The 144,179-nt window shown below is 43.6% G+C and overlaps 2 protein-coding genes and 5 long non-coding RNA genes across 9 annotated transcripts; 4 read left to right on the forward strand and 3 right to left on the reverse strand.

Annotated features, from left to right (window-relative positions):
• Positions 1–5,938: 5,938 nt before the first annotated feature.
• Positions 5,939–13,686, forward strand: LOC139548944 (carotenoid-cleaving dioxygenase, mitochondrial-like). The gene is made up of 13 exons (XM_071358921.1): positions 5,939–6,138; positions 6,396–6,597; positions 6,718–6,929; positions 7,051–7,166; positions 8,859–8,961; positions 9,135–9,272; positions 9,513–9,673; positions 9,842–10,009; positions 11,349–11,486; positions 11,752–11,934; positions 12,081–12,191; positions 12,288–12,412; positions 13,366–13,686. The coding sequence occupies exons 1-13, from the start codon at positions 6,117–6,119 to the stop codon at positions 13,448–13,450; spliced, it is 1,764 nt and encodes a 587-aa protein (XP_071215022.1). The 5' UTR covers positions 5,939–6,116; the 3' UTR covers positions 13,451–13,686.
• LOC139548956 (uncharacterized) lies at positions 13,364–14,941 on the reverse strand. Its single transcript, XR_011669797.1, has 4 exons — positions 14,851–14,941; positions 14,378–14,477; positions 13,697–13,748; positions 13,364–13,444 (listed from the first exon to the last, which is right to left on the reverse strand). It is a non-coding gene; the product is annotated as an uncharacterized lncRNA (long non-coding RNA).
• A 5,734-nt stretch (positions 14,942–20,675) lies between these two features.
• On the forward strand, positions 20,676–87,277 carry LOC139548934 (sortilin-related receptor-like). Of its 2 annotated transcripts, none has more exons than XM_071358905.1 (48): positions 20,676–21,065; positions 32,330–32,446; positions 33,256–33,390; positions 37,800–37,961; positions 38,549–38,616; positions 39,569–39,749; positions 51,411–51,512; positions 51,907–52,076; positions 53,231–53,423; positions 55,139–55,256; positions 59,994–60,067; positions 60,583–60,671; positions 61,149–61,327; positions 61,586–61,772; positions 62,388–62,516; positions 63,754–63,839; positions 64,181–64,353; positions 64,573–64,704; positions 69,287–69,378; positions 69,630–69,876; positions 70,415–70,553; positions 70,781–70,954; positions 71,840–71,953; positions 72,268–72,390; positions 72,591–72,710; positions 72,824–72,949; positions 73,116–73,226; positions 73,510–73,641; positions 73,874–74,005; positions 74,128–74,262; positions 75,439–75,588; positions 75,891–76,064; positions 76,433–76,561; positions 76,965–77,091; positions 77,783–77,952; positions 78,719–78,831; positions 79,131–79,232; positions 79,364–79,430; positions 79,780–79,862; positions 79,954–80,044; positions 80,198–80,388; positions 80,899–81,018; positions 81,267–81,431; positions 82,475–82,649; positions 83,029–83,135; positions 83,266–83,458; positions 83,745–83,957; positions 84,461–87,277. In XM_071358905.1, exons 1-48 carry the CDS (start codon positions 20,688–20,690, stop codon positions 84,526–84,528), a joined length of 6,756 nt encoding a protein of 2,251 aa, XP_071215006.1. In that variant the 5' UTR covers positions 20,676–20,687; the 3' UTR covers positions 84,529–87,277. The 2 variants fall into 2 exon arrangements, with proteins under 2 accessions (XP_071215006.1, XP_071215008.1); XM_071358907.1 differs by having other exon boundaries at positions 75,894–76,064.
• A 126-nt stretch (positions 87,278–87,403) lies between these two features.
• Positions 87,404–91,602, reverse strand: LOC139548966 (uncharacterized). The gene is made up of 2 exons (XR_011669809.1): positions 89,296–91,602; positions 87,404–87,859 (listed from the first exon to the last, which is right to left on the reverse strand). It is a non-coding gene; the product is annotated as an uncharacterized lncRNA (long non-coding RNA).
• Positions 91,603–104,198: 12,596 nt separating this feature from the next.
• On the forward strand, positions 104,199–111,148 carry LOC139548965 (uncharacterized). The gene is made up of 3 exons (XR_011669808.1): positions 104,199–104,454; positions 105,389–105,628; positions 106,701–111,148. It is a non-coding gene; the product is annotated as an uncharacterized lncRNA (long non-coding RNA).
• An 18,508-nt stretch (positions 111,149–129,656) lies between these two features.
• Positions 129,657–139,933, reverse strand: LOC139548957 (uncharacterized). Its single transcript, XR_011669798.1, has 2 exons — positions 139,551–139,933; positions 129,657–139,095 (listed from the first exon to the last, which is right to left on the reverse strand). It is a non-coding gene; the product is annotated as an uncharacterized lncRNA (long non-coding RNA).
• Positions 131,285–140,910, forward strand: LOC139548961 (uncharacterized). Of its 2 annotated transcripts, XR_011669804.1 has the most exons (3): positions 131,285–131,381; positions 139,047–139,128; positions 140,756–140,910. It is a non-coding gene; the product is annotated as an uncharacterized lncRNA (long non-coding RNA). The 2 variants fall into 2 exon arrangements; XR_011669803.1 differs by having other exon boundaries at positions 131,298–131,381; positions 139,047–140,910.
• Positions 140,911–144,179: the final 3,269 nt, after the last annotated feature.

The raw sequence follows: 144,179 nt of genomic DNA on the forward strand, positions 1-144,179 counted from the left end.
AAATGCACCTATTGCATATAAAAATGTTCAGAGCAGAATCTTGATGATTTACACCAAAGATTATATGGTTTTCCCTTTAATCTTTGTCTACACTGTACTTACTGTATGTCAGCGATCATAAAGTCAGTGATGGGGTGACAAGAGGGGATATTGTTTATCTACCTATAACCAGTTAATATTGCAGGTGTGAGCGTTATTTATAATAATAACGTGGAGAAAATCGGACCTCTCTGAAATGAAAATGGATGGCCCTCCCTTCCGCAAAAATATATTTTATCTAAACCCTCACCGAACGTTTGAAAGAAAGACCCTCCCCTTTACCCAAAATAATAATTAAAACTTCTTGGACAGACCAGAGCCTTAGATATACAGTTTTAGAAACTGTTCTGTCTCGTAGGCATTAAATGCAGCGCAATTATTTTGAGAGCGCAGAGGGGTGTGGGCCAGACGGTTGTGGGTTCACAGACCACCCTGGACAAGAGTAGGAATGGAAAGATCTCCTTTATAGTAAAGCATTGCATGCATATATCGTATTTGCAGGTCCGAGAAAAAAAGTGCCTTTTATTTTTTTTAATCATGCAATTCTAGTAATTTTACATATTAGCAGAATATATTTTAATACCACACACACACACACACATTACCAAAATTACAGTAATGAGCAGAGATATGCCTGTGTTCATCTCATATTTCTACAATTCCAAATCAGTGTGTCTTGTTTGCAACGAAACTCCCTGTTTGCAAATAATTACATCTGAGACGTCATTAGGAATCTGAGCATGCTACTTTCAAATGTTAGGTCTGACTTTCCACCCCAGACAGAGTAGGCCTAACGACGCAGAAAAATGTATGCTGGCTACTCTTCTTCCGTGGCTTAACCTAACGAGAGAAGGTCACAAGTGTTTCCCAAAAATCGGTCTGGGTTTAAACAGATTTTATTGTACAGAAAGTGAATAGCTTAAATCAATTGATAGTGACAGAATTAGATTACTTCAAAAGCAAAGTCCATTTTTTCTCAGCTATAGAATCTTTTAGCTCAGCCTCTGAATGTTAAAGAAACAATGATCTCCCCACATGCATCGGAGGCACATATTTTTCCCGGTTTATTCTATTTTACAGCTTGTTTGTAGCAGAAAGCATAACGACCAAAGCGCTGTTATAGATCACTTTTTATAAATGGGATCGGTTTTATTTTCTTCAAAATCTTAAACTAACAAAGGGGGTAGGCATGTGCTTTTTGTTTTGCAATTTTCTTTAACAACAGGAAGGCCTATGGCATACCCTCTCAATGTGTGTCCTGGTTTTAACTTAACCCTTCACTGACACGGAGGTAGGTTATTTAAAGAGTATATAGCAGCTTATAGCCGAATTTCGTCTGTCAAACTTCTTATTTCTTATGGAAGAAATAAAGCCTAAAAACAAAGCCCTCTTGTTGTTAGTAAATTCAAATGTAGACGAACTGAATTATGCCTACTTTCAGCACCATGAGCTGCCTATTTCTGATTGATTGTGCTGCGGCTTCAAGTTTCAGCACCACAATGCAAGTTAATTAAATCTGGCGTATTGTCAATAACTCTGATAAATACACTGAACAAAAATAAAACGCAACATTCAACAATTTCAAAGGTTGTACGGAGTTGCAGTTCATATAAGGAAATCAGTCAATTGAAATAAATTCATTAGGCCCTTATGGATTTGACATGACTGGGAATACAGATATGCATCTGTTGGTCACAGATACCTTAAAGAAAAAGGGAGGGGCTTGGATCAGAAAAGTAGTCAGTATCTGGTGTGAGCACCATTTGCCTCATGCAGCACAACTTCTCCTTCGCATAGAGTTGATCCAGAGCATCCCAAACATGCTCAATGGGTAACATGTCTGGTGAGTATGCAGGCCATTATGTACAGATCCTTGCGACATGGGGCCGTGCATCATCATGCTGAAACATGAGGTGACACAGCGGATGAATGGCACAACAATGGGCCTCAGGATCTCTGTGCATTGAAATTACTATCGATAAAATACAAAGTGTTTGTTGTCCGTAGCCTATGCCTGCCCATACCATAACCCCACCATGTTCACAACTTTGACATCAGCAAACCGCTCGCCCACACGACGCCATACACGCCGTCTTCCATCTGCCCGTTACAGTTGAAACCGCTATTCATCCGTGAAGAGCACACTTCTCCAACATGCCAGTGGCCATTGAAGGTGAGCATTTGCCCACTGAAGTCAGTTCCGACATCAAACTGCTGTCAGCTCAAGACCTTGTCGAGGATGACAAGCATGCAGATGAGCCTTCCTGAGATGGTTTTTGACAGCTTATGCAGAAATTCTTTGGTTGTGCATAACCCACATTTCTCTACCATAAGCCTCCACTGTTGTTTTAGAGAATTTGGCAGTATGTCCAACCAGCCTCACAACCACAGACCAGGTGTAAATACACCAGCCCAGGACCTCCACATCCAGCTTCTTCACCTGCGGGATCATTTGAGACCAGCCACCCACACAGATGAAACTGAGTAGTATTTCGGTCTGTAATCTTTATTGGGGAAAATCTCATTCTGATTGGCTGGGCCTGGCTCCCCAGTGGGTGGGCCTATGACCTCCCAGGCCCACCCATATCTGCGCCATGACCCAGTCATGTGAAATCCATTGATTATTTCCTTATATGAACTGTAACTCAGTAAAAAAATAAAATTCATTCAGTATACATCTATCAAGTATGATAAAATTAACAAGGATTTACAGGGACGAGCTTCTTCAGTGACCATCCAATCTTGGAAGACTGAAAAAGTATGTTTAAATGCTGTATATAGGAATGTCGTATTGCTAAATGAGGAAAGTCTTGAGAGACCAAACATTCCAAGTAGGTGAAGAAATGTTCACAGAAGGTGACCACCACTGACCTGGCTCGAAAGGGAAAATGAGGATCATGATCTCTCAAGATAAAACATAAAAAACACAATTATGGATTACATTTACCAGGAATGATAAAATGAACAAGGATTAAATTAGCTTTTTCAGTGACCATCCAATCTTGGAAGACTGAAAGAGTATGTTTAAATGCTGTACATAGGAATGTCTTCTTGGCTAAATGAGGAAAGTTGCAAGTGAGACCAAACATTCCAAGCTGATAGAACGTAGCTCAACGGCAAGTGAAGAAAGGTTCAGAGAAGTTGACCACCGCTGACCCGGCTCGAAAGGGAAGATGAGGACCATGATCTCTCAAGTTAAAACATCATACACACCAATAATTATGGAGACATGGAATGGCGACATACAAACACATCTCAGGAAATTCCCTATAATACTGGCAAAGACAGCTGGAGTTTCCGCTTTTAAAAACAGCCTTATTCCCCAATTTCAGTGTACAGAGCTGGAGGGGATGTTCAATATTATGAGTGCATGGATGATTTTTGTGTTGTGGGAATTTCCTGTACTGAAATCAGCTGATTTAACCAATTATAGACTTTTCAAATGTTGTGAAAGCTAGAGATAATTATTTTAAAAAAAAACACATGCTCTATCGACTGAGTTGGTTAACAACTTCCAGATTGTAATAAGATATTATAATGGGGGGAATATAACACAGTAAATTCACAGTTCAGTGTACTGCAGAGAAAGTAACAGTAAATCTACATGTACGTGATAATGCCAGAGAAGCCACCTACTGGGCACAGACGTCAGTTCAACATACATTTTTGTCAACTAATGTGAAATCAAAGTGAAATAAACAAACATTTTTACCAGGTCAATGGATTTAGGTTAAAAGTTGAGTCATTTTTTTTTATACAGGAAATCAAATGCCCTTATGTTGATGACTTTTTGCAATTCCAATAAGTTTTCCACATTGATTCAATGTCATCAGAAGGAATAACGTAAAATTGATTTATTTAAATTAAAACGGAAACATTGATTCAACCAGTTTGTGCCTAGTGAGCGTGTTTATAGGATATATTGTCACAATTGTTGTTAAACCCGAGACAAAGTGAGGCGCAATCAGACAACAAACAAACCTTATGCCAAAGCAAATCAATATGCCCAACTTAGAGTTGGTTAATCACCACAACCTTAGCCAATGTGTCAGGTGAATCCACATATTTGGATGTTTGAGTAGCCTACATACAAACTGCTGTCCCTCAGTATCACCTTTATATGACCCATCTTTATGAGATGGTACAATGTCCATTGCTGTTAAGTTCTTGCCTGGTTAGAGTCTGATAAGGTTCCAGGCATCCCATAATGTAACTTGTTTTGTAATTACTGAATTACTTTTAGTTAGTTTAACCAAATAAAGTGAAACCACAAGTCTTTTGTTAATCTCCACCTTTTCATACATCTGTCCAGTGAGGATGTGTTTGAGCTGTAACATGACATGTAATAATGATAAAAGCTTAACAGCAGCTGTGTGACGTGCTTCCTGAGGTTAACTGAGGGACACATTTAGGTGATGCACTGCTCAGGGGTCAGTTATCATACAATCGCAGTTCTTGTAAGTTAACATTTACTGTTCATGACTGTAAACGTACCCTTCTCTCGAACTTCAGCACTGTGCAATTGAGGTCAACTCTTAAAACAGCCTGGCACATATTACACCAATCTCTTTGTTATTACTCTTGCCTTGACAATGTTTCAAAGGGTTAGATACAGTAAATTGTTCTACCAAATATGGCCACTCCAATATGGCCATGTTGGTACCTAGAAATAATAAAAATGATATAATAACGATAAAACATATTTCATAAAATAAGGATAGGATCAACTTTAATGTCCCTGAAGCATCTTAGAAAACTGGATGAATCTTAAAAAAGGGAGGAATATGATGTTCAAGATGGATATCAGTTCACATTAAGTATGCATAATCAATTTTTAAAAATCCACATTCATTGTCTGGAAATTATAAGCTATATCTCTGAAAATCCCGACACAGATAGCTTGTGTTGTTCTATTAATAAAACAGCCTATTAATAAAACAGAGCTGGAGCGTGTCAAATATTATGACTGGATGGTTTGTTCTGTTGGAAATTCCTCATGGGTGGAATGTTATTCCTATTTTTCATAATTAACAAAAAAAAAGTACGCCATTGTATTTAACGAACTTCAAAGTACTTTTCTTAGGAGAGAGTGGTCTGCAAGCAGGCAGCAGGCAGGGTGCGCGTAGGCAGCTCGAGGTCATTTGATTGGCAGTTCTGGTTGCCTGGAGATGGAAGTTAGTCCGGGTTCAGAAGGGGCATTCCTTTACAGACATGTTAAATAACCCTTCAGTGGAGCTTCGAAACTATCTCCTGGGAAGGTTTCGTGGCGACATTTAAAAAGCCGTAGTGTACGTACCCTTTCAGACAAACAAACATGCCATAGCCAAGGGGCCACATTCCATGTCTTAAAGTGGTATATGACAAACGGTTTTGTTATGTTTCAATCTTCTATGATGTATATAAAGTGTAATACTGGGATGCAAACTCAAAATTGAATACATTCAACATGGTACAGGTGTCTTTTTTCTAAGCCCACAACCATGTGTGTGAGTTGTATACTTTTGTTTCAAAGTACATTTGTTTAATAAGACTACGAAGAAACTCTGTGTGACCTTGATTTAGCCAACTTCAGTAAAAAGGTTAAGAAACAAATAATGTACACAGATAGCTAATGAACCTGGTCCAAAATATAATGTTCTGTATAGTGTAGGTACTGCTGTGATGGGTTCCAGAAGTTGTAAACTATCTAGATATTATCCCCATGATTGGGTTATCAATCATGGGTCCTTTTTTGATGTTTGGGGGTGCTGCAATTTTTCCACTGACAGGGAAATACAGGACTAGTAAATGCCCAGTGCACTACTTTGTGTAATTAATATGTTTTTTAAATTCACATTTTTCAGGGGGTGCTGCAGCACCCTCAGTACCCCTACCTCCCCCGGCTATGCTTACAGAACTTCTGTTCCGCAAAGACTTATGTAAGAACCACCACGTGGTCTAAAGGGTTGTGCTACAGCGACAGTATAAAGCTCTGCCCGTTACACTAAGCGGCACACAGGAGCTTCACACGAGAAGAGTCCTATCACTTGCACTCCCTTCAAGCAAGACAGCCACAGACATTCTCAATCCTGACAACAATGTCACCTCCAAGCTCTACAGGTAAGTTGATGTTCTCCAATGAGGGTTAAAGCATTTTGCAGTCATACATTGCCTAGTGACCTTTCATCTCATCTTTAAAACATATAACTATTCAGTTTGTAAAAAAAATCTAGAGAGTCATTTATTGTAGGCCTATTAGTCCCCACAAGCTCCTTTAATACAATTTCTAGTTCTGCTTTGATATCTATCTGCTGTTTTTCTTTGTAGGTCTTCAGGTGTTTTTGAGTAATAATATTGTCTGGACTTTTTCCTTGCAGACCTGAAAAAGACTAAGTCAAAGAAGAGTAAGGATCATCATTACACAGATGTGCACGGCCTGCCATGCATTGAGAAGATCGTGGCTTCTGTGGATGAGACCCCAGAGGCCATCAGCACTAATATCAGTGGAACTATCCCAGAGTGGATTAGTGGCAATTTCCTCAGAAACGGACCAGGAAAGTTTGAGATTGGTAATAATAAGTGAGTATATTTTAAACAAGCTATATATGTTTAACCAGAATCAAATGAGGAGTAAATGACTATTGCTGCATATATGAAATTATTTACTGTACTATATTAACTATTTCTTCTGCTTCTCAGATTCAACCACTGGTTTGATGGAATGGCCCTCCTGCATCAATTCAAAATCGCGGGAGGCCAGGTGACCTACAAGAGCCGCTTCCTGGGCAGTGACTGCTACACAGCTAACAGTGAGAACAGCCGCATCGTTGTGTCTGAATTCGGGACTGTGGCCATGCCAGACCCCTGCAAGAACTTCTTCCAACGCTTTCTGTCCCGGTTCGAACTGCCAAGTGAGTTTACAGTTCAAGTCTGCAGTTCAAGAGTTTGGAGGTCAAAGAGTGGAGAATATATGACAGACGGAGAATTGATTTACGTTGTGCTAATCACATGAAAACTGTCTTTGGTCCACAGAAGCGTCAGATAATGACAATGTGAGCTTTGTGACGTACAAGGGTGATTACTACGTGAGCACGGAGACAAACTTCATGCACAAGGTGGACCCTGAGACACTTGAGACAAAGGAAAAGGTAGGCCTTGGCTAATAAAATATTGCATCGGATCTACTAGTGTATAGCGTTTCCTTTTCTTTTTAAAGGTCTACACAAACACTACCTACAGTAGCCTCATACAATACAAAGAGTTCCATTCAGTATAAACAAATCACCAAATTATTTTGTTGAAATATTTAATAAGAGACCTATTGCATTATAAACTCAGCAAAAAAAGAAACGTCTTTCAAAGATAATTCGTAAAAATCCAAATAACTTCACAGATCTTCCTTGTAAAGGGTTTAAACACTGTTTTCCATGCTTGTTCAATGAACCATAAACAATTAATGAACATGCACCTGTGGAACGGTTGTTAAGACACTAACAGCTTACAGACGGTAGGCAATTAAGTTCAGTTATGAAAACGTAGGACACTAAAGAGGCCTTTCTACTGATTCTGAAAAACACCAAAAGAAAGATGTCCAGGGTCCCTGCTCATCTGCGTAAATGTGCCTTAGGCATGCTGCAAGGAGGCATGAGGACTGCAGGTGTGGCCAGGGCAATAAGTTGCAATGTCCGTACTGTGAGACACCTAAGACAGAGCTACAGGGAGACAGGACGGACAGCTGATCGTCCGTCCTCGTAGTGGCAGACCACGTGTAACAAACACCTGCACAGGATCGGTACATCCGAACATCACACCTGCGGGACAGGTACAAGATGGCAACTGCCCGAGTTACACCAGGAATGCACAATCCCTCCATCAGTGCTCAGACTGTCCGCAATAGGCTGAGAGAGGCTGGACTGAGGGCTTGTAGGCCTGTTGTAAGGCAGGTCCTCACCAGACATCACCGGCAACAATGTCGTCTATGGGCACAAACCCACCGTTGCTGGACCAGACAGGACTGGCAAAAAGTGCTCTTCACTGACGAGTCGTGGTTTTGTCTCACCAGGGGTGATGGTCGGATTTGCGTTTATCATTGAAGGAATGAGCGTTACACCAAGGCCTGTACTCTGGAACGGGATCGATTTGGAGGTGGAGGGTCTGTCATGGTCTGGGGCGATGTGCATCATCGGACTGAACTTTTTGTCATTGCAGGCAATCTCAACGCTGTGCGTTACAGGGAAGACATCCTCCTCCCTCATGTGGTACCCTTCCTGCAGGCTCATCCTGAGATGACCCTTCAGCATGACAATGCCACCAGCCATGCTGCTCGTTCTGTGTGTGATTTCCTGCAAGACAGGAATGTCAGTGTTCTGCCATGGCCAGCGAAGAGCCCGGATCTCAATCCCATTGAGCACGTCTGAGACCTGTTGGATCGGAGGGTGAGGGCTAGGGCCATTCCCCCCAGAAATGTCCGGGAACTTGCAGGTGCCTTGGTGAAAGAGTGGGGTAACATCTCACAGCAAGTACTGGCAAATCTGGTGCAGTCCATAAGGAGGAGATGCACTGCAGTACTTAATGCAGCTGGTGGCCACACCAGATAATGACTGTTACTTTGGATTTTGACCCCCCCCTTTGTTCAGGGACACATTATTCAATTTCTGTTAGTCACATGTCTGTGGAACTTGTTCAGTTTAAATCTCAGTTGTTGAATCTTGTTATGTTCATACACATTTTTATGAAAATAAACACAGCTGACAGTGAGGACGTTTCTTTTTTTGCTGAGTTTAGGATAGCATGATTGAAGGCCTATCAAGACATTTCATTTTTGTTGATGCTCTCAACAGGTGGACTGGAGCAAATTCATTGCTGTCAATGGAGCCACTGCCCACCCCCACACAGACCCTGATGGTACAACATACAACATGGGGAATTCTTACTCTGCTAAAGGTAAGGAAGGAACCAGCCCCTGCCCATTCACTAACCACCGTCACTTAAGTCTAACGAATTGCAGATGAAGAATGACAAAACACAAACCTCTTAAACCTGAAATCTGCCTGCAAAAATTGGCCAAAGGCCAGTTTTCCAGGTTCCAAATAAAACTAAAACGGCCTTTTTTTCAGGTGCAATTTACAATATCATCCGCGTGCCTCCGACAAAGACAATGCCAGAAAACCCAGAGGAAACCCTGGAGGGAGCTACAGTGGTCTGTTCTATTCCTTCAGTGGACAAGGCAAGACCTTCATACTACCACAGCTTTGGTGAGCAGACCACACAAAGCCTCCACAGGCTCCATAGCTAATGACACATTTAACGTAAACAGCCTCTCATGTAAACCCTCTCACCAGTAGATGGCTCACTCCGCCAACCATCTTCAAAGCAAAATGGTCATGTTTCATCCTTTTGTTAATCAGAATGCACAGCAATGATCTATCAATACTGATATGATCTGACTCAACTCCAAAAGAGTGGCAATTGATATACTGCTCATTCGATTTCAGCAATGTCGGAGAATTACGTGGTGTTTATTGAGCAGCCTATCAAAATGGACCTCTTGAAGATTGTTACAGGCAAGCTGAGAGGAAAGGGTATCAGCGATGGGGTCTACTGGGACCCTAAACTTGAGACCATCTTTCATTTGATTAACAAGCAGACAGGCAAGGTAAGACCTTGGTCTAGAACGCCCTTGAATTCTTGGGAGTCTCAATTCTTGTTGAAAGTTTTGGTAAATGACAAGCTAGGAACGAGACAAAGGATACTAAGCCTACAGTAATTGCTTTTAAGTTATACATTTCATTTCTGATGACTGACATCCTTTATTCTCTTCCAGCTCAACTCAGTCAAGTATTATGCCAAAGCGCTGTCCACATTCCACCAGATCAACGCCTGGGAGGAGGATGGCCTCCTGGTTATGGACCTCTGTGCCGCAGACGATGGCAAAGCCATCAACAACTACATTGTTCAGAACATGCGCAAGTCAGGAGAGGCTCTGGACAAGGTCAGTATAAGTCTAAACTGAAGGGTATAACACTTAACTTCAATGAATAATCATTAATAAACTATTTAAAAATACTATTACTAACTACAAATACATATTCCATTATTTTTAAACAGTTATATGCATTAGAATTCAGAAGCATGTATACTTTTTTGTATAACTTATAAAGCATTTATAATGGCTTGTTCATTACAGTTATACAGTGCCTTCGGAAAGTATTCAGATCCCTTGAATTTTAAAACATTAATGATTAAATAAAAATAATTCCTCAGAAATCTACACAAAATACCCCATAATGACAAAGCGAAAACAGTTTTACAGAAATACCTTATTTACAGAAGTATTCAGACCCTTTGCTATGAGACTCAAAATTGAGCTCAGGTGCATCCTGTTTCCATTGATCATCCGTGAGATGTTTCTACAACTTGATTGGAGTCCACCTGTGGTAAATTCAATTGATTGGACATGATTTCGAATGGCACACACCTGTCTATATAAGGTCCCACAGGTGACAGTGCATGTCAGAGCAAAAACCAAGCCATGAGGTCGAAGGAATTGTCCGTAGAGGTCCGAGACAGGATTGTGTCGAGGCACTGTTCTGGGGAAGGGTATCAAAACGTTTCTGCAGCATTGAAGGTCCCCAAGAACACAGTGGTCTCCATCATTCTTAAATGGAAGAAGTTTGGAACCACCAAGACTCTTCCTAGAGCTGGCAGCCCGGCCAAACTGAGCAATCGGGGGAGAAGGGCCTTGGGTCAGGGAGGTGACCAAGAACCCGATGGTCACTGACAGAGCTCTAGAGTTCCTAGGGTTGATGCCTGAGTGGCATCAGGACAAGTCTCTGAATGTCCTTGAGTGGCCCAGCCAGAGCCCGGACTTGAACCCGACCGAACATCTTTGAAGAGACCTGAAAATAGCTGTGCAGCAACGCTCCCCATCCAACCTGACAGAGCTTGAGAGGATCTGCAGAGAAGAATGGGAGAAACTACCCAAATACAGGTGTGCCAAGCTTGTAGCGTCATTCCCAAGAAGACTCAAGGCTGTAATCCCTGCCAAATGTGCTTCAACAAAGCACTGAGTAAAGGGTCTAAATACTTATGTAAATAAAAATAAATACAACTGTTTTTGCTTTGTCATTATGGGGTATTTTAGGTAGATTGAGAAGAAAAAAAATTAAAAATACATTTTAGAATAAGGCTGTAACCTAACAAAATGTGGAAAAAGTGAAGGGGTCTGAATACTTTCCGAAAGCACTGTAAGTGTAACCAGCTAAAGTCACTAGGATCAGGAATCCTACATGTGAACTGCTTGAGGTTGAAAATGTTTTTGTTCAAATTAGGTGTACAACACTATGTGCAGAGTGTTCCCCCGGCGATTTGTCTTGCCTCTCAACGTGGACAAGGAGACACCCTGTGGGCAAAATCTGAACACACGCCCTGACAGTACCGCCACTGCCACCAAGACTGCGAAGGACAAGGTGTGTGTACAATAATCATGCACAAGTCTTCTGTTATACATCACTGCTGAAATACATCACTAAGCTAAGCTCCCGAGTGGGGCAGCGGTCTAAGGCACTGCCTCTCAGTGCTAGAGGCGTCACTACAAACCCTGGTTCGATCCCAGGCTGTATCACAACCGGCCGTGAACGGCAGTCCCATCGGGTGGCGCACAATTGGCCCAGCGTTGTCCGGTTTAGGGGAGGAATATTCACTATCAGAGCCTCATTAACTCGCTCTCTGCAGGTGTTCTGTACACATGAGGATCTGCACGATGAAGAACTTCATACGTATGGTGGTCTCGAGTTCCCACAAATCAACTATGCCAAGTACAACACCAAACCATATCGCTACTTCTACGGTTGTGGTTTCAGACATCTAGTAGGAGACACTCTCATCAAGATGGACCTCCAAGGCAAAAGAATGAAGGTTGGTTGTCATATTGATTCCTCCTTTTTTTTTTTACTCAAGAATATCTGCATCAGTAACACAGTACTCTATTGCGATGAGTGATGTAAGCCTAGGTAATAGGAATAGGAAATTCAATGCTGACCTTCATACTGCTGTGCTTTAAGGTGTGGGAGCATCCTGGACTGTACCCTTCAGAGCCTGTCTTTGTACCCTTGCCTGGCGCTACAGAAGAGGATGACGGTGTCATTATGTCTGTGGTCATCACTCCAAATAAGGTCAGTTCCCCCTTAAACACCTATGCCCGTTAACAATTGTTGTTCTCCTAACTCCCAATGTTAGCCTCCTAATGTAAACATGTTCCCTTTCTCCAGGACAAGAGCACGTTCCTGTTGGTTTTGGATGCCAAGACATTCAAAGAGTTGGGCAGAGCAGAGGTGCCTGTGAACATTCCCTATGGTTTCCATGGGACATTCAACTCCACTACGACTCATAGAAGGTCTCTATCAGAAAAAAAATTGGAGGCCCATTAGAGTGAATTGTACTGTGTTCATCTTTCATTTCTTGTCAAGTATATCCTTTCTGATTATTGACTGGATAACCATCAAAACACCTTATTGTGAAGTTGACTTTAAAAGCACTGTGAAAAACTTGTTAGTTCCATGCAAACAAAGAAAATGTTTCATGTTCATAAATAAGTGTATTTTTGTAAGATTTATGTCCACTCCTGTTTTGTGAATATATCAATCCTCTATATAAACAACTTATAATAAAAAATAAGTATTAAGAAAAGCCATGGGCTAATTTTTTATAATTTGGTTCACTCACCACCGAAAAGCTCGTAATAAATCTTTCAAAAATACTATTGGAAAAAGTGAAATATAGGCTATGATAACACCACGCAATATTCCATGTGATACACAGATGAATTAGTCCTACAGTCTGAACTGAATCCATTGACTCTTGTGACCGTCTTGTGGTCACTCACAACACAGTTACGACCTAAAAGTTAGTTTCCTGTTTGGTAATGGTTAGGCTATATTTCACTGTCAAGTAAAGAATAATTGATTTTATACATTTTAAAAATGAGTGCTTATCTTTGGATATTGCAGACACTGAAACGTCAATATTTATTTTTAACCTATTTATTGTTTACAGTAGGCTACATAGGCCTAGATCTACAGTATTCCCAATGCTTCAATATAAATAGGTAATTTATAAAGCAATGAACCACAATGACACTCACATTGTGTTTGCCAGTGTGGGATAAAGAGTGAGGACAGTAAACCTAAAAAGCATACATAGAGGTCAAAAGAAAAGTACTGACATGTTACTTATTTGAAATATTTACAAATAGTCTGTAGCACATAGGCCCATGTAGCAAGTCTATCCCTGCAGTTTGTCAGAAATGAGAGCCAAGGTACGCCTCAAGTGATCTTTCTTCTCTTTCAGGTGTGACTCCAAGTTTCTGGCCTCCATCAATATGTCTTCCAACTCCCTAACTTGTGAAGCATCTATTGCAGCCCTCTCACTGTAGGAAACAAAGGCACTATGTATGATCGACATGGTGTGGTGTACAGATGATTTCAAGAAAAGCATATTCACCTAATGGTTGTTTATCATAATAAAAAATGTTTGTATGCAGTAAAATTGCCTGGGTACTTAACGTAATATGTGATGTGGGCAAAGCACTGGAATTTAAACTCAAATGTGGTCTGACATTACAAAGAATGGAATGAAAACCTGTTCAACACGTTTGTCATGTTACCTTTGTTGTACCTACCTCAACACTTCAGAGTATTTGGAAAATAGCATGTTGACCTCTCTATTTGCACCTATCATTTGAAGGAAAATAAAGAGCAGTAATGTCAATTTCTCTGTAGCAAACACATTAAAAAAATTGATATATAATACATGCCATTTACCAGACACTTTCATCCATAGCAAGTGTATGAACTTATGAAAGGCTGATTCCAGGAATTGAACCCACTATCCTGGCGTTGCAAGCGCCATGCTCTACCACCTGAGCTACATTCTATTATTAGATATAAATGATGGTATCAATTGATCCAAACATTCATCATTCTTATCTATGAAAGAGAGAAAAATTATTCCTAATGCAAATATGTGCATACCTGCAAGTGCACCCTCAAACAAATCTGAAGAGATTGAAGCTGGTGTTTTACTACTGTGTGTTTTTTTATTTTTTGCTGGAGAACTGTCACAATATGCAGATGTTTGTTCAACCTATTGCAATGAAAGAGAAAAGACAACTCTCAATGACTACAACACAATCAATATGGATTTGCATGGACTAACTAATAGAAAATTGATATGGCTGAGTTGAGAACAGATTGAAATACGTAAATTAGCTATCCCAATGGTGGATGGAAGACATGTTTTTCTAATGGCCCTGGGGAGTACTTTTCCAGCAGATAACATCAAAACGGCAGCATTTTCAGACCTCTTGTGCCATTTTTTTGGGGCCTTTGTTGTCCATTCCCCTCCCTGTCGGTGGCATCACTCTGCCTGGCAATGGTCACTTAAAAGTTTCTCACCGCTTTCTAAAAAGTTACGTGGAGAGATGTGTGGTTAGCTACAATGGCTGATGAGAGACTACATTTTAACACAGTGTAACATGTTAACGTTGGGTAATGTTTATGCGCCTGTCTAACTGAACAATTGCAGCTAACTAACAACATTCTACCAGCTGCAGAATCAGCACAGCTGACCTCAACTAACAAACACTGCTAATTAGCTAGCTAAAGTTTGGTTATCCAACCGTAGCTGGCAGGGCCTTATCACTAGTTAGCTAACATGTGTAACTTAAACACATCCTTAATTTATTTCAAGGTAATCTATCGAGGTAATTAACAAAAATGCTGTTATGTAAAATTGATTAGCTAGCTACCTAAAACATTTGAAAAGTATACTTACTTTTGCTTATCCGTTTGGTTTGCCAAATTCGAATTCCGAGTGTTTTGCGCGAGCCAATCAGAACGTTCCATCAATTTCACGAACAAGGACGTGCTACAGTTCAAACTATTATGATCTACCGCCACCTACTGTCTTCAGACAGCAAATCCATTGACTGTAGTGATCAGAATATACAGTAATAACCATATCTAAGAAGTTCCAAAGGCTGTGCCTAATATAGTGTATAAGAGGTCATAATATTTGTTCGTCTGTGGTGTGTAATGAGGAGCAACCAGACACTGAACTTGACACATTTATGAAATTGCTTATTCCAGTTACTAATAAGCATGCACCCATTAAGAAAATGACAGTAAAAACAATGAAATCCCCGTGGATTGATGAGGAATTAAACAATTGTATGGGTGAGAGGGATGAGGCAAAAGGAATGGCAAATAAGTCTGGCTGTACAACCGATTGGCAAACGTACTGCAAATTGAGAAATAATGTGACTAACCTGAATAAAAAGAATAAGAAACTATACTATGAAACAAAGATAAATTACATAAAGAATGATAGTAAAAAGCTTTGGAGCACCTTAAATGAAATGTGGGGCAAAATGGCAAACCCAGCACCATTTAATCAGATGGCTCATTCATCACAAAACCCACTGATATTGCCAATAACTTATTTTTTTAGACTTTTACCCCTTTTTCGTGATATCCAATTGGTAGTTACAGTCTTGTCTCATCGCTGCAATCCTGCCAAGCCAAACTGCTCACTTAACCGGAAACCAGCTGCACAAATGTGTCAGAGGAAACTGGCACCACTGGCAACCATTGTCAGCCTTCAGGCACCCAGCCCACCACAAGGAGTCACTAGAGTGCAATGGGACCAAGACATCCCCACCGGCCAAACCCTCTCCTAACCCGGATGACGCAGCCCGGTTACGGCCGGCTCTGACACAGCCCTTGGATCGAACCTGGGTCTGTAGTGACGCCTCAAGCACTGCAGTGCCTTAGACCGCTGCGCCACTCTGGAGGCCATGATATTGCTAATTACTTTAATGATTTTTTCATTGGCAAGATTAGAAAACTTAGGCATGACATGCCAGCAACAAACGCTGACACTACACATCCAAGTATAACTGATCAAATGATGAAAGACAAGCATTGACATTTTGAATTCCGTAAAGTAAGTGTGGAAGAAGTGAAATTATTGTTTGCTATCAACGATGACAAGCCACCGGGGTCTGACAACTTGGATGTAAAATTACTGAGGACAATAGTGGACGATATTGCCACGCCTATGTGCCCTCAGACCTGGAGGGAAGCAAAAGTAATTCCACTACCCAAGAATAGTAAAGCCCCCTTTGCTGGCTCAAATAGCCGACCAATCAGCCTGTTACCAACCCTTAGTAAACTTTTGTAAAAAATTGTGTTTGACCAGATGCAATGTTATTTTACTCTAAACAAATTGACAGCAGACATTCAACACGCTTAAAGGAAGGACATTCAACAAGCACGGCACTTACACAAATGACTGCTGTTTGGCTGAGAGAAATTGATGATAAAAAGATTGTGGGAGCTGTTTTGTTAGACTTCAGTGCGGCTTTTGACATTATTGATCATAGTCTGCTGATGGACAAACTTATGTGTTATAGCTTTACACCCCCTGCTATATTGTGGATAGAGAGCTACCTGTCTAACAGAACACAGAGGGTGTTCTTTAATGGAAGCCTCTCCAACATAATCCAGGTAGAATCAGCAATTCCAGGGCAGCTGTCTAGGCCCCTTACTTTTTTCAATCTTTACTAATGACATGCCACTGGCCTTGAGTAAAGCCAGCGTGTCTATGTATGCATATGACTCAACACTAGACACGTCAGCTAGTACAGTGAGTTAAATCGCTACAACACTTAACAAAGAGCTGCAGTTAGTTTCAGAATGGGTGGCAAGGAATAAGTTAGTCCTAAATATTTCAAAAACTTAAAGCATTCACTAAACCTCAACTAAATCTTGTAAAAGATAATGTGGAAATTGAGCAAGTTGAGATGACTAAACTGGATTGTAACCCTGGATTGTAAACTGTAATTTTTAACAACACTATCAACAAGGCAGGTCCTACAGACTCTAGTTTTGTCGCACCTCGACTACTGTTCAGTCGTGTGGTCAGGTGCCACAAAGAGAAACATCGGAAAATTACAATTGGTTCAGAACAACGCAGCACAGCTGGCTCTTAAATGTACACGGAGATCTAACGTTAATAATATGCATGTAAATCTCTCATGGCTCAAAGTGGAGGAGAGATTGATTTCATCACTACTTGTATTTGTAAGAAGTGTTGACATGCTGAATGCACCGAGGTGTTTGTTTAAACTACTAGCACACAGCTCGGACACCCATGCATACCCCATGAGACATGCCACCAAGGATCTCTTCACAATCCCCAAGTCAAGAACAGACTATGGGAGGCGCACAGTACTACATAGAGCCATGGCTACATGGAAATCTATTTCACATCAGGTAACTGATGCAAGCAGTAGAATCAGATTTTTTAAAAGGATAAAAATACACCTTAACTGAACAGCGGGGACTGTGAAGAGACACACACACACACAGGCACAGACACACATACACATGATAAGACACGCACTCTACGCACACGTACACATGGATGTTGTATTATTAATATGTGATTGTGTAGTAGTGGCCTGAGGGAACACACTAAATGTTTTGGGTAAAGTGTTATGAAATGTAATGTCATGTAATATTTTTAATTGGATATAACTGCCTTAATGTTGCTGGACCCCAGGAAGAGTAGCTGCTGCCTTGTCAGCAGCTAAAGGAGCAGCTAAAGCTAGTTATAACAATATTTGACATACAGTGCTTTCAGAAAGTAATCAAACCCCTTGACTTTTTACACATTACATTTTGTTATAGCGTTATTCTAAAATGGATGAAATAAAAAAAATCCTCATCAATCTACCCCATAATAACAAAGCAAAAACAGGTTTTTAGAAATGTTTGCAAATTTATTAGAAAAAAGAAAAAAGAAAATACCCTATTGACATAAGTATTCAGACCCTTTGCTATGAGACACGAAATTGAGCTCAGGTGCATCCTGTTAACATTGATCATCCTTGAGATTTTTCTACAACTTGATTGGAGTCCACCAGTGGTAAATTAATTGATTGGCCATTATTTGGAATGACACACACCTGTCTATATAAGGTTCCACAGTTGACAGTGCATGTCAGAGCAAAAACCAAGTCATGAGGTCAAAGGAATTGTCCGTTGAGCTCCATGACAGGATTGTGTCGAGGCACAGTTGGAATCACCAAAATTCCTCCTAGAGTGTTCCAGTCAAACATTCCCTGTAAACTGTGATCTCTGAAAGAGGGAGAATCTTGGAACCACCTAAATTCTTCCTAGAGCTGGCCGCCTGGCCACACTGAGCAATCGGGGGAGAAGGGCCTTGGTCAGGGAGGTGACCAAGAACCCAATGGTTACTCTGACAGAGCTCTAGAGTTCCTTTATAGAGATGGGAGAACCTTCCAGAAGGACAACCATCTCTGCAGCACTCCACCAATCAGGCCTTTATGGTAGAGTGGCAAGACGGAAGCCACTCCTCAGTAAAGGCACATGACAGCCTGCTTGGAGTTTGCCAAAGACACCTAAAGACTCTCAAACCATGATAAAAGATTCTCTGGTCTGTTGAAAACAAGATCAACTCTTTGGCCTGAATGCCAAGCATTATGTCTGGAGGAAACCTGGCACCATCCCTATGGTGAAGCATGGTGTTGACAGCATCATGCTGTGGGGATGTTGTGCAGCAGCAATGACTGGGAGACTAGTCAGGATCGAGGCAAATATGAACGGAGCAAAGTACAGAGATCCTTGATGAAAACCTGCTCCAGAGCTCTCAGGACCTCAGACTGGGGAGAAAGTTCACCTTCCAGCAGGACAACAACCCTAAGCACACAGCCAAGACAATGCAGGAGTGGCTTTGGGACAAGTCTCTGAATGTCCTTGAGTGGCCCAGCCAGAGCCCGGACTTGAACCCGACCGAACATCTTTGAAGAGACCTGAAAATAGCTGTGCAGCAACACTCCCCATCCAACCTGACAGAGCTTGAGAGGATCTAAAAACCTGTCTTTGCTTTGTCATTATGGGTATCATGTGTAGATTGATGAGGGGAAAAACAATTTAATCAATTTTATAAAAAGGCTGTATCCTAACAAAATGTGCAAAAAGTCAAGGGGTCTGAATACTTTCCGAAGGCACTGTAACTACTGAAGATCTCCTCCCCTTGCAAGATGTATGTGCAGGCCCTTAGGGATCTCCCATGGCAACGTCTATGTCCCTTTCCACACCTCCCTGTCTGTGGGTAAATAATGAGCAATGTGCAGTAGAACAATCTGCATGTGTAAGGATCTAATTGACTGAGAGTAAATTATTGTAAGTGGCTAGCCTTTTTTCAAGTCAAAAGTCGCACACAGAAATTACTGGTGACCTCCAGATCTATTCAGATTTTCCCTAAAGTTTACCTACAATATATCCATGTCACTCCCGTTTTTATAATAATAACCCATATGTAGCTTGTTGTCTCTAAGACACATTTGTTTCACAATCTATTGTGAAAGTGTCTCACCGAATCAATGAAGAAACACAGTGAAAAAGCGCCCATATCCACTTTACTTTATATCAAATCCTGTTGCTAATGTACTCGGTTGGAGACAGCTGTCATGTTGACTCTGCATGTGATATAAGCACAATAGGTTATGTTGTGTGATTTGTCATGTCTGCCTATTGTCCAGTGGTGGGAGTGAGACCTAAGATACTTGTTTGTGTGAACATAGCTGCTTTATTCTGTTCTGATCTATTCTATTCCCCTTGTAGATAATAATGATAATGGTGTCATATACAAGGAAAAGCTTTGCTTTCTGGGGACATTTATTTATTTAGCGTAGGTTTTCAAAACAGTTGTAAATTGAATGCAATTTCAAGTGTTCTTTGCTTAGCTTTTTTTGTTGTTGACAATTTTAAATGCAATACACCACTCACATGGATACAGCACAAGGGCATTAAAAGCATTGAGGATGACACAAAAAAGTGTCAAACTTTTTTCTATTGTGTTTCTTTTGAAAATACATAAAAACAAAATATACACAAGATTAGAAAATGAAAACAATAACGTTAGCTGAAACAATTATACTTTCTTTAAGCCAGTATTTTCCAACCAGGGGTACTTGGCCTTCCACAGGGGGTACTTGAAAAGACTCATGAGACCAGGCCTACTGGTAAAATGCACGAGGGGTACTTCAGGGTTACTCCGGGCAGAGTTCTGGTGTGATGGCTATGAGAGTCTCCAGTGAAATTAAAATAACCAGACAGGTAACTGGGTGCAAGTTCTATAATGTACAACAAGATTAAGACCAATGTGCGTCCTACGGCTGAGCTTGAGTAGGCCTATACTTCTCATTAGTTTATTTTGGGCCGTTTGAACTTTGTCCTTCAGACTTTTTAGATTTTTGTCATTCAGATTTTTTTGGGTTGGTACATGTGTAAGGATTTGCCATGTAGTGTTGTATACAATGATTTAGATATATATATCATTGGTTGTTTATCATGTTGGATATTTTTCAAGTGCATCCACAAATGCAAACTCATTCAATATACCAAAAAGTCGCTAACAATGGGCGAGTTCATTTTCCATTGCCCGGTGCCCGTGATGTCCGGAGTTTATACATTTTAGACATTCCATTGGTCCTTAAGTGAAATCTCCACCCACACGACGCACCGAGACATGCAAAACGAACCTGCCCAATGCAACTAGCATACTTTGCTTAGGAGAGGGGGATGATGGGGGTGCCTCCTACGCTTACTCCAATCGCCTCTCGAAGGAGCACTTCTAGTTACCCAAACGAAACATACACAAACATGGCGACAAGACAGACAGTCAAGATGCTGTCCCCTCTTAGGTTTACAATATATTTGTTATTTTTCTTCGCACCTGGTACATTTTCCTCCACCCTTCGTCGAGACCAGCGGTTATTGCTACTGCAGGACAGGGGTTTTTCTACGGTGAACGCAAATGAAGAATGTATCCATGGAATAGGCGCCGATACGAAACGACGAGCTGCACGTAATGCAAGGGAAGACAGAGCGTCGGGCATGTATCAGCATCGCATTCGGCGGAGTGCAGTCCAACCACCCGTGCCAAAGGTGTATGGACAGGTAATGCATTACTTTTCCAGTGTAACTCCAATTCTACTGAAAGCAGCTAGCTAGCTGGTCTTTCGTCACACTCGGAAGGCTATCTACTGTTAGCTACAGTAGCTAGTTAGGTTTAGCAGCTAACGTTAACTACCTAGCTAGTTTAGTAACGGAACTCAGAAACATCAATGGCAGGGATCATCAACTATATTCAGCTGCAGGTCGATTTTTTTCTTGTGCGGATGGTCGGGGACCTGAACATAATTACAAATAATTTGTAAACTGCAAATTGATCGCAAGAAGCCCAAACATATATACTGTTTGACAAAAACATTTCAAACCTTGCTTACGTTTGTATACGATCAGGTGTCTCTATATTATTCGTGTGAATACTTGAAACAGATTTCTTAAATAAAAATCACTTGGAGCATTTCACTTTTTATTTTTTATTTTACTTGGGGCCAAATAAAACCACCCGTGGGCCAAATTCGGCCCGCTGGCCGCAAGTTGGGGAACCCTGCTGTATGGCTCTCATTTCATGCACGACCCTTGACGAGGAGAGGTGAGGAGCAAATAGCAAATAGCCAAAGCCAGGCTTTCGAAGTCAGTCTAGTTTATTGTCAAGTGTGTGATTATCAGTACCACCGTATCGAGATAGCTACTCGACTTTTTGACACAGACTGTCCCATTTCAGCATACGATGCCATGGCGGGCGCTTTTCTCCCCGATGTAAGGCTCGAGCTACCATAGAAAGCACTGGCATAACCTATTCAATGACGTCAGTGGATCTAGTAAACAAACCCTCCGTTTTACTGTCTACCAACAGACTGTTACACACACATGTATTGCACGAAGTCTTTGAATTCTCTTCTTGACCAAACTAATGCAGTATTTATATTTGACCAGTTTTTCAGAAACCCCGTGATCACAGCATGTCACCACAATCACACAGTTGATGACCGTGAACAATAACACAATTCTAATTAGCCAAGACTGCCACTATAGTCTTCCCCCATGTGGACATGCTTGCCATATTGGAGGGTGGAAATATTGCGAAGAGCCAATAGTGGCAGTCTTTGTATATTACATTTTTGTTATTGATTTCTGTAAGATGTTGGGGCTGTTGTGTATGATGAATCAAATCAAATTTTATTGGTCACATACACATGGTTAGCAGATGTGATTGCGAGTGTAGTGAAATGCTTATGCTTCTAGATCCGACAGTGCAGCAGTATCTAACAGGTAATATCAACAATTCCACCACAAAACCTAATACACACAATCTAGTAAAGGAATGGGATAAGAATAAATAAATATACAAATATATGGATGAGCAGTGACAGAGCGGCTAAGATGCAATAGATAGTGTAGTATACAGTATATACATATGAGATGAGTTATGCGAGATATGTAAACATTCTTAAAGTGGCATTATTAAAGTGACTAGTGTTCCATTTATTAAAGTGGCCAATGATATCAAGTCTGTAAGAGTCAGGTCACATTGCTGAGTAGCTCCATAATGTGATTTCTTATTTATTAAGGTAGTCAGCTCTTCAGTATTCTATAAAATGAAACTAAAAGTCACTGGTGGTTGCACCGCATTCCACACAACCTCAAATTGGAACAGACAGGGTTGCTTATGTGATCAACTTTGGAAATAATTCCTCTGCTGGTCAGATGTCATGTTTTGTTCTGGACAGTCAGTGTCTCTTCTGTGACAGTAGAGGAAAGCCAATATCTTCAGGGATTAAATAGCTTAGACAGTGCACTCATGGGATTCAGCCTAGATGTTTCTAAAGGTGCTGCAGTGAAAATGCACAAAATGTTTGCCAAAAAGGTACATACTTTACTTGTTTATAAATAAGGTTGGCTATTTGTAGCAACTGTATGGCTGTTATTTTGTCATTTAAGTTTAAGTAAGCTTTCAGTCCCCCGTCCCTAGCCATATCAAATCCAATTTTATTGGTCACATACATATTGTTAGCAGATGTTAATGCGAGTGTAGCGAAATGCTAACCTATATAGATATATCCTATATAGATATAATTCTCCCTTTAAATGTAATTGTTGTACAAATCTGTATAGGATGTTGTCAGTGTGTGTGAAATGTGGATACAATTAATCAGTTTCTTAGTTTAAGTAAGGAATGTGGAATGTTGGTTTAAAGTTCATTCCTGATAATGAGCTCAAAACAATTAGGAAAGGAAGTAGAAAAAACAAACTCTGAGACAAAGAATGGCGCCCAAGGGGATGGCTGCCGTTTTACTGTCTCCTAACCAGTTGTGCTATTTTGTGTTTTTTCGCATTGTTTGTAACTTATTTTGTACATAATGTTGATGCTACTGTCTTTCATGACCGAAAAGAGCTTCTGGATATCAGAACAGAGATTACTCACCTAATAACTGGATGAAGATTTTTTAATTCATGAGTCTGAAGTGAGGATATAATGCTGCTTCCAGATGAGGACCAAATCCCCGTCATTCACATGAAGGAAATAAAGGGGGCGGAGATCACGGTGCCTTGTGAGAATTCGTCTGCGAGTGGGTAACCCGCCTCTACCATCCATTATATTTGCCAACGTGCAATCACTGGAGAATAAACTGGATGAGCTCTGTTCGAGACTATCCTACCAACGGAACATTTAAAACTGTAATATCTTATGTTTCACCGAGTCGTGGCAGAACGACGACACAGATAATATACAGTTGGCTGGGTTTTCCGTGCATCGGCAGAACAGAACAGTTACGTTTGATTTGATTAGACAACACTACCAAGAGAGTTTTCATCTATATTGTCCGTAGCCGTCTATATACCACCACAAACTGACGCTGGCAAGAAGACCGCGCTCAACGATCTGTATAAGGCCATAAACAAAGAAGAAAATGCTCATCCAGAAGTGGTGCTCCTAGTGGCCGGGGACTTTAATGCAGGCAAACTTACCTCGACTAACCTGTACCCCCGCACATTGACTCGGTACCGGTACCCCCTGTATATAGCCCCATTATAGTTATTTTGTTACTTAAAAAAACTACAAAAATTATACTTTAGTTTATTTAGTAAATATTTTCTTTAGTTTATTTTCTTAACTGCATTGTTGGTTAAGGGCTTGTAAGTAAGCATTTCACGTTAAGGTGTACTACACCTGTTGTATTTGGCACATGTGAAAAATACAATTTTGATTTGATTTGACTTGCGGTGTAGGCAGCATCGATTGTGAAATTCAAGCGCGAAGTGTGACTGAAACCTGTCTTGAGCATCTGCCAGTTGAGATTCTCACTCAAAACAAACAAGAGAGCCAAGCCTCTAGTCTAGCGTCTCGTTTGTGTTCAGCAGAGACAGAACGTCTTGTAACAGAGTGAAACGCGGAAGTCATACCTGAACTTGTCCAATAGTGATTTTGTTTTGCTAGGGCGTGCCTTACTGAACACTCCCCTGAAGTTGCTCAATCTATCCAGTAAATGGTTTCCCACAGTTCACAAACATCTCCAGGGAAATAACATGACACACTCTGAAGGTGTACTGCAAGCAGGATCTGGTTCCCTGCCACAGGACACATAGTAAACATCAAACGGGGTTTGTGCATAAGAACACTATTTGAGTGCCATGGTGATGTTTGTTCTGGCTTGGGGAATGCTTGGCTGTACTCATTTTCCTCATTAAATAGTGGTCATAATGTCACACGTAAGGAGCCTTGATGAATACATTTGACTAGACTTGTCTGGTGCCTGGACTTGTTCTGATGCATGTCATCTAGCCTACTTCTATGAGCCTGTGTGAGCAAGGAGGATACATATGTTTGCAGTTATGTGTTGAGTTTCAAGAGATCAGGCCTAATGTAGTAGAACAATTACTGTTTGCTAACTGCAGCGAAGCGAGTGCCGGTGAAAAATAAGTGCTCTGGTAAACAATCAGAATCCTGATCATCTTTGATTATAATGAAGGAATTATGGTTGAATATCTGCAGTTGTATTGGACACCTTGTTGCTCATTCATTATTTCGGCCTATCGATGTGTGTGTGAGACAGCGAGCGAGAGAACAAGCATTGGCAAGCTATGCCAGCGTGGTCCCCTTCATCCATTTCATTGGTTTTGTTTGTATATAATTTACTACAGTCTGACAGATCCGCTCAGGACTAAAACCATAGACTAGTTTTTGACCCTTAACACTCACACTCACTTACAGTTAGAAGTTGGTGTGAATTCACTGCAAGTTGCAGTAAAGAAGGTGAACAATACAGATGTGGAAAAGCTATGTCAAAAAGGGCATTTTCAATGCTCTGGTGTGTGTGAGCTGCATTTCAGCTCACTAGTCTGTCAAGGTCAGATGAAGGATGAAGGCCAGTTGAAGTCGGAAGTTTACATATACCTTAGCCAAATACATTTAAACTCTGTTTTTCACAATTCCTGACATTTAATCAGAGTAAAAATTACCTGTCTTAGGTCAGTTAGGATCACCACTTTTTTTTAAGAATGTGAAATGTCAGAATAATAGTAGAGATTTATTTATTTCAGCTTTTATTTCTTTCAACACATACGCCGTGGGTCAGAAGTTTACATACACTCAATTAGTATTTGGTAGCATTGCCTTTAAATTGTTTAACTTGGGTCAAACGTTTCAGGATAGCCTTCCACAAGCTTCCCACAATAAGTTGGGTCAATTTTGGCCCATTCCTCCTGACATAGCTGGTGTAACTGAGTCAGCTTTGTAGGCCTCCTTGCTCGCACACGCTTTTTCAGTTCAACCCACAAATTTTCTATAGGATTGAGGTCAGGGCTTTGTGATGGCCACTCCAATACCTTGACTTTGTTGTCCTTAAGCCATTTTGCCACAACTTCGGAAGTATGCTTGGGGTCATTGTCCATTTGGAAGACCCATTTGCGACCAAGCCTGAACTTCCTGACTGATGTCTTGAGATGTTGCTTCAATATATCCACATAATTGTCCATCCTCATGATGCCATCTATTTTGTGAAGTGCACCAGTCTCTCCTGCAGCAAAGCACCCCCAAAACATGAAACTGTCACCACCGTGCTTCACGGTTGGGATGGTGTTCTTCATCTTGTAAGCGTTTCACTTTTCCCTCCAAACATAATGAGGGTCATTCTGACCAAACAGTTCTATTTTTGTTTCATCAGACCAGAGGACATTTCTCCAAAAAGTACTATCTTTGCTCCCATGTGCAGTTGCAAACCGTAGTCTGGCTTTTTATGGTGGTTTTGGAGCAGTGGCTTCTTCCTTGCTGAGCGGCCTTTCAGATTATGTTGATATAGGACTCGTTTTACTGTGGATGTAGATACTTTTGTACCTGTTTCCTCCAGACAGGGTCCTTTTGCTGCTGTTCTGGGATTGATTTTCACTTTTTGCACCAAAGTACATTCATCTCTAGGAGACAGAACGCGTCTCCTTCCTGAGCGGTATGACGGCTGTGTGGTCTCATGGTGTTTTTACTTGCGTGCTATTGTTTGTACAGATGAACGTGGTACCTTCAGGCGTTTGGAAATTTCTCCCAAGGATGAACCAGACTTGTGGAGGTCTACAATTTTTATTCTGAGGTCTTGGCTGATTTTCTTTCCCATTTTCCCAAAGAGGCAGTGGGTTTGAAGGTAGGCCTTGAAATACATCCACAGGTACACCTCCAATTGACTCAAATGATGTCAATTATCCTATCAGAAGCTTCTAAAGCCATGACATCATTTTCTGGAATTTTCCAAGCTGTTTAAAGGCACAGTCAACTTCGTGTATGTAAACTTCTGACCCAGTGGAATTGTGATACAGTGAATTATAAGTGAAATAATCTGTCTGTAAACAATTGTTGGAAAAATTACTTGTGTCATGCACAAAGTAGATGTCCTAACCGACTTGCCAAAACTATAGTTTGTTATCAAGACATTTGTGGAGTGGTTGAAAAACAAGTTTTAATGACTCCAACCTAAATGTATGTAAACTTCCGACTTCAACTCTACTATAAATCACCTGGAGCTGAATGAATGTTTGTGCTGAACCAACTTAACCTCCCAAGGAACGAACATACCACACACACACAGCTACAGTACCAGTCCAAAGTTTGGACACACCTACTCATTCCAGGGTTTTTCTTTTGTTTTTACTGTTTTCTACATTTGTAGAAAGAATAATAGTGAAGAAATCACAACTATGAAATAACACATATGGAATCATGTGGTAACCAAAAAAGTGTTAAACAAATCAAAATATATTTTTGATTCTTCAAAGTAGCCACCCTTTGCCTTCATGACAGCTTTTCATACTCTTGGCATTCTCTCAACCAGTTTAATGAGGAATGCTTTTCCAACAGTCTTGAAGGAGTTCCCACGTATGCTGAGCACTTGTTGGCTGCTTTCCGTTCACTCTGCGGTCCAACTCATCCCAAACCATCTTAATTGGGTTGAGGTCTGGTGATTGTGGAGGCCAGGGCATCTGATGCTGCACTCCATCAGTACTCTCCTTGGTCAATAGCCCTTACACAGCCTGGTGGTGAGTTTTGGGTCACTGGCCTGTTGAAAAACAAATTATAGTTCCACTAAGCGCAAACCAGATGGTTAAGCGTATCGCTGCAGAATGCACACCATCACACCTCCTCCATGCTTCGCGGTGGGAACCACACATGCAGAGATCATCCATTCACCTACTCTGCGTCTCACAATGACACGGCAGTTGGAACCAAAAATCTCAATTTTGGACTCATCAGACAAATGGACATTAGACATTCCACTGGTCTAATGTCCATTGCTCGTGTTTCTTGGACCAAGCAAGTCTCTTATTCTTATTGGTGTCCTTTAGTAGTGGTTTCTTTGCAGCAATTTGACCACGAAGGCCTGATTAACAGTCTCCTCTGAACATTTTGATGTTGAGATGTGTCTGTTACTTGAACACTGTGAAGCATTTATTTGGGCTGCAATCTGAGGTGCAGTTAACTCTAATGAACTTCTGCAGCAGAGGTAACTCTGGGTCTTCCTTTCCTGTGGCTGGTCATCATGAGAGCCAGTTTCAACATAGTGCTTGATGGATTTTGCGACTGCACTTGAAGAAACTTTCAAAGTTCTTGAAATTTTCTGAATTGAATGACCTTCATGTCTTAAAGTAATGATGGACTGTTGTTTCTCTTTGCTTTTTTGAGCTGTTCTTGCCATAATATTGACATAGCCCTATTTGGTAAAATACCATCTTCTGTACACCACCCCAACCCCTACCTTGTTACAACTGATTGGCTCAAACGCATTAAGTTGGATAGAAATTCCACAAATTTACTTTTAACAAGGCACACCTGTTAATTGAAATGCATTCCAGGTGTCTACCTCGTGAAGATGGTTGAGAGAATACCAAGAGTGTGCAAAGCGGTAGTCAAGGCAAAGGGTGGCTACTTTGTAGATTCTCAAATATAAAATATATTTTTATTTGTATAACATTTTATTTTGGTTACTACATGATGCCATATGTGTTTTGATTAGTTTAGATTTCTTCACTATTATTCTACAATGTAGAAAATAGTAAAATAAAGAATATCTTTGAATGAGTAGGTGTATCCAAACTTTTGACTGGTACTATATATCTTACTTTTTTTGGACCAACAATTGATTCCCATTCAATATCCTATTTTCCCTGACCCTAACCTTAACCCCTAACCCAAATTCGAACCCTAAACATAACCCCTATGCCTAAAATTGTGGATCTGCAAAATTTCCTCACTTCTCTGAATTTGTGTTGGTTTACTATTCTTGTGAATACTTCTGGTACTCACAAGTATAGTTGAATGTGTACGCGCACACACACCAAATTCACTTCAAGTCTCACTTCAAGCTTGTTTCTCCCATTTTACCCCAAAAGAATGTGCCAGGCACTCACTAATGTTTTGCTGGCTGGCTACAGATCATTCAGCATGATCTGCCATGTTAACCCACTTATCATTCAGCCTTGTGAAGAAGGACTCTCTAGTCTCTGTCAAGGAGCCCACTTCATAGATTCCACAGAGCAGGGCAGCCCTTTTATATAACATAGCCGAGCCCAGACTACACTATGGGGAGATAAAAAACTAGCCTATAACACATTTATATCAGGTCCTGTCGCAGCTAGTTGGCCTTCATCCAGTGTGTATATATATATATATATATATATATATATATATATATATAAAAAAATAAAAATAATGTGTGGCATGACTGTCACAGAGGACAGTGGCTCGATTGTGCTGCATCCAGTCAAAAATACATGCTGGTAGTTTAAAAATGCAAATTTATCATCGGCGGTCCAGTGCCGCTCCAACAGTGATACTCTTTCAGCAGTGGTTCATTATGCTCTCTTGAATAATGAAGGAGAACATGATGGGGGAGATGTATACTCACCCTGTTTTACTGGATTTTGTTCTTTGCTTGTTGTTGTTGAGGAAACAGATTGACGGATTGACGGATTGACGGAGTAGCACCAGGGGGCACGTTTAGTAGGGCACAAAACCGTTTTGCCGCGGTATACGAAAATGAGTGTTTCTTGGACAAGTTCAGGTATTAGCCAACCTCCCTGTTTCACTCGTTTCAAATCAATTTCTCTCCACTGAACACAACCAGGAGGTTATGAGGGAGGTTACATGAGAAGAGAAAAGGAGAGAATGTTGTTTTTGGTACAACGAAAGCGTCTCCTGGCTTTTGTAAAGCATGGTTTGCATACTTCCTTTTCCATACTGATGATGTTTTGCAACTGATATTAATCTAGCTTCGTCCGGTTAGTGCAAAAGGAGCATGAGCCGTGACCTATGGACAGATTAATTTACTGATCCTTCAAGGTTTCCTTCAAGGTTTGGCCGAGTCTATAAAAAACAAGTAAATAAATAAAGGAGAAATAGGCCTGCGTTCTTCCTGACTTGGTGTTGAATAATTTTGGGCTTGTCTGGTGATACCAGAGCTTACGTCAATGCACTAATGCAAAGGAATTTGTATTGTTAGAATCCCTGGGACTTGCTTGGTGAAGACTGCTGGTTGCCTATGTATGTACTGGGTCACTTTGTATGTACTGGGTCACTTCTTTCTTTGCAACTTTCTATCCTCTAACTATCATACTAGCAATCATGACTATCTATGCTTAAAATCATTTGGCAGTGTTAAACAGGATGCTATTATCAAAGTTAGGCACATTTTCGGGCCCAACATTTACTTCAAGGCCTCTGTGACATCAGAGACTTCCGGGAACGCTTGCGAAACAGACCAAACAGACCAGGCTGGTATTTGGGGTTTGAGAAGTCAATGAGAGAAGTGAAAATGTCTTCCTTACTCGTTAATTTTCTCAATCTAAAGGCAAAACCTTGATCCAAGCCAATGTCTTAAGTAGCTAAATGTTATTACTCCAACCTTATGAAAGTGACAAACTGACACGTTTTAATTTCCGTCAAAAACAACTTTATATCGAAGGAGTGCCTTTGATTTGAGGGCCTGCACATGCGCAGTTTGTCACGAGACGACCATTCAACCCGATTACGTGTTTCTACGCATGAGCTTTGCTCGCCAACGTCGCCATGACATCGCCTACAAGTGTGATCAGGGATTTATTTTGGAGAAGCAGTTATAGCCTCTTCATGCTGTACTGTCTTTGGTAATAACGTCAATCACTTGCAAGACCACAGGCAATAGGAGATGTCATTGTGCTCGAGGTAGCCCAAAATGTCTACACACAAAGACTTTAAAAACACAATGATTAGACCTATTATTAATTAATCACAAATCTAAATAGAAGGCAGTTACAGTCAGTCCCATCTACCCTAAAGGCTGTATTATGAGATTTAGCGAATGGTAGCCAGAACTTTTGGGACCAAACGGACAACAGTGAGTTTGAGGCCCTAACCCCAAGCATAGTCCAATGCTTCACGTAGCTGGAGATGGTTTGAGTGACGCTCACGTCATTACCTGTTAATGGTTGATTTGTTATCGAGCTCGGTAAGATTAATAGATTGTGTCTCACAATGCCATTTGCAGCAGTTTACCAGTGCCATCACTCTCCTGATTCAGCTGTGTCAGGAGGACCACACCAGCACCCCTTTACATGGTCTGCGGGTAATGAGGCTTAAAAGGCTCTGAGATTTACCGCAGAGTCATCTCAGCCTTGAAGACGGCCTTGCCTTTGACTCAGCTGACCTCCTGGGATGTGTTCAGTAGGGCCCACCATAGTGAAATGTTTTAAAACGTTCAGAATGAGCGTTTCTTATTAGAGAAGTCCAGTTAGTAGAAGTGTTCTTCTACTATTTTGGAACTCTGATCTCAGGGAATGAGAATGTTATTACATGGAATGAGTTACCTTATTACAATGTTCCTGCTGAAATCATGCTTATACACACACACAACAAACTCTTGTAGGCTGTTTTGTAGCAATTTGCGGCAGAAATCACATTCCATTACTAAGTCTACAAGCCGCAGTACCAATAGTTGGTGTAAAGTTACCACTGAAAAAAGAGGAACGTCTGTTCATCATTTAGACAGAAATTACAGTCTTTGTGTTGTCAACAGTACAAGTCTGTAGAAATACTGTAGTAAAGGGAGAAAACCAAGCTTTTTAAAGAGCCACAGCCCCCTGAAGAATGATAAATTAAGAATGAGAGAGAGGAGCGCTCAGAAGAGAGGCAAAGGCAGTGGGAATTAAAATGACATACTTTTTGTGGACTCGCACTTCACAGATCTTAATGTCAGAGCTGCACCAATGGAGCGTTAGTGTTTGTTTGAGCTGTGCCTTCTCCTTTTACACTACTACATCTACCACAAGTACTTAGTAGCAGCATTGTGTTGTTTCAATGGACACAGTGAAGGCCTCTGAAAGTGGGCGATGTGAGGTAAAGCTGCTCACTGCTTGTTCTCTCGCTCACTGTTTCTCTCACTCACACACACACACACAGATAGGAGCCTTTAGCCAGGTGCTCCTCACAAGGTCATAACAATAAGACCACAAAGTCCGTTGCCGTAGTAACGTGCGCCAGTGAGCTTAACTGGTTAGAAGGATGAATAAAGAAAAGCACAACAGCCCTGTTCAATACACCGGACACAGCCAGGCAAGGTACAGCAACCTTTCACACAACCTTTCTACCAGCTAAGCAGGTGCTGCGAACCCAGCAAAATCATTACAATGTCTAGCTGATAATAGCATTTCATAACACATTTGATATGGTCCAAGGATGTTTATCAGATATAAAAGCCTCTGTAATTGATCAGATAGTTGCTTCATTCATTGGACTCTGAGTTGACCAAACAGAACAAAAATACAACAGGTCAGTTGAGAGACTGTTCTTTTCTTTGCAGGCCAACCTGAACGATTCCCATAACCAGATGGTGGTGCACTGGGCCGGGGAGAAGAGCAATGTCATCGTGGCGTTGGCCAGAGACAGTGTCGGAGCCGCAGGTCCCAAGACTAGCTCGGTGAGTACACAGTAGTACACTTCCTGCGCATACAGTAGTACACTTCCCATGAGTACACTAATGTAGTAGCCTACATTTCCTGTAAGTACAGTAACATACCTTCTGTGTGGGATGGTGATCCACAATCGCACGAAACAAACATATCCATGAACCTATCCACCACTACATAGCCTAACGCCTGCATGTTGTTTTTAACTTAAGATGTAATGCCATTTGCAAAAAAAAAAGTGGTTGATAATAAACCGGAGAGATACCACTGGTGAATGACAGTTTATTTGTACAAGAATTGTTAGTTTTGTGTCTCTCTCCGCTCCCAGTTCAGTACGCTCCTCGATATAACTTCCAGCCAGCATTGTGGATTCAGTGGTCTTTGTGCTGTTCTCTGTGGTCTGAGCTCCTTGGTCTCTGGCATTCTGACGGGAATCTGAGAGCTCTGACCACTCGTGTATTGTCTTTGGTAGAATCTGCAGGACAGGAGGGAACAGAACGGAACACTAAACTCTCTAGTCACTTAACATGGATAAAGCTTTTTCCCAAGTATTGTGTTTCTCTCCGTAGATAAAGTCTGTAGCTGGAAAGTCTAGCTACTGCCTAAATGCTTTGATGAGTCAGTTAATGGCCTCCCTCCCAATACACCCATTCTAAAATTATTTTGTCCTCTACAAGAAATGTGTCCTTCATCAAAAAGCATTTTTCCTGTCCAAAAAGCATCACAACAACAAGTACAGTGATAGTGGATTTCATTTGTTTACCATGTACCGTGACTTCCATGTTTTCATCTCGTTCCTCTCTCCTCTGTTACATGGTAGGTGTACGTCTCTTACGACTATGGAACCAGCTTCTCCCCCATCTCAGAGAGGTTTCAGCTGAGTGGGGGGATTGAGAAAGAGGGGAACAAGCAGGTCATCTCCCAGTTCTACCACAGCCCCGCTGACAATAAGAGGGTAAGTGGCTGAAGACCATAGAGGTACGTACACTGAGTGTACGAAGCATTAGGAACACCTTCATAATATTGAGTCACATCCCCTTTGGCCCTCAGAACAGCCTCAATTCGTCGGGATATGGACTCTACAAGGTGTCCAAAGTGTTCCACAGGGATGCTGGCCCATGTTGTCTCCAATGCTTCCCACAATTGTCAATTTGGCTGGATGTCCTTTGGGTGGTGGACCATTCTTGATACACACAGGAAACTGTTGAGCATGAAAAACCCAGCAGTGTTGCAGTTCTCGACACACTCAAACCGGTGCGCCTGGCACCTACTACCATACCCCGTTTAGAGGCACTTAAATATTTTGTCTTGCCCATTCACCCTCTGAATGGCAGAATATACACAATCCATGTCTCAATTGTTTCAAGGCTTAAAAATCCTTATTTAACCTGTCTCATCTCCTTCATCTACACTGATTGAAGTGGATTTAACAAGTGACATCAATTAGGGATCATAGCTTCCACCTGGATTCACCTGGTCAGTCTATGTCATGTTTTATCTACTCAGTGTACAGTATGATAATAAGACATACTGTATTTAGATCTTTCTCTATATCGAAGACTGCCCTGATAGAGGAGTTTTATTATGTTTTCAAAGTTTGAGTGTATAGCTTTTTCTCGTATGTTCTCCCATCTCCGCACAACCAGCGCAAGGCGCATAACATTATTGAGCTTGTGGTTTATTAGGGTTGATTTAGCTGTATAGTGGGTGTGTGTGTGCTTGTGTACATGCGTAGTTATCAGTCATGAGCTCGAGATTGTTCGATGCAGTGCCTTGAGGTTTGGTGCGGTGCCGTGTTCGATTATGTCTCATTGTGTGCCGGTGAGTCATAGCCCTGGCCCCGCCCCCAGCCGTTCCCCCTGGCACTCAGCCCAGTGGAGGTTATTGCAAGGTGTAAGGGTGCATGGTAAACGCAGTTTGTTCCATTAGCAGGCAGGCAGGCATTCGCGTGTGGCCTGCCTTGTGAGCCCTGCAGGCTTGGGCCATCAGTCTGCAGACAGGTGAACGAGGCAGGCCTGGTATAACAGCAGATAACAGCCGGAGGATTCCACCCTCTTAGTCTGCAACATGTTCCCAACATCATGGAGATGGTTACGATGGGAAGTTAGTGGTTTCTTCTCATCTGCACATTGAGCTGTGGGCTTTCCCATTTGAATTCAGGGCCCGTATTTAGCAAGCTTCTCAGAGTAGGAGTACAGATCTAGGATCAGTTCCTCTCTGTCCATAATACCACTTAGGTCTGACTGGTTATGGATCTGCTTATTTAAAAGAAAGATTCACTCATTTTGAATGTTATACACTGCTCAAAAAAATAAAGGGAACACTTAAACAACACAATGTAACTCCAAGTCAATCACACTTCTGTGAAATCAAACTGTCCACTTAGGAAGCAACACTGATTGACAATAAATTTCACATGCTGTTGTGCAAATGGAATAGACAAAAGGTGGAAATTATAGGCAATTAGCAAGACACCCCCAATAAAGGAGTGATTCTGCAGGTGGTGACCACAGACCACTTCTCAGTTCCTATGCTTCCTGGCTGATGTTTTGGTCACTTTTGAATGCTGGCGGTGCTTTCACTCTAGTGGTAGCATGAGACGGAGTCTACAACCCACACAAGTGGCTCAGGTAGTGCAGCTCATCCAGGATGGCACATCAATGCGAGCTGTGGCAAGAAGGTTTGCTGTGTCTGTCAGCGTAGTGTCCAGAGCATGGAGGCGCTACCAGGAGACAGGCCAGTACATCAGGAGACGTGGAGGAGGCCGTAGGAGGGCAACAACCCAGCAGCAGGACCGCTACCTCCGCCTTTGTGCTAGGAGGATTAGGAGGAGCACTGCCAGAGCCCTGCAAAATGACCTCCAGCAGGCCACTAATGTGCATGTGTCTGCTCAAACGGTCAGAAACAGACTCCATGAGGGTGGTATGAGGGCCCGACGTCTACAGGTGGGGGTTGTGCTTACAGCCCAACACCGTGCAGGACGTTTGGCATTTGCCAGAGAATACCAAGATTGGCAAATTCGCCACTGGCGCCCTGTGCTCTTCACAGATGAAAGCAGGTTCACACGCACATGTGACAGACGTGAAAGTCTGGAAACGCCGTGGAGAACGTTCTGTTGCCTGCAACATCCTCCAGCATGACCGGTTTGGCGGTGGGTCAGTCATGGTGTGGGGTGGCATTTCTTTGTGGGGCCGCACAGCCCTCCATGTGCTCGCCAGAGGTAGCCTGACTGCCATTAGGTACCGAGATGAGATCCTCAGACCCCTTGTGAGACCATATGCTGGTGCGGTTGGCCCTGAGTTCTTTCTAATGCAAGACAATGCTAGACCTCATGTGGCTGGAGTGTGTCAGCAGTTCCTGCAAGAGGAAGGCATTGTTGCTATGGACTGACCCGCCCGTTCCCCAGACCTGAATCCAATTGAGCACATCTGGGACATCATGTCTCGCTCCATCCACCAACGCCACATTGCACCACAGACTGTCCAGGAGTTGGCGGATGCTTTAGTCCAGGTCTGGGAGGAGATCCCTCAGGAGACCATCCGCCACCTCATCAGGAGCATGCCCAGGCGTTGTAGGGAGGTCATACAGGCACGTGGAGGCCACACACACTACTGAGCCTCATTTTGACTTGTTTTAAGGACATTACATCAAAGTTGGATCAGCCTGTAGTGTGGTTTTCCACTTTAATTTTGAGTGTGACTCCAAATCCAGACCTCCATGGGTTGATAAATTTGATTTCCATTGATAATTTTTGTGTGATTTTGTAGTCAGCACATTCAACTATGTAAAGAAAAAAGCATTTAATAAGAATGTTTCATTCATTCAGATCTAGGATGTATTTTAGTGTTCCCTTTATTTTTTTGAGCAGTGTATTTTCAAGACGATTTTAAGTCAAAGCTGTAACTTGACCACTCATGAACATGCAATGTCCTCTTGGTAAGCAAATCAAGTATATATTTGGCCTTGTGTGTTTGGTTATTGTCCTTCTGAAAGGTGAATTTGTCTTCCAGTGTCTGGAAAGCAGACTGAACCAGGTTTTCCTCTAGAATTTTGCCTGTGCTTTGCTCTTTTCATTTGATTTGTAACCTAAAAAATTATCTATAGTCCTTGCTAATGGCAAGCATACCCATAACATTATGCAGCCACCACCATGCTTGAAAATATGAAGACCGGTACTCAGTGATGTGTTGTGTTAGATTTACCCCAAACATAACGCTTTGTATTTAGGACATAAAGTTAATTTCTTTGCCACATGTTTTGCAGTTTTACTTTAGTGCCTTATTGCAAACAGGATGCAATCTTTTGGAAAATGTATTCTGTACAGGCTTCCTCCTTTGTCATTTAGGTTAGTATTGTGGAGTAACTACAATGTTGTTGTTCCATCCTCAGTTTTCTCCTATCACAGCCAGTAAAGTCACCATTGGCCTCATGGTGGAATCCATGAGTGGTTTCCTTTCTCTCTGGCAACTGACTTAGGAAGGATGCCTGTCTTTGTAGTGACTGGGTGTGTTGATACGCCATCCAAAGTGTAATTAACAACTTCACCATGCTCAAAGGGATATTCAATGTCTGCTTTTTTTTACCCATCTTCCAATAGGTTTTGCGAGGCATTGGAAAACCTCTCTGGTGTTTTTGTATGAATCTGTGTTTGAAATTCATTAATCGACTGAGGGACCTTAAAATGATCTGTATGTGTGGAATACAGAGATGAGGTAGTCATTCAAATATCATGTTATACATTATTACTGCACACAGAGTGAGTCCATGCAACTTATGACTTGTTCAGCACATTTTTACTCCTGAACTTATTTAGGCTTGCCGTAACATAGGGGGTGAATACTTGTTTTGTTATTTTTTTCTAATTTGTAAAAATGTATTTGTCCTGTTTCCAAGTGGAGGCTGTTGAGAATATAGGAGTTATTGGGAAGGCAGTTAAAAAAATAGATCAAAGGAAGGACCGACAAAATGGGATGATTAGCTCCTGTATAATTACGTAATCTGAATTTGTAATTAGGCATTTCAATTTAAATATCTCTGAATATTTCTTGGGGGTGTTTGCAAACAGTCTTTTGAAATAGCTAGACGAGAGATATTTGGAGGTGAGATATTAGGCCGGTTCTTACTATTCTAATTTGTTGAAATCAGTCAGGCTTGACGTTTTAGCAGGTTTATTCAGTTTAGAAAGTTGCAGGTACAAATAGAAATGCTATGTATAGAGCGAGAATGATTCCCTGTTCTACAGGAAAGAATGTCCTATCTATTCTTCACAATACATTTCTATCTTAACATTCCGTAACACTCATGAACAGACCTCAGTGGGTATTTAGCCTAACCTTGGCCTGTCTTGTCCTTCTCTTGTTCCAGTACCTCTTTGCAGACAGCACCAACAGCTACCTCTGGAACTCCTTTGACTTCTGCAAGACCATCCAGGGGTTCTCCATCCCCTTCAAGCCCACAGATCTGCTGCTGCACAGCAAGAGGGCCAACCTGGTCCTGGGCTATGACAGCTCCCACCCCAACAAACAGGTAGTCAACTGACTGCTATAGAAATGCTGCTTCACCTTCTTAAAAAAGGTCTCGGACAGAAATGTAGATGATTAACAACATGCAGAGGTAAGCATGTTTTATAAATTCTATGTAACCAGGAAGTCCTTTGAGGTCAACAGTCTTTTTATGATGGAGATCTTTGTGCAGGAGGTGTCTATTATGATGATCAGTGCTTTGCCTGTAGCTCTGTGGCCACCATTTCTGTTTGGGGTTAGATGTCTATGTGGACTAATGGCTCTACTCCATATGCTGGATTACCATACTATAGCCCACAGCATTTGGTTTATAATACAGTGTTCTAGAGAAACAAAGCCAATATTTCTTAATGCAAATGGTAATTAAATGTCACAGCTGCATATTCTAAACTGTCTCTCTGAAAAACAATACGGAGGACATTTTGTGGAATTTTTCCCTAACTACTTATTCACGTTTCAGCTTAACAGAAATGACGGAAAACGGTTAACTCTCAAACATTCTGCCAGTTATATGCAGCCTGGAGTCAACATGTGCAAATGAGCCCCTGACCTACATTTACTCCCCACCCCCCGCCTCTGTTATTTTTGCAGCTATGGAAATCTGACGATTTTGGAGAGACGTGGGTGTTGATCCAAGAGCACGTGAAGGCCTATTTCTGGTAAGATCAATGCCTCTGTGATTGTGTGAGGAGAGGCAGAACGTACAGTCATCAGTATAACCAATTGTTGATGTTGAGTGCCAGACTGTCTGCAAAACATTAAAGCATCGGTCTGTGAGAGGGATGGGTGGGATGTGTGTGTGTGTCTTCATTTCCTGTTTACTTCCTGTTTTCCTGTGACTGCCTGCCTCCTCCATCATCTGGCCCTCACTAGACAATGTCTTCCGATTGCTGTCTCCTTTCCAAGCATGCAGCTCGCCAGCTAACCCCCTGCCTCTCCAAGTTAAATACATAGATTAGATTGGCCCTTGTAATTGAATGACAATGCAAAGAAAATGCAACTACGATCCCTGAGGAAGAGAGAGACTGATTACAAGATTTTTATTTGGGGCTCACTATGTGTGAATGGCTTGATGAATCTGGTAACACCTAAAGGATTTGGAACCCTGCTATCAATCAGATCTGGGTTCAAATAGTGTTTGAAATCTTTCAAATACTTTGAACGTTTGCTTGAGCCTGCCTGGAGTGCCAGATGCGCAGAGTTTGCAGAGAAAAGGTCTATCAAGCACATCAAAAACAACAAACTTGCCTAAAACAATCTGATAACGATGATGATTGCGACACTTTCAGTGCCATGTGTCTCTCACCACGTAAAGTAGGCCTAGGCAGGCGAGTGGCACATTTAAACATAAAAAATATATATTTTCCTTTCAAACCCCATCCATAAAAGATAAAGCCCTGCTTTGGAAGGATTTGACCAATTTGTTAATGATTTAAAGGCGTGGATGTGGAGGGTTAGCTAGGGTTAGACGTCCAGACCATGTTATCCGAATGGGAAGAACTCCAAAGCCCTTGGCCAATAAATTCTTCCAGTTCAGTTCACGTGGTCAACAAAGAAAAACTTTTGGCCCTACCTATGTCCCACTTACGGCCGTTTTCTGCATCTTTCCAGGGGTGTGGAGCCGTACGACTCCCCCACCACGGTGCTGGTCCAGAGGCACGAGCCCCAGGGGGTGTCCAGCATCCTCAGCAGCACCGACTTCTTCCAGAGTGAGCAGAACCGCCGAGTCATCCTAGAGAGAGTGGACAACTTCCAGCTCCGGGACAAGTACATGTTCGCCACCACTTCCGCAGTAAGTGAGGTTGACCTGCAGGGGAATTATACTGATTCAACTAAGACCAGAGAGGTTTTTCAATACCTCGCAACAAAGGGCACCTTTTGGTAGATGGGTAAAAAATGTATAAAAAAGAAGACATTGAATATCCCTTTGGGCATGGTGAAGTTATTAATTCTTCTTTGGATTGTGTATCAATATACCCAGTCACTACAAAGATACAGGTGTCCTTACTAACTCAGTTGCCGGGGAGGAAGGAAACCGCTCAGGGATTTCACCAATGGTGACTTTAAAACAGTTACAGATGTCGTGACGTGACCTTCATTAATCTGATGACTGTTATTTATTTAATCCACTAACTATGTTTAATTGTTACCCCATTTAAATGAGTCATGTAACAATTAACTCATTAGGAATTTTGGGCACCACGGAAGAAGTTGTTTAACAAGTTACCATCTCCTGAATTAAACTCCAGATATATATCGATAACAGTCACTTATTAATCATTACCTCATATCAGTCTCATTTGGAACGTGGCAGGCTTCTTGAATCCGCAAGAACCCCAGCCTTTTCTGACTATTCAGTACTACACAAATTGATTTAATTGTTTATTTAATAACTAACTAAATAGTAATACCGAATCACACAAATATTAATTTCCACAGTTTGCTGCTTCAGTGTCTTTAGATATTTTTGTCAGATGTTACTATGGAATACTGAAGTATAATTACAAGTATTTCATAAGTGTCAAAGGCTTTTATTGACAATTACATGAAGTTGATGCAAAGAGTCAATATTTGCAGTGTTTTTTTCAAGACCTCTGCAATCTGCCCTGGCATGCTGTCAGTTAACTTCTGGGCCACATCCTGACTGATGGCAGCCCATTCTTGCATAATCAATGCTTGGAGTTTGTCAGAATTTGTAATAACCCGGACGACGCTGGCGGTGCCCCATGGACCTTCCGGTCACGGCCGGCTGCGACAGAGCCTGGGCTCGAACCCAGAATCTCTGGTGGCACAGCTAGCACTACGATGCAGTGCCTTAGACCACTGCGCCACCCGGGAGGCCTTGCTGGACTTTCTTGGGTGCCCTGAAGCCTTCTTCACAACAATTGAACCGCTCTCCTTGAAGTTCTTGACGATCCACTAAATGGTTGATTTAGGTGCAATCTTACTGGCAGCAATATCCTTGCCTGTGAAGCCCTTTTTGTGCAAAGCAATGATAACGCCACGTGTTTCTTTGCAGGTAAGCATGGTTGACAGAGGAAGAACAATGATTCCAAGCACCACCCTCCTTTTGAAGCTTCCCGTCTGTTATTCAAACTCAATCAGCATGACAGAGTGATCTCCAGCCTTGTCCTCGTCAACACTCACACCTGTGTTAATGAGAGAATCACTGACATGATGTCAGCTGGTCCTTTTGTGGCAGGGCTGAAATGCAGTGGAAAAGTTTTTTGGGGATTCAGTTCATTTGCATGGCAAAGAGGGACTTTGCAATGAATTGCAATTCATCTTATCACTCTTAATAACATTCTGGAGTATATGCAAATTTCCATCATACAAACTGAGGCAGCAGACTTTGTGAAAGTTAATACTTGTGTCATTCTCTCAACTTTTGGCCACGACTGTACACACTTGCATGAAATAAAAGTCCCTAGTGGACTGACAAGATATGACAGCTTGTTACACAGAGATGGAGAAGGGGGTGGGGAAAATAGAGAGAGAGGGAGAAAGTGACATTTATCGTGGATACATTCTTGGACTGTTCTCACATTAATCCTATTCCTTGCACACGAACTGCCACCCGTTTGGGTAAGATATGTAATGTATTTATGTGTAGATGTCCTTGTTTGTTGTCTCTCTGTTGAAACCAATCGATCCTTCTATGGGGAATGGCTCGATCGGTGTAAGGATCTGATCAGAGGTCGCAATGTCCTTCAATGTCCTTGTCCTGGCTTTTCTTCTTTCCCACCTCGTGTCTTTAGTCAAAGTTCTAGGACCACTTTTACATGCCCAGCTGCAGACTGGAGATTTTAATGCATTTTTATCTTCTTCACCTCGTTTTGAGTTTCCAACCGTTTGTAAAGTTTAGCTCACGCTTCACGTCTGCTGGTCTCAAGGTTGATTATTCAGGGTTCAGCTCCCGACCACTTTACATGCCAGTAGCAACCCGGCAATGTTCGGGTCTGTTGTACATTTTGTTACCAAGGCTTTTTATCCTCAGGGAAAAAGGGGTCGTTCCATCACGCCGACACGATGTCTGTGCTCACTTGGGGCGTGGCTACTGACTGGGCAGAAGTTTATATGAAAAACAATTATCTCATTAGAAGACTAAAATCACATTCCTATCTTAAGTCCCCACTGATCATTCCAAACATTCAGATGTTAGATATAATGTTCCCACTTGTCACTTTTTGGGCAAAAAGGTTTTGGTGGCAAAAGTCTTCTGGAGACAAAGCACATTTCTTTCCAAATACTGAGGAGCAAAGGGAGAGATTCTCCTCCTGCCTAATTTACGACCAAGTGTTAAAGTGTCAAAACCGGCCCACCTTCCCCTCTTCTGTGGGTAAGAGGGTCTGGTTGTTGTCAGCTATTTACCAAGCTGATCTGAGGCCTTTGATCCTCAACCAGGAGAGTCATGACACAGAGTTTAATGGCTGTGGTAGGAGAAAACTGAGGTTTGATCTACAACATTGTAGTTACTCCACAATACTAACCTAATTGGCAGAGTGAAAAGAAGGCAACCTGTACAGAAGAAAAATATTCCAAAACATACATCCTGTTTGCAAAACTGCAAAGAATGTAGCAAATAAATTAACTTTGTCCTGAAAGCAAAGTGTTATATTTGGGGCAAACACAACACATCACTGAGTACCACTCTTCATATTTTCAAGCATGGTGATGGCTGCATCATGTTATGGGTATGCTTGTCGTCGGCAAGGACTAGGGAGAAGAGCTAAGCAGAGGCAAAATCATAGAGGAAAACCTGGTTGTCTGCTTTCCAACAGACACTGGGGGGAAAATTCACCATTTAGCAGGACAAAAACCTAAAATACAAGGCCAAATATACATCCTGGTTGCTTACCAAGACGACAGAATGTTCCTAAGTGGCCTAGTTAATGTTTAACTTAAATTGTCTTTAAAAATCTATGGCAAAACTTGAAAATGGCTGTCTAGCAATGATCAACAACCAACTTGACAGAGCTTGAAGAATAAAATAAAATAATGATGTGCAAATATTGTACAATCCAGGTGTGCAAAGCTCTTAGAGACTAACCTTGAAAGACTCACAGCTGTAATCGCAGCCAAAGGTGATTTTAACATGTATTGATTCAGGGGTGTGAATACTTTTGTAAATTTGATATTTCAGTATTTCTTTTTCAAACATTGTGTAACAATGTCTAAAAACATGTTTTCACTTTGTCATTATGGGGTATTGTTTGTAGATGGGTGAGACAATTTTTATTCCGGCTGTGACACAACAAAATGTGGAATAATTGAAGGGGTATGAATACTTTCTGAAGGACTGTAAGTCATTAGTCAAAGCCATCATATTGAACTGGTAGGCTTAAATACCTGATAAATCCACCACATGCATAGAATCGTTCTAAAGGTAGTATCTCTTATCCCTAGCTAAAGTATTTGGCCTCCTATAACCCCAGCAGTGTCTGTTTGCGATAAAGTCGCACGCTGTTTGGCATATGGAAGCCACAGGCACACGACTGCTGCTTTTTGAAACAGATGGGGCGGTTTGATCCCAGGCTCCTTCCTTGGCTGTGAATCTGTGTCACAAATATCCAGCGTGCTTTGCCTGGGCGCATGCTGTCCAATAAAGCGTCATACAATGAAAGAGGAACTTCATTCTTGACCCCTCCATGAAAAGAGGAATATCTTTTGCTGTGTACGCAATGTGGACTGGAGATATGGGCCATGTCATGTACTGTGGAACACTGGGGTTAATGTGGTCTGATACCGATCCCATCAAAACTAGGCTGAAATATTAGTTTCCATTTGATAGCACACATGTCTATTCTGAGCCAATTACGGTTAATGATTCCTGTCTGTGCAAACTCAGTCCTAGCCCTGAATAACCACGCAGACTCACTCCAGTGAACGCTGTTTGTTAACAGCCATGGCCAAACACACGTATCTGAATCCTGGCATTACTACACACACACACCACACCACAACACAACACACAAACAAAAAAACATGTAGCGGAAAGGGGAAAGAGAGACTGAAAGTACAATTGCAGAGGAGGGCTGTTTCGGGAATTTTCACCATGAGGAAGTGGTGTTTCTGTAAAGAAACTGAATGGAGAGCTGAGGTTCTGCGCTGCTGCTTAGCTTGTGCAACCTTGATGAAATATGCATTCTTAAACCACTATAAATATGCACATTGTGTTTGTACATTGTAACAACCATATCTTTATTCATATCAGTCTCTTACAAATCAATTGACTCAACATTCACAGCTACAAGCATACTTCATAAAGTCTTCCCTACCAGAGGTGGGACCAGGTCATTGTTTTACAAGTCACAGGTAAGTCTCAAGTCTTAGCACTCAAGTCCCAAGTCAAGTTCCAGGTCAAGACAGGCAAGTCTGAGACAAGTCTCAAGTCAAGACCATCAAGTCAAGTCTCGAGTCCTAAACAAGTCATAACATGCTCTTCACCAAATGTAATACCATTTCATGTTTTTAACAAGAGTAATAGTTAGTATATTACATTTACGCAAATCATGAATGCTTTTAAAAAATATCTATATTTTTATTACTTTCCAAATAAATGTTCGTTTTCCATGGAAATACATGGGTAGCCATGATAAAGACCCCCCCCCCCCCCTCCCCTCTGTGACAGCGGGAGAGGCATGGTAGGCTGGGTCGTGTGGGGTGGTTGCTCTCCTGTAGATGAATTAAACGGCAGAGTATCTGCTGGTCATCCAACATGGCAATTCACATAGAAATACATTACCTACAACAGCCGTTGCCGTGTAGAATAGAGAATCGAGTACAGATCTATATATTGGATTTCTATCTGGAAAACTGTATCTGAATGCGGTGCCTCAGATGAAATAAGCCGCCGTTCTTCATTCATTATCAATGGAGAAACTGTGGAGGACAGCAGAGACAAGGATGGTGGGATTTGTGTGAAGCATAAACACAGAGGTTCAAGCACTCGCTTTAATCAGCAGGTTAGGAAGAGTACACAACCATTCTAGGAGGCACTCTGCCACAAATGTGCTCATTTGATATTTTCCAGCTCCAAACAGCGCGGTGGCGAGTCAATCTGCAAATCTAGGCAAGCAGTGAGGAGCGCACATAACAATACAGGCTCCAGACGTCACAAGCCAGGCAAAAAGAAACCCATGAAACAAACAAGTTACACACACTCATAAACACACAGCCTCGTGTGATGGATAGCTGTCGGCTATATTAGCCACGACTTACCGTTCTTTGTGCAGCTTCAAATGTCGAACGACGTTGGAAATTGTTGCGCCTCCGTCTATAATTTTCTTCTCATCATGTTTTTTTGTTGATACAGCGTCGTCTTTATATCCGAAAATAATAATTTTGGGTATCATCTTTCCAAGGGCTCCATCTGAATTCACCCGCCGACATTCCTCTACACTGCCACGCACAGCTTTTTCTCAGCTGGCACAATTTGATTGGCTGCTGTCCGATTCAAACTGTAATCCGTTAAATGAAGAGTTGATGCGCTGTACACTTTTTAATAGCATCATATTTAATATTGGCTTGGGGAGAGAATCAAGTCAGGTCGAGTCAAAAGGCTCAAGTCCAAGTCAAGTCATGAGTCATTGGTGTCAAAGTCGAGTTGCAAGTCATCATATTTGTGACTCGAGTCCACACCTCTGGTCCCTACTCTCTTTGAGTAAGGCTAGCAGATTTTAACAACACATTTGCATGTGACAGAATGCGCTACTATGACGGTCTCCATAGAGGCGAGCGTATACTAAGGTGGGTCGCTCAGATTGTCAGAACAGCGAAATGGCTTATGTTGTGTCTCGTCTGCATACCAAACCAACCTGTTGGCCAGCAGCACTCCTGTTGGTCGGGGCTAGAGAGTGCAGCTTGTCAGACATGACTGATCTATGTGCTGTTAATGACGTTGTGGTTTGGTTGTTGCTTGGTGTCACTAACCACTCATGCAAACACTCATCAGGGTTCTGTTGCCCAGTGCTGCCGTGTGCTGCAGTCTCAAGTACTGTTGCTATTCCCAATGGGCTGATTTGTTCCATAGCCAAAGGATAGTACGGTGTCTTTTTTTTCTGGCTAGAATTGTATCCCAAGCTATATCATTTCACACTTCCACTCGTAGAAAGTGATATTCCCACTTCCATTGTAGATTTGGATTGTTTTTATAGATGGTAATGAGGCTAAATACAAAAGGCTAAACACAAACGAATGGTTGGACTGTAGTTTGTTAATCAACAACACCATTCACATGAATCAAAAATAGGCAAATTAAAAAACAATATGGAAAACTACACTAAGTGTAGAAAACATTAGGAACACCTTCCTAATATTGAGTTGCACTCCCTTTTGCCCTCAGAACAACCTCAATTCGTTGGGGTATGGACTCTACAAGGTGTCAAAAGCGTTCCACAGGGATGCTGGCCCATGTTGACGCCAATGCTTCCCAGAGTTGTGTCAGGTTGGCTGGATGTCCTTTGGGTGGTGGACCATACACACGAGAAACTGTTGAGCGTGAAAAACCCAGCAGAGTTGCAGTTCTTGACACACAAACCGGTGCGCCTGGCACCTTCTACCATACCCCGTTCAAAGGCACTTAAATATTTTGTCTTGCCCATTCACCCTCTGAATGGCACACATACACAGTTCATGTCTCAATTGTCTCAAGGCTTAAAAATCCTTCTTTAACCTGTCTCATCCCCTTCATCTACACTGATTGAAGTGGATTTAACAAGTGACATCAATTAGGGATCATAGCTTTCACCTGGATTCACCTGGTCAGTCTGTCATGGAAAGAGCAGGTGTTCTTTATGTTTTGTACACTCAGTGAATGTGGTTAAATTAATCACCAGAGCCTTACATTTAATAAATAAGGAACTAACATAGCTTTATATTTATATCTAAGAGCCTCTGTTGTCATATCTTTGCAGCATTAGCTTAGGGACTCAGTTAATTTTTTTGAAACTACTACAGTTGCCCTGTCTGTGACCCCACAGCTTGACCCATTCCACAGAGCAGCCCCCCCCCCCCCCCCCCCAGATATGGTTGTGCAGTGAGCATGTGAAACGCTCAGTGACGCAGCCCAGTCGCAGAGCATTAGCAACACCGTGTCAACGCTAACTCGTCACTCTCACTCACTCTCACCCGTCTCTAGTCATACCAACTACCCAGCCCCTACTAATATCCTCGGCTGGGGCTAATAGGATTACCGTAATGAATATCACGAGCTTTTGGCAGCACAGAGCTTCTTAGGCCAATTAAAAGCCCCAGAAACGCAGAGATTTATCCCAGGCCTGACAATATAGATCCCTGAGTAATGATTGATAATCAGACCTTAAGACCTCTACTCCTTTCCATAGTCATCCGGAAGATAACTGACTTAATTAATATAAATGGATGTCAATAAGAGGTTTCTTAGGTTTTTCTTTTTGACACATTTCCTTGTTATTTGCAAGGTGTCTCAGTGGTGACGAGAGGAGGTGGAGTGTAACAAGATCAAGGACTTCCTTTTCGAATGGTTGCCTGTGCTTTCCCTGATGCGTCAATACCCCCAACGTGTTTAATGTACCCATAACGGCATAGAGCAGACCAACAACCACATTGAACAGGAGATTGCAATGCCTATTAAAGCTGCTGTTTGGACCTTTTGTTTTCCCCGTAAAAGAGATTTAAGTGTTGCGACACCCAGAGAACAAGACCTAGCATTATTCCTTTCGGGCAGCCATATTGGTCGCAATAGCCCTTAACGCTGTAGTGGTCCTTTACTTTCTTCCTTAACGTGTGATGCCAAACCCCACATTTCCCCAGCTCCCACTGCAATGTGTGACGCATCACACACACACACACACACACACACACACACACACACACACACACAACAGGGCACTTCGCTGTAAAAAACGACATGTCCAGTGTGAGAGAAGGAGGGCGGAGATAAACATGCCACTTAAAAGCAATGGGAGGTCTGGGAAATGGCTCTATGTCTCTCAGATTAACAGCTACCTCCTGGCTGGATAAACAAACCACAACGGCAGCTCCTATAGGCTCGGCTCTGCAGGAGGACTGGAGAGGACAGGGTTTCATGTGCCCCCCCCACTACTATTCTTCTAGTTTATTGGTTTAGATATAGAACGTGAAAAGGGAGGGGGGTTATCCAAATATCATCATTTGCATTGGAAGCACAGTGCTTCTGTTCTGAGCAGCTAGACTGCTGAAGGTATATACTTGCTATGAATATGTAAAGATGAATCAATTCAATAAGAATGCTACTCATGGTGTTCAGTATCTGTTCCTGGTATTTATATTAACATAATGACACTTAATAATGACTTAACCATCCATCCAACTATCATGAAATGATTATTAAGACACCGTACACTTGTTAAAGCAAGGTTTGATTTGAATCACTGGTGGATAGAATCCATTTTCCACAGATCATCAGACCTCTTTTCTGTCATGGAAGCCAGTCAAGCTACTGTGGTTGAAATGACCCCCCTGGCCTGCTGTCATTGAAGCATTGAAGCCGTAGTCTTTTCCGAGACTAAGTTTCTCTCCCCTTGGTATTTTCCATGCCCACATTGTGTTGTTGTGGCTGCTTGGCTTTCAGAACACGGCAGACTCTGGGATGGAACGTTAACAGCAACAGTAGATAAATCAATGGGTTGAATAGCGCTGTGAGGACCCAGACCTGCAGACAGGCGGACTCACACGCAGGCAGGCACATTGTGTCTCAGGGAACAGGGAGTCACTTTGTTGCGCCTGCTGGGTCATCAGATAAAAGACAGACTACATGACATGAATGCTTGCCTAGATCCATCAGTCATCGGTGGGGGAACTGGGAAAGCTCTGTGAGCGTGCGCACATGTTTTGTTTGTTTTTATTCATTATCTTGGCTGCCTTGAGGGCGCTCTCTGTTAATCAAAGATGATGCCATGAACCTGATTGCCGTCCTATGCGGTGAATAGTTATGTCATGTTCTGCTGCTCTTATTTGCTGCCTGCTTTCCAACTGTGCACCACTAGTGTGGCTGTGTTTTGCCTGTGTGTGTGGTTGTCTGTGTGGCCCGTCAGACTGAAGTATTATTTCAGTGCATTACTGAAGCCATCTGTCCTCTTCATTGTTAGCATCATCGTGGGATTTCCATGTCTGTGTGACACATCTCTTTTCCACAAACTGTTGGCTGCTCTATGATGTTAACACTGTCCTTTGTGCTCATATTTTATAACATTGTTTTGTCCCAGCTCGGTAAAGATACGTGTATTAATCGGTGTGTGTGCGTGCGCGTGCGTGCGGGCCTCAATAACTACAAATATAATCATATTAAACTGTGTATTTGGCCTCCCTAATAAAGTGTACACGCTTGACATTTATTACCTGCAGCTTTTTAATGAAGAGAATATTTCTGTTAGTTGTTAATGGAGGGCAGAAGGCCAGACAGGCTGTTAGTGGTCCCATTCTGCTGATGTGAGCCTAGCTTAGCCAATCCCTGGGAGGCAGATCACATGGTGTCGGTGTTGCCAGACTGACACGTAAGAGGAGACACATCACTGGTTGCGTCTCAAATGGCACCCTATATAGTGCACTACTTTTGACCAGGCTCCATTAGTCTCTGGTCTAAAGTAGTGCACTTTGTAGGGAATAGGGTGCCATTTGGGATGCAAATAGCGTCTCAGGTCTCTCTGGGGATCCGGAGGGCGGCGAGACTCGACGCTTTGGTCTTCCTGCTTGTAATTCATTAAAGATTACAGCCCCTTCCCCTCCCTTGAACAAAGTGGTCTCGCTGACATAACAATGAGATTTGGCCTTTGATTGTTCTCATTGGCACACTGAGCTTACAATCCGCCCAACAGTACAGATGATTCATCACATGAGTCTTTAAAAGCCCTGAAAGACGATGGCCAGAGCTTACCCATGATTTTTCACAATTATTTAAGTCAATAAGTCATAGTTTCCACTTCGTGCAAATCCTTGTGAGTGCGGTGTCTTTTGCTATGATATGACATACAAATTATTTTCAGCCTACCATTCGTTTCAGGGCTGGGGTTTATTTGAATGTTAACACCCACCAGCATGGTGTTGTTTATTATTCAGAAATAGCTGCAAAGTTGCTCCTCTTTGTGACTGAGATGAGCCAAACAGCCTTGTGTTCACTTGGCCGCCTGAGCAATGGAGGGAATTAAAACGGGATGCAAATTTGTTTTTCCACCTTATTTTGGAGCTAGTCTGTATTAAAAATGTATATACAGCACTCATGTATATACCTACTCATTCAAGGGTTTTTCTTAATTTTTACTATTTTCTACGTTGTAGAATAATAGTGAAGACATCAACACTATGAAATAACACATATGGAATCATGTAGTAACCAAAAGAAGTCTTAAACAAATCAAAATATATTTTATATTTGAGAGTCTTCAAAGTAGCCTCCCTTTGCCTTGATTACAGCTTTTCACACTCTTGGCATTCTCTCAACCAGCTTCATGAATAATGCTTTGAGTAGGTGTGTCCAAACCTTTGACTGGTACTGTATATAAATGTTATAATTGCTTGATGTGATAGTATTTTGCAATCCCCCGTCACCCCAAGATGGATTATTTTGACCACTAAAGTTTTGCCTCACTACACACTCCACTGCTTTGATTGGTCTAACATTACCTAGAAACCACAAGTGTCTATCCAGATAATGAAAAGGCACTCGTGAAAAAAGTTCAAGGAAATTATAGTAACATGTCATTTGCGGCGTGGATGATCATGAGCAAAGTCATTGTAGCCTATCATTTCACTTCCCCTGTGAGAACCATGTACCGCAGCCAAAGCCTGCCAGCAGCCTACCTACTACCAAAGGTTGTCCATTAAAATGTAGAAAAATGCATATCAGTTATCTTTCAATACTTATCTATATTACCGGAGCTTCATATTATTCTTTATAAGCCTTTCTATGGCGGATTCGCAGTCACAATTTTGGAGGTAACAATAGATGGTGATGTCAAAGATAGGCCAGTGGTTTCCATCTGTGTGAGAGTTTTCCCTAAATCAATGCTTATGACAAATCCAGAAGCAGCCATACCTGGCTAATCTTTTGAATATGGTATAGGCCTAGTAAAAAATAACTGTAACAGAACATTAGCTAAGATAAGGTTAGCATGCTACACTGCCAGCTGCCAGTGCCCTATTTGCTGATGTTTATAAACTCCACGTGGAAATTCCCACACCCAATTTGTGAATATGAATAAGTAGTAAATCTTCGAAGTTGGAACCTAAACGTGCATTTCCTCTCTAGGACAGGAAATTACGTTGACATAGTGTTGTCAACTTTCTCTGGGGGGTCCTTTTAATAATAGCAGATTCTATAATAATTTTGTCACGTTAGTCATAATTAGGAGGTAGGCATTAAGCCGTCTCCATGGCTCTTTGTGTTTATTTATTGATTCATTGATTGATTTATTAATTGTACATCTGTTGGTTCCAGACTTTGTTGGGGAGTCATGAACCATCCTCCGTCCAGCTGTGGGTGTCCTACAACCGCCAGCCAATGAAAGCCGCCCAGTTCATGACCCGCCACCCAATCACAGTGAGTTTCCAGGCCTGCTTCGCCACACCAGAACATCCTCTCTGTGGCTCCTAGTTGTCTCCTAGTCTAGAGAACAAACCTGTCACTGTATCGTTGATGAAATTGGGAAAATGTTTTTGTAAGGAAATGCTATAACTATACTATGTAGCTAGTATGTAGTTGACAGCTCAACATGAGCCAGAAATCACAAGACCAATCACAGAAAATACTTTAAGGCGTTACACTCCACTCACGGTAGAAAGATTTTAATTCCATGACATTATTTATCTTAAAAATTAACCTGTTTTTGTGTAATAAGTTTAATTACAATCATCAGCTTTTAGTTGTGGGAGAATCACACCATGCCCTTCCCAAATAAGGAAAACTGCTCAACGTCTCTCTTCTTCTCCTGCAGGAGTACTACATCGCTGACGCCTCGGAGGACCAGGTGTTTGTTTGCGTCAACCACCTCAACAACGTCACCCACCTGTACATCTCAGACACGCAGGGCCTGTCCTTCTCTTTGTCCCTGGAGAATGTGCTATACTACAGCCCAGAGGGTTCAGGCAGCAACACCCTCATCAGGTAGGCACAATATTCCTAGTGCTTCTCAATACTCTACTGGGGGGAGTTGCACAATTCTGCTACAGGCCAGCACTTACACACCCGCTTCCTCTATTTGACCTAATCAACCAATCTCGGGTTGCTCATTTTTGTTTCAGGCCGGCCCAGCACTAACCCACCTGATTTGATATATTAACTAATCACAGGTTGCACATTTTTGTTGGGGTAGGACCAAAATGTGCACCCCTTTGGTGTATCCCCCCAGGAACAGATTTGGAAACACTGCAGTATTCTACTAAGCAACAATGAATCCGAGATCTGGGTTCAATTAGTATTGGTGTCTTTCAAATACTTAAGCTGCCCTTGATTGAGCTTACCTGACACAACAGAATCAAAAGAAAAGTCCCAAAAGTGCAAACCCTGCCCGTCTGACACTCCAGGCAGGCTCAATCAATCACCCAAAGCATTTCAAAGAAAACAAGTACTATTTGAAGTCTGCAATATTCTGATGTGACTCACAGTTAAGGCAGCCTAATTAGTAGAAAACACTATGAGATCTGTAGTGTCTTGCTAGGAACAAAGTAACAGAACTCACCTTGATCAAATACACCTTCCTTGATCAAGTACACACACCCTTGAATCAATTATACCCACCTTGATCAAGCGCACCCACCCAACTGTATTTATTTTGAAGGAGAGATGAGAGGAGGCTGTTCTACGTCTGTTCATTGCAGCACTGGGGGACCTCCTGGTGTGCATTCCTAGTGACGACAATGAGTCAGCGTGTGTGTTTTCTCCTCAGTGTTGGTAAACAACAGCAGGGCCTTTGCATGTGTTTACATGTTTAAATCCCAGGGACCAGGATGTTGGATGTTTGCTGAGTCCATGTTGTCATGGCGCGGCAGTGTAGCGTAATGCGTCCAGGGCCTATACTTAGTCAAATGACTAGGTTCCAGCTACCTGGAGTTGTTGTGTTGTGAGAGCAGCTTCATTGCTTCTTGATAGTGACACGAGCAGAACACGTGTTTCCTTTAAACAACATAGCCACAAGATACACTGAACGTGATACTGTATTGTTGTTGATGCTGATCATGTCTGTGTGTATATGTGCATCTGTCTGTGTTTGTCTACCTACGCCTGTGTGTGTGTGTGCCATTGTGTGTGTTTCATCCCAGGTACTTTACCAATGAGCCCTTTGCTGACCTGCACCGCGTGGAGGGTCTGCGTGGCGTCTTCGTGGCCACGCTCATCAACGGCTCACTCAGCAAGGACAACATGCGCTCCGTAATCACCTTCGACAAGGGGGGCACCTGGGAGCTGCTGCAGGCCCCCTCCGCTGACAGCCTGGGAGGAACACTGGACTGCCAGGTAGTTAGCTAGCTGTTACAGTAACATCTGACCCTGTATCAGTGGTTAGAGAAAGCGTTCACCTCCTCCCCGGTGGGTTTCCCCTAACCACTGATACAGGATACCGAAACACAGACCCTAGATTTTAGCTGCCTGGCAGACCATTGCTGGCAGCTTCAGCAATGTGACATCATACACATCGGGGCGACAACAACAGGATTACACGAAGCAGACCATACTCTTTGTTCTTTTAAAAACCTGCTGCATGAAAAATATTGTGTGCTATAGCTTGGAAAATAAATAAATGTGAGTCTGGATGACAACGTAATGTTTGTTTCCAACATTAGGTCTGTTTTCCTAAATAAGTTATATCCGCCTCGGGTTTTGTTTCCTTTCCACGATACTAGCGAGTGTCGCGATGCTAGTATCATCCCAGCACTAATTAAGATCTGCCCAAGACTCCCACTGTTGGCTCTTGTTAATGTAGGCATACCTAAAGGGAGGGCAAAAACTTGGAAGAGACAATAAAGTGACAGTCTTGGCAGAATTGTATTATTTTCTTGTTGATCTCTGTAAGCAGGAAGTTGCCTTGTCAAACACTGTCAAAGTGCTGAGTCTATGAGTCCTTTGAGGTAGGGATTGGGTGTGGGATAATATGAACCTACATTAGTGGTTAGAAACAACAGCCATGAGGCCACACGGTGTGTGTTTGCATTCTAAAGGGGAAGTGGGTTTGGATGCAAACAGGTGTGTTCTGTTTGGTTTTAGAAAGTGGTGTCCCTTGTACTAAAATGTATGCACTCACTACTATAACCCGCTCTGGATAAGAGTGTCTGCTAAATTTACTATAATGTAAATGTAGCTTCACTTCTGAGGAAATAGTTTATATTTGTATTTATTTATTTTTGGTTTTGCCAGATTGTTGTCTCCATTGACCATTGACCTTCTCCCTCCACAACGCCTCTCCATCTCTCCCTTCTCCCTCCACAACGCCTCTCCATCTCTCCCTTCTCCCTCCACAACGCCTCTCCATTTCTCCCTCCACAACGCCTCTCCATCTCTCCCTTCTCCCTCCACAACGCCTCTCCATCTCTCCCTTCTCCCTCCACAACGCCTCTCCATCCCTCCCTTCTCCCTCCACAACGCCTCTCCATCTCTCCCTTCTCCCTCCACAACGCCTCTCCATCCCTCCCTTCTCCCTCCACAACGCCTCTCCATCTCTCCCTTCTCCCTCCACAACGCCTCTCCATCCCTCCCTTCTCCCTCCACAACGCCTCTCCATCTCTCCCTTCTCCCTCCACAACGCCTCTCCATCTCTCCCTTCTCCCTCCACAACGCCTCTCCATCTCTCCCTTCTCCCTCCACAACGCCTCTTCATCCCTCCCTTCTCCCTCCACAACGCCTCTCCATCCCTCCCTTCTCCCTCCACAACGCCTCTCCATCCCTCCCTTCTCCCTCCACAACGCCTCTCCATCTCTCCCTTCTCCCTCCACAACGCCTCTCCATCCCTCCCTTCTCCCTCCACAACGCCTCTCCATCTCTCCCTTCTCCCTCCACAACGCCTCTCCATCCCTCCCTCCTTCCCCCCTACTCGATCTCCCTTCATCTTTCCTATCTATCCCTCCATTTTTTCTTTCTATATCGCTCCTCTCTATCACTCCCTCCCCTCCATCCCTTTTCTATACCCTCTCGGTACTTCTCTATCTCCCCCATCCTGTCCCTCTCTCTCTCCGTAGCTCTCCAAAGGCTGCTCCCTCCACCTGGCCCAGCGCTGGAGCCAGCTTCTCAACATTCAGCTGCGCAGGATGCCCATACTGTCCAAGGAGTCAGCGCCAGGGCTCATCATGGCCACAGGTGGGGAAGGCTTAGACTAGCATCATAAAACTACAATGACTATTTATTTTAAAATACATACAGTACCAGTCAAAAGTTGACACACCTACTCATTCAAGTTAGTTTTTTTTGGTACTATTTTCTACATTGTAAAATAATAGTGAAGACATCAAAACTATGAAATCCAGAACATTTCAAGAACTTTGAAAGTTTCTTCAGTCGCAAAACCATCAAGCACTATGATGAAACTGTCTCTCATGAGGACTGCCTCAGGAAAAGAAGAGCCCGAGTTACCTCTGCTGCAGAGGATATGTTCATTGGAGTTACCAGCCTCAGAAATTGCAGCCCAAATAAATGCTTCACAGAGTTCAAGTAACAGACGCATCTCAACATCAACTGTTCAGAGGAGACTGCGTGAATCAGGCCTTCATGGTCAAATTGCTGCAAAGAAACCACTACTAAAGGACACCAATAATAAGAAGAGACTTGCTTGAGCCAAGAAACACGAGCAATGGACATTAGACTGGTGGAAATCTGTCCTTTGGTCTGATGAGTCCAAATTTTGAGGTTTTTGGTTCCAACCGCCATGTCTTTGTGAGACGCAGAGTAGGTGAACGGATGATCTCTGCATGTGTGGTTCCCACCTTGAAGCATGGAGGAGGAGGTGTGATGGTGTGGGGGTGCTTTTCTGGTGACGCTGTCTGTGATTTATTTAGAATTCAAGGCACACTTAACCAGCATGGCTACCACAGCATTTTGCAGCGATACGCCGTCCCATTTGGTTTGCGCTTAGTGGGACTTAGTGGGGCTGTCATTTTGTTTTTCAATAGGACAATGACCCAAAACACACCTCCAGGCTGTGTAAGGGCTATTTGACCAAAAAGGAGAGTGATGGAGTGCTGCATCAGATGACCTGGCCTCCACAATCACCCGACTTCAACCCAATTGAGATGGTTTAGGATGAGTTGGGCCACAGAGTGAAGGAAAAGCAGCCAACAAGTGCTCAGCATATGTGTGAACTCCTTCATGACTGTTGGAAAAGCATTCCAGGTGAAGCTGGTTGAGAGAATGCCAAGAGTATAAAAAAGCTGTTATTAAGGCAAAGGGTGGCTACTTTGAACAACCTAAAATATCTTTTGATTTGTTTTAACACTTTTTTGGTTGTTTATGTGTTATTTCATAGTTTTGATGTCTTCGCTATTATTCTACAATGTAAAAAATAGTACAAATTAAGAAAAACACTTGAATGAGTAAGTGTGTCCAAACTTTTGACTGGTACTGTATATTTTTAAAGATGGAGAGAGACAGTGGGGAAAGAAAGAGGAAGGTTGTGTTAAAGGGATCCCATACTGCTACGGCATTACCGCTGTACACGCCAGGCCACTTAATTACCATTTCTATGGCGAATACGTGACTTCCCTTATGGTGGTGCAACTTCCGCTGTTGTCTGATCTGATAGAGAGGACCACTTCCTCCATCAGTCAATCACACAGGAAATGAGACTATGTGCATAGAGAAGCTGCCGAGTCTCTCCTTCCTGCTTGTTTGTCTGTGTTCAGTTTTTATTTCTTATTAACCTTTATTAACCTTTATTTATTCAGGCAATTCAGTTGAGAGCTAATTCTTATTCACAGCGTGTGTGTGTGTGCGCACGCACGCGTTTTTCTGAGTGCGTGTGTTCATGGTTTGTGCGAATGTGTGTGTGTGTGTGCATGCATGTATAACTGCGTGTACTCAGGTCAGAGCAATAGTCTTTGACTGGTGCTACACGAGGAGCAGTTGGACACATCCATTGTGTTTAATCCACTAAAATTGTCTCTCTGTCGCTACCTCGTCACGCTTCTGCCTGCTTGGCCGAGTACATTGATTTCCTTTGTAGCTGTGTCTGGAAGGAGGAAGACGCCTCTACACCCTGCGAGCTGCTAGAACCCTTAATTAAATTATTAGTAGATAATGGCCACGGGGAGAAGTGCAGAGAGGAGCAGGGAGGGAGGGCTGCGGAAACACTATGCCCCTCTCGTCCATGTTATCGCTCACACACACATGCACTAATTACTTCTGCCTCACCCAGTGGGTACAAGCAAACACACACACAGACCGTCGCTCTCTTTGTGTGGACCCAGCCAGCCACACACGACCAGCATCCCCACACCACCTATCAGGGGGAACGTTTCCACCGAAGCATTTTGTTTTGTGACTTGTTCCTGTATACAATTTCTTAATTTGTAAAGCACCGTTAATATGGCCTCCAAGAGCGACAGTCATTAGTGGGGGTGCAGGGGAGGAGAACATCATTCATATACAGTGGCTTCATTAAACAGCTCTCAGGATGAGTGTCACACAGAGAGAGAGCCGTACACAACTACATAAAACAATAAAGAGTTGGAGTCAGAGCTTTGATACCTGCTGTAATCCATATTGCACTGGTGAATTGTACAACAGGTATCAGTACGCCACACCGTGAGGTACAACATGGTAGTCTACATCCACATAGGATAAATAGATACAGTGGGGAGAACAAGTATTTGATACACTGCCGATTTTGAAGGTTTTCCTACTTACAAAGCATGTAGAGGTCTGTAATTTTTATCATAGGTACACTTCAACTGTGAGAGACGGAATCTAAAACAAAAATCCAGAAAATCACATTGTATGATTTTTAAGTAATTAATTTGCATTTTATTGCATGACATAAGTATTTGATACATCAGAAAAGCAGAACTTAATATTTGGTACAGAAACCTTTGTTTGCAATTACAAAGATCATACGTTTCCTGTAGTTATTGACCAGGTTTGCACACACTGCAGCAGGGATTTTGGCCCACTCCTCCATACATACCATCTCCAGATCCTTCAGGTTTCGGGGCTGTCGCTGGGCAATACGGACGTTCAGCTCCCTCCAAAGATTTTCTATTGGGTTCAGGTCTGGAGACTGGCTAGGCCACTCCAGGACCTTGAGATGCTTCTTACGGAGCCACTCCTTAGTTGCCCTGGCTGTGTGTTTCGGGTCGTTGTCATGCTGGAAGATCCAGCCACGACCCATCTTCAATGCTCTTACTGAGGGAAGGAGGTTTTTGGCCAAGATCTCGCGATACATGGCCCCATCCATCCTCCCCTCAATACGGTGCAGTCGTCCTGTCCCCTTTGCAGAAAAGCATCCCCAAAGAATGATGTTTCCACCTCCATGCTTCACGGTTGGGATGGTGTTCTTGGGGTTGTACTCAACCTTCTTCTTCCTCCAAACACGGCGAGTGGAGTTTAGACCAAAAAGCTCTATTTTTGTCTGATCAGACCACATGACCTTCTCCCATTCCTCCTCTGGATCATCCAGATGGTCATTGGCAAACTTCAGACGGGCCTGGACATGCACTGGCTTGAGCAGGGGGACCTTGCGTGCGCTGCAGGATTTCAACCATGACAGCGTAGTGTGTTACTAATGGTTTTCTTTGAGACTGTGGTCCCAGCTCTCTTCAGGTCATTGACCAGGTCCTGCCGTGTAGTTCTGGGCTGATCCCTCACCTTCCTTATGATCATTGATGCCCCACGAGGTGAGATCTTGCATGGAGCCCCAGACCGAGGGTGATTGACCGTCATCTTGAACTTCTTCCATTTTCTAATAATTGCGCCAACAGTTGTTGCCTTCTCACCAAGCTGCTTGCCTATTGTCCTGTAGCCCATCCCAGCCTTGTGCAGGTCTACAATTTTATCCCTGATGTCCTTACACAGCTCTCTGGTCTTGGCCATTGTGGAGAGGTTGGAGTCTGTTTGATTGAGTGGGTGGACAGGTGTCTTTTATACAGGTAACGAGTTCAAACAGGTGCAGTTAATACAGGTAATGAGTGGAGAACAGGAGGGCTTCTTAAAGAAAAACTAACAGGTCTGTGAGAGCCGGAATTCTTACTGGTTGGTAGGTGATCAAATACTTATGTCATGCAATAAAATGCGAATTAATTACTTAAAAATCATACAATGTGATTTTCTGGATTTTTGTTTTAAATTCCGTCTCTCACAGTTGAAGTGTACCTATGATAAAAATTACAGACCTCTACATGCTTTGTAAGTAGGAAAACCTTCAAAATCGGCAGTGTATCAAATACTTGTTCTCCCCACTGTATATGATGTTAGACATTAGACTCATTACACTCGTTAGGGCCTTCCCCCTAGAATGACTGCAGACCGATTTTGATATTATTCATGCATATATGTTCAGCACATGGTAAGGACAGAGTATTGACACTGCAATCTAATGTTAACAATAAAGCACATTAGAGAATAGACATAGGTCTATCTCTTGATCTCAAGCATCTGTTTTAAAAACCCTGGATAGACTCTATCCCTATATAGAGCCACCCAGCTATAGGGCCATGCTACACTAGCCGCTTTCTCCGTGGTTGCGTCTCAAATCGCACCCTGTTCCCTGTATAGAGCTACTTTTGCTCTGTTGTCGGCTTTGTGTGCTCTGGGCTGGCCGCTGTGCTCGGGTGCGTCCCAAATCGCACCCTATTCCCTATGCATGTAGTGCACTACTCTTGACCAGGGCCCATAGGTCTTTGGTCGAAATTAGTGCACTATGTAGGGAATAGGGTGCTGTTTGAGACACAAGCTGGGACACAGGCTGGGATACTGCTGGCACTGGAGACCACCTGAAGCTGCAGTAGTGTTCCTACTGAATCACTCTCTGTGTGTTCTGTTTAATTCATCACCTCTCTCACAGCCATTCCACTGATCATCCTGTGTCTGTGTCTGTCTCCCCTGCAGGCTCTGTGGGCAAGAACCTGGCCAACAAGCCCAACGTGTATGTGTCCAGCAGTGCTGGGGCCAGATGGAGAGAGGTCAGTGTCTGTCTGTGCGCGCCTTGTTTTTGTTTGTGTGCTCCATAAACGTAACTGTGCACATGATGAGCATGCTGTAAATCATGACGTTGGTTAGTCTTTCCTGCCTATGCCACCCCCTCATGCCAAAGGGCTTCTGTGGAGCGCCTAGCCATAGTGCTGAATGGCCAGCGGAGGACACTTTCTTTGACAGCATATTATTAAGCAACCACAAAGCCACACTCTGCAAGGCTGGGGAACCCTCAAAAACAGAAACAATGGAAAAGCGCACACAACATTTTCACCTGCTCTTGATGTCTACAATGTGACATTCCACAAGAGCAGAATTACATATTTTTTTCTCTATCCCTAACATACTTTTAATCTCAACATAGTATACCTCATTCAGTCTCATATTCTTTGTAATAATACGGCCCGACAGTTGTGCTAGTCTTATTATGGTAGCTATATCAATTGACCAGCAATCTTACGGAGTGTGGCTTTAATGGGTGTTCTTCACATTTCCCCTTCTCAAGGCGCTGGCCGGTCCTCACTTCTACACGTGGGGTGACCACGGGGGCATCCTCATGGCCATCGCCCAGGGGGGCTCCAGCACACACCTCAAGTGAGTCTCACGGCAGGGGTCTTATTTAGGGCTGTTGTATCGCCACTGCTAGAACAGAACAGTGTGCTGTGCATCACCCCCTCCTCATTGCACCCCTCTACTCCCCACTGCAACTCTGCCCTACCTTGTCAAATAAAGGCTCAGTGAATTATTCCCTTTTCAACCCACTGTGTCACTGCCAACCCAAGCAGTACTGTGCTGGCTCTGAAATGTTATTTTCACATTGTCCTTTCCAGCTCGGTTCCAGCTACTACAGGTCATGGTATACGTAACCAGGCTAATGCACTACAGCTTGGCTTGGCTCAGTAGTGTAAAAAGGGTATAAATATTGTAACCATGCTAATTCTGATCGCCGTACTGTCTCTGTCGGCCCATCTATAGACTAGCATCCTGTTCAGATGGTGAATTAGGAGATTTTCCCTATGGGCCATTCTGGCTCGGACAAGGCTACTTACCTACTGTCTCTCTGTGTCTCAGGTTCAGTACCAATGAGGGGGAGACGTGGACAGACTTCCGTTTCTCTGACAGGGAGGTGTATGTCTACCAGCTGCTGACGGAGCCGGGGGAGAAGAGCACCATCTTTACCGTCTTCGGCTCCTACGCCGACCAGAGACACAGCTGGCTCATCCTGCAGGTCAACGCCAGCGACGTGCTCGGTGAGTGGACTCATAATATTACTAGGCTGGGCAGAAGTCATGACTGAAGTATGCTCAGCCTGGTGCTTTTGCGTCTGTTTGTCTTCCATTTTCACAACGCAAATGAGAAACATACGTCCATTGACCCAGAGTCTCACTGAGGTGTGTGTTTGTGCGTCCGTGTGTGTCCACTGTCCAGGCATATGTACGCTTCTGTCCCCATGCTACTGTAATAAAATATAATCAAATTCCAAATCAAGTATTTGTGTGTCTCTTCAGGCGTGCCGTGTGCCGAGGGAGACTACAAGCGCTGGTCCCCGTCAGACGAGCACGGCAACGACTGCCTTCTGGGTAGAGAGATGGTGTACAAGCGACGCACGCCCCACGCCACCTGCTTCAACGGAGAAGACTTCGACCGCCCCGTCACCGTGTCCAACTGCTCCTGCACACGCCAGGACTACGAGTGGTAAGACCAGAGGCACCATTGCCAAGCCCGTGTCCAATCTCAAATCCATCCTTTGCCTCTACCCCTAAACTCTTATCTACCCCTAGGCACCTTATATCGATCTGAAAGGATTAGATAGCTGCTGTCTAGAAAGGTAACAGCTCCACATTTCCTTCTGTTAAGCTAGGACTAGGTGGAATGTTTCTCCCTTACTTACACCTATACTATCCTTTCAGGGTAGGGGCTAGGGGTTGATTGGAATTGGGCCACAGTCTTTTTTCCACTCATCTCTATCTGTTCATAGTTTCATAGTCGGGTAGGCGAACAGTGGGTGTCTTTCTCTCTCTATCTCTCTCTTTCTTTCTCTCTCTCTCTCTCTCTCTTTCTCTGTTTCTCTCTGTTTCTGTCTCTCTTTCTCTCTCTGTCTCTCACTCACTCACCCTCCTCTCTCTCTCTCTCTCTCTCTCTCTCTGTTTCTTTCTGTTTCTTTCTCTCTCTTTCTCTTTCTCTATCTCCCTCTTTCTCTCTCTCTCTCTCTTTTTCTCTCTTTTTCTCTCTCTCTCTCTCTCTTTCTCTTTCTCTCTCACTCACTCACTCACTCACCCTCCTCTCTCTCTCTTTCTCTCTCTCTCTCAGTGACTATGGCTTCAAGCTGAGCGAGGACCTGTCCCTCCAGGTGTGCCTGCCCGACCCCGAGTTCTCGGGGAACCTCTACGCCCCTCCCGTGCCTTGCCCCGTTGGCACTACCTACCGTCGCAGTACAGGGTAAGTCAATATCCCTTTGGTATTAACATATTGTCACTTCATCAGAAACCAGGCTTTACCCTTCTCATAATTATAGGCTTTTCCCTTTTTGTTAAGGTGACTGTTACGGCCTTGCAATGTGGATGGGTCAGGGTTAGCTGAGCTGAAGGGGTTTGGACTGAATTCATAGTGTGTCCCAAATGGGCCTCGGTAAAAAGTAGTGCACTATAAAGGGAATAGGGTGCCATTTGGGACGTACAAACGAAGGTTAAGATACACTTGTCCTTGGTGGCAGACTGGCAGTGACATATGTCTTACAAAAAAAATGACATTACCGAGCGTACCAGTCTTCACCTCAGTCTACTATGTTTTTTCTGCCACAAGGAGACGTTCGATATCAGCATGGTTAATGATTAATATGATATGAACTCTATGTAATTGGCATCCTTTGTTGTCACGGGGAACTGTCTTTGTTCTTTTTTTGTGCTGTGGGGAAGAGGAAGGAGTGACATCATTCCATTACATAGCCCTCGTTTATCATGGAGAACAGCCCCACCTAGTGTCATAAGGAGAGAACTGTCCCAGCAAAATCTTGACATACACTGAGTATACAAAACATTAAGAACACCTTCCTGATATTGAGTTGCCCCCCTCCTTTTGCCCTCAGAACTGCCTCAATTCGTTGGGGCATGGACTCTACAAGGTGTCGAAAGTGTTACACAGGGATGCTGGCCCATGTTGACTCCAATGCTTCCCCGTTATGTCAAGTTGGCTGGATGTCCTTTGGGTGTTGGACCATTCTAGATAAACACGGGAAACTGTTGAGTGTGAAAAACCCAGCGGTGTTGCAGTCCTTGAAACAAACCGGTGCGCCTGGCACCTACTACCATACCCCGTTCAAAGGCACTTAAATATTTTGTCTTGCCCATTCACCCTCTGAATGGCACACATACACAATCCATGTCTCAATTGTCTCAAGGCTTAAAAATCCTTCTTTAACCCGCCTTTCTCCTTCCCTTCATCTACACTGATTTGAAGTGGATTGAACAATTGACATCCACAAGGGATCATAGCTTTCACCTGGTTCGTCTGTCATGGAAAGGGCATGTGTTCTTATATACTCAGTGTATATAAAATGGGGAACATGTAAACGTTTGTACTCCTCGTTTACACAACTACGCACAAGATACACTTTATGGGTGGTGGGTGTTTGTCTGACCATATTGTTAACCAGTTTGTGTGTGTGTCTCTCTCTCAGGTACAGGAAGGTGTCTGGGGACAGCTGTAGTGGAGGGGATGTAGAAGCCAGACTGGATGGAGAGATGCTGCCCTGTCCTGTAGGAGGTAAGCCTCCCCTCTCTCAATTAAGTAACCGTCATTCGAGCTGGACCAATAACCATCATGGTGGATGGGCCAATAAAAGAAACCGTCATTAGTGCACCACATAGTTATTAGTGAGTTATTAAAGTGACTATGCATAGATAATAACAGAGTAGCAGCAGCGTAAAAGAGGGGGGGGGGGGCAATGTAAATAGTCTGGGTAGCCATTTGATTAGATTACAGTACTGCTGTATACAAAATAAAAGGCTACTTGTTACTATTTTGTTGCCAGTTGTTACTCTTCACATGGATATAGATTAGAATGAATTGTATTAAGTGTTATTTTTTCTCCTGTTCTTCTCCAGAGAGTAATGAGTTCATCCTGTACGCTGTGAGGAACTCCATCCATCGCTATGACCTGGCCACAGGGACCGACCAGGCCCTGCCCCTCTCTGGTCTCCACGAGGCCGTGGCCCTGGACTTTGACTACGAACGGAACTGCCTCTACTGGGCCGACATCTCGCTGGACACCATACAGGTCAGGGCCTTCACAGAAGGCACTCCGATGTAACCATGACTTACCCTATTCCCTATATAGTACATTACTTGTGTACTATATAGGGAATTAAGTGCTATTTCGGGCACAGAATCTATCCTACACACACTTCAGTGACCAAAGTACATAGTGAATTGTGATTAGTGAAAAGTATATACACACACTTCAGTGACCACATCCCTCCCTGTTCTCCCCCTCCAGAGGCTTTGTCTAAATGGCAGTACGGGACAGGAAGTGATCGTTAGGAAGGACCTGCAGAATGTGGAGGCCCTCACCTTTGACCCCATCAGCAGGCTGCTCTACTGGGTGGACGCGGGAGCGCAGAGGATTGAGGTAAACATGAGGAACAAGGATTTGTCCAGTATTTTATATATACTGGGCAAAAATATAAACGCAACATGCAACATTTTCAGTGATTTTACAGTTAATATAAGGAAATCGGTCAGTTGAATACATTCATTAGGCCCTAATCTATGGATTTCACATGACTGGGCAGGGCTGCAGCCGTGGGTAGGCCTGGGAGGGCATAGGCCCACTGGGGAGCCAGGCCCAGCCAATCAGAATTAGTTTTCCCCCACAAAAGTGCATAATTACAGACAGAAATACTCCTCACTATCATCAGCTGTCTGGGTGGCTGGTCTCAGAGGATCATGCAGCTGAAGAAGCCGGATGTGGAGGTCCTGGGCTGGCGTAGGGACACGTGGTCTTCGGTTGTCAGGCCTGTTGGAAGTACTGCCAAATTCTCTACTGCCAAATTCTTGAGACATCTGTGGCATTGTGTGACAAAACTGCACATTTTAGAGTGGCCTTTTATTGTCCCCAGCACAAGATGCAACTGTGTAATGATCATGCTGTTTAATCAGATTCTTGATATGCCACACCTGTCAGGTGGATGGATTATCTTGGCAAAGGAGAAATGTTCATTAACAGGGATGTATAAAAAAAAATGTGTACTTAACATTTTAGAGAAATAAGCTTTTTGTGCATATGGAACCTTTCTGGGATCTTGTATATCAGCTCATGAAACATGGGACCAACACTTCACATGTTGTGATTATATTTTTGTTCTGTGTGTATGTGTTTATTTATAAATTTATTTATAAACACTACGCTGGACACTACGCTGACAGACACAGTAAACCTTCTTGCCACAGCTCGCATTGATGTGCCATCCTGGATGAGCTGCACTCTCATGCTACCACTAGAGTGAAAGCACCGCCAGCATTCAAAAGTGACTTAAACATCAGCCAGGAAGCATAGGAACTGAGAAGTGGTCTGTGGTCACCACCTGCAGAACCACTCCTTTATTGGGGGTGTCTTGCTAATTGCCTATAATTTCCACCTTTTGTCTATTCCATTTGCACAACAGCATGTGAAATTTATTGTCAATCAGTGTTGCTTCCTAAGTGGCCAGTTTGATTTCACAGAAGTGTGATTGACTTGGAGTTACATTTTGTTGTTTAAGTGTTCCCTTTATTTTTTTGAGCAGTGTATTTATAAACTGGGTGGTTCGAGCCCTGAATGCTGATTGGCTAAACACTGTGGTATATCAGACCGAATACCATGATTATGACAAAACATTTAATTACGTTGTTAACCAGTTTATAATAATAGCAATAAGGCACCTCAGGAGTTTGTGATATATGGCCAATATACCATGGCTAAGGGCTGTGTCCTAGCACTCCGCGTTGCGTCGTGCTTAAGAACAGCCTTTAGCCATGGTGTGTGTATATATTTATTTTATTTAACCTTTATTTAACTAGGCAAGTCAGTTAAGAAAACATCGTATTTACAATGATGGCCAAACCCGGACGATGCTGGGCCAATTGTGCGCCGCCCTATGGGACTCCCAATCACGGCCGGTTGTGGTACAGCCTGGATATATTGGTCAAATACCACACCCCCTCGGGCCTTATTGCATAAATATTTCATATTTTTTTCTCCATCTTATTGAAGCCTTGTTTGATTTAGATTTATTTTCTAACCTGATAAATGACATGCTACTGTATAGTGTCAGACAATCCAGTGTGTGATGATGGTGACCCACTCCATGTGTTGTGTACATGTGTTGTGTAGGTGTCTAACCCTGATGGTGACCCATTCCATGTGTTGTGTACATGTGTTGTGTAGGTGTCTAACCCTGATGGTGACCCACTCCATGTGTTGTGTTGTGTAGGTGTCTAACCCTGATGTTGACCCACTCCATGTGTTGTGTTGTGTAGGTGTCTAACCCTGATGGTGACCCACTCCATGTGTTGTGTTGTGTAGGTGTCTAACCCTGATGGTGACCCACTCCATGTGTTGTGTAGGTGTCTAACCCTGATGGTGACCCACTCCATGTGTTGTGTTGTGTAGGTGTCTAACCCTGATGTTGACCCACTCCATGTGTTGTGTTGTGTAGGTGTCTAACCCTGATGGTGACCCACTCCATGTGTTGTGTAGGTGTCTAACCCTGATGGTGACCCACTCCATGTGTTGTGTTGTGTAGGTGTCTAACCCTGATGTTGACCCACTCCATGTGTTGTGTTGTGTAGGTGTCTAACCCTGATGGTGACCCACTCCATGTGTTGTGTAGGTGTCTAACCCTGATGGTGACCCACTCCATGTGTTGTGTTGTGTAGGTGTCTAACCCTGATGTTGACCCACTCCATGTGTTGTGTTGTGTAGGTGTCTAACCCTGATGTTGACCCACTCCATGTGTTGTGTAGGTGTCTAACCCTGATGGTGACCCACTCCATGTGTTGTGTTGTGTAGGTGTCTAACCCTGATGGTGACCCACTCCATGTGTTGTGTTGTGTAGGTGTCTAACCCTGATGGTGACCCACTCCATGTGTTGTGTTGTGTAGGTGTCTAACCCTGATGTTGACCCACTCCATGTGTTGTGTTGTGTAGGTGTCTAACCCTGATGGTGACCCACTCCATGTGTATGTGTTGTGTAGGTGTCTAACCCTGATGGTGACCCACTCCATGTGTTGTGTTGTGTAGGTGTCTAACCCTGATGGTGACCCACTCCATGTGTTGTGTTGTGTAGGTGTCTAACCCTGATGGTGACCCACTCCATGTGTTGTGTTGTGTAGGTGTCTAACCCTGATGGTGACCCACTCCATGTGTATGTGTTGTGTAGGTGTCTAACCCTGATGGTGACCCACTCCATGTGTTGTGTTGTGTAGGTGTCTAACCCTGATGGTGACCCACTCCATGTGTTGTGTTGTGTAGGTGTCTAACCCTGATGGTGACCCACTCCATGTGTTGTGTTGTGTAGGTGTCTAACCCTGATGTTGACCCACTCCATGTGTTGTGTTGTGTAGGTGTCTAACCCTGATGGTGACCCACTCCATGTGTTGTGTTGTGTAGGTGTCTAACCCTGATGGTGACCCACTCCATGTGTTGTGTTGTGTAGGTGTCTAACCCTGATGTTGACCCACTCCATGTGTTGTGTTGTGTAGGTGTCTAACCCTGATGGTGACCCACTCCATGTGTTGTGTTGTGTAGGTGTCTAACCCTGATGGTGACCCACTCCATGTGTTGTGTTGTGTAGGTGTCTAACCCTGATGGTGACCCACTCCATGTGTTGTGTTGTGTAGGTGTCTAACCCTGATGGTGACCCACTCCATGTGTTGTGTTGTGTAGGTGTCTAACCCTGATGGTGACCCACTCCATGTGTTGTGTTGTGTAGGTGTCTAACCCTGATGGTGACCCACTCCATGTGTATGTGTTGTGTAGGTGTCTAACCCTGATGGTGACCCACTCCATGTGTTGTGTTGTGTAGGTGTCTAACCCTGATGGTGACCCACTCCATGTGTTGTGTTGTGTAGGTGTCTAACCCTGATGGTGACCCACTCCATGTGTTGTGTTGTGTAGGTGTCTAACCCTGATGGTGACCCACTCCATGTGTTGTGTAGGTGTCTAACCCTGATGGTGACCCACTCCATGTGTTGTGTTGTGTAGGTGTCTAACCCTGATGGTGACCCACTCCATGTGTTGTGTTGTGTAGGTGTCTAACCCTGATGTTGACCCACTCCATGTGTTGTGTTGTGTAGGTGTCTAACCCTGATGGTGACCCACTCCATGTGTTGTGTTGTGTAGGTGTCTAACCCTGATGTTGACCCACTCCATGTGTTGTGTTGTGTAGGTGTCTAACCCTGATGGTGACCCACTCCATGTGTTGTGTTGTGTAGGTGTCTAACCCTGATGGTGACCCACTCCATGTGTTGTGTTGTGTAGGTGTCTAACCCTGATGGTGACCCACTCCATGTGTTGTGTTGTGTAGGTGTCTAACCCTGATGGTGACCCACTCCATGTGTTGTGTTGTGTAGGTGTCTAACCCTGATGGTGACCCACTCCATGTGTTGTGTTGTGTAGGTGTCTAACCCTGATGGTGACCCACTCCATGTGTATGTGTTGTGTAGGTGTCTAACCCTGATGGTGACCCACTCCATGTGTTGTGTTGTGTAGGTGTCTAACCCTGATGGTGACCCACTCCATGTGTTGTGTTGTGTAGGTGTCTAACCCTGATGGTGACCCACTCCATGTGTTGTGTTGTGTAGGTGTCTAACCCTGATGTTGACCCACTCCATGTGTTGTGTTGTGTAGGTGTCTAACCCTGATGGTGACCCACTCCATGTGTTGTGTTGTGTAGGTGTCTAACCCTGATGTTGACCCACTCCATGTGTTGTGTTGTGTAGGTGTCTAACCCTGATGGTGACCCACTCCATGTGTTGTGTTGTGTAGGTGTCTAACCCTGATGGTGACCCACTCCATGTGTTGTGTTGTGTAGGTGTCTAACCCTGATGTTGACCCACTCCATGTGTTGTGTTGTGTAGGTGTCTAACCCTGATGTTGACCCACTCCATGTGTTGTGTTGTGTAGGTGTCTAACCCTGATGGTGACCCACTCCATGTGTTGTGTTGTGTAGGTGTCTAACCCTGATGGGGACCTACGTCACACTCTGCTCAACTCCTCAGTGCTGGAGCATCCCAGAGCTCTGGTCCTCATGCCAGGAGAGAGGTAACAGTCTAATAACTTTGAATAACTACCATACATTTTTCAATCAAATACATTTAGAAAGCCTTTTTTACAAAAAAAAATTCTCCCTCATGACCGACTGGTAAAGTTGCAATCTGTGATTGCTACATACATTTTGGACTTTACCGCTTTGTTTTTGTTTGAACTGCAGATTGCCCCTTTAACGTAAATAACATCAATGCTAATATCTGTCTGATATACTTCCTTAATCTATGATGCGTCTCTCCTACCAGCCTGATGTTCTGGACGGATTGGGGCGACCGTGCGGCCGGCGTGTACCGAGGCTACATGGACGGCTCCAACGTGTCATGCATCGTGTCCGAGGGCGTCCGCTGGCCCAACGGCATCACGGCTGACGACCAATGGCTGTACTGGACCGAGGCCTACGGCGATCGCATCGAGCGGGCCGACTTCGCTGGTGGTCAGCGCAGCGTGGTCATGGAGGGCCTGCCTCACCCCTATGCCATTGCTGTTTTCAAGGTACTTTAGAACGGCCGATGTGTGCTTATGGACTTTTCAGGCCCACTGTGATATTTATAGCCGTTTTTGATTATTTAAGTGAATGTAAACCCGTTGATTCTTGAAGAATATCCCTTATAAATGACTTTACAAGCTTAGTTAATTTGTCTTAACGTCTTTCGATGTAGACTGCAGTAGGACATCATCGTACATAGCATGTCAACCTCACTCTTGCAGATGTCAACAACAACAGATTTACAATCTGCCCAGGACTGTCACTATTGACTTTTTCCAAATGTGCCCCCTCCCTTGAGGCATGTCCACATTGGAATTAGCCAATAGAGGCAGTCTTGGCAAATAAGAATGTTATTGATGTCTGGAAGCAAAACGTCGGCAAACTGTGTATGATGATGTCATATCGCAGAATTCTACCCTTTTAGGTTATTGAGTGTGCAACACTGGGGATAACTCTGGCACATACTGTAGAAAGATATCCAGGTTTGTTTTCATAGTCTCACAGTTACTTGGCAAATCCTCATTGGCCTGTGTGTGTTTTCAGAATGACCTGTACTGGGATGACTGGTCAAGGAGGGGCATCTTCAAGGCTCCCAAAGCAGGTTCCCAGGACAACGAACTCATAGTGGGTAGACTGACCGGGGTCATGGACCTCAAAATCTTCTACAAGGGCAAGACCAGAGGTGAGAGACAAGCGGCAAAATCATATTTAAGAATCAATAAACCCTCAAAGAACTTCAATTGTCAGCATTAAATAGATATTATCAGAATGCTACTCTGGAAGGGACAATACTGGAAGCTTTGTTTGGACAGCCACACTTCTTCAGCAGAGTTAGATGAATGGCATGATTGGATCTACGTGTACCTGTCTGCTCATGACAAACCTGTGTGTGTGTCTCCACTCTTCCAGGCCATAATGCCTGTGCAGACCAACCCTGTAGCCTACTGTGTCTGCCCCAGCCCGGGCACCGCCACACCTGTGTATGCCCCGACGGCGCGCCAACCACCACCCTAGCCAGCGGGGAGCTCCAGTGCCAGTGTCCCACCGGCTACCAGCTCCACAACAACACCTGCGTCAAGACAGGTGAGGCATGGCACACACACACACACACACACACACACACACACTAACATACGTGCGCTCCGGCTCTCTGACAGACAAACAAGCACACACACACACACACACACACACACACAATGGTCTCTGTGGGTACAAAATACTACTGATCAAATCACATTTTATTTGTCATATGCGCTGAAAACAACAGGTGTAGGTAGACCTTACCGTGAAATGCTTCCTTACGAGCACTTAACTAACTCATGCCATGCGATTAACCAACAATACAGTTTGAAAAAAGTAGGTAAGAAAAATGTTGTTACTAAAGGAAAAATAGTAACCCAATGAAATAACAATAACGAGGCTGTATACAAGGGGTGCCGAGTCAATGTGCAGAGTTTCGGGTTAGTCGAGGTAATTGAGGTAATATGTGCATTTATAAAGAGGTAAAATGACTATACATAGATAATAAACAAATGCATGATAAAGTATTGAGGTTCTCGACATAGTCCTTCAGACGACCCTATCACAGTACTACAGATCCACAATGGTGCAGGCTTTTGTTCCCACCTAGCACTAACACCCGTGTCACCTAATTCAACTAATCGCCAAGCGATGAGTTGAATCAGGCGTGTTAGTACTGGGCTGGACCAAAAGCCTGCAGAGCCTGCGGCGGGCCCGTCGCCAGGAATCGGGATTGAAGATCCGTGCCTCAGTGAATGCAGAGAACCACTGCCCTCCTCTCCCTCTTCCTGACTGGCCGTGTGACTGGTGGTTGTTCTGCAAGGACCACTTTGGAAAGAAGTGTTTTTGTTGACACTTTTATATGCTGTCCTTTAGGATTCAGATACACTTCTTGACGATGTGCGTTGTATTTGCAATCCAAAATGGAATGAAATTCACCTCCCCCAGAACACACGTGCCTGCCCAACCAGTACCGCTGCGCCAACGGCAAGTGCATCAGCAGCATCTGGAAGTGCGACAGCGACAACGACTGTGGCGACATGAGCGACGAGCAGGAGTGCCGTGAGTGGAGCCAAAATGGCACCCTATTCCCTATATAGTGCACTACTTTTGGGTCAGGCCCTTTCAGACACACAGCTAGACAATGGACAACTCACTCAGATGATTCTGTTTATTATTATTGTTGTAAAAATGATTGGGTGTTGAATCCTTGTTTGTGATGTACATAGTGAATGAAATGGATCCAACAGATAATGTTCAATAGAGCCGGACTAGAGTTTGTTGCTGTCACAATACACTCTGCTTTGAGTCTCTGCTGCTGTTCTTTCTCTGTCCTTCTGGGCTCTATGTCAACACCCCTGTCTGTCCCCCTCCAGCCACCACCTCCTGTGACCCGTCCATCCAGTATCGCTGTGTGGCGTCCGGCTCCTGCATCCCGCTGGCCTTCAAGTGTGACCACGAGGACGACTGTGGGGACAACAGTGACGAGGAACACTGTGGTACGAGGACGAGAGAGTGTGTGTGTGTGTGTGTGTGTGTGTATGTTTTGTATCCATCCATTCAGTCGTGTGTGTGTGTGCATTCACTTCCAAGCATGTTTTTTTACTGACAACGTGTGCTCTAGCCTGTATGACTTCTGAGATTGTATATAGCCTACGTGATGCTTCCTCTGATTACTGACTGTGTGTGTGTATCCCAGAGAGTCACCAGTGTGGATCAGGGGAGTTCTCGTGTGCGCGTGGCGTGTGTATCCGCGACACCTGGCGATGTGACGGAGACAATGACTGCAGGGACTGGTCAGACGAGGCCAACTGTACAGGTGCGATCAGGAACATGTTAAAAAAAAAAACGCTGTGGAACGTTGCACAAGTCTCTCTCTTAGTCTCTCCATCACTCTTACTCTCTCTCTCCCTCCCTCCCTCCCGGTCTCAGTGGGTCACCACACCTGTGAGGCCAGTAGTTTCGAATGTCTTACGGGCCACTGTATCCCTAAGCGCTGGGTGTGTGACGGTGATGACGACTGTCAGGACAGCTCTGACGAGGAGCAAGCACATTGCGGTGAGGGGACACACACACACAATGTTATGTCATTGTTATGACAATGCTATGACAGTGTTAGGTAGCCTTTATGAAGGACAGTTCAAGCAAAGTGTTACCCAGATTTCTATGCCCAGCCTTTGATAGGATGGTTTGGCACTAACAGATGCTGTGTTGTTGTTGACAGTGGGGGATCGCTGTAATGGCTTCCTGTGTTCCAACGGCACCTGTCTGCCTGCCAGCGCCCACTGCAACGGAGTACAGGACTGCCCAGGGGGCGCCGACGAGCAACACTGTGGTGAGTGACCAACTGAAAGACGAACTAGAACCCCTGCAAACTATAGAAGTAGAATCTCCGGAAAATAGAATCTATTTCTATGCTGCAGACATTGTGTATGCGTACCGTTATTGTTGTTTTTCGCCTGCTACCCCAGATGCACTTTGATCTTTCGAAAAACGGAAACATTTGAGGGCTATTGTCGTAGAAAAGAGTTCAAATGAAACGTTTGTTGAGAATATCTCAGATGTGTATCCCATTGTAATATAGTAGTACTGTGTCTGTGTGTGTCCCCTCCTTGCAGATCCCCTGTGTACGCGCTACATGGATTTTGTGTGTCAGAACCGAGCCCAGTGCCTGTTCCAGTCTCTGGTGTGTGACGGCATCAAACACTGCGAGGACGGATCCGATGAGGACGTGGCCTACGCCGGCTGCTGTGAGTCCTACTCCACTAACCCCACCTTCACAGAAAACACTACAACTTTGCTGATATCTACAGTCACTATATACATATATATTTTCCTGTGCATGTGACCGAACCTGGGTCATGTTCAAAAGGAAAAATCCAGAGGGAAACATTTAAAAACGTGCAACGGAAAAGGAACAAGCATTCCTTATTTGGTTTCACTGTCGGTCCTACTAAGGCATTGAAATATCTCTCCCTCTAGCCACTCACCCTGAGTTTGAGAAGACGTGTGACCCCTACAACTTCCAGTGTGCCAACGGGTTGTGTGTGAGCCTGGGGTGGAAGTGTGACGGCATGAACGACTGCGGGGACTACTCTGACGAAGCCAACTGTGGTGAGTACACACATTGTGTGTGTTTGCGTGTCACATGCATCAGTTGTGTTCACTGCAGCGCTTTATAAATGAAGTGTTTGTATCTAGAAATGAGATTATTCCTGAGTGTGTGTATGTTTCAGGCTCCCCCACTGAGGGGCCAGGCTGCACACGGGACTTACAATACGAGTGTCGTAACGGACGCTGTGTGCCCTCCTGGTGGAAGTGTGACGGAGAGAATGACTGTGGAGACTGGTCTGACGAGGCTCAGTGCTCTGGTACACCCTCTCTCTGTCTCTCTGTCTCTCTGTGACTGTCTCGCTCGCTCTGTGTCCGTCTGTCTCGCTCGCTCTGTGTCCGTCTGTCTCGCTCGCTCTGTGTCCGTCTGTCTCGCTCGCTCTGTGTCCGTCTGTCTCGCTCGCTCTGTGTCCGTCTGTCTCGCTCGCTCTGTGTCCGTCTGTCTCGCTCGCTCTGTGTCCGTCTGTCTCGCTCGCTCTGTGTCCGTCTGTCTCGCTCGCTCTGTGTCCGTCTGTCTCGCTCGCTCTGTGTCCGTCTGTCTCGCTCGCTCTGTGTCCGTCTGTCTCGCTCGCTCTGCGTCTCTCGCTCGCTCTGCGTCTCTCGCTCGCTCTGCCTCTCTCACTCGCTCTGCCCCTCTAGCTCGCTCTGCCTCTCTCGCTCACTCTGTGTCTGCCTCTCTCGCTCACTCTGTGTCTGCCTCTCTCACTCACTCTATGTCTCGCTCGCTCTGCGTCTCTCGCTCGCTCTGCCTCGCTCGCTCTGCCTCTCTCGCTCGCTCTGCCTCTCTCGCTCGCTCTGCCTCTCTCGCTCGCTCTGCCTCTCTCGCTCGCTCTGCCTCTCTCGCTCGCTCTGCCTCTCTCTGCCTCTCTCGCTCGCTCTGCCTCTCTCGCTCGCTCTGCCTCTCTCGCTCGCTTTGCCTCTCTCGCTCGCTTTGCCTCTCTCGCTCGCTTTGCCTCTCTCGCTCGCTCTGCCTCTCTCGCTCGCTCTGCCTCTCTCGCTCGCTCTGCCTCTCTCGCTCGCTCTGCCTCTCTCGCTCGCTCTGCCTCTCTCGCTCGCTCTGCCTCTCTCGCTCGCTCTGTGTCTGCCTCGCTCGCTCTCTCTGTCTCTGCCTCGCTCGCTCTCTCTGTCTCTGCCTCGCTCGCTCTCTCTGTCTCTGCCTCTCGCTCTCTCTGTCTCTGCCTCTCGCTCTCTCTGTCTCTGCCTCTCGCTCTCTCTGTCTCTCTCGCTCTCTCTGTCTCTCTCGCTCTCTGTCTCTGCCTCTCGCTCTCTCTGTCTCTCTCGCTCTTTCTCTGCCTCTTGCTCTCTCTCTCTGACTCTCTCTCTCTGACTCTCTCTCATTTTCTCTCACTCTTACTCTGTCACTCCTGCCAGATCTCTATGACCAAACCATTTGAAGTGCTATGTGTATCTAAACCTCTTCCTCTCTGTTTTCTTAGGAGTCACGCCCCACACCCCTGCCCCAGGCCCGTCGTCCTGCGCCCCTAACCGCTTCCACTGTGGCTCGGGAGCCTGTATAGTCAACTCCTGGGTGTGTGACGGCTATGCTGACTGTCCCGATGGCAGTGATGAACTGGGCTGTCCCACAGGTGAACCACCATCTCCATCTACACCAAAGGGCTTGCCACCTTGGCTACACAGCTCAGGACTAGTTATATAGCTGTATGTAGGTAGGGCCAGGTGGTTATTCCTGACCATGTGACTTGGCCAGAAAACATGTTGGAGCTACTTGTCTCCTTTCATTCGTCTGCAGCGATTGGAAAAGACTCATGGTGGGATCTCAGCATTAGGCAGGGTAAGGTAAGACAGAGGAGCGCTTTTTTTGCTCGCTCGGACGCTCTCTTCTGTGAGATCGTTTCAGACGTGTGGTTATGTTCTGTTTCCATGGCAGCAGCCAACGGCACGGCGACACAGGCTCCGTGGCTCACCCAAGCCCCTCCCCTGCCCCCTGGCCGCTGCAGCAGGGGCCAGTTCCTCTGCCAGAAGCCCCCCACCTGCATCCCTGATTGGCAGCGCTGCGACGGCCACCAACATTGCCTGGACGGTTCGGACGAAGCCCACTGTCGTAAGTGTTACACACAGAGTGTGGAGGACCTATGCTCCTCATGGGGCCACGGGTCTAATTCAGCCAGTCAGCCAGCCAGTCAGTACACAGACTTGAGGGGAGACTTTCAAACTGGCCAAAAAGGTGCGTCTGATACACATAGCCAACCCAGTAACGGTGTTCATTCATAAAATGCACAAAACACAGTTCCATCTTGAGTCAGTACCACAAAAAATAAACAAGACTAAGACACTGGAGCGTTGACGTTTCACTCTGCGTGCCGAGTAAACCTTGAAAGGGGATATGGTTCTCACACTTGTCTCTCTTCTCCTTTTCTCTCTTTCCCTTCCTCCCTCTGTCTTCTTTCTCTCGTTCTCTTTGTCTGGTAGCCACGCGAGGGCCTCTGACGTGTGTGAACGGCACGCGCTGCGCTGACGGGGAGGCCTGCGTGCTGGACGGTGAGAAATGTGACGGCTTCATGGACTGCTCCGACCACAGTGACGAGGACAACTGCACCAGTGAGTCTTCAGTAGCCAGGCTTCTTCCGCACTTAAAGGGAGACTAGGGAATGTACAATCATCACACGCTGCGGGCAACTTCCTGCTTTACAGACGTCAACAACAACAGAACTAAAATCTGCCCAAGAAAGACTGCCCCTATTGGCTCTTGAAACAGACCTACACCGAGCTAATAGAGGCAGTCCTGGCCAATTCTAATGTTGTTTATTTCTGTATTCAGGAAGTGGTCCTGCTGTGTATTACGATGTCATATTGCTGAGTCTACTTTTAATGAAAATCATGTCACAGCCCCAATCAATTTACATAAGCAGATTCTTCAGTCATCCAGGCGAGGGTGATGGCGTAGTATCTCTCCTCTCTCACGTTTGTACTGGGGGTGGGTTTCTGACCTGTCTGTCTGTAGCCGACTCTCTGGTCTACAAGATCCAGAACCTGCAGTGGACGGCAGACTTCTCTGGCGCCATCACCCTCACCTGGTCCAGACCCAAGAACCTGCCCCTGACCTCTTGCTACTTCCTCATCTACTTCAGGTCAGTCTGTGTGTTCTGTCTGTCTGTGTGAGAGTGTCCATGTGTTGTGAGTGAGTGTGTCTCCAGGGCCAGCTCTAGCCTTTTGGGGACCCTAAGCAAGATTTGGTTTCCCCCCCACCTTGCGGCAAACATTTTTAGTGGCCCCTCTCTTGACAGCGTAGAGAAGAATTTAAGTTTGTGGTTAATTTCCTGCAATTCTACACATTTTGCCATGGGGCATATAAACATTTTGCAGTTTTAAAGCAAGTTTTCTGTAATTGTATAAATTGTATAACAATTTTATAACACATTGCAATTCTAGTCATTTTTCCATGGGTTGGAGATGTAGTTTTAAAGCTAAATTCCTGCAATATTTCACATTTCACCATGACTTATGCCATATTAATATGATGTCTGCGTGAGGATGTCTAACAAAATAAATGGGGGGCCCCCTGGATGTCAGGGCCCTGGTCACATGTCCTGCGTGCCCGCTCAATATTCAGCCATGATTACTACAAGTTTAGATAGCTAGCTAACTACCAATCTAAAAATTGTCAGCTGACATGGCTAATTGAGTGACTGTCAGTGACTGACATAATGAGAGAAACTGCCGAATGATGCACAACCAATTAAAATTACACCTGGTGTATTCTACTATTCTGACTGTGTGTGTCTGACTGTGTTTGTATATCTGTCTGTCTCTGTGTGCTAGGCTGGTGGGCACCCAGCAGTGGACCTCCATGGACACACACAGCAACAAGAGCAGCTACACACTGTCGGTACTGAAGCCAGACACCACATACCAGGTGAAGGTTCTGACGCAGTGTCTCAGCAAGCAGCACAAGACCAACGATGTGTTGACCCTGAGAACGCCCGAGGGATGTGAGTGATGTCCCGTGTGTAGACTACACGACTTTCAAAATCCTGAGATCGCTGAGCCTCTCATTAAACCACCGTCTCTCCTGTAGTGGTTTGTCTTTCCAACGTAGTGGTGCGCACGCTGGACGATGTGACACCGACGGGGGGTCGCACACTACAAGATTCTCGATACCACGCTGTCTCGCGAAAACAATGATGTGATTAGATTAACGTAGCTGTGGCTAGTCAGACTTGCCGTACAGAGTTGAAATACCTACTCAATACATTTTTGAGTTGAACGACATTGCTTGTGGCGAGCTCTCATTGGCTATTGCTGATCAATGTTCTTAAAATGTAGGGGGAGAGGGTAGAGGGGAAGGGGAGAGATGAGGGGGAGTGAAAGGTAGAGGGAGCAAGACACCCGATCATTTCACGGTGTCCATTCACAGCAGAGGATTTGTCTAAGGTTTGATTTCACACGTTGTCCATGTAATTATTGTGGTTGTTTTGCTCACCCTAGTTGAATGCACTACTTGTAAGTTGCTCTGCTAACTGACAGGCAAAATGAGTAACAGAAGGAATAATGCAGGTAGGTTTTTCTGGACCCAGATTAAGCCTACCCCCGGACTGATGCTCAATGGAGAATCTCTATTGAAAGAGTCTTGGAAATACCCCTTTAGTGTTTATATCACTGTTATGTGATATACTTTTGAAGTTTGTGGCCTGCCTGCAACAGTGTTTACGAATATTATCGTGGATTGACAGTACTCTTATGTAATGTTTGTTGCAGTGCCCGACCCCCCCAGAAACCTGCAGCTGTCATGTGACAACGGAGAGGACGGCACGGTGGAGGCCTCGTGGAGCACTCCGGACAAAGCCCACGGCCTGATCCGGGAGTACGTTGTGAGTTAGCCTGCCCAGACAATGTCGTTTCCTCTGGTAAACCTATTAACCGTTAGTGTCATGTCCTGAGCAGTAGGGCTATAAGAAGAGATAGAAACATACGCACAACCGTTGGCTTTGAGTGGGTGCTGGAATCAAAGTAAATGTTCACCAGAAAAATATGAAAGACTCCACACATTCCAATGTGGGTTTATTATTAACATGAAAAAAACAATTTCAACCCTGTTTTTCCTGTTTTGTTTCTCTGACTGTGTGTGTGTTGTGTGTGTGTGTGTGTGTGTGTTGTGTGTGTGTGACAGGTGGAGTACAGTGAAAAAGGTGTGGAGTGGTTCTCTCAGCGAAGCACCGGCAACAGCGTGGAGGTCAAAAACCTACAGCCCAGCACTCTGTACAAGTTTAGAGTAAGAGACCTGTCTTTCAGAGCAGCTTCATAGTGACATTTGGGTTCTTAGCATTAGAACAAGGTAACATGAGCTCTTAGAATTGTTGAGTTCTGAGCCTGTCTGATGAGTTCTAAACCTGTGTGTTTCAGGTGGCAGCAGTGACGGGTCGAGGTATGGGGAACTGGACTGAGGTTAAATCCATCATCCCCAAGAAAGGTATGACAGAATCTCTCACGATCATTGCCCTGACAATTTATAATATGGCATGATGATAATTTGATAAATTTGACAAATTCACTAATCCAGGGTTTCTTAAACTATGTGAGAGGTGGGTCGCAAGTTATAAGAATGTATCTGTAATCACACGCTATTTCTTTTTAGTTTGGGTCACCGGATAATGGCACATTTCTTATTTCGGTTTCGACCTGTAATCCTTCAGTGCACTTCCTCCACTGGTTGCGTTGTGGAGATTTACAGTGTTCTATCGCCCTCTGCTGGCCACCACTATGTAGGTGTCTAATTTATTGGAGCTGGTGCTTATTGTCTGTCTCTCCCTCCCTCTCAGCTCTACCACCTCCCTCAGTTATCACCGACAGCATCACAGAAGACTCGATGAGCCTGTCTTTCAGCTTTAACTCCCAATATGAGGTCAGTTGGTGGCGTCTCTGAGTGACTTCGTGCTTGTCTATGTATTCTAACTTGCCCTATAATTCTACCGTTGTTCCGTGGGTGTGTGCAGGTGAAGCAGTATGTGGTGGTGCTGTCCTGGGTGTTTGATGCTCACGTGAAGGAGAGCAGGAACTACACCGTGCGAGGCAGCATACTGAAAGGTAGGCCCCTGTCTGCCACTAGTGTCCACACATTTTCTGACAACAAAACAAGTGTTTTTTAAACATAACTTCGTTTTATGCGTCACAAACACACACTTAAGTGTTTTCAATATCCTAATCCAACTCTGTCTGTATTTACCTGTACACTTCCAGCTGCCAACCTGACCGCGGGTACCATCTACGAGGTGGCTGTGTGGGCCCAGACCGGTGTAGGAGACAGCCCCACAGCCCTGTCCCGCCAGCAGACCACAGGCACTCAGCCGGAGCCTCCCCTCCTCAAGGCCCGAGCCCTCAACCAGAGCTCTGTGGACTGCAGCTGGACTGTAACCGGATCCCCTGCACAGGTAACACGGGCACAGCATGACAGCTACTGTATTACAGACATGGGTCATGTTCATTTGGTCACGCAACGGAAAACATCATACAACGTTTTTTGACCGAAAATGATAATGTGCGCTTCTTCTTGGACAAGTTCTGGTAGTCCCTACTCTAGTCTGTTTTCTTCTATTTGGTGCCTAATGAATGGGTTTAAGTAGTATCTGTAGTATAATTTCAAATGCTTCAAGCATTTGGTTAAGCCTGTCTCGAGTGCCTGATGGGCGGGGTTTGCACTATTTCATTGTTCCATTACACCAGGCAAGAGCAATAAAGCGAGTCCCCACAAACTAAATATAATATGGAATTACATAAATGAGTCATAACTGATTGGATGTATAACGTGCTTTTCTAGATGCTCAAAGCTCTTTACATGGTAAGGGGGGAACTCGCCTCATCCACCGCTACTGTGAAGCACCCTGCTGGAGTATTCTGGCTCCCTGTGCAGCCAGTGATGTACTGTGTGGTTGTCTGTACAGGTGTATGGCATCTTCTTTGCCACCTCCTTCTTGGACCTGTACCGCAGCCCTCACAGTGTGAACACCAGCGCTAGTAGCCAGACCGTCACTGTGGACAGTGATGAGCAGTACCTGTTCCTCGTGAGTTCACCCCCTATTCCTCTTAACCCTGATTCCTCTCTCAATGCCTCAGATACAGAATCAGAAAACTTTATTGACGTGCAACACGATTTTTCGTTGTCGCCACTGATTCCATTTTGGTCCTAACTGTACTGAACTGTAAAATGATCGACTGCAGAAAATCCGCTCACAGTTAACCTATGTGTACATTTTGGTTTCTGAAGAACAATATCTCAATGTGTGTGTGCTTGTTCACGTGTGTGTGACAGGTGCGGGCCATCTCTCCCTACCTGGGCCCTCCCTCGGAGTATGCGGTGGTTAAGATGATTCCCAACGAGCGGCTTCCTCCTCGTAACCTGCACAAGGTGCGAGTTGAGAAAACCCAGGCTACGTTGAAGTGGCAGCCTCCCTACGACTCCCCCAGTGCTCCTCTGGTACGGCCAACCTCAAGCGTCAGCTCTTTCAGATACAGTTAATGTGATGGGTAACTTTTTTTAAAATAAGTTGAAGCTTAAACTTCAAAACAGACCCAAAGTCTGGATTGCAGTGTCTCCTTGTCCATTGACTTTTTTCAGTGTAAGGAAACATTATTGTTTGAAACATGACTGGGAATACAGATATGCATCTGTTGGTCACAGGCCCTCACATTGGGCCTCAGGATCTGGTCACGTATTTTTTGTGCATTCAAATTGCCATCGATAAAATGCAGTTGTGTTCGTTGTCCGTAGCTTATGTCTACCCATACCATAACCCCACTGCCACCATGGGGCACTCTGTTCACAATGTTGACATCAGCAAACTGCTCGCCCACACGATACCATAAATGTGGTCTGCGGATGTGAGGCCGGTTGGACGTACTGCCAAATTCTCCTAAAGAACGTTGGAGGTGGCTTATGGTAGAGAAATTAGCATTCAATTCTCTGGCAACAGCTCTGGTGGACATTCCTGACGTCAGGATACCAATTACACGCTCCCTCAACTTGAGTCATCAGTGGCATTGTGTTGTGTGACAAAAGTGCACATTTTAGAGTGGCCTTTTATTGTTCCCAGCACAAGGTGCACCTGTGTAAAGATCATGCTGTTTAATCAGCTTCTTAATATGCCACACCTGTCAGGTGGATGGATTATCTTGACAAAGGAGAAATGCTCACTAACAGGGATGTAAACAAATTTGTGCACAACATTTGAGAGAAATAAGGTTTTTGAGCGTATGGAAAATGTCTACCTTTTTATTTCAGCTCATGAAACATGGAACCAACACTTTACATGTTGTGTTTATATTTCTGTTCAGTGTAGTACCATGAACAGTTGTCCCTCACTACTTTTGACCAGGGCTCTGGTCAGTTGTGTGCCATTTTGGATGCCAACACGTCTGTCATTCATTGTTCTTGTGTTGTATTATATTACTGTAAACTCTGTTGAGATTGTTAAATGCACTTTCAATAAAGTTTGATTTGGATGTGTCCGTCCCGTGCAGACATACGCGGTGCACCTGAAGGACGTGGTGCGTAAGACCGAGAGCAGCTACAAGCTGACCACCCAGAACAACACGGTGGAGTACTGCCTCAAGGGCCTGGAGCCCGGCGGACACTACAGCGTCTCCGTCCGCCTGCGCAACATGAGCAAGGAGGCCAGCTACACGCTCAACACAAGTACGGCCCGGCTTATGTCCCGGAGACGGGCGCGTTCCAGGTCATCTTAATAGCAGCCGACGATCAGCTGTTTCTTTTTCCCACAATCCCCCGGGAAAGAGTTAAAACATCTCAGGGGTCATGTTGATGTAATGTAGCGATCTTCTGGCATGTGCAGCCCGACTGCAATATAGATAGACGACCTGGAACGCGCCCACAATCTGTTATATAGTGGCTGGGGGCTAGTCAAGATTTCTTGAATATTAAAGGAGTTCAAGCTAGAGCACCAACAGCTCTGGGGAGATCACATTCAAAACCTAGTGGGGATTGTTCTTACATGAACATAGTTGTATGAATGTATGTTGTTAAAGTGTTTTCCTTCTACTCTGTGTGGACATAGTGCCCCTGCCTGCTCCAGAGGCTCTGAAGATCCTGACGGAGAAAGACCATGTGTTCCTCTTCTGGAAGAGTTTGGCCGTGAAGGAGAGGAGCTTCAATGAGAGCAGGGTGAGGGACACACAGCTGTCTCCCTGTGATGGCAGATCTACCCCACTGTCTTTTATTTCCTCTGATATTCACCATCAATGTCTGTCTGTCTATGTCTGTCTGCACATCCGTGCTCGGTGTCTCTCCGCAGGGCTACGAGGTGCACGTGTACGACAGCCTGTCCAACTCCACCGTGCTCCTGGGTAACACCACGGAGAACTTCTTCCGGATCAGCAGCCTGCTGGCGGGCCACAACTACACCTTCTCCGTCCAGGCCCGCTGCCTGCTCAACGGACAGCTGTGTGGCGAGCCCGCCCTGCTGCTCTACGACCAGCTGGGACAAGGTGAGGCGGGGAGGGGACACTGGGGAGGATGGGAAGTTACTGGACAGATTTACTACGAACATCCATAAATCTTCAACGTCGGTTTCAGTAACAATGTGTGGTGACATTCATACAACAGAGGTATACGAGGCAGGATACTGATGTGATGATTGTTTTCCATGTTCATCTTACTTCATCAATTAACTTTGTGAGATAAAAGTATATCAAGAATCTCTCATGTGCTGTATATGCAATGTCAACCACGTCAGTCAGTGAAAGTCACTAACTCCCCCCCACCTCCCTGCAGGTCCCATTGACGCGGTGCGGAGCTCGGGTCAGTCAGGGGACATGGCGGTAGTGGTGGTGCCGGTGCTGTTCCTGCTGCTGCTGGGGCTGTGTGGGGTCCTGGTGGTCCTGTACCTGAGGCACCGCCGCCTGCAGAACAACTTCACCGCCTTCTCCAACAGCCACTACAACTCCCGCCTGGGCTCGGCCATCTTCTCCTCAGGGGACGAGCTGGGTAAGACTCCTTGGTTAAGTTCTATGTCGAAGTAGCCACATACGTCCGTAATTGCGGCGCTCCCTTGTTTTGTGTTGACGCTTGATGTTACCGTTGACTTTGCCTGTGTGTGATGGCTGCTAAGGAGCCTTAATGTTATCAGTCTACACTGTGTTGGACTTGAACCACGTTGTCTTTATTTGTGAACTAACACCCATCGGGTATCCCGCTCTGCGTCCATCTGATTGGCATGGCTTTTGATCAATCACTTGTAGGGCCCGGAGTTTCTCCTGATGGTGTGACCTGACCAGAAAAACTCTGGTCCCCAATTAAAGGCTGTGCTGCTAGGGACCGTAGTTTGTCCTTGTCAGGTTCCATCGTCCGGAGAAACTCCTGGCCCCACTCATTTCTCATGGGTATGACCAGGATCATAAACCACATTTTAGCATGAGCCGTTCTGAATGCAACTATCATGTCATTCTTCCCTCCTCCCTTGTTCTCTTGTTTACCCGTCCTCCTTAAAGGTGACGATGACGAAGACACCCCCATGATCAGCGGCTTCTCAGACGACGTTCCCATGGTGATTGCGTAGCAGGACCACCCCTCCTCCTCCTCCTCCTCCTCCTCTCTATCACTCTACTATACACTCTGCCCTGCCTGTCCCAACCCGTCACCTACGCAACCGTGCCCACGTGGTACGACAAAAGGTCAGAGCTCAAGAAAGAAGGTGCGCCAACACTTTCGTCAACCAACCCCTTCCGAGAAAACAGTCTTATACGATTCCGGATCAAAGGAAGAAAAGGTGAAACGCAACGAGAGAGATTTTTTTAAAGAAAAATACGATGCACTTTTTTGGGATGCGCAATAACTTATTTTTTTATACATAATATATATATATATCGGTCAAAGGACTTTATTGGTCGGGAACTGATGCTAACTGTGAAGGATTAGGAGTCTGTCAGGCGAGTCGAGTCGTGTGTTAGTCGCTCTGGGAGAATAGACCCAACTACAAACTAACTCCATAAAGAGCAGTTCATTGCTTGAAGCCAAAATAAGTACCTAGCAACTGGAATATCCAATGCAGAAAAAACACACCTAAGGAAAGAAAATATACACCTAATCAATATACTGTATGTAAAAAAAAAAATATTGTTTAAAAGTTACCAATAAAAGCTTCTTGAAGGGAGTGAGGAAAACAAGCTCTTGACACAGCATAAATTAACAGTCTTTATGGTATTTATTCAGGATTTATGTCACTTTAAAGAGTATACTATTTGCCCATGGTACGTTGTTTACGGTGTCCATACAGAAATCGATCTGAATATGTTACTGTCTGTTCGAATGAGATCACTTTAATCTGTTGTCGATATTTGATTTGAAACTGTCCGTTGGCGTGAACACAGCATTCGGCGTCCGCGTAACCAACCAATGAGTAGCGATTAGATTAAATCAATGGCACCAGGCGGTGTCATATAGATCCATGTTCCTCCTACCACCAGCACAGGAGTTGCTGTAGTCTACTCAGCTGTAACAATAACACAGAGGAGTTGTTCACATTTATTAACTCCAAAAAGTCAGCTTGATCATTCTGTTGTGTTTCTCTACTCCCAATGCCGCATCAATAGGAAAACAGTTTGATTTTAGTTGCTTTTTTCAGGACCACCACAATGTAAATATTCTTGTTATTCAAATATTATTATGCCCAATCTGCTGCTGTTAGTTTGTAGTGTTTGGAACCTTTGTCTCTGATGTTCTCAGGGAACTGGGTCTTTGTCTGGTCTGACACTGGCGTGGTACCATCATCTGAGTTTTTAGCCAACACTCAGAACCCTCACTGAGGTACTATAGTAACCCTAGAGACAGCATTTGGAGCATGACGTAATTGGACGTAATTTTGTTGTAAACTGGTTTTCTGGTTGAAAATAAGTTATAAAACCAGATGACAAGGAACTGGTCTTTGTTACAGCAAGATATATTTTTCATGACGAGAGCAAGATGTCATGGGAAAGACGTCATATTTTGGTTGTTATCTGGTCAGATAACCAGATTATTGCATTTTGTGGTTGCTGTTTAAAAAAAATAAAAGAATATTTTAAAAAAAGGACAGTCTAATCTACAACCTGATCATAATTTAATAATAGACATCATAATGATGTCATTGAAACCACTTTTGCTTGCTGGGATGGCAATATGATGTTTAGGTCACAGTGAAGTGGACTGTGTGTCCAGCTCTCTCTCACTGTTTAGCAAAACGCTTCATGTCAGTTTGATGCGCCAAGAAATGTTTGTATTTTTACTCTTCCCCATCTTATTGTGTAGTCATGAACTGAAACGTGTATGTTCGTCTATGCTAAAGAGCCATTTCAATTGATGTGAGGTATGCTTTTATTCATTGACCTGTTTTGGGGTTTTGTTCATGAATGTATTTTATATCTGTGATTTTATGGCTACGAGGCAATGTGATCCCCCGCCCTCTCCCTCCCACCTCTCATGTGAAATGGATACACTCGCAGTCCTCTCACTTTGTATAGCCAAGAACTCGTTTTGATAGTGTCTGACTGTAGACTGGTTCAGGGCAGGCATTGCGCCCCCAGGCTCCAGAACCACGTTCCCATCCCACTGTGGGGGTGACGTCACAGCAGCCCCCCACCCCCCCCCCCATCTCACTCTCCGCCCCCGGGCACTGCAGGGCTGCTTTCAATACATTGTTTTGACATTCTTTCCATAAGGTACTTGTGATTTTATCTCCCCCTTTTCTGTTTTCCAGTCCTTAAATAGTGCTGTAAAGATACTGATGGGACTGTTTCTTTTCTGTGGACTTCGATTTGCCACATATGCCTTATTAGAACACATTGAGTTTGTATGTATGTACTGTATTTATGATGACACGAGTACACACACACACACACTCAGTACCCTTACACAATGCTAAAGAGAATGATCTGTACTGAAGAGAGAGCAGTAGAAGTCGTTTGTTATTGTTATATACTACTACTCCTGTCTGCATTGGCTGTTTAAACAAGGCACATATCTAAAGCCACCTGATAGATTTTATCTCATGTAGTCCCAAGTTTTGACAATTGTACAAAATATAATTCTTGATTGTGTGACCGTTTCAACCCCCAACACTTCCAAATGTAGACTTTTTATTTTATTTTTTCTTCTGTAAAATAGTATGCTTAAAAAAGTTTTTGCACAGAATATAATGATATTGGACACCGCCATATTTGAATATGTTGATCTTGCTTGCTTATGGGGGTCTCAAGGAAGTGAGATGTTTGAGGTACAGTGTGAAGTGTTTTAAAAACCACTTATACTGAATTAAACTTACTGGAAATGTGCCGAAGCCTCATTTTGCTCTTCTTTCACAGAGAGGATGGATGGATGGATGGATGGATGGATGGATGGATGGATGGATAGACAAAAACAACACTGAAGATCTCTGCTTTCTAAAATTATTGGAGAAAAAAAATGTGTTTAATTTATTGTCTTTAGTCAATGTCCTTACAACTTCCAAATGCTTTTGATAGAAATAAACAAACCACTATCGAGTCTCCTCAAAGACCCTTAACAAAGCAACGGCGAACTCAGCCTTGGTTAACCACAATGCTATGAGTAAGTCCTTCAGTATTTGGCAGCGTGAAACAGGAAGGAGTGTATGTAGACAGTGCGGTGTAGTGTATGTGTGTGTAGAGGTTCTAGAGTACAGACGTCCTGGAGATGAACTGGGGTCAGTCCTTAATCAGGCCACTCTCACTGTGGTTTTTGACTCGCGTCTCATCTCCTGGTCTTTTCATTCTCCCTCGTGCCTCCAGTCATGCAGAACGGCCACAGCTCCACTGATGCTCATAAGGCTTTTATGACTGTTGAGTGAAGGGCATTGTCCATGCTCTCAGGGGAACTTCTGAGAAATAGACAGAGGGCTAGAAACAAACAGTGAGGTCATTACAGCTTTAATGCAGGCTGCACAATTCCCCAGACAGCTCTATGATTAAGTAAAGAGGCAGGTGTGCTTCTCAGAAGAGTAGACTGTCAGGCTAGGTGCTTTGAAGGTACAAAGTACAGTAATCAATGGAATAGACATCCATGAAATGAATAAACAACAACACGATAACCACAAAAGAGAGTAATGTCTTTTGTGTTTTTGATCAAAGTTTTGAAGTGCTACCTTAATCAAGTGTACATATTTTTGTTTTGGGGGGGGGGGATAATTGTGTACTTAAATAGTGCTGTTCATGATTTGACAAAGTTTATTTTAACAAGGTCATTAGCAAGAGGCTCTTTCCACTTCTATACTGTATGTCATGCTTTCACTATATAAACAGCAGTTCAAACTTTAGCAAATAAAATACTATAAGACTTAAAGACGAACGTTGGAAGTTGAATTGCTCTCTGATTACAAGGGGTTGAGTTAAATGCGGAAGACACATTTTGGTTGAATGCATTCAGTTGTGCAACTGATTAGGTATCCCCTTTCCCTAATTGTTTGTTAAATTTTGACTTGAATGTTGGCTGTATGGTTCATATACAGCACATTATCACACACAATATTTTTATCATAAAAAGGTGCGCTCTTGTCTGTCCAATCAGGTCATTTCTAGATATATTTGTCCACTTAGCACTTTTTTCTCAAGAGCATCCTCAGGGGCAAAAGTTCTGTATGGCCTCTTCTTTAATCTCTCTCATTCCTTTTTGCCAGCTCATTGTTGTGTTCCACCTGAAAAGAACCCTCTGACATTGCCGAAAGAAACGCTCCCAAACATAGTTAATAATCTTGAACTTCAAACATGACTTCAAACTACACTGTTATTGTACAGGGAATTCAATCCTGAAAGGGACATTATCATATATTGCCCAAAGAGTAACTAACTGGGCAGTCTCCCTCAGCAAAAATACCCTGTCAGGAACCACTATTAGGAATGTTTGCTCCTTCTCAACTGTCTCCTCTCCGTTATTTCTCTGACTAAACTCGTCTGGCTGTATTTATTTTCAGATCTGACTCGTCCTGGTCAACCACAGACAGCGGACCCAGACATGCTGTGCTCGGATGAATCCAAGTATATTTGTTGTATAGGTTACAGATTCTTTTAAAAGCTCAATGACGATGTACTGTAACAGACTGCTCTCCTTTCTTTCTTTCTTTCTTTCTCTGCTCTCAAAAGAAAGCACTCCACTCTTACGACGTTCTAAATTGAGTTGCTGTACTCCTCTCTCCTCCTCCCCCCTCTCCTCACTTCTCCATTCTCATCTGTCCATCAGATTCTGAGGGCAGCTCAGACAGAGCATTGACACCACAGTGTCAGGATTTCTCTGACGCTGTGATGCATTTAGCCCCCACTGTTGTTCAGAAAACACATACCTGCAGTCAGAAAAGCTCCTTCCTCGGCCCACTCAACTGTTCACAGTGACTGTGCCGTCATACCAGGGATGCTCTTGTCCTTGGCTTTTTTTGTTTGCCTTTTTAGAGTGTAGGGCTCCATTTGGGATCCAGACCAGCTTTTCTTCTTTTGTCGAATAGCTTCGTCGTTCTCAAGGCTACCACTAGAGGTCTCACTTGTTTGGTTTCAGAGCTGTCAGAGAAAGACCTACTTGTTGAAGAAGTTAATTCCTCCCTTTTTCTCTTTTCAAGTCGATAAGTTATTCGTCTCTTTCCAAATCACAATCACTGTTTATGTGAGTAACGGATGCCAATGCACTGAGATAAAACTACATTGTTCAAGATTTGAGACCACCAGTTCTAGATTTTGTATGGAATATCCCGCATCATGGTATCACTATCGACCTTTGTAGACAAAAATGATTCGCTAAACAGGGCTTAAGAAATTACCCCAAACTAGGGGGCCTCCCGGGTGGCGCAGTGGTCTAAGGCACTGCATCGCAGTGCTAGCTGTGCCACCAGAGACTCTTGGTTCGAGCAGCCGGCCGCGACCGGGAGGTCCATGGGGCGACGCACAACTGGCCTAGCGTCGTCCGGGTTAGGGAGGGTTTGGCCGGTAGGGATATCCTTGTCTCATCGCGCACTAGCGACTCCTGTGGCGGGCTGGGCGCAGTGCACGCTGACCAGGTCGCTAGGTGTACGGTGTTTCCTCCGACACATTGGTGCGGCTGGCTTCCGGGTTGGATGTGGGCTGTGTTAAGAAGCAGTGCGGCTTGGTTGGGTTGTATTTCGGAGGACGCATGGCTCTCGACCTTTGTCTCTCCCGAGCCCGTACGGGAGTTGTAGCGATGAGACAAGACAGTAACTACTAACAATTGGATACCACGAAATTGGAGAGAAAAAGGGAAAAAAAATAATAAATAAATAAAATAAAATAAGAAATTCACCCCAAACTTAAGCGGCCAGGCCCTGACTCTCCCTTCAACTGGTGTGATTTCATGTCAGTCACAGATTTGTCTCTCCCTCCCACTCCCCCCTATACAACAGCCAGTTGTTCTGTTGGTGACCTGTCAGTGCATCGGAGGGAGCAGCGTTGAGGTCGGTGCCTCTTATCAGCCCCAGCAGACGCAACAGTGGGCTCCAGTGTGTACTGCAGCCAGGAAACGGCCCAGGCCTTGAGAGGACGATGAGCAGATGCTGGGGGTGAGAGGGTTAGTCTGGATAAACAGACTGTACTGTAATGGCCAGGCAGCGTTCACCGTACAAAGCACAGACTGGACAGTGCAGAACAAACACACATCCCAAGGTATTTTTAAACCAATAGGTTACCCAGTTCACAAATGTGTGCATGTCACAGTTTCGGATGAACGTCTTCCGATTTAACAATTGTCAGCCCCATATATAGTAATTTTCCGGCACCATGGTTCTGAGACTCCTACATTGCTTCTGGTAAGTACTCAAACAACCCTGTTACATAGTCCTGTAGCCTACAGTACCCCTCTAGTGGGCCTCAGATTGCTAAGGATTCTCACTGGCCAGAGATTTGGGAGGAGGAAACTTGAACAAGTGTTATTTCTCAGCCTGGAATCTCCTCCAGCAGAGGGCATGCTTGATATAACACCATCTGTGTTGCCTCCTCAACAAGCCATTTATTACTACCACATTACAGTGTTCCAGGACCCAATCAAACTGATAAACATCATTAGTCAACTCCTTTGTCGAACCCTCTTGTATAATGACCTCAAAAGCAAAGAGAAAATTGTGTCCTGTATGCTGGGACTTCAGATGTGTGTGTATTTAGTAACTGTATAGATATTTTTTACCTTTATTTAACTAGGCAAGTCAGTTAAGAACAAATTCTTATTTTCAATGACGGCCTAGGAACAGTGGGTTAACTGCCTTGTTCAGGAGCAGAACGACAAATTTTTACCTTGTCAGCTCGGGGATTTGATCCTGCCACCTTTCAGTTACGAGTCCAACGCTCTAACCACTAGGCTACCTGCCGCTCTAACCACTAGGCTACCTCAAGAGAGAAGGGAGATCTGCTTAATTTTGTTTTTTAAATGTATAATACAGGCTATATTAGCCTTTTAATTAACAGAACTTAGACGTTACCAACGTTTTTCACTTTATTCGAATTATACAAAATAGGGGCCTCCCGAGTGGTGCAGCGGTCTAAGGCACTGCATTGCAGGGGTTTGATCCCAGGGCTGTGTCATTACCGGCCATGACCAGGAGTCCCGTAGGGCGGCGCACAATTGGCCCAGTGTCGTCCAGGTTAGGGGAGAGTTTGCCCGGGGGGGTTTTACTTGGCTCATCGCACTCTAGTGACTCCTTGTGGCAGGCCAGGTGCCTGCAGACTGACCTCGGTCGTCAGTTGAACTGTGTTTCCTCCGACACATTGTTGCAGCTGGCTTCCGGGTTAAGCGAGCGGGTGGTAAGCGTGGTTTGGCGGGTCATGTTTCAGAGGACGCTTGACTCGACCTTCGCCTCTCCCGAGGAGTTGCAGCGATGAGACGAGATCGTAATCCCGAAATTGGGGTGAAAAACAAAGTAGTGTGGATATATTTTATACATTGAACATAACACAAAACTGTGAGACAATAACATAATTGCACATGAGACAAAATGACCATAATAAAAGTAACAATCCGCAGGCTTTATTTTAAGATGTCAATATCATACACATATCAATACCATTATCGACCAAAATATTACAACAATATGCCACTGCAGTTACTGAATTTAAAACTACAAATCTAGGCTAATAAGAAGACATCTGAGTTAAATTCATGAGATGGAAACATGACAACATCAGAGTTACCGCTGGCATTTTCTCAGTTTGACTGTGTTAGTTTAGCTGTGAAAGATCAGTCGAGGAAAAAGGGAGGGAAACCTCCAGCAAATGGAGGAAGCTATGCTAAGCTCGTTATGATAGCATTACGCCGACAATCCAATTGGCGGGACGAGTGAGCCTCATGTATGTCGATGATGACATGTTTATACGCTGCGCGGCTATACGTCCCCATGACCACACACACTGAGTCATCATCTATATGACACCGCAATCTATATGACACCATGCCCTTCCTTCATAAGGAAGGAAGGGCACTCTCCTTGAGTGTTCCTACCATTATCAGACCATTAGACACTTCACACAGTGGGCTCTATCATGGCCAATCCAATCAGAGGACCATGGAGGCTCCTCAGTACAACTCAGTAGGAGGTTGAAGGAACGCGACGGGCAGTGAACAGTGTGGGTGCACGTGTGTCGGTGTGTGGTGTGTAGTTTCTACAGCCACTTGACCAGAGGAAGAGAGTCTACCTTTACCACTTCCCAGGGGTCAAGAGGTACCTGACCCACTGATTGATTGGGAGCTCAAAGGTCAATAGGCTGGAAACTGATGGCTGGTCAAGGTCAAGGACAGGCTTGCGATAGAGAAGGCAGGCCGTTGTGGACAGCAAGCCACAGCCATTGTGGTCTATTGTGAGCACTGGTAGGGGGAACTCAAAAGGCACTTTCCCCCCGAGAAATCTTTGGATGTCCAGGTTGAAAGAGTTATCCTTGTGGACATGTCAAGATAATGGCATTTTAACTTGCATCATAAGGGTGCCTTGGTATTGGATTTTTATATCAAAATGTCTGTTTCAATAGGTACTTTAGGTTTACATCCATTTGTCGAAAGATTTTCAAGTGAATATTTTAATATTCACACAAAAAGAGATGCACATTTTACAGGCAGCGGTGTGTTTCCATCAAATTGGCTTGTTGCGAATAAAAAGCTGGGCATGATTACGTAGTGCACATAAAAAGCACTTTGTCATAGGACCACACAACATAGCATCGTGTGATTGCACATTTACTGGGACATGATGGCTATTCTATCAAAAGATGTGCAAAACAAAGATTCACTGCCATTTGTCGCATTATCTATTTCACAGACAAAAAAAGGATCCATGCTTTCAAACGTATTTTGGTTTTGTCAACATTTAGGAAAGTTTACCGACAATTGCTTTTTCCAACAGGCCTGGCCTGTGTTTTTTTTTTTATCCGACAGGTAGCCTACTTTTTACTTGCATAAAAAGGTTTGGATGGAAACATGATTATTGACTAACCTGGCTAAGTAAGAAGGGGATGGGGGTGGGACATTTCTCTGAAGGTGATTGATGCACAACTTGTATTAAGTTCTTTGCTAAGAAATCAATTGTCTGTGTACCCTACCAAGTGGGCAAAATTTGGCACAGGAAGTCATAGTGATGTTTCTTTGTAAGTCGCTCTGGATACGAGCGTCTTCTAAATGACTACAATTGGAAGATTGTACCATGATGTCACAAAAAAAACATCTGCCTTACGTCATTGCAACCAGTTCTGCCCACTGGGTAAAGTGTTGGGTGAACATTTACATTCGTATTAAAAGCAAATGACTGCTGGGACTGTCTAGCAGGATAGGCTGCCGAAAGCCAAGTTCAAAATTTCAATCACTTCCCTCTGCTTTGGGAGACGTGTAGATTGACCTTGTCAGAGAAACAGATAGGGCTGGTGGTTTAGGTAGACTACTCAGGGTATTGGTCCATTCCAACATTCATGCCCTTGAGGTGTCTTTAGTGTGGAGCCACTCTTTAGTGTGTGCCTGTTTCTCCCCGTCATGAAGTTTCGGAAACTTTGAACATAATTTACCCCGCTCTAGACAGTCACTAGATGCTTGACTGTAAACTTTGTACGTTCGTTTTTTCACCTTCTTTTATGGCCAGGGATTCATTCAAAGAGTAGTTGGGACTTTTATTGTCATGTAATACTGGTTCTATTATACCAAATCTTGGGAGTTAACCACTCCTTAGTGTGGAGCCACTCCTTAGTGTGGAACCACTCCTTAGTGTGGAGCCACGCCTTAGTGTGGAGCCACTCTTTAGTGTGGAGCCACGCCTTAGCTTGGAACCACGTCTTAGCGTGGAGCCACGCCCTGGCGTGGAGCCACTCCTTGGCGTGGAGCCACTCCTTAGTGTGGAGCCACGCCTTAGTGTGGAGCCACGCCTTAGTGTGGAACCACGCCTTAGTGTGGAGCCACTCGTTAGTGTGGAACCACTCTTTAGTGTGGAACCACTCTTTAGTGTGGAGCCACTCCTTAGTGTGGAGCCACGCCTTAGTGTGGAGCCACTCCTTAGTGTGGAGCCACGCCTTAGTGTGGAGCCACGCCTTAGTGTGGAGCCACGCCTTAGTGTGGAGCCACTCCTTAGTGTGGAGCCACTCCTTAGTGTGGAGCCACGCCTTAGTGTGGAGCCACGCCTTAGTGTGGAGCCACGCCTTAGTGTGGAGCCACGCCTTAGTGTGGAACCACGCCTTAGTGTGGAACCACGCCTTAGTGTGGAACCACGCCTTAGTGTGGAGCCACGCCTTAGTGTGGAGCCACGCCTTAGTGTGGAACCACGCCTTAGTGTGGAACCACGCCTTAGTGTGGAACCACGCCTTAGTGTGGAGCCACGCCTTAGTGTGGAGCCACGCCTTAGTGTGGAACCACTCCTTAGTGTGGAACCACTCGTTAGTGTGGAGCCACTCTTTAGTGTGGAGCCACTCTTTAGTGTGGAGCCACTCCTTAGTGTGGAGCCACTCCTTAGCGTGGAGCCACTCCTTAGCGTGGAGTTAGTGTGGAGCCACTCCTTACCGTGGAGCCACTCCTTACCGTGGAGCCACTCCTTAGCGTGGAGCCACTCCTTAGCGTGGAGCCACTCCTTAGCGTGGAGCCACTCCTTAGCGTGGAGCCACGCCTTAGTGTGGAGTTAGTGTGGAGCCACTCCTTAGCGTGGAGCCACTCCTTAGCGTGGAGCCACTCCTTAGCGTGGAGCCACTCCTTAGCGTGGAGCCACTCCTTAGCGTGGAGCCACTCCTTAGCGTGGAACCACTCCTTAGCGTGGAGCCACTCCTTAGCGTGGAGCCACTCCTTAGCGTGGAGCCACTCCTTAGCGTGGAGCCACTCCTTAGCGTGGAACCACTCCTTAGCGTGGAACCACTCCTTAGCGTGGAACCACTCCTTAGCGTGGAGCCACTCCTTAGCGTGGAGCCACTCCTTAGCGTGGAGCCACTCCTTAGTGTGGAGTTAGTGTGGAGCCACTCCTTAGTGTGGAGCCACTCCTTAGTGTGGAGCCACTCCTTAGTGTGGAGCCACTCCTTAGTGTGGAGCCACTCCTTAGTGTGGAGCCACTCCTTAGTGTGGAGCCACTCCTTAGTGTGGAACCACGCCTTAGTGTGGAACCACTCCTTAGTGTGGAACCACTCCTTAGTGTGGAGCCACTCCTTAGTGTGGAGCCACTCCTTAGTGTGGAGCCACTCCTTAGCGTGGAGCCACTCCTTAGCGTGAAACCACGCCTTAGTGTGGAATCACTCTTTAGTGTGGAATCACTCTTTAGTGTGGAACCACTCCTTAGTGTGGAGCCACTCCTTAGTGTGGAGTTAGCGTGGAGCCACTCCTTGGCGTGGAGCCACTCTTTAGCGTGGAGCCACGCTTTAGCGTGGAGCCACTCCTTAGCGTGGAGCCACTCCTTAGTGTGGAGTTAGCGTGGAGCCACTCCTTAGCGTGAAACCACTCCTTAGTGTGAAACCACTCCTTAGTGTGAAACCACTCCTTGGCGTGGAGCCACTCCTTGGCGTGGAGCCACTCTTTAGTGTGGAACCACTCTTTAGCGTGAAACCACTCCTTAGCGTGAAACCACTCCTTAGCGTGAAACCACTCCTTAGCGTGAAACCACTCCTTAGCGTGAAACCACTCCTTGGCGTGGAGCCACTCCTTGGCGTGAAACCACTCCTTAGTGTGAAACCACTCCTTGGCGTGGAGCCACTCCTTGGCGTGGAGCCACTCTTTAGTGTGGAACCACTCTTTAGTGTGGAGCCACTCCTTAGTGTGGAGCCACTCCTTAGTGTGGAGCCACTCCTTAGTGTGGAGCCACTCTTTAGCGTGGAGCCACTCTTTAGCGTGGAGCCACTCTTTAGCGTGGAGCCACTCCTTAGCGTGAAACCACTCCTTAGCGTGAAACCACTCCTTAGCGTGAAACCACTCCTTGGCGTGGAGCCACTCTTTAGCGTGGAACCACTCTTTAGTGTGGAGCCACTCCTTAGTGTGGAGCCACTCCTTAGTGTGGAGCCACTCCTTAGTGTGGAGCCACTCCTTAGTGTGGAGCCACTCCTTAGTGTGGAGCCACTCCTTAGTGTGGAGCCACTCTTTAGTGTGGAGCCACTCTTTAGTGTGGAGACACTCTTTAGTGTGGAGACACTCTTTAGTGTGGAGACACTCTTTAGTGTGGAGACACTCTTTAGTGTGGAGACACTCCTTAGTGTGGAGTTAGTGTGGAGCCACTCCTTAGTGTGGAGCCACTCCTTAGTGTGGAGCCACTCTTTAGTGTGGAGCCACTCCTTAGTGTGGAGCCACTCCTTAGTGTGGAGTTAGTGTGGAGCCACTCCTTAGTGTGGAGTTAGTGTGGAGCCACTCCTTAGTGTGGAGCCACTCCTTAGTGTGGAGCCACTCTTTAGTGTGGAGCCACTCCTTAGTAAAGGCCACTCCTTAGTGTGGAGCCACTCTTTAGTGTGGAGCATGTGTGATGACTACGGTTTTCAGAGAATACAAATCAGGAAAATAGCACCTTGCATTCTCGACATTTCTAATAACTCCCATTTACTACCATCACACACACACACACACACACACACACACACACACACACACACACACACACACACACACACACACACACACACACACACACACACACACACACACACACACACACACACACACACACACAACCACAATCAGTCCAATCTTGACCTTTCCAATAAACATACCTTTCAATCCACTTCAGCTCCGAACTCGGCTACCATATTAATTGTCACAGTGGCTAGCACTGTCCTGGTGCTGTGTGGGGTTTTATTGGAGGATCATGCAGGTCTTTCTAGCCAATTGGAGAGATTGGTGCTGTTCCTCTCCTAGCAACAAGACTCCCTAGCTGTACAGTGCTGCTAGCTAACTGACACCCAGAAGAAATTGGGTTTTTCTTTCTTTTTCCTTTCAGTCCATCTGTCTTTCATTCTTGTTATCGTTGACGGTTTAATGTCATCAAACATACCGTAGCCGTCCACAAATTGTGAAGCTGCCTCTGGCCACAGTATAAATAACAGTAGACTAGAGTACACAGGTCCTTACTTGGTGTGAGTGTCATAAGATGCATCATTTACCAGTCTTTTCTTTGACTTGAGTGAAACTAAAATCTCATGTACAATTCATTTTCATTTTCTGTAATTTCTTTAAAAGCATTTATCATTGATACAAAGGAGAGGACGTGAATTAGAATAGAGAAATGAAGTCAAATATTCCAAGTCAAAGAAAGAGATGGGTAGATGAAACCATAGTCTGCAGTGCAGTCATATTGTGAGATAAATCATGAGACAGAACATCTTATTTATATCGCCGCAATAATGACAAATCCATTTCTGTCTTAGACTCTTCCCCCAACTCCCAAATGGCACCATATCCCCTATATACCTATAATGCATGACTTCTAACCAGAGCCCTATTCGTCCTAGTCTAAACCGGTGCACTTTATAGGGCATAGGATACCATTTCAGACTCATTCGAGGTGTGCTACCACTTCGGACAGCGGCCACTATCATATTCTCTCCATGGCGACTGCTGACCCCTTTCAGTGCATACTTCCTAATAATAGCGGGCCTGGTCAGGTTGCTATGTTTAGCTAGGTTTCAGTGAGTCTCCATCAGGACTAGGGCTAGCTGCCTATCTCCTCACAGAGTGGACAAGGTTGAGAAGGCTTACCCCCTCCTAGGCCTTCTGCTGTTTCAGCATCAAGCTCAGGGATCAACCCTCAGCTCAACATACACACACGCACGCACGCACAAACACACACGCACGCACGCACAAACACACACGCACGCACGCATGCACAAACACACACACACATGGATGTGCGCACACACAAACTTAATGGCATCTTAATGACACAACTGTGAAGCGTGAGAAAGACAAACTTGACTTTTAAACCCTCTGGCTCAAACATGACCTCTTGTGAGAAAATGTTGGAGCAATCCCAGTGTCCTGATATTCCTGCTGCCCCCCCATCAAACAAATTCATGAGCTGCATTTAGTCCTTTTCCTAGATGCCGGTTGAAGTTTTATTCAGCTTCCTCCCACTTCCACAGTATTGGCCACTTGCCCTGCCCATGTTTTAAGACATTAATACAGATTTTAAAATTATTTGTAAATATTTGTAGAAGGCTGTTGGCACTCTACTGAATCATTTTCACCTCTTTAACACTGTGTCTAAGTACATACTTGTTTGCCAAATACCACAGACTCCCTTACGTACGGTGGCCTACTAAGCACAAACCATATATGCATGTATGTATAAATCGTTTTACACATATTGCTCATTGTAGATGTAAATGTCTCTTCCTTAATGTCATTGGTGCTTTAAATTGTTTTGCATAGCCTAAAATGTGAGCCTTGTGAGTTCTTATTTTTTGGTCTCCAATGTTAGACATCTCCCCAGCATTGAACAAGGCTGGAGGTGTTCTGTAGCTACAGAGACTCCCTGTGGCTTAAACCAATACAATCCCTTCCATGTGGCGAGAGGGTTATAGTAAGCCCCATAGGCATCTCTGAGGAGGGTACGAGTTTGAAATTAAGACGTTAACAACACAGGCACAACCTACCGAGTCGATGCTTTGCTTGCATGTGCATTTGATGTTCTTTTCCTGTGAACTCTTGTTCCTTCAGTCGTTGTGAGGGTTCTCTGGTCTTCAAGAGTGATTGTCTGTACGTCCATCCATCCATCTGTCAATGGCGGCGCCTGGAACTGGGTGACTACAGACAGGCACAGTGTAGATATGATCATTTCCTCCTGTGATTGAATAACCCCCAACCCCCAAGCACACGGTATCCTGGCAACATAAAGACCATGCTTGTTGTTTGACCTGTGTTGCGCCGCTGATCACCTATTGTTCTGGCTCATTAATATCTATTGCAAATCTGCTTATTCTCCAGATTCTATCAATACGACTCGGACAAAGGGATGGTTATTGCAGGGCCCTTCTGAGAACAAAAAACAGAGGTTGCCAACGTGTTTCTTGATTCTCAGGAACCCCAACAATGGGAGGCTGTGTAGGACAGTAGGGTGATTGATGGGCATCGTGCTCTGCAGTGTGGGATGGCTGCAGTGAGTCCACGTCTCTCTCTCCCTTGCTCTCTGGGGTGAACACAGCAGAGCAGCTGCCATTCAAGCCCTTTTTTAGTCAGTCTCATCCACAATACCTAAAGCTAATGCTACCATGTAGGGTAAGGCTCTCTCCATCTAAGCTGCGAAGATGGGAAATTGGGACTAGCAGGATTGCAGAGAGGCATTGAAACGGCCAAAGATGAAAGATGACCAAAAATACACGTAATTGCCCCCTCATAATAGAATGCGTTCGAAATTGCCTATTGCCAATAAAGTGCACTAATCTAATTTTGACCAACACACTATGTAGGGAATAGGTTGCCTATTAAATAAAAAATAGTGCACTGTTATAGGGAAACGGTTGACCGTTTAAACCTTCACCCCATCACCTTGATGACTCCTCCGTCCTCATCAGTTTCATTTCTGACACTCTGCCCCAATCTGCCAACTTCCCAAGTTAATGAAAACACAACATTTTCTCTCTCTCTGCCCCCCCCCCCCCCCCCCCCTCTTCCCAGCCCTCCGCTACCATTCAATCACTGAGGCCATTACCAAACAGCGTCTGGGGATGTGGCTGGGGCAACGGGCATCCTGGGAGAAAATGTCTCTCTGGTCTGGACACGGTGCCACATTAGGCCGTGCCAGCTTCTTTCACATGTCATTACTGGTGAAAAGGAGGAAAACTGGGGCCCCCAGTCCCATGCATAGCCATATCAAGCCAGGAGCGTGTGTTAGTGTGCGCATTTGCACGTGAGAGAGAGAGAGAGAACTGACATGTGTGGTCACTTTGTGATATAGATGGAAACCATCTGTTGGCTAATGCAGTGACATTTGAATGGGTATTCTGTGGCTGCCTGTTGAGCGGAACAAACCTCCCACATTGGCATGGCATTGGCTGGAAGTACAGTATGTGCATTCAGATGGCTACTTGTGACTACTTGACAGGGAAGAGAGACACAGGAAAACATTTTACACAAGATCAATGGAAGACCATTGAACGATCATGAAATCCTAACACAGAGAATCCCACATTCATATTAGGAAATATTTTTGTATATCTCTTTATGAATACTTCTGAATTATTACCCGTTCACACATACGTTTTACTGGCCTGGGTTGTGTCTCCAAGTGTTTTGGGCTAGCTGGTTTTGAGAAAGAGCTTTGTTTTCAAACAATGACTATTCTGTCTACTTGTTAAATGTTTGTAATGTCTTAATGTAAATGTATTGTTTGTAATGTATTTATAGTTCTGTGTTGAACCCCAGGAAGAGTAGCTGAGGTTATGGTGTCAGCAAATGGGGATCCTAATAAAAATTTGAATTCAAATTGTAAAGTAAAGACCTTCAGGACTGAAAGATTCTCTGATTGAATGGAATCCCGTCCATCATGTTATGTGTACAAAAATATCACATTATAGACTGCAGCAACTGCTGACATCAACACATTATTGATAGCCAACCCAAAGAGGAATGACAGTTCTTTACATTCTAGACCAGGAAAAGAAACAACCCATTTATTTTGACCCTGTCCGAGTACTCCTATAATAGAAAATGCAAAAAAAGTTAAGCAACTGGACCTACTGTAATTGCGACAGCTCTATTCTGAGCCTGGGTTAAATTATACAGACCCCAGAGACTAGTGGGTCAGGTGGTCTGAAAGATGTGCATTCCTCAGCAGTACACATACATACTGTACACACACTTCCACCCTCGCTGAACCCCCCTGCAGACAGGCGTAAGCCCCCATTGCTCTCCTAGACTTTCCCAGCTGCAGGAGTTGGAGGCTTTATACCCAACAAGGACTATGCCCCAAATGGCATCCTATTCCCTTTTTAATAGGGCTCTGGTTAAAAGTAGCACACTATATTAGGAATAGGGAGCCATTTTGGACACAACCATGATCAGATAGAGGTTCTGCTGCCACTGATCCTCTTCAGCAGTAGCCATTCTGATAAGGAGATCATCGTAATGACACAACCTCCGGAGTCCATTTGTCGCTCACTCCGAAGTTTCGGAACAGCAGGAAGTGGCAAGTAGGAAATGGGGTGTCCGTTTTTCATACTGTTGTGCCAGGATATCCCCTATAGGCTACAGACAGTGAGAAATCTGAAAACAACACGATAGGTCAGTGCAACCATGCCAGAAATACAGTGGGGAGAACAAGTATTTGATACACTGCCGATTTTGCAGGTTTTCCTACTTACAAAGCATGTAGAGGTCTGTAATTTTTATCATAGGTACACTTCAACTGTGAGAGACGGAATCTAAAACAAAAATCCAGAAAATCACATTGTATGATTTTTAAGTAATTAATTTGCATTTTATTGCATGACATAAGTATTTGATACATCAGAAAAGCAGAACTTAATATTTGGTACAGAAACCTTTGTTTGCAATTACAGAGATCATACGTTTCCTGTAGTTCTTGACCAGGTTTATACACACTGCAGCAGGGATTTTGTCCCACTCCTCCATACAGACCTTCTCCAGATCCTTCAGGTTTCGGGGCTGTCGCTGGGCAATACGGACTTTCAGCTCCCTCCAAAGATTTTCTATTGGGTTCAGGTCTGGAGACTGGCTAGGCCACTCCGGGACCTTGAGATGCTTCTTACGGAGCCACTCCTTAGTTGCCCTGGCTGTGTGTTTCGGGTCGTTGTCATGCTGGAAGACCCAGCCATGACCCATCTTCAATGCTCTTACTTAGGGAAGGAGGTTGTTGGCCAAGATCTCGCGATACATGGCCCCATCCATCCTCCCCTCAATACGGTGCAGTCGTCCTGTCCCCTTTGCAGAAAAGCATCCCCAAAGAATGATGTTTCCACCTCCATGCTTCACGGTTGGGATGGTGTTCTTGGGGTTGTACTCATCCTTCTTCTTCCTCCAAACACGGCGAGTGGAGTTTAGACCAAAAAACTCAATTTTTGTCTCATCAGACCACATGACCTTCTCCCATTCCTCCTCTGGATAATCCAGATGGTCATTGGCAAACTTCAGACGGTCCTGGACATGCGCTGGCTTGAGCAGAGGGACCTTGCGTGCACTGCAGGATTTTAATCCATGACGGCGTAGTGTGTTACTATTGGTTTTCTTTGAGACTGTGGTCCCAGCTCTCTTCAGGTCATTGACCAGGTCCTGCCGTGTAGTTCTGGGCTGATCCCTCACCTTCCTCATGATCATTGATGCCCCACGAGGTGAGATCTTGCATGGAGCCCCAGACCGAGGGTGATTGACCGTCATCTTGAACTTCTTCCATTTTCTAATAATTGCGCCAACAGTTGTTGCCTTCTCACCAAGCTGCTTGCCTATTGTCCTGTAGCCCATCCCAGCCTTGTGCAGGTCTACAATTTGATCCCTGATGTCCTTACACAGCTCTCTGGTCTTGGCCATTGTGGAGAGGTTGGAGTCTGTTTGATTGAGTGTGTGGACAGGTGTCTTTTATACAGGTAACGAGTTCAAACAGGTGCAGTTAATACAGGTAATGAGTGGAGAACAGGAGGGCTTCTTAAAGAAAAACGAACAGGTCTGTGAGAGCCGGAATTCTTACTGGTTGGTAGGTGATCAAATACTTATGTCATGCAATAAAATGCAAATTAATTACTTAAAAATCATACAATGTGATTTTCTGGATTTTTGTTTTAGATTCCGTCTCTCACAGTTGAAGTGTACCTATGATAAAAATTACAGACCTCTACATGCTTTGTAAGTAGGAAAACCTGCAAAATCGGCAGTGTATCAAATACTTGTTCTCCCCACTGTATGTCAACGTTGTGTGTGTGTGTTATTGCTGCACTCTGATGGGGCAGCAGTTGGGAGGGAGGAGGGGGGACTGGAGACAAGCTGCCGTCTCCCTAATGTACTGAACTTGTGATTGGCTGGGATTTCTGACCGCATACCTGATACTGACTCACCTCTAATGGCCTTCTTCCTGTAGTCAGGCTCAGACAGGGCTCCTTTCTCCTTTTATCTCTCCCAACCTCCTTGTTACAGAGATCAGGTTGCAAAAAGGAAAAGCCGACTGACCGCCTCTGCAACTCTCCTCCCCTACTACTCTCTCTCTCCGTGTCGCTCTCCTTCTCTCTCTCTCTCTCTCTCTCTCTCACTCTCACTCTCACTCTCACTCTCACTCTCACTCTCACTCTCACACACACACACAAAAGATGGCTGCTAGGAAAATTACAGAAGACAAGAGTCTCCTGTATCCTGATTATGAGTGTAGAAGTGTAGCCTACCCAATGAACATAGGTGGCATTTTGTTGAAAGTGGAAGAAGAGAAGAAAATAAATGAGAAGAGGTGAGACAAGTTGCACAAAGCCACAGTGTCCTCCTCATCCCCCCTTCCTCTCCTCTCTATACCATAACTTATGAGCTGCATGTGGCCTGCTGGGAGAGAAAGTGCTATCGCTGGTGCCTCTGCTGCGAGGGGCCAGGTGTTGCTGGGTGCCGATTCTCAATGTCATTGGTGATGTGAGAGGACAAAGGCTGTATTGAGGGCCCAGGCAGAGGGCTAGGAGCAGTGGGATAGTCTTACAGAAAAGCCTGTGTTTGTGCCAGGGCTCCCCTCGTACACAAAAGCCACTGTGTTCTGTTCCTCTGCTCCCAGCTTTGTCCTCGTGCTCTTTCTCTTCGTCCCCCCCCCCCCCCCCATTTTTCTTGTTTAGAACAGGTACCAACGGAAGCCTCGCATCTAGGGCGTAGATAAGAGGGACAGATAGGCAAGTGTTAAGAACACAGTCCGGGTTCATTCTAGATCGGGCTAATCGCGTTCTGACACAAGGGGCTGGAACAGCTGGGAAACACGATGCAGTTGCGCACTGACTCCGTCTCCTCGTCGAAAGGAGCGGCCAACGCCTCCCCCTGTGCCCCCAGCCGGCGCTGAATGACCGTTGGCCATTCTGAAGACACCTGGTCTACAGAGCCAGCTACACAGGTATTCCTTCGATGTCTTAAACAGAGCTCACAGAGCCAAACTGTTGCTCAAACCAAGGGGTCTAATTGGTCTCTGAACAGAAATGTTTGTAGGACTTTTTCCTGTGACATAATTTCCCAGCAAATCAAATAACCTCTGTTGTACCACTTTTTGGCATGAGGATGACCTAAGACAAGTTATATGATATGCAATACACTGGTATCGTCTTATTGAACTGTGAGGACAAAACAGGTCAAAAGTTGCATTTGTCACAATGTTAGTGAGACCAAGTTCAGGTCCATTCTCTCACCTGAAAGCTTTGGTTCCTGCAAAACAATTGTCATAATGGTCCCTTATTTATAGAAATGTCCACAACTTCGGTCTCTATTCAAAGGCGTGACTGAATTTTAAAGGCATTAGCGGAGACGGCATTCACTGTAAATGCTGCATATGATGGCTCAGTCGGGAATCACCTTTAAATCTATAACACTTCAGCCCTACCTCCGCATAAACTCATGCCGAAAACTATGATGGATGAAATGTATGAAACAGAATAGAATATGCACACGCACACACGCACCGACATGGCCGGCCCCATCTGTATGAGGCGGTAGATATGAGGGCCGGTATGGTCCTCCTCTCGCAGGGGTGTGAGCTGCCTTGTGGATGAAAACAGAGAAAGATGACACTGATGTGATAATGAGGGCCCTTGCCCAGCAGCACAGAAAAACAACCTGTCCTTCGCAAACTGACAAGTCATCAGAAAGCAGGCGCAGCAGCTGGCAACAGTGGCCCCATCCCAGTCTCCCAGAGACACACACTGCCTTTCCATCGTAACTTTCTCTCCGTCTGCTCTGCACTCTCTTTATACACTAGCTAATTAACCTGTGTGTGTCGTTGTGTGTGACATCATCCATGATATGACTGACTCTCCTGATCTCTCTTCCTCTCCTAGTGCTGGAAGCAGTGTCAGCCCTCTCTAAACCAAACTATCCAAACACAACCAGAAACCGTCTGCATCCCAAAGCTGCTTTGCTCAGTAAATAAATCCCAAATCTCTATTCACTCAATGTGCCAACGATGATCTCAGACTGGCTGTGCATCAGGAGAGAGAACATCCTGGGTGGCAGACAGACCGAGGGAAACAGGAAAGTAGACAAAGAAGAAAGGACAGACGTGAACCATCGTATCAGGAGTACGCACACGTCTGCACACACACATACCAAACATACACGCACACATGCAGGAGCGCACACACACACACACACACACGCATAAACACGATCCAAAGCCATGATTAATCAAAGAATGGATTGCGTGAAGCTGAAGTCAATGCCTTCCTCAGACAGATATTGCATGCAACACATTATTGCAGACAATGCATTTTGGTGAATAAAAGCGGATTTGGGTGGTGGGGACAGGGGCGGGAGGTGGTGCAGTAGTGAGAAGGGGTGCGGAACAAGGGGTGTGTTGGACAGGAGCAGAGAGGGGGGGGGGAGTCTGGATAATTAACCATCCACAGAACCGTGTCATTCATCCATTGTCTGCCTCTGTAGTCTGTGGAGGACCTTCAGATAAACGGAAATGCTGATTTAGTCTCGCATTAGTCAATCTCCTTCCTTTTCTTGATTTGGATGAGATTCTCGTTGAATCTTATCGGTTCTCCTTACTGATAGTGCAACTGCAAACTTCGCTACACGTACACACATACATACAAACACATACTGTACGTTTGTTTTACTATCCTTGTGGGGACCGAAGAAAAGAATCCCATTCAAAATCCTATTTTCCCTAACCCCTAAACCTAACCGTAAGCCTTAACCTAACCCTAACTCCAAACTCTTAACCCCTAACAATAACCCTAACCTTAACACTAACCCCAAACCCTTAACCCCTAATACTAACCCTAACCCTAAGCCTTAACCTAACCCTAAACTTAACCTTAATCCCAAACTCCTAACACTAATCCTAATTGTAACCATAATCCTAAACCTTTAACCTAGAATAGCCTTTTTCCTTGTGGGGACAGGTGACATGTCAGAATTTTCATTGTTTTACAATCTAACGATTCTGACAAGTGGGGACTATCCAAGGATAGCCAAGTAAAAAACACACACACACACACGCACACAAAAACACACTTGTAACCGTAAGGATAGCCAGTGGCTAGCCTTTCCTACAGTATAGTGGCCACCAGCAGACGAGTTGCCTTTCCAGAGAATTCTGAGGGTGATGTTTTAATATTCCATGCCGCTTTGCGCCCTCAGATTTTACACTGCAACATTAACACGAGCTGACACAGAGGATTACACGCAGACAGCTGGAATGCCCGGGCCTTTTTGTCTAGCGTGGATCTCAGCCAAAAGCCTTCGGTCGGAGGCCAAGAGAGACCTGGGAAAAAGACTTCTCCTTGGAAATAAACACAAGAGTGGCCAAGAGGAAGGAATGTGCCACTGGCGGACAAATGGAGCCAGGAGGGACTGTGCAATGACCGGACAGCATCAGGGCACCATGCAGGACAGAAGGCTGCTCTGCTGAGCTCGGCAGGCTGGGCTGGAACACAGACCTCTGACCTCCGACCAGTGGACCAACAACCACTCACACTATGAGAATGCTTTGTCTGTTTATCTGTGCAAAGTCATTACGATCATTTCACTCACATATTGATCTCAATTCCTACAGTATTCAGTGAAAACAAGAAGGGACTACTGTAAGAGACAAGCATATTCCATGTCTTCAAATATGAAACAACAAAAAGCATGTATCATTGGTCAGATAATATTGGCATGAAATAGGTCCCTGTGAGATAAAAATGATAGTACGTAAACACTGCATCTCCAAAATAAAAATGCAGAATAAAATGTGAATAAAATAGATGCATGACATATCAATATGATATTAGGAAACAATCTTGAAGTACCACTAGCTTAAAGAAACAACTGAATGGGATAACAGAAGAACTGCGCATAGTGGGAGTCGATGAATGAGTTTGAATGAGGTGAGCTTTGTGTGTGTGTGTGTCTATGTGTGTGACCCTGTGTGTGTTAGTGTGTCTGTCCCTGTATCTGTGTGTGTCCCTGTGTCTGTGTGTTCATTCCCAGCAGAGAGCAGGAACCCCCCTCCAAGGGATCAGAACAGTGCCTCAAACACCTGGCCTGTTGTTCCTGGTCAGGGTTGGCAGGGCAACGCAGTTCTAAGGCTTAGGATGGGAGACGCTTGAGGAATCTCAAACTTAGTGAATGTGTTTCTGTGTAAAAATAGTGCAGTGAAAAATGTGTCTTTGAATTGAACTGTAGCATATATTTTTGATGTAATCATAGATCGACTTTCTACTTTGCACACATCTGACAAAGCATACTCCAGTACATGCACTTCTACTGCTAAACGCATCCAATAAAAGACGGGTCGATATAAAATAGAAAAATGATGTTCTCCAAAATGGGATGGAACTGAGACAGCTTGTTGAGGGGTCTCCATGGTAACCCCTCCCCAGTCTAGTCAAGGCTCATTATGACGAGCAGTTTGTTTGTATAGGCTGGCTAGTTCCGGAACGTATTCCCCCCCATGCTAATTGCCTTCAAATGCCAATGGCTCATTGCACTCAGCTAGTATCACCCAGCGAGCCAGCGCGGCTATACACAAAGCAGCAATCTTTCACTTTTCATGGATTCACATATTCCCCCCACACAAGGGGAGGTAATCTGTCTGGGTAGATAACATCATTATCCTTACAGTACTTCCGGCTCCAATTGGTTCAACATAACTTAGTGCAATTGGATGCAAATATATTATTTTCTATAACGATGCAAGGAAAAGGATTTGGTTGGACTTCTTATTGTACTGATGGACTAGGATGTGTAGTTCTCTGATTCTGGGATACAGTGGAAAGTCATTGTCATTTGACCGTTTAGGGCAATTTCAAATATATTCATATTGTTATACTCCCGTAGAAGCCTGTTATATTAGTAGACTATACAGAATCTAATAATGATTAATACTGTTAACTATAATATCATGTTTTGATGTTGCATTATGTTTTAATGAAATTAAGTACATTTCTGAATTAGGAAAAATAATGAAATATGTTATGTGTTTGTGTGTAAATCTAGAGAGATTAAGCTATAACCCTAACCCCATCCGTCTATATTTTCTTTATCCACGGGAGCAGACATAAATTGACCAATTTACCTATAGGCTCTCAGCAGCTATAGCTAAAGTTTTGGTTTGGTGTATGACAGTAGCCTTAATACAGTGGTGTCCGCTCTCTACTGCAGATCACTCTTCCTTCCCTCAGGGTCTTTGGCATGGAGGGACTTCGAGGGAATTTACATTTCCCTGGCAACTTCTGGGCTGGCTCTTGCTGTGCGCAGACTAATCTGAAGAATGTAAGGCAATTTCAACTACAAAAGCAAAAAGAGCCCCCATCCCTTACAGAGAGGGGGAGAGGGAAAGAGAGAGAGAGAGAGAGAGAGAGGGAGGGAGGGAGGGAGGTAGGTAGAGAGAGCGAGAAGGGGGGAGAGAGAGATAATGATCATGTGAGACAGTTGTCTAATTAATTGTTTACACTTACCTCCCACACTATTTTTTTCTTATTTTCACATATTTCCCATAGGGGGATATGGGTTTTTCACACATTTGTAGGCTATGCCAAAATTGAAATGAGACAGAGGTAGTAGCTACAGATTTGATCACCCTGTTGCAGGAGAACTTTCCTGCAATGCAGGACATTTTTAACTTGTAGTGTGTTTGAGGTTTAAAAAGGCTCTGAGTTTGTAATTTCCACTTAGAAATTTCAGACTTGATTTTACCTTACGAAAAATGTATCAACCCCTATGAAAATGTCCATTAATTATAATCCACATTTCCTGTTGCTGCAGGATTTTGTTCCTGCTGTAGCTAACTGGCTCAAATTAAGATCCTACATATGTACCTCATTGTCTGGCAAGTTAAATGATGTGTGGCTTTTGTGATTGTCTCCATCTTTAGATAAAAAAATGCAATGTTCTGATTCAAAGTTAATTCGATATTTAATTTGCTTTTCAATTGTGTGTTTTTCAGTAACAAATGCTCAACGTAGCTGTAAAATGTATGTTTCAAAATGTAACTAAGTTGAAGCACAATATAACTTCAATTAGATAATGCACCTGTTATTCCTACGCAATTTGAAGAACTAGTGTAACGTAAGATCATTTAAGATAATATGGGATCATGCAAGATAATGTAAGTAAGATGTGATCATGTAAGATAATGTAAATAAGATGGGATCATGCAAGATAATGGAGAATAAGATGGAAGCATTTAAGATAATGTAAGTATGATGGGATCATCAAGATAATGTAAGTACTGTGTGAAGAACCATTAGCTACAACTGATCGTGTCATTGAGCCTTTGAGCCCAGTAGGATCTTATGGCGTGTGGCACGGACTAAACGCACAGTGGTGTACAGTACATTCTGAAGGTTGTTTACAGTACATGAGGCACTTGTGGTTACGTTGTTTTCATGCCTGTGGTGTGCAGGCACAAGCCTAACCGATAAAAACGTCTGAAATTGTACTTATCTCCACGGGGAAAAGTTGAAAGGCAAGAGGTTGCTTGGTAACTTAGATGCTAATGACTCGAACCTTCTAGGCAAAGAGTGTTTATGTACAGTAGTTTTATCCAATCTCATCTACACAAACTGTAATATGAGTGCCTGTATGGATGTCGGAAATGACCTCGCCTGTGGCACCCATTGTGATACTATCAAGCTGTGCAGCTCATGAGAACAGAGTAAATCCTCGCCCTCCCACAAACACAAACACAAACTAATGCTAAATGATGAAAACAGTAGATTAACAGTAGAAGTGGTTTTGATGTCATTATCTTAACAGATTAATTGGTGGTGTTGAGTGTGGATTGTAAGTGATTTGTTTGGCTCATGTCGGTAGTGCATGGTGGTTGCAATGCCAAATGTTGTGGGTTCGATTCCCGCTGGGGACACCTATATACAAAATGTATACACGCATGACTATAAGTTGCTTGGGATATAATATTATATATTAGTAAATGTTATCACTAGGCTTTGCCATTTACTTTTCATGTGGTATTTTGGCACCAAACAAAAATACAGTACAGACAGCACATTCAATATAGCCTGTGGTTTAATAGACAACAACACTAAAACATAGGATTTACAGTGCATTCGGACAGTATTCAGACCCCTTGACTTTTTCCACATTTTGTTAAATTACAGTCTTATTCTAAAATGGATTAAAAAAAAAAAATCTCATCAATCTACACACAATACCCCATAATGACTAAGTGAAAATAGTTTTTTTGAAATGTTTGCACATTTATTACAACTAAAAAACAGAAATACCTTATTTACATAAGTATTCAGACCCTTCGCTATGAGACTCGAAATTGAGCTCAGGTGCATCCTGTTTCCAGAAGAGGACTGGCCACCCCTCATAGCCTGGTTCCTCTCTAGGTTTCTTCCTAGGTTTTGGCCTTTCTAGGGAGTTTTTCCTAGCCACCGTGCTTCTACACCTGCATTGCTTGCTGTTTGGGGTTTTAGGCTGGGTTTCTGTACAGCACATCGAGATATTAGCTGATGTACGAAGGGCTATATAAAATAAACTTGATTTGATTTGATCATCCTTGAGATGTTTCTACAACTTCATTGGAGTCCACCTGTGGTCAATTCCATTGATTTGGAAAGGCACACACCTGTCTATATAAGGCCACACAGTTGACAGTGCATGTCAGAGCAAAAACCAAGCCATGAGGTCGAAGGAATTGTCCGTAGAGCTCTGAGACAGAATTGTGTCGAGGCACAGATCTGGGGAAGGGTACCAAAACATTTCTGCCTCATTGAAGGTCCCCAAGAACACAGTGGCCTCCATCATTTCTAAATGGAAGGAATTTGCAACCACCAAGACTCTTCTTAGAACTGGCCGCCCGGCCAAACTGAGCAATCGGGGGGAGAAGGGCCTTGGTCAGGGAGGTGACCAAGAATCTGATGGTCACTCTGAGAGCGCTCACGAGTTCCTCTGTGGAGATGGGAGAACCTTCCAGAAAGACAACCATCTCTGCAGCACTCCACCAATCAGGCCTTTATGGTAGAGTGGCCAGATGGAAGCCACTCCTCAGTAAAAGGCACATGACAGCCTATTTGGAGGAGTTTGCCAAAAGGCACCTAAAGACTCAGACCATGAGAAACAAGTTTCTCTGGTCTGATGAAACCAAGAATGAACTCTTTGGCCTCACGTCTGGAGGAAACTTGGCACCATACCATATTTTTCAGCAGCAGGGACTGGGAGACTAGTCAGGATTGAGGGAAAGATGAACGGAGCAAAGTACTGAGAGATCCTTAATGAAAACCTGCTCCAGAGCGTTCAGGACCTCAGACTGGGGCAACGTTTTACCTTCTAACGACCCTAAGTACACAGCCAAGACAACGCAGGAGTGGCTTCGGGACAAGTCTCTGAATGTCCTTGAGTGGCCCAACCAGAGCCCGGACTTGAACCTGATCGAACATCTCTGGAGAGACCTGAAAATAGCTGTGCAGCAACGCTCCCCATCCAACCTGACAGAGCTTGAGAGGATCTGCAGAGAAGAATGGGAGAAACTCCCCAAATACAAGTGTGCCAAGCTTGAAGCATCAAATCTGATATTTCGGGGTGGTTTGACTAAATGTAGTTATGGGGTATTGTGTGCATATTGAAGAGGGGAAAAAAAGATTTCATTGATTTTAGAATAAGGCTGTAACTTAACAAAATGTAGAAAAAGTCAAGGGGTCTGAATACTTTCTGAATGCACTGTACACTTACTGTAACATTCACTATGAACAAGATTAAACAGCTACCGTATGTACACTTACTGTAACATTCACTATGAACAAGATTAAACAGCTACCGTATGTACACTTACTGTAACATTCACTATGAACAAGATTAAACAGCTACCGTATGTACACTTACTGTAACATTCACTATGAACAAGATTAAACAGCTACTGTATGTAGGCTACTGTAACATTCTATCAAACCTACTTTTTACTGTGAATAGGCAGAGTTAAGGTTTTTCATAAGCTAATTATCTTGTGTCACATACAATAATGTGCTCATTCCCAGTCGGTGTTAGATAGAAATTCGACTGTGGGGAAAACATCCTGTATAGTAGTTACCTAGGTTACCCCATTGACTCACAGCAAAAACGTGACCTTTTTCAAACGCAATTTACTTTTTGTCTGCTTGTTTTATATACTGTCATTTATACCATCTATTGCATCTTGCCTATGCCACTCGGTCATTGCTCATCCATATATTTATATGCATATATTCTTATTCCATCCCTTTACGTAGATTTGTGTGTATTAGGTAGTTGTTGTGGAATTGTTAGATTACTTGTTAGATATTACTGCATTGTCGGAACTAGAAGCACAAGCATTTCGCTACACTCGTAATAACATCTGCTAACCATGTGTATGTGATCGATACAATTTGATTCGATTAGTCAATTACAAAACTACATTTATGAAAAGTACATGTCTAAGGATTACTTTTCAACATTGCCTGCTCCCTAGCATTCTCACTACTTAGAGAAACTTAATTTTGTAGGGCTTCTCTCATGCATTCATTCATGATGAGTGATAGCTAGCTAGCCAAGACCAACAACACAAACAAACAGACTATACAGCTACAAGTTGTGAGTGGAGTTACAAACTGACTAAATTAAACAAGTTAAATGTCTCACCTGTGAGGAAATGTTCTCCACACACAGACAAATGAAGCCTGAAGTTTACATACACTTAGGTTGCAGTCATTAAAACTTGTTTTTCAACCACTCCACAAATTTCTTGTTAACAAACTATAGTTTTGGCAAGTCAGTTAGGACATCTACTTTGTGCATGACACAAGTAATTTTTCCAACAATTGTTTATTTCACTTATAATTCACTGTATCACAATTCCAATGGGTCAGAAGTTTACATACACTAAGTTGATTGTGCCTTTAAACAGCTTGGAAAATTCCAGAAAATAATGTCATGGCTTTAGAAGATTCTGATAGACTCAAATTATGTAAATTAGCCTATTGGAGGTTTACCTGTGGATGTATTTCAAGGCCAACCTTCAAACTCAGTGCCTCTTTGCTTGACATCATGAGAAAATCAAAAGAATTCAGCCAAGACCTCAGAAAAAAAGTCTGGTTCATCCTTGGGAGCAATTTCCAAAACGCATGAAGGTACCACATTCATCTGTACAAACAATAGTATGCAAGTATAAACACCATGGGACCACAAGGCCGTCACACCGCTCAGGCGACAAATATCGTACTTTTTGGAGAAATGTCCTCTGGTCTGATGAAACAAAAATAAAACTGTTTGGCCATAACGACCATCGTTATGTTTGGAGGAAAAAGGGGGAGGCTTGCAAGCCGAAGAACACCATCCCAACCGTGAAGCATCATGTTGTGGGGGTGCTTTGCTGCAGTAGGGACTGGTGCACTTCACAAAATAGATGGCATCATGAGGATGGACAATTATGTGGATATATTGAAGCAACATCTCAAGACATCAGTCAGGAAGTTAAAGCTTGGTCGCAAATGGGTCTTCCAAATGGACAATGACCCCAAGCCTACTTCCAAAGTTGTGGCAAAATCGCTTAAGGACAACAAAGTCAAGGTATTGTAGTGGCCATCACAAAACCCTGACCTCAATCCTATAGAAAATGTGTGGGCAGAACTGAAAAAGTGTGTGCGAGCAAGGAGGCCTACAAACCTGACTCAGTTACACCAGCTCTGTCAGGAAGAATGGGACAAAATTCACCCAATTATTGTGGGAAGCTTGTGGAAGGCTACCTGAAACGTTTTACCCAAGTTAAGCAATTTAAAGGCAATGCTACCAAATACTAATTGAGTGTATGCAAACTTCTGACCCACTGGGAATGTGAGGAAACAAATAAAAGCTGAAATACATAATTCTCTCTACTATTATTCATACATTTCACATTCTTAAAATATAGTGGTGATCCTAACTGACCTAAGACAGGGAATTTTTACTAGGATTAAATGTCAGGAATTGTGAAAAACTGAGTTTAAATGTATTTGGCTAAGGTGTATGTAAACTTCTGACTTCAACTGTAGCTACGTGTAGTCAGTCTACTTGGACACCAGGTCCCCACATTTCCCAATCTCCCACACCGAATAGCCTGAAGCCACAGGGTTCTTTTCTTAGGGTCTATTTCCCAGGTCGTGATTTTTGACCTGGTTACATACAGTGGGGCAAAAAAGTATTTAGTCAGCCACCAATTGTGCAAGTTCTCCCACTTAAAAAGATGAGAGAGGCCTGTAAAATCCAGAAAATCACATTGTAGGATTTTTTATGTATTTATTTGCAAATTATGGTGGAAAATAAGTATTTGGTCACCTACAAACAAGCAAGATTTCTGGCTCTCACAGACTTGTAACTTCTTCTTTAAGAGGCTCCTCTGTCCTCCACTCGTTACCTGTATTAATGGCACCTGTTTGAACTTGTTATCAGTATAAAAGACACCTGTCCACAACCAAAGTGAGAAACGAAACAGTTCTGTAAGGTGCAGACACTGAACAGAAAACAACTACCCACAAAACACAGTTGGGAAAAGGCTGCCTAAGTATGATTCCCAATCAGAGACAACGATAGACAGCTGCCTCTGATTGGGAACCACACTCGGCCAAAAACAAAGAAATATAACACAGAATGGCCACCCTAATCACACCCTGGCCTAACCAAAATAGAGACTAAAACCCTCTCTATGTCCAGGGCGTGACATATACATTGAACAACAAAGCAACATTTCGGCATTTATTGTTATTTCTGTATGACAAAAAAATCTAAGACGAAGTTGGCTCTCTTACAATGGGGGTCAATAGGAAAGAATGTTTGTTTTCCCCAATTTGTGGGTGTGGTCTAGAGGAATTCCTTATTATTACGTGAATATCAACTCAGAGTTATTAGTCATAAATTAGGAACATTCTAGCAGCATGTGAGCAGCACTCTAAACAGCACGTCAAGCTACTGCAGAGACCATTAACCAAACATGTTTAACAACATTAGCCCCATACCACATATGAAATGCCCTGCAAAGAATTTGTTAGAACGAAGATTTACCCATTTTCCAAATGAGCCTTGATGTTTGAATCAAAGTGCAGCATGGTGCAGCATGCAGTTACTGCAGCTTTACAGGGACATACGTAAACTACAACACTCTCATTAGAGCCACCTTAACACCACTGGAGAATGGAGCTGTGGTTGGCTCAGATTTAGCTTTGTTTCATATTGTTAGCCCTGCATAACAGCCTCGATGCAGGCCTCCCAGAATGAGATAATAGGCTTCATGTGCCACTTGAACACCTGTGTTAAAGCCCAATTGCGGTGAAAAGGAGCGGGGCTCTCCTCTCTATCTAATCACCCTCCATGTGCAGCACAGCTCTCCTCTATGGTCAGACTCCCAGCCTATTCACCTGCTGGAGCTGTTGGGGCAGCCCCCTCGGGCTCCTCTGCCCCCCCCTGTCCCTGGGCTTTGTCTTAAGAGAAATAGGTGGCGTTGTCACAGAACTCCTTGTCGCCTGGGTATTTGTTGGTGCAGTGACTCGGCCATATACAGTAGCTGACATATGGCAAGGTATTCTCCATTTCGGAAAATTACTTTTTTGTGCCTGTCCAGCTACGATGCCTCAGTGATCTGCTACCCGCCTGCCCTAATGAAGGATGTCCCTCCAAGCCAGCGGGGTGACCGGGTCAGCGGCATGTCGGCAGGATGGAGGCACAACGCCACCACGCCCCACTTTGAAGTCCTGGCCGTGGTCCGGTCACGCCTGTCCCCTCCGCTCACGGCTCAGGGAGGTGACTTGGTGGGACTTTGGCAGCCTCCTTTTAGAGGGGCCTGGTTTGAAGTGAGGGACCCCCTGCTGCACACAATCAATGGAGAGTCATATACCTTGCTGACGGCCGTTTGTGCAGCGGCCCGGGGAGAGAGGAGAGAAAAAAATAATCGCAGGAAGGGGAGAAAAAAAGGTGCTCTAGAACTTGGCTGATAGCATCTGCTATTTCTTCTGACTCGGTTCCGGGTTCCACTGTATGTATTAGCTAGCCTGCTACCACATTACAGCCGGAGCAATGCTTGGGCTTTGTTGAGTTGTGGCGGGAACAAGGAAAGAGAGATAGAAGGAAAGAAAATGTTCCAGTCAATTATGTAATTTTTTCCTTTGAAGGCAATAGAGGTGAAATGTATTGACGGTACAGTGTACAGAAACACACAGACACGTATTTCCAGATAGACTCAAAACATCCCAACTATATGTACTGCGTCTTGTACAGTATGTACTTTCAGTGGATGGTATGTTAACATCACGGACCATGTTGCTTCTCACTGCTCCTTGTCCCCTCCAGACATTGCCTTCTGCCGCGGTATAACGTTTCAGACTCTACCAAACCACTCAGACAATGCCGCCTCGCTTGGCTAACGTATTGTTAGCTGTGTGGGAACCTGCTTCCTTTATTAATAAACAGGAGAGAGAGCCTTGCCTGTCACACGGCCGCCCATTTCACCACTTCTCCACAGACATAATAAGGCTCTTATAGTATGGGGGAGGAATGAAAGAGAGAGGGGGGAAGAAAGTTGCACACTCTTAACACTTCAATGGTTCGACCCCCTCCACCTTCTCCTCCTTCACTGCACACCCATTTCTCTTCTCGGGCTCCTTTTGAAACGGGACAAGGGAAAGGGCTGGATCAAAGACCGGCCAGAGATTACCACACACAGTATTCACAACTCTGCTTTGTCCACACGCATGCACGCACACACACACGCACACGCACACACACAGAGTTACTTACCTCCCCAGGAACATTTATAGTTCATATTTATTTACAACCGTATAATTTCAAATCTGAACAAGCAATCAATACATGGCTTAAAAAGTTATGTTTTATGTATACAGAACGGGTAGAGAACTTTAGGATTGAATTATTGGCTCACTTCAGTAAGTGAGTGAACGTCTTATGAAATTAAAAAACATGTCTTAATGAGGTCTCACCACTTATTACGATATTCACTGTTATGTCAGACATCTTGCGAAACTACCGTTTCTCAGTTTTCACACTGCCTGGAGCACCAGGTCTTTAAGTCAGAAGCATCGCCTCTGTTTGTTAGAATCCTCTATGACACACACAGTTCTGCCTATTAAAAAGTTCCTTTTTCAAAGGGCCTTGCTGCAGAAAGGTAAGGGTGATGACAAGTGCATTAGCAATCCTCTTACCATAACCCATACCTTTATTTAACTAGGCAAGTCAGTTAAGAAAAAAATCTTATTTTCAATGACAGCCTAGGAAGAGTGGGTTAACTGCCTTGTTCAAGGGCAGAACAACAGAATTCTACCTTGTCAGCTCAGGGATTTTATCTTGCAACCTTTCAGTTACTAGTCCAACGTTCTAACCACTAGGCTACCTGCCATGATATAACGAAATAGATTTCAGAAATATGCCCCTGAAGGTGCAGTTGCATCCACTTAGGGCTTGATTGAATCTGTATCCATATTTCCGATTGTGCTGATATATGCAGCGTTTACCATGAATGCTGTCTCTGCGAACACGGGTGCATTGACTTTAAACTTCAATCGCGCTATAGCACTGAACTTCTGCGCTACGGATTGAATCGAGCCTTTAGAAACACATTTTACAGTACAGGTTAGCTTCCACACTGATCAACTAGCTAGGAATTGGTGAAGTCTATGGTCTTAATTCAAGCATGGCAGCTGTTATTCAGGTCAGGCATTGTGACCTAGGCCACCAGGTAAAGATGGCTGATGCTCCACAGACGTCATATGATGTCTGAAAGGGTTGTCGTCAATTCCATGATAACTGAAGTGGACATGAATTTGTTGATAAGTGTCATACATCGTAGTCGTACAATGTAGTCATACAACTAAAGCTTTGAGAAGCCATCCCCATTCACTCCATCTACAGACCATGCCTCCTGCGAAAGGCAAAGAGTATTTGCAGTGCCTTCAGAAAGTATTCATACCCCTTGACTTATTCCACATTTTGTTGCGTTACTTCAAAATGGATGAAATATGTTTTCTCTGACCCATCTACAAACAATACCCCACAATGACAAAGTGAAAACATGTTTTTAGAAATGTTTGCACATTTTTTGAAAAAGAAATACAGAAATATCTAATTTACATAGTATTCACACCCCTGAATCAATACATGATAGGATCACCTTTGGCAGCGACTACAGCTGTGAGTCTTTCTGGGTAAATCTCTAAGAGCTTTCCACACCTGGATTGTACAACATTTTCCCATTATTCTTTTCTAAATTATTCAAGCTCTGTCAAATTGGTTGTTGATCATTGCTCGACAACCACTTTCAGGTGTTGCCATAGATTTTCAAGCAGAAAAACCTTCACTGTCTTCTTGATAAGCAACTCCAGTGTAGATTTGTCCTTGTGTTTTAGGTTATCTCCCAGTGTCTGGTGGAAAGCAGACTGAACCAGGTTTTCTTCTAGGATTTTGCCTGTGCTTAGCTCCATTCTGTTTCTTATTTATCCAGAAAGACTGCCCGGTCCGTAACGATTACAAGCATACCCATTACATGATGCAGCCATACCATGCTTGAAAATATGAAGAGTGGTACTCAGTAATGTGTTGTATTGGATTTGCTTTAGTGTCTTGTTGCAAACAGGATGGATGTTTTGGAATATTTTTTATTCTGTACAGGCTTCCCTTTTTTCACTCTGTCAATTAGGTTAGTATTGTGGAGTAACTAAAATGTTGTTGATCCATCCTCAGTTTTCTCCTATCACAGCCATTAAACTCTGCCCAGAGAGCTCCAGCAGGTGAATAGGCTGGGGGTCTGTCCATGGAAGAGAGCTGTGCTGCACATGGAGGGTGATTAGATAGAGAGGAGAGCCCCGCTCCTATTCAGCTGCAATTGGGCTTTAACACAGGTGCTCAAGTAGCACATAAAGCCTATTATCTCCTTCTGGGAGGCCTGCATCGAGGCTGTAATCTTTGCGGTGAATGGGTGTATTGATACACCATCCAAAGTGTAATGAATAACTTCACCATGCTCAAAGGGGTATTCAATGTTTGCTTTTTTCATTTTTTTACCTATCTACCAATAGGTGCCCTTCTTTGGAGGCATTGGAAAACATCCCTGATCTTTGTGGTTGAATCTGTGTTTGAAATTCACTACTCGACTCAGGGACCTTACAGATATTTGCATGTGTGGGGTACAGAGATGAGGTAGTCATAAAAAAATCATGTTAAACACTATTATTGCACACAGAGTCCATGCAACTTATTATGTGACTTGTTAAGCAAATGTTTACTCCTGAACTTTTTTAGGCTTGCCATAACAAAGGGGTTGAATACTTATTGACTCAAGACATTTTAGATTTTCATTTTTAACTAATCAGTACATTTTCGAAAAACACAATTCCTCTTTGACATTATGGGGTATTGCATGTATCCCAGTGACAATAAATCGCAATTTAATCCATTTTAAATTCAGGCTGTAACATAACAAAATGTGTAAAAAGTAGTCGTGTGAAGATTTTCTGAAGGCACAGTAACTAGACATAATATAGTATAGTATCATTTAGTATAAGTAACAAGACATCCCATGGCAGGGGAAATTAATATTACCTCAGAGTTTCAGAAATGACAAAGGAATTTTTCTGTATGCAGCAATGATATGGGTGGCAGTATTATGGAATATTGGGCTTCAGTTCATGGTAAATTATTACCATGGCGATGCACCATTTGCATTTTTTTCCCTGTTTAATGGAAAGTGCTGTTTAATGGAAAGTGTGAGTCCAATTCCGGAGACTCTATTTCTAGCACTGGAAAGAGCTGTTATCAGCTATTCATAGCCAGTCATAAAAAAACACACTCCGACTTCTCCCAGACGCATGAAATCACACAGCCACACTTCGCTTAGAATGAAAAACGATGACATCACCTCGCCACTGACCCAGACTATGGATATGTCCCAAATGGCAACCTATTAGTGCACTACTTTTTTCCAGAGCCCTATAGGTCCTGCAGGAAAGTATCGTACTGTATAGGGATAGGGTGGCATTTGGGACGCAACCTACCAGCTGGATTAAATACTAATCAGCCATTGCAATGTTAAGGCAGTGTAATTCACAGCTACGCTATAGTTGTATAACTTGTTGTTTCTGTGCCTGAAAGATAGTGTGCGTAGATGAACAATCCATTCCAATGAATGTTCCTCCAGGTTGAAACAGAGGATGGACCTCCCTAGAAGAATTAGGACTAATAAAAACTATTTTTAAAAACATAATTGTAAATAAAACTATACTAAATCCAATCTTTCAGTTTTATTAATTTGCTAGACAAATGTGAAATGACTGATGCTATCCATTGGAAGACTATGAATTGTAGCATGTCATGCTCCTGTTTTAAATGTTTATTAACAGAACTAGTGTTAATAATGATGTCGAGGTGACCTACAGTATTGCTTAAACAACCACTGAATTAACACACTGCTACCAGACTGTAATCGGCCTGTGAGTGGACGGGAGGTTGTTCAAAGGATCCCTCTCTAAAGACGACTTGTCATTTCACAAGTAAGTTAAACGCACAATTACACAGTCAAGAGGAGATACGGTGGATATGAACTTCCAGAAGGACTAGTGCCTTTTTAATTTGAATGTAGATGATGTATGCATATCAACAAGAGAGACAACTGCACAGTTCAAGTTCAAGTTTATTGTTCTCAACAATTTACATCCAAAGGCATAGTACCAAGAGCCATCTAACAACAAAATAATTACAATACAATTGTCGTTCTTTATTTGTTTATTTCAATTTCCATGTTCTGCATTCAGTCTAAGAGAGGATACACTTGTAGAAGTAGAGAATAGGTTACCTCTTATATCATCTTGATTTAAAAATATTATTTGGGTCAGCCAGTCAATCTGCTAATAACCTTTAAGGCCTTCACATTACCGATGAGTCAGATGATTGAAAGAAAATAAGTTGTTGTCTCTTTCAGAAAGGCGTCACCATCAAGGGTTTGTTACCAGTATAAATGAAAACACATGTTCACTGAGAAGCTGAGCAGGTGACATCGGGACATCCCTTATAGCATGATCCATTTTTGCAGTTGTGGGTAGCACCGGAACATCGTTAAGGTGTACTAAATAAAGGAGCCTTGTGATCTGATCATGTACTTACAGTGATAACCACCCCGTAAATCTGTCTTCTCCACAGCAGCAAACATTAGGCTTATCATTAGTGGACTCCTGGTAAGAAGAGATAAATCACTGTTCTTCATTAATGGGAAATGGACTTATTGTGTCCCTAATCCTTAACGATACTAATGACTCAACACAATCTTTCTTCTCCTTTAATTATGACTAACGGGAGTTTCCTGAAGATTAAAAGACTTCAATGACACATCCGATCAACTCGAACAAAGCATTTATTCAGTTAGTGTTCAGAGTAGGCGCAGTAATATTTAGTACACAGTTGATATGAAACTGATAGTACATCTTATACACTACATATTGGAATTGTATTTCTCCAACCCATTGGAGAGGAAGATGCAATATTATATCGGAATGATTTATATATCGATATATACTTCAGATTTTGAGGATTGTGATATGTGCTTGTTTCATATACCTCAAATGAATGCACATATCGTAAATTGCTAATGGTATGCTCAATGACTTAAATGCTCAATGACTTAAATATAACATGTCAATGTAGTTTGGATTTCCCCAATGGGAAAAAAAACAGGTACATACATTATGTCTCGGTTCATTATGAGGCAGCTGTCTCACCCTAGCCTCAGCCCTAGTTCCAGTTCCTGCCCCAGCCCAGCCAAACAAACCCTGGGTTGGGAAGAGCCATGGCGAAGAGAAGCACTGCATCCCAATATAAATAGCCTGTGCCGAGCATGTATACTGACAGATTAAAACATCTTTGAAGTTTGCCATACATCAGTTGAAAACTCCCATCCTGGTTTTAAAGCTAATAAGCTTAAATCTTCCAGCAGTCAGAGCTGTTCATCCAGAAACATTTTAATCCCAGCTTTGATGATACATTATGTGCTGAAGGAAGGAGAAAAAAAACTGTTCTCCTGAAAACTTTAAAGTGACAAGAACGTTCATAGGCTATATGCATAGAAAGCCTGCGACAATTGCATTGGAAGAGAGTCTGGGTTCTCCCTTCCCTTAGCACGAGGCATTCTCTAATTCTCCATTGTTCCAGTCCCCCTCTCAAATTACAGCTCAACCACACTTCTTAATAGAGGACATCAATAACAACATACAAACATGAACATAAACGTTTGCCCCAGCTTTCTGCTCTATAACAGGCTGTAGCTCACTGGAAGATTAGGCTTGTATCAGACAGACAGAGAGAGAGGGGTTGGGGGTGGTCGGGGGAGAGAGATGGAGAGAGGGAGGGGGGAGGGAGAGTGCTTTTCACCTCGGATTCCACTGTCATTTTCCACCTGAAAAAAAAAAAACATGCAGCACCCAGAACTGCAGTCTGGTTTCCATGGCAACAACAGGCTATTATCCTACACTGTCATTCATTATGAAGGGACTTTACTTGACAGTGAGAGGAGAGCTGGACAGCGGGAGAGGGGTTACTCTCACACTGTGCCATGGGAGGGAAAAGAAGGAGGGAGGGAACATTTCTACTTGAGAAAAGGAAGATTTACTACACATTTCATACCTCTTAACAGTAGAACCTCATACAAACCAGTTACGGATTGACCGGTCAACTGAGCGGATATCAAACCAAGACATTTATGATTAAATGCAAACAACAAAACAGAATAACTATAGGGTACCGACAAACCTGAATGTTATTAGAGTATCTTCCTACATCGTTAGAAAATACATGTACATATGCAATGCATATTTTCTTTGAAAGGTTGATGTGGTTTTACTGTAAATTTCATAGTTAAAATTTTTCGAGACAACCTCCATTCCCAACATATTTGTATCTCTGATGTCCTACTGTATTCCTGTTAGCATATCATTAACAATCACATGTCCATAGTTGTGCCCAATGCTCCAATATAAAACTTATATATGACTATCTTTAAATGTGTATTTCAAAAGTAAAATGTATAAATCATAATTAAATGATCCAACTATGTGCTCTCCACCACTTGTATTTATTTGATATACAGTATTCTATTTGGTTTAGCATTTTCCCTCCCTTAAATAACGCTATGAGAATTCCAGCACTAGTTTTGGTAAGGCACAAGTGTATGACGATTCAGGCCCAACATGATTGGCAGAGATTCAAAAGCACTTTTTGGCGGCAGGGGGAAGTTGAATAATATCAAGATCCAAAACATGGATGGGTGAAAATGTTACCAAATATTTCCTATTCACAAAAAATTGCCAAGTCACTGAGTAGTTTATGGTTCAGCAGAACGTCACGTCCATCTCCCGTCGCCGTTTGTTAGACCCATAATGCACTGTGCTGTAGAGGGTCCCCTGTCTGGAACCAAGGTGGAAATGATTATGGAACAGGAAGCAACCATTTCAATTTGAAATGGATAGCTTTGCTTTTTCAGAGTACATGGAAAAGACCCCTCCTTTCCCCGTTACCAACACACACTGTTGCACGCACACACACACACGCACACACACACACACACACACACAAAAACATTCCTTACCCCAGGACACTTGAACTGGTGACTATCCGGGAGAATATGATAGATTTATTGAAAGGTAAACAAACAATAGGCTTATGTTTCGGGATACGCCTTGATCAGAGACTTGATGCCAACTTTCACAAACTAACTTACATTGTTAGTTGCAGAATATTGCAATATCATTGCACTTAAAGGACGTAATTAAATACATAAAGCATGCAAGACATGGACAGGCCATTAAAGGTCAACATAGTAGAACACAATAAAACTCTGTCGTATCAGTATAATATACTGTATATTTCTTCACCATAGTGGAAGCCCACAGCATATGCAGTAGCTGCAGTAACATCTTGGCCTGGGGGCGAAGGAGGGGGCTTGGGTGGTGGTGGGCTAGGCAGAAGCAGCTGGAAACATTCTCCTCTCCCCCCTCCAAGAGGGGAGTGGGTCTGTGAGGAGAGGAGGAAAGGAGGAGGCCTGCACTCAAAGCACCCGCTCAAGAGGCCTGTTAGGAACACACAGAGGCTGTCATGCTGCTTCCTCAAGGTCAATGGGTTTACTCTGGCAGGCTCCTCCAACTCAATGGCATCGTTACAATTTCATTACAGCAACGGTTTTGTGAGAGAAAGAAAAAAATAAAGAAGGTGTATGTAGAATCCAGAAGAGTCTCAGACCAGACGGCCATGCGGGATGACAATACACTAGATTTCAATGGGAAGATGTCCTTTCAAGATATTCATCGAGTGGTGGATGCTGGATACTGTCTGTTGTGCGGCTTTGGAGGAGTTCAAAGAAGCCATTTTGTGAAAAACGGTCCAACAGCCTGTATTTCAAACACATTGCTGAGATACAACTTTCAGGATCATTCAGCTCATATAAGTATTCACGTTTGAATAAGATCCTCCTGCAAATACCCTGAAGGTGTTCATCAAAATGTGTTGATTTATATAAATTGTCCTAGCAAGTTACTGAATATCAAAATGTACGTGCCGAGAACAAAATTATATACATTATATTAAATAACCAGACCACAGCTGTGCTTTCCTGCACCACCCTCCTCATAACGCATATGGAATATGCAGTGTCCGGTGGGATATGCTCTAAATGAAAGTAGCAGCTCACAATATGCACAAGAACATGAAAAGGTATACAGAGCCAAAAATGGATTTCTTAAAAAAAAAAAAAAATCTCTCTCTCTCCCCTTCTCTCTCTATCTCTCTCAAAATCCGTGCAGAGCAGTCGCTCATACACGCTGAAGCTCTCTGCTGCAGAAAGTAGGCCAAAAGCCATTCGAGGGAGAAACAGAGGGAAGGAGAGAGAGGAAAGGAGAGAGAGCGCATAAAAAACTATACATCCAACAAGTCTGCCGAGGAGAGGAGAAAAAAAGTGCTCATTGTTTTCAAAGACAACTTTTATTTATAATAATTACACTGTTTAATATGCAAGCCAATACAAAACATATTGTCATCAGAATGTATACATCAAGTAAAGCCCTGGGTGCCTTGAAGATTCCTGTGCCTTCATTCGGCAGATTTTCTGCATCTTTCCAACAAATGAATACCATCAATCAATCGTGCCCTGTATTATAGATAGTATTCAAATGTATTTGCTTATATTTGCATTTCCATCTTCAAAATGTATTTCCTGAATCAAGAAAAAGCAGTGCATTCTATATTTGTTTCTGGTGTCCTTGTACAAAAACAACACCATTTTGATGAATAATGTATGAAGGATGTTTTTTTATTCACTGATTATACTGGAGTAGGTGGTCTATTAATAAACTTTGCCTTTACAGTTTCTCCTTTTCCATAATCAACTGTTACAGAAAGAAAAACCACTAGTAACGCTTCACTCAAAGCCAACAGGTATAATGCATTAGGAGGATGCAGTTATAATGCTGTATAATATCAAGACTTCTATGGCTGTGACCCCACTCTCCGAGGGTGTCTCAGGGGGAGTTGGGATATGCAAAAAATACATTTCCAATTCCCACATGTATTAATACACACTTGTACATCTGTGAAATAGGACAAATATTAGCACCCACCTAATTTGTATTATTATTGGTAACACTTCACTTGACACCTAGTCATAACATGTTATGACTCGGTCATAACCATGTAATAATATGTCATAACGGCTGACATAACTTGTTATAACCTGTTATAATATGTTCATAACACTGTCATGTTCCATATATTTACCTGTTGTTACATATACAGTTGAAGTCGGAAGTTTACATACACTTAGGTTGGAGTCATTAAAACTCGTTTTTCAAGCACTCCACAAATTTCTTGTTAACAAACTATAGTTTTGGCAAGTCGGTTAGGACATCTACTTTGTGCATGACACAAGTCATTTTTCCAACAATTGTTTACAGACAGATTATTTCACTTATAATTCACTGTATCACAATTCCAGGGGGTCAGAAGTTTACATACACTAAGTTGATTGTGCCTTTAAACAGCTTGGAATATTCCAGATTATGATGTCATGGCTTTAGAAGATTTTGATAGGCTAACTGACATCCTTTGAGTCAATTGGAGGTGTACCTGTGGATGTATTTCAAGGCCAACCTTCAAACTCAGTGCCTCTTTGCTTGACATCATGGGAAAATCAAAAGAAATCAGCCAAGACCTCAGAAAAGAATTGTAGACCTCCACAAGACTGGTTCATCCTTGGGAGCAATTTCCAAACGCCTGAAGGTACCACGTTCATCTGTACAAACTATAGTACTCAAGTATAAACACCATGGGACCACGCAGCCGTCATACCGCTCAGGAAGGAGACGCGTTCTGTCTCCTAGAGATGAACGTACTTTGGTGCAAAAAGTGCAAATCAATCCCAGAACAACAGCAAAGGACCTTGTGAAGATGCTGGAGGAAACAGGTACAAAAGTATCTATATCTACAGTAAAACGAGTCCTATATCGACATATCCTGAAAAGCCGCTCAGCAAGGAAGAAGCCACTCCTCTAAAACCGCCATAAAAAAGCCAGACTACGGTTTGCAACTGCACATGGGGACAAAGATCATACTTTTTGGAGAAATGTCCTCTGGTCTGATGAAACAAAAATAGAACTGTTTGGCCATAATGACCATCGTTATGTTTGGAGGAAAAAGGGGGAGGCTTGCAGGCCGAAGAATACCATCCCAACCGTGAAGCATGGGGGTGGCAGCATCATGTTGTGGGGGTGCTTTGCTGCAGAAGGGACTGGTGCACTTCACAAAATAGATGGTATCATGAGGATGGAAATTTATGTGGATTTTCTGAAGCAACATCTCAAGACATCAGTCAGGAAGTTAAAGCTTGGTCGCAAATGGGTCTTCCAAATGGACAATGATCCCAAGCATACTTCCAAAGTTGTGGCAAAATGGCTTAAGGACAACAAAGGCAAGGTATTGGAGTGGCCATCACAAAGCCCTGACCTCAATCCTATAGAACATTTGTGGGCAGAACTGAAAAAGCGTGTGCGAGCAAGGAGGCCTACAAACCTGACTCAGTTACACCAGCTCTGTCAGGAGGAATGGGCCAAAATTCACCCAACTTACTGTGGGAAGCTTGTGGAAGGCTATCCGAAATGTTTGACCCAAATTAAACAATTTAAAGGCAATGCTACCAAATACTAATTGAGTGTATGTAAACTTCTGATGCACTGGGAATGTGATGAAAGAAATAAAAGCTGAAATAAATCATTCTCTCTACTATTATTCTGACATTTCACATTCTAAAATAAAGTGGTGATCCTAACTGACTTAAGACAGGGAATTCTTACTAGGATTAAATGTCAAGAATTGTGAAAAACGGAGTTTAAATGTATTTGGCTAAGGTGTATGTAAACTTCCGACTTCAAATGTATTGCATTATTTTATGGCTGGTTATGACACCTACATAAGAGTGTCAAAACCCACAAAACCTACCACACAAGGCAAAACATTTCATTACACCATAACCTACTTGTCAACAGTATGCTTATGTTATATAGCATTTTCTGAAATTGACCATATTAAATTATCATTGTAATTGTAATTGCGCACACATTGATGTCAGACATGCACCTACCACAATGCTCGGTTGCTGATGACTGGGATGAATGCAAAAGTAGATTTCAGGAGCAGGACAAGACACCCTCTTTGTGACTAATGACTGACATAAGGGCATGTACGTGATAGGCCTATCTGGCATATATGATTGTGATGGTCATAATGCTTCTAGACAGTATCATAAAGTATATTTCATTTCAAATATGATGAAAAAAACATGACTGTAAAGGATTCATTACAACAACAACAACAAAGAATTAAAGAAACAAACTTTCAAACGAAAGGAATCTTATTGGCAGGGAAAAAACACATTTGAATAAATGTGAGTTTTGACACTCTTATGTAGGTGGCATAACCAGCCATAAAATAACACAATATATGTCACAACAGGTAAGTATATGGGACATGACAGTGTTATGACCATATTATGACAGGTTATGACATGTTATGTCAACTGTTTTGACATATTATGACACGTTTATGACTGTGTCGTAATGTGTTATGATGCTAGGCGTCAAGTCAAGTGTTACCTAATAATTCATATAAACACTTATCATAAGCATTATCGCCTTCTAATGATCCTGACTAAATAACAGCGATTTTGAGAATTCTGACTATATAACAGACGTGAGCTTTATGACACGACACAAGACATAGATGCTTACTACAAATAATAAACAATTGATAAAGCATTATAGCTGTGAGCTTCAGTAAAATGGCTTCAACCAAAACCTCATCGAAGCAGTGAAGCCTTGGTACAGAAACACAACATTAGAAGGAAACAAAGATGTCTATTTTCCCATGATGTTTCTGGTTAATTCTTTGGTAGACGGCAGAGGACGGACGACGACACAGCTATGGCCATTGTGTGTCCAAGAGAGTAGCTTCCTGTTTTGTCCCATCCCTGCGGGTGGGTAGACACACTCCTCTCATACATGGCTGGCATCTCTTGAAATATACAGTCTGAGCTGATGTGAACAGCGTGTCCTACACGCTGTCATAGCGTACAAAATGTCTGATCTGTGTCAGAGAGACTAACGCTTCCCTCTACATCAGATTATTTATGAGCTGTTCAGGGAAGGGAAGTTTGTTCATATACATTTGTATACTACAGTGCATATGGTCAGGTTTGTATTCACAATCATATCACTTGGATATACTTGACCAGCATCACCATTGACTGCTGTTTATATTATGTTTGAATGTCTGTCACCTTATTGTAGTTCAATAACATTTTCTAGCAATCATCTAGCAATTTGACATTTGCGATGTGTGTGAACAGGATCCTTTCGGAGGTTTTGCTGATATTATGTGTGTTAACTTAAAGGGATAGTTCACATTTTATTTTCCAACCCTATTACCACTGGTGTTCTACTGTATTTATTGTGAAATAATTGTCGTAGTCTCATAGATTAAAACAATAAGTATGATTCCCATTCCTAAGCGTTTCCATTTCAAAGTCAGAAAATGTCAGAATAGCTTTAAACGACAACAACAGAAAGACATGTTTCGGAATCTTTATTGTTGGAAAACAGCAATGTTGCAAATGCAATTGTAAATGTTTTTGTTTACATGCATCATCAATCTGAGATATTCTGAACAAGTATACACTTAAAAAAGAAAGACATACAATTATATCATTATAAATAGGTGGTTTCCTGTAAGATATGTATTTAAAAAAACTCCCCCACATAGAACCTGAGAAACCAAGCTAGGTTTGGTATACAATGAGTGTACAAAACATTAGGAACACCTTCCTAATATTGAGTTGCACCCCCAGAACAGCCTCAATTCATTGGGCATGGACTCTACAAGGTGTCGAAAGCGTTCCACTGGGAAGCTGGCCCATGTTGACTCCAATGCTTCCCACAGTTGTGTCAAGTTGGCTGGATGTCCTTTGGATGATGGACCATTCTTGATACACACGGGAAACTGTAAAGTGTGAAATACCCAGCAGCATTGCAGTTCTTGACTCAAACCGGTGTGCCTGGCAGCTTCTACCATACCCCGTTCAAGGGCACTTAAATATTTTGTCTTGCCAATTCACCCTCTGGATGGCACACATACACAATCCATGTCTCAATGCTTAAAAATCCTTCTTTAACCTGTCTTCTCCCCTTCATCTACACTGATTGAAGTGGATTTAACATCAATAAGGGATCACAGATTTGACCTGGATTCACCTGGTCAGCCTATGCCATGGAAAGAGGAGGTGTTCCTTATGTTTTGAACACTCAGTGTACAATATAGCAACATCTATATAGCAACATCTATATAGCAACATCTATATGGCAACATCTATATGGCAACATCTAACAAAATTATACTAAAACAACATTTTCAAAATATCAAGGTTGACTTGATATTTTGGCATTGTTTTTTCCCAGCCTATAAATCTTTATATCTAAAAGTTTAAGTGAAAGGTTTTATAATGCACTGTCAAAGCGTCATCAATCACTGGTCATTTTTTTAAATGACGTTAACCCCTCCCCTAACTCACTAGGGTACAGTATAAACTAGGGCTGTCAAACGATTAAAATAATTCATTAACTTAATGGCATCCCTTAATTGCAATTTAGAATTTGCTCAAATTTGTCCCTAAATAAACAATTTTCCATTTAAAAAGCAGTGCATTGAGTTATAGGCATGCTATGTTTTGATTGTAAGGGAAAGAAACACAAAATAATCTGCATCAGAAGGTTTTTAATGGCACCGTAAACAACACAAAATGATCTACATCAGAATGTTTAAATAGCATTTTCACCATAAACAACACAAAATGATCTACATCAGAATGTTTAAATAGCATTTTCACCATAAACAACACAAAATGATCTACATCAGAATGTTTAAATAGCATTTTCACCATAAACAACACAAAATGATCTACATCAGAATGTTTAAATAGCATTTTCACCATAAACAACACAAAATGATCTACATCAGAATGTTTAAATAGCATTTTCACCATAAACAACACAAAATGATCTACATCAGAATGTTTAAATAGCATTTTCACCATAAACAACTCAAAAGTCACTGTAACATACAGCTATTAATGCTCCCATTGTTTAAGTAGGCCTAGTCTTATCAAAGTTCTTGAAGGTTAACACTTCCGTGCACACACACACACACACACACTTCAGGCTATTCGGTGTGGGAGTGTGGAAAATGTGGGGACGTGGTAGGCTACACGTAGCTATGTGTGTGGAAAAAATGTAATCACAGGTAAGACATTTAACTTGTTTAGTACTGTCTGTTTGTAACTCCACTCACTACTTGTAGCTGTATAGTCGGTTTGTTTGTGTTGTTGGTCTTAGCTAGCTTAATGTTCCGGTCAGTAGATAGCTAGCACTCACTCACTCAAGTGGCTGTTAGCATCGTCATGAAAAGAGGCATGAGGGAAGGCCTACAATATTATGTTTTTCTAAGTAGTGAGAACGCTCGGGAGCATGCAATGTTGAAAAGTCAATTTTAGACATGTTGTACTTTTCTTAAATGTAGTTTTGTAATTGACTAAAACAAGCAGACAACAAGAAAATTGCGTTTGAAAAAGGTCAAGTTTTTCTGTAAGCCAATGGGGTAACCCTGGTTGTATTCCCCACAGGCAACTTTCTATATTTTACCGACTGGGAATGAGCACATTTCTGTTTTGCTGTGAGCACAGTTTTTGCAGTTAGCCAACGGGGTAACCACAGGTTTTTTTTTAACCAGATGGGGTCACCACATCTAATACCGACTGGGTCTATGGATACAAAGAACAAAGAGCATTTAAACCTGTCCAAAAATTTTATGAATTCCACAGAAGACAATAATAACAGATCAGCCAGGTCTGAGTTCATGTCAAATATAATACAGCTATTAGATCTAGCCTAGGCTACTGATCCAAGTTCTTCAACATGAACTAGTCACAAGCTGCTATTAGAATTGGGATAATTTGTTTACATTTTTTTAACCTGAGATTACAACAAAAACAGTTAATACATGGAATGATGTCCTGTTCTGATTAAATTCATTGTGTGCAGTTAGTTGAATCAAGAAGCTAGTGGATGTTTGAGCAACACAGAGACAGACAGCTCTACCGAGACCGTGTGCACACTGCACAGAGCGTGTTGTGTGTTGCACTTAAAGGGGTCCATGCAGAAACACGTGTGCTTAAAATGGTCTGTGCGGTGAAGAAATGGAGATGTGATTAACGACATCAAACAATTTAATGGCATTAAAGATATCACGCGTTATTAACGCGTTAGAGCGGCAGGTAGCCTAACGGTCAAGCGCATTGGGCCAGTAACTAAAAGGTTGCTGGTTTGAATCCCCAAGCTGACTAAGTGAAAAGTCTGTTGATGTGCGCCCTTTAGCAAGGCACTTAACCCTAGTTGCTCTTGATAAGAGCGTCTGCAAAATAACGTAAATGTTAACTTTGACAGTTCTTGTAAAAACGCCCACTCACACATAATATGTGTGAGACAGACATGTCAAAGCCTTGTTCTCACCACTGGCGTGGCATGTGGGATTTCTTTTTAAAGAACTGAGAAAAAGGGCCACTTGCCAACTCTTATTAATTCTGTATGGAAAAACTATGTAACAAAAGCACAGCAGCAGATTAAAAAACAGCCGTACCAACTAACAGTATCATAAGGTACATATTGTAGCTTACGCCTCCATTTTTAACCATTCATAGTAGTAAATAAATACATTTGATTTGATCTACTAGCTAGTTATAATTGATCATATAACATGAATCTTTCAAATGTCTTATTTTCTGTATGTTCACTATCTGACTGGACCCACAGTAACACAGGAGACGTTCATCACACGTTCTAATTCATTCAACAGCTTGCTTTCTTTTTCATCAAAAAGGGACATTTGGGTATTCTTTGCTAGGCAAATGATGGTAACACTTTATAATAGCGTTAATTTATAAGCCATTTATAGATAATTTATAAATCACCGGTTAATGATTTGCTGAACATTTTTGTAGGTCATTGTTTATTAAACATTACTAAGCAATTTTTAAATGGTTAAGACTATAACTCCTTTGTGTTATTATAATATCATAATGATTCTGACTAAATAACAGCTATTTTTAAATGGTTAAGACTATAACTCCTGAGAGTTATTATAGTATCATAATGATTCCAACTAAATAACAGCTATTTTTAGTCGGACCATTTTTTTTTACAGCATATAAATACATAACATATTCTAAGTATTATAAAAATACATTATCCAGACCATCTGACATAAAAAGGAAACGGGACAGTTTGATGAAAAAGCTTTAAATAAAGTCCAGGCATGTCACATGATTACACAAAACAGGGCCCTAGGGCTCATTATTCTTATAACAAGTAATGAAGCATTATACACTCTGGCTGTAAGCAGTGTTACCGTTCATGGTTTACACACACATGATATGTTGGTTCACAAAGTACCTGATAATGCTTTATTAGCATTTATAAACAGACCTTCACATGAATAGTTTATCAGATCAATTGAAGAAATGTTGGGAATGACAAAAAAATGAAATCTGAAATATTTGAATAAGGGCAATTCAGACTGGTTGATAATCTAAACCAGACTTGTATCTATGATAAAGGATGTGGTTTGAGATCAACTTGCAACAGATATAACAGTGGTTCAGATCATGAATAGAAGGAGTGCTTATACTATGCAAGATAGTGGCTATATTGTACAGAAGGGTTATTCTTTGGGATAGCCATAGGAGAATGCGCCTGTGTAGATGAATCCAAAGATAAAGCCTATCATACATTATCCATTAATCGCAATAATTACACATTCCCCTCTCAGTGTTAAACCTGAGAGACTGGAGAGAGTTGGTTGCTGTACCTGTGTTCATTTTTCTGTCTGTGTGTTTGTGTCTGTATGTCTGCCTGTGAGAAATAAGAGAGAAAGAAAGGGAGAGAACTAGAGAGAGAGAGAGAGAAAGAGAGTAGGAGAGAAAGACAAAGAGAGAGAGAAATAAAAAAGAGAACAAAGAGAATCGTTCTCCATCTTTCTCTTGACTCTAAGCAGTGGGATTTCCATGGCTCCTCTCGGTGTTGATAAACCTGGCTTGACCAGAATATGTCAAAGGAGACACTGTGTGGCTTCAGAAGCAGTAAGAGGATGGAAAGCCTTCCCTCTTCCTCCACATCACATAGGAAACAGGCCATATCTGAAATGGCACCTTAGTCCCTATACAGTGCACCACTTTTGGCCAGAGCCTTTAGAGTGCACTACATAGGAAACATGCTGGACTCTGGCCAGAAGTAGGGGACTGCATGGGGAATAGGGAGCGCTCTAGGTAAAAGTAATGCACTATGAAGTGAATAGGGTGCGTTCTGGCTAAAAGTAGTGCACTACCAAAGGAATGGGGTGCTATGAGGTTAGAGGAGACTGTTAGCGACTGTGGCGACTGTTGACATACACTAGTGACATATCCCTCTTGGATTAATTAGGTTAGTCCTGAGTAGTGATTAATCCACATAGCGTGGTGGGAGTGTTTAATCCTAAAGCTCCTTTAACCTGGACAGGGAGGCGCCCTCACAGATGGCCAAGTAGACGGCACTGTCTCTCCTACCTGCTCATTAACTAATAAACTAGCTACGCAGCTGGGCCATGTGTGTGTGTGTGTGTGTGTGTGTGTGTGTGTGTGTGTGTGTGTGTGTGTGTGTGTGTGAGCATACATTGAGAGAGAAAGAGATAGATAGAGACAGTGAAAGAGAGAGGGAGCGAGACAGAGAGAGCATGTCATTAAAAAATAGAGAGAAAGAAAGACAGACTCTTGGCTTCTCTGGTCCCGATTGGTCCCGATGTCACAGTGTGCATATGTTAACAGCAGGTATATGTAAAGTGTCACCAGAATTTGCAGCAAGCACACATCTCTTCAAGTGGCCAAGTATTGCACATGCTGCAGCAAATCATCCTTCAGACCCAATTCTGTTTGTTGCCAGCCTACTGGAATGTTCAGACTCAGACGATCAAGTAAAGCAGCTCAAAGACTGATTGCTTTCCGTCTAACGAGAGAATAATGTGTCGTCTTAATGACATGACCAGTGATGTTATTAGCTAAATGAATGCTCTTTTCTCTGGCAGGGCCTTGAGAAGGATGTTCACCCTGTTTTATACGGCAGATCTAATGTGTCACTACGTGTAGATATATAAAAGACACTCTTATTTGATGTGTGGTATAAAGTATCACTTATTTCATTGGAATAGCCATTTCAGTAAATGGAGGGAGATCATTTTTTGAGCTAACCCAAACCCTGTAAAATGTTCAGCACATGAGTGTTACTGAGACACAGTGGGGCAAGAAGCCTAGTGGTTAGAGCGTTGGACTAGTAACCGAAAGGTCGCAAGATCGAATCCCCGAGCTGACAAGGTAAAAATCTGTTGTTCTGCCGCTGAACAAGGCAGTTAACCCACTGTTTCTAGGCTGTCATTGAAATTAAGAATTTGTTCTTAACTGACTTGCCTAGTAAAATAAAGGTACAATTAAAAACGACCTAGATAGATTTTTGAAATGAGCTCCATCCATGGTTTTTCAAATGGTCCAAATTGACAATAAATTGCCCAGCATTCGACTCTGAGCCCTGATCTCTCTGTTTGCAGATCATTATGTCTTCTTCTCGTGTACAAAGGCCCTTAATGTAATTACCCTTAACTTAAATGGCACGTTAAGAAAGGTTCCCTGCTGTAATTCTTTGAGTGTGGGCTCCAACAGAGTGATTCTACATCTGAGCTGTCCTGATTGCAGAGCGAGAGAGCACTGTGAGACAGACAAGCCCACTTGTTAGTCCAAGAACAAAAACCCTCCGTCCAAAATGTTCATCCTCAGGATCCACTCCACTTCATATCACAAAACTGTAGTATTAATTTGCCACAATTTGATTGAACTGGTTTTATTGTTCATAGCTTTGTTATTATACTTATGCTATACATTTCATTATATTCTACTGAACCATTTACTTTATGTTCGTATTCTTATCTTGTATTATTTCTTATTGTTGTTGCATTGTCCAGAAGGAACCTGCAAGTAAGCATTTCATTGGACCCTGTATACAGTACCTTGTGTATCCTGTACATACGACTAATAAAACTTGAAACTGGAACTTGGTCACACGTATTCTAGTGTAGTGCAAGGATCCATTTGTGGCTGCCTGCGCAATCTTGTCTCATATACCTGTTGTTTCAGCTCACAGACTACCCACAAGTGCTTTACAGCACAGCTCATCAACTCTCCTCACACTATCCGATTATTGACTTCCACACTGGCCTGTGCAGAGAGTTGAGTAGCATGATGCACAACAGTACCCATAATGCTCTGCACCAATAGCCTACAAGTAGAACTGCAGCAAGCGAAGGGTGTTTCCAGGGAGTGGCGGAAACTGCGGAATGGAGACTGTAAACTCCTGCTACCGCGTGTTCTGGAGCAAAGATGCTGGCACAAAGAACACTCCTGGCCCAGTACACACTACTCGCTACCAGTATGCTCTGCCTGGCATCATGGGCGTCACCAGGCAAGGTGCAAAGAAGCCATCGACAGTGTCTGCTCGACCTGAACAGCCCTAGTGCAGAACCCTTTGTTCACACACACACACACACACACACACACACACACACACACACACACACACACACACACACACACACACACACACACACACACACACACACACACACACACACACACACACACACACCGAATGTCCAACTAACCAGTCCACCTTAAGGCGGCTCTGGCCCCTGACGCCTGTGTGTGTGCCTGTGTGTGTGTGTGTGCATGTGCCTGTGTGTGTGCCTGTGTGTGTGTGTGCGCGCACATGCATGTCCGCCTGCCCCGGTGCAGTGCCAGGGAAGCAACGTGAGCAAGCTGGGGCTGTGAGGCTGAGAGAGACACAATCCAACAATGGAGCTGTAGCCAGACAGCTCTGTCTCGCTGCACTGCAACGCTTCAGATCGGGGCGAGACGCCTCAGCGCTGCTGTTTGCTTACCAAGCTGAACAAATAAAACTGTTTGTCACAGGGCTGAGGCGGAGGCTCGAAATAGGTAGCCCTTTTTTATACAAGGAGAGAGCTCGAGCAGCAACAGACGAGCAAAGATTTCTATTAGAAACCCAGTTTAGTCCGTCGAGCGACCCAGAAAAATCCTCAAAGACGAAACAGTTACCTGAACTAGACCTTTACAGTGCAAATCTACACCTTATAGCGCTAACTCCAACACAGTGTCTGCTGCAAAAAGAAATGCTACATTTGACTCTCCCCTCGAACCACACTGAACCATTGTGTGTGAATCGACAACGCAGATTTAAAACATGTTAGACTTTCTCTGTTAATAACTTAGTAGTGAGAATGTCTGACCCAGGGCTGAGCTATGTATGCCACATGGTACATGGATGAGGCTGCTTGTTACCCAGGATTGCCCACACTGCAGTGCGCTACCAGTTAACGACACACTCTCACACACACGGGCAGCTGCTGTTATTGCATCTATGCTATACTTAGTTATAGTAGTACAGAAGAAAGAAGCATACGTTTACACACACACACACACACACACACACACACACACACACACACACACACACACACACACACACACACACACACACACACACACACACACACACACACACACACACACACACACACACACACACACACACACACACACACACACACACACACACACACGTCGGCCGGTGTAGGGATATTTGACTGAGGGTTACTGTTCTGGAGCACTATCACACTGGTGAGGCCATTTTACACAGCCAGCACAAAGAGGTTAGCAGTGAGAGGAGGAACGTACTCCTGCAGCGCAGCAATGAGGGGATGGGCCAGTGCAGCAATGAGGGGATGGGCCGAGGCTATAATGGAGTCGCTGTTCTGAAACACAGTTTCTCTACCTTCCAGCATGGCTCACAGAGGGAGAATCCACAGTGCTTTTATTAGCCTAATCACAGCAAGCATTGTTGACAATAGATAATGTTAATGAGGACTGTAAATAGTCAAGGGCAGAATGCAAACAAAACATATATGTTAGCCCTAAGCATGTTAGCCCTAAGCATGTTAGCCCCGTTGCTATCAGAAGCTGGGTGTGTTCAGTTTGCTGTCCCTAAAGCCAGTTCAAACCCAACAGACTTGCAGTTATTTGAAGTAGTTTAGCAGATACACTAGAATTTGCTAGCTGCTCCGTTAAAAAAAGGTTACACTACATCCGATACAGCAACAGCATACAGACTCAATCAATGTGACATGGTAATAACTGCTAACATACAGGCTCTCTGATATACAAACCCCTACGAACGTACTGTCTCCGCACACGCTACCTTGTGTGTGTGTATGTGTGTGTGCACGCATGTGTGCATGAAGATGAGGGCTCAGTGAGGTCAAACACAAGTATACCGAGCTGTTATACCTTCACGCTCTCCACAGTACTTTGTGCTGCTCTCAAGACAGAATAAGGCATGGACAGAAACAGAAAAAAACACTTTCCCAGTCGCCAGAGGAAAGACAAAGGAATAACAGAGCAGACAGGGTCAGTGACTAGTTTTATTTTTTGTGGGCCTCAGAGACATGTCCAGGATTGGTAACGTTAGCTTAAACGTTCACATGTCCAGGATTGGTAACGTTAGCTTAAACGTTCACTGAACGCAAGCTCCCCCCCTCCATCTTCCACCCCACCACAAAGATTCCTCAGCTGATTTCAACCCACCATTGTGTCACATGACCCTCGAGCCGGCATTCCTTCGACCCCCCCCCCCCCCCACACACACACACTGCTGCCTGATTCCAGCTAACCTTTTTCCCCTTTTCTTTCCAGACGGTTTTCTTTCTCCGACTATCTAGTGTGTCTATGTACGTTTGACAGTCTGAAACGCCTTTGTCTTGCAGAGAGAGCCATGGACGGGACGACAGCGCACCACTCCCAGCTCCCGAGAGCCTAACCCGTGGACATGAGAGCACAACGTCACAAGTTAGGGTCTCAGGGATTGCGAGAGGCACATTTTATAGTTGTACTATTTCTACCCCCAGACAGACCGTGATTTGAATTAATCATGCTGACTTGAGAGTACCAAATAGACTAGAAACAAACACACGATATTCATGACAATAAAGGCTTCCTTCCGTGAGGTATTTGTGCAACGCATCCCCCCCTTCTCTGCCTCTCTGCCTGTAACATACAACAAGTGCAACCGTAAGCCAGACACAACATCGACCAATCTCCCCCTCCCCCTCTCTCTCTGGAGACCCCCACCTCCCACCGACACTCTCTCTCTGTCTCTCTACCTATGTCTCTCCCTATCTCTCTCTTTCTCTCTCTCTCTCTCAACCCCTGGACAAAACAATACAGCACTTTGAAAAATGCTCCTGGCTCCAGGTAAACCCAACGCTAACCTTCGGTTCCTTAAGCTCCCATGCACTCTATTCCCAGGCTGCAGCTGCTAGTTATTAAGGGATGGCCAGACATAATCCTGGTTCAGCAGCCAGCAGCACACCAACCAACGATTCAAAACGACTATAAAGAATAACCAAGGAAAAGAACACAAAGTCAGTTTATCTTGAAACATTCACGTGACTCATTTCATTTCAATATTAGGAGGGCAGAGCGATGATCTGGATATGCACACGAGGATGGCTGAATATGAATCCTCACTGAACCTACCACGACCAGTTTGAGACAGGGAGGTGTAAGGGAGGCAGGCAGTCTCAATCTACAGCCATAGATTAGGAAATATAGATTGAGAAATAAACAAGAGAGCGGCAGGAAAACGGCGTCAATCAACTCACCCACGTCTGGTTCGGAATGAGGAGGCAGCAGCCCTTGTCCCTTGTTGCAGCCTGCTCGACACACAGAGAAAGAGAGAGAGAGAAACGAACTCAGGTTTAAACTCATGTCGACAAGGTTTCGGACAAGATCTTGCAGGCTTTACAGACGGTTACAGGGTGAAAGTGGCACGAGTGGGGAGCGATGGGTTAGTCGATGACAAGGAGACGAAGCGAACCGACGGATGGACGGATATAAGAATAGGAGGAGAGAGAATGGGTGGTGAGGCTGATGAAGAATCCACCATGTGCAGACAGAAAGAGAGAGAGGGAGAGAGAGAGAGGGAGATGAGTCGGAGAAAACGAGAGGCTACTCCCAGGGGTTTAGGTGAAGTGAAAAGTTCAGAATAACAATAAAAAGATGGCAGGTATGAAAAAATGAGAGAGAACAGAGAGTTGGAAGAGAGGATGAGCGTGAGCCCTACCACCGCTTGCAGCCAGGGCCACAGCACCAGTGAAGCATACCAGTCTGTTGGCTCACTGAGAGAGAGAGGAGAGGAGGAACACACACACACGTTCACTCACTTTGTTTCGCTGCTGTTAACTTGGTTGTATATCCCTATTTCATATCCAGTTCAGGTTAGAAGAAAATGTACAGTTTGTTGTCATATATGTCACAAAAGCAAAAAAATATCCTAACTATTTAAAAGACAAAATGCATCAATGGATGTTGCTGCTGTTCTGCTTCCCTCGCTAACATTGATACATTTTTTCTTTCACCCCCCCCCCGCCCCCCTCTCTCTCTCTATATATATATCTCTCTCTCTCTCTCTCAGTGCAGAACAGAAACAAATGCAAAATTGGAAGAAGGGAGAAAGGAAGAAATAAAACTGAATCCTAAGTCCCCCGCTCTCGTCTTCATGCATCTGTGTTGAAAGGCAGGAGATGAAAAAATGCTTTTCCAAATAAATGTTGAAATATCATCCATTAATTTGCCTGTACAGCTGTAATAATTTAAAGCAAGAGGCCCACTTCTCTACTGTATCAGCCGGAGAGACAGATAGAGACAGAGAGAGAGGAGGAGGAGGCGGAGGGAGAGGAGGAGGAGGAATGAGAAAGTCGGCCGCCTCTTGCTTTTCCACCTTTTCAGTGTTTTATTTAAGTCCGTTTCCCGTCAACAAATCCTCAGTTTTCCTTGATTTTCTTCTTGCATGTATCCTCTCTGTCTCATACGTTCTCTCTCACTTTCCCTCCCTCCCTCCCTCTCCGTCTCTCGTTTTCTCTCTTTCTCTCTCACTCTTCCTCGCTCTCTCTCACTCACTGCCTCACACATGCCCGACATCATTAACACTATCCTTCAAAAAGAGAATGAGAGGGGAGAGAGAGAGAGCAGAAAGAGAGCGAGAGAGAGGGGCGAGAGAGAGCAGGCCATAGAAACATAGCTACATGATGTGCTTGGCTTATAGAGGCTACATTTAATCTCTACTGGCTCCCCCAGGCTTTGATACGGAGAGTGGAAAGAGAGGGGGAGAGATGATGGGGGAGGGACAAATATAGCTGAGGGGGAGGCTGGCGACGTACAACACAATGTAGGCTCAATTCAACGACGGGGAGAGAGAAAAAATCCCCTAGACCACACTGCCCTCTTCCTTTCTCTCTGCTCAGTCTCTCTCTCCATCTTTCCCTCTCTGGGCGCGTCTGCTCCGGCTAACTAATCTCCAATCCTCTTTGACTGCTGTCTCCCAGACTGTGCATTGTATTGGCTTCTCCTGTTTGGACTGCAGTAGCAGTGCAATGAAGGCTCAGTGCCGACGGTTCTCTCTCTCTCACTTAAAAAAAGCCTGATGCTACCACTTTATAATTTTCCCTCTCGTTTAAAGAGCGCCCGTGCGCCCCCCCCCAAGCCCTTCTCCACCGCAGCTATCCTCATTTATCACCATCCTTTCGTCCAGTCCAGATACAGCCAGTATTCACCGAGGCGCTAATATTAGACTGGCTTTGACAGGCGCCGAGAACCCACAGCAAACAGACAAAGACTTGTGCATACACACACACAAAGACACACACACTAACAGACATACATACTGTGTCTGTAAACAGCATGGCTGGATTAAGTCATGCAAAAGGGAATAAAACAAGCAACAGACGATTAATTGGAGTTGATGCAGTGCTCTAATTTAGAGTCTGCTGGTGGTACATGTAGAAATAATGCAGGGCGTACTGTATATCAGCACAGACCCAGACCTGAAAAAGAAACCAGCCTACGTCATACAATACGCCAAAGTGTACAACACAAACACAATCAAACGTAGCACAACACGGTAGCACAATATTGTGTAGGTAGGTGTCTGAAACAGAGTAGGCTACATGTGGTGAGTGTGATTGACATGTGTCACTCAGGCTGACAAGCGCAGGAGGACAGTATCGGGTCAAAGCAGTAGAGGGCACTTCTATATGTTGTGGATGTTTTAATTCATAAATGCTTTACAAAGATGCATTCTGTACAGAGGCAGTCACAGTTAAACACTAACAGATGTGTAACATACAGCAACATACTGTAAGTCAGGTTTATAGATAGTGGTTAACGGGAATATTGGATGATGGAAACTGTACTTTTGTGTCCATATTTCTACGGGGAAGTAAGACAAAGATGATGCTGATTCATACAGTAGGGTGAACATTCACTATTGAAAAATCTACAGTGAAGTTTGGTATTGATAAAAGCACTGCTATAAACACAATTAAAAATATTACATAGACAACTAAGCACATCCCTATCAAATCTTACAAATAAATAAATATGGTTGGCATGAACACATACTGTAGGTATTTTCAGTGATTTTTTAAGTCTGTTACTGAACATTAATTACAATTCTAATTCACAATCCATGATTCAGGTATAAGATATCTTTGTAGATATTTTGGTCTACTGTAGCCTTTACAATTACAATGTAGTAGCTTGCCTTGACAACACTTTACACTTGAACAAGTCCTCAACATAGCTACGATGGAATTGAACCATTGTACATGCCTTAAATCATAATGTATTTGAGCACAGAGAATGGTGAACCAATGTGTTGAAAAGACGATTCATTATCAAAAGACAAAAAAAAGATTGAGTGCACAGATGCGCCTTGGAGTGGAGGTCCTGGGCTGAAACACTTGTTTGTCTGTCACATCTCTTTTCCTGTGGCTATGATTAGCAGCAAAGAGAGCTGCGACGAGCGGCTCACCCGACAGTGCTCTGGACCCTCTCACACACACTGATCTGGTTTGGATTAGTGCATCACGGCTGAGATTACACAGCACACAGGCCCTGACAGCCACCCCAAAACACACGCACACGCACCACACACATAGGCACACACACACACTCAGGCACGCACACACAGGCTGGTGCACATGCTGGCATGTATGTACGGACATGCTCACGTGTGTGCGAGTGCACACACACACACACACACAAACACAAACAGATAAGACACACACACACACACTATACTGCGCGTTTAGAATACACCTGAATCTTGAGATGCAGTCTCATTGTTCTCTTCATTTGCCCAGGTAGTCACTGCCTAAACCTCAGTCTCCAACTGTCGGACAGCACAGTGGTTTGACCAACAGGGGGCAGCCTTTTGCTCTATTACAACAACCAATAACTGGATACTCCAAATCCAGGATTGGGAGACAGGGAGGGAGATGGCTTGCAGGCTTCAACAGATTATATATACAGTACAGGGACTTTGTTATATCTTTCAAAGGAATAGTAAATCTCATAGTGCAGCTTCTCTCACACATTCTTAGAAGGCGATAGCCTACACGGTAGGTTTCTTACAGACCTATACATTCTCACATACAGTAATCTCCAAAAGGATAATAAGGAGTGGAAATATGAAATCATTCCATGAATATATTATATATATTATCTAAAATCTAAAAGGTAGATGTCACATTTGTCTCTATCAATTTTCTTTGGAACTGCATGTTTTGTTTTTCATTAATATGTTTGGTAAATACGGCAAAGTACTTTATTTATGGTGTAAAAGGTCTATCATAACTCTCCCACCGGAGTGCATTAGCAGTAGAGAAAGCCTGGTCTCAACAAAGCTGTGTATGCTTGGCTTTCCATCACAGCTGAATTGTAAACGGAATATTTTATTATAAACTGGGTGGTTCAAGCCCTGAATGCTGATTGGTTGACAGCCGTGGTATACCATGGGAATGACAAAACATTTATTTTTACTGATCTAATTCTGTTGT

This window comes from Salvelinus alpinus, chromosome 22 (genome assembly GCF_045679555.1).
Source record: "Salvelinus alpinus chromosome 22, SLU_Salpinus.1, whole genome shotgun sequence".
Taxonomy (NCBI): domain Eukaryota; kingdom Metazoa; phylum Chordata; class Actinopteri; order Salmoniformes; family Salmonidae; genus Salvelinus; species Salvelinus alpinus.

Excerpts from the sequence above, each read along its gene's own strand:
- LOC139548944 (XM_071358921.1), top strand. The coding sequence starts at position 6,117 with ATGTCACCTCCAAGCTCTACAG. Across the intron at positions 11,487-11,751 it reads CCAAGACTGCGAAGGACAAG|GTGTTCTGTACACATGAGGA; the intron begins GTGTGTGTACAA and ends CGCTCTCTGCAG. Across the intron at positions 12,413-13,365 it reads TCCACTACGACTCATAGAAG|GTGTGACTCCAAGTTTCTGG; the intron begins GTCTCTATCAGA and ends CTTCTCTTTCAG.
- LOC139548934 (XM_071358905.1), top strand. The coding sequence starts at position 20,688 with ATGATGGGGGTGCCTCCTACGCTTACTCCAATCGCCTCTCGAAGGAGC. Across the intron at positions 73,227-73,509 it reads CGCCGACGAGCAACACTGTG|ATCCCCTGTGTACGCGCTAC; the intron begins GTGAGTGACCAA and ends CCCTCCTTGCAG. Across the intron at positions 77,092-77,782 it reads TACTTCCTCATCTACTTCAG|GCTGGTGGGCACCCAGCAGT; the intron begins GTCAGTCTGTGT and ends TCTGTGTGCTAG.